We start from the raw sequence: 144,179 nt of genomic DNA, 5'->3' as shown, positions 1-144,179 counted from the left end.
TCATGAGTTTCAACAGTCTGGTTATTTCATTTCAGAAATGTGTCTTATAAATAGCCTTGATATTTAAATATATTTGAACATATATTTTTCTATCAATATAAAAAATTAACGTGTCCATGATCTTGCACATGCTCTTCACAACTCTTACCTTGAAAATGACAAGAACTTAAAGTTTAAATTTCATTATAAAGTGTTTCCATTACTTTCTATTAAATAATAAGCATTCTTTGGCAAACAGGAAGGGTATTAAGATGGCCAAGGAACGGGATGACCCTAAGCTTGCCTCCTTCCTTGAACACAGCTAGATAAATATCACATCATTCTGAACACTCAAGAAATCGATCTAAGCACTGAAAGAACAAAGGTGCATGTCTTCAAGCAGAAAAAAAACATCACTTTGTGGAAGGTAGGAATTGCAGAGAGTTGATTTGGGGAAGAAAAGTACTGCAGATATTGTAGAGGGGAGAGATCCCAGACCATGGAGAGGAGAGAGAGAAAATAGAGTGGAAACATACACAGGGGATTGCACAGGAAAAAATCTTCCCCTAAACCACTGACTATGAAAAAGGAGAGGGTTTAAATACTGCAAATATTTTTTTTTATAAACAGCAGAGCACAGAGTCTGAAGTTTAGGAGGTCAGCCTCATTGGCAGGATCATGCACCTGGCAAGCAGAGCAGTATTCCAGTGGGGAAAGAGGGCAGAGACCAGCAGGCAGTGAGGTTTGAGCATCCCCTGGGTTACACAGAGAGAAGCAGTTCCCCTACTTGGAATATACTTGGTAGAGGTGAAGCAGCCTCCCCAGGGGCAAAAGATCTGGTGGATACCAATGAGCTGCCCTGTTCACCGGCATAGAACAAAGATGCCAGCTGAGGGCAGCAAAACTTGGTGTCAGCTTTGTGTTAAGATTTAGCATAAACTCCAAACCGCTGTGTGGCTGTATGATCATTTTTTGTGACAAGCTGGCACCGGGCACAGCACAGGAAGACCCTTTCTTAGAGAATCAGCACCACCTACCCAGGGAGTCTCTGAGATTTAGAGTTTTGAAACACAGCGATCCCTAAAATAAAACACAGGAGTGCTGGGCTGCTAGGCAGGTGGACAGCTCAGACACAGTGAGTTAAATAGCACCACCAAGTGGAAACTGGAACTGCTACACCAAGCCCCACCCTCTTATGCTATCCAGGCTTATCTCCAATAGGGCAAGTCCACCTGAGAATCGGAGCAGCAGGCCCCTCCCACAGAAGACCAGCACAAACTCTTTGCATGAACCAAGTCTACTGATCATAGAGGGCTGCAAAGCTTCAGCTCTAGGGGAAACAGGATCCAGCTTCCTTTTTATTTTTATTTTTAATTAATTTAATTTATTTATATTTATATTTATAATTTATGTATTTTTTTTTACTTTTATTTTTTGTCTCTAGCTTCTTTTAACAAGCAAAACAAAACACACCTAGGATCCAGATTGGTGTGTGTGTGTGTGTGTGTGTGTGTGTGTGTGTGTTTTCTGGACAAAAATGACAAGAGAAAAGAACAGAAAATGGAAATAATCAGTACAGATATAAGTAAAATGTCTGAACTAGAATTTAAAACAATTATAAGAATATGAGATGGGCTTGAAAAAAACATATAAGACACTAGAGAATCCCTTAGGGCAGAGATAAAATAACTAAATCTAATCAGGCTAAAATTAAAAACGCTATAAGTGAGATGAAAACCCAAATAGGTGCCATAGCAATGAAGATGGATGAAACAGGGGAATGATGTAGAAGATAAAATTATGGAAAATAATGAAGCTGAAAAGAGGAGGAAAAGTAAGATATTAGATCATGAGGGTAGACTTAGGGAACTCAGTGACTTCTTAAAATGCAGTAACATTTGTATCATAGGACAGGCCCAGAAGATGAAGAAAGAGAAGAGGCAGAAAGTTTCCATGAGCAAATTATAGCTGAAAGCTTCCCTAATGGGGAATATATCCTTCCCTAATCTGGGGGAAGACACGGAGATCAAAATCCAAGAAGCACAGACAACTCCATTAAATTCAACAAAAACCATCCATCACTAAGATATATCATAGTCAAATTCACAAAATACAAGCAAGGAAAGAGTCCTAAAAGTAGCAAGAGGAAAAAAAAAGTTCTTATACTACAAGGAAAGACGGTTAGGACAGCAAATCTGTCCGCAGAAACTTGGCAGGCCAGAAGAGAATGGCAGGATACAAAATCAATGCCCAGAAGTCAGTGGCATTTCTATACACTAACAATGAGACTGAAGAAAGAGAAATTAAGGAGTCAATCCCATTTACAATTGCACCCAAAAGCATAAGATACCTAGGAATAAACCTAACCAAAGAGGTAAAGGATCTATACCCTAAAAACTACAGAACACTTCTGAAAGAAATTGAGGAAGACACAAAGAGATGGAAAAATATTCCATGCTCATGGATTGGCAGAATTAATATTGTGAAAATGTCAATGTGACCCAGGGCAATTTACACGTTTAATGCAATCCCTATCAAAATACCATGGACTTTCCTCAGAGAGTTAGAACAAATTATTTTAAGATTTGTGTGGAATCAGAAAAGACCCTGAATAGCCAGGGGAATTTTAAAAAAGAAAACCACATCTGGGGGCATCACAATGCCAGATTCCAGGTTGTACTACAAAGCTGTGGTCATCAAGACAGTGTGGTACTGGCACAGAAACAGACACATAGATCAATGGAACAGAATAGAGAACCCAGAAGTGCACCCTCAACTTTATGGTCAACTAATATTCGATAAAGGAGGAAAGACTATCCATTGGAAGAAAGACAGTCTCTTCAATAAATAGTGCTGAGAAAATTGAACATCCACATGCAGAAGAATGAAACTAGACCACTCTCTTTCACCATACACAAAGATAAACTCAAAACGGATGAAAGATCTAAATGTGAGACAAGATTCCATCAAAATCCTAGAGGAGAACACAGGCAACACCCTTTTTGAACTCGGCCACAAAAACGTCACTAAAAAGGAGAATTACAGCCAAATCCCTGATGAACATGGATACAAAAATTCTCGATAAGATACTAACAAATCAAATCCAGCAGTATATTAAAAGAATGATTCACCACAATCAAGTGGGATTTATTCCTGGGCTGCAGGGATGGTTCAATATTTCTAAATCAATCAATATGATACATCACAATAATAAAAGAAAGGACAAGAACCATATGATACTCTTGGTAGATGCAGAAAAAGCATTTGACAAGATACATCATCCATTCTTGATAAAACACCCTCAACAAAGTAGGGATAGCTGGAATATACCTCAACATCATAAAGGTCATATACAAAAGACTCACAGCTAATTTCATCCTCAATGGGGTAAAAACTGAGAGCTTTCCATCTGTGGTCAGGAACAAGACAGGGATGTTTATCTCACCATAACTAATTAACATAATATTGGAAGCCTTGGATTCAGCAATTAGATAACAAAAATAATTAAAAGGCATTCAAACTGGCAAGGAAGAAGTCAAACTTTCACTATTTGCAGACAGCATGATACTCTATGTAGAAAACCCAAATGATTCCACCCCAAAACTGCTAGAACTCATACAAGAATTCATCAAAGTCTCAGTATATAAAATCAATGTACAAAAATCTGTTCCATTTCTATACACCAATAATGAAGCAGCAGAAAAAGAAATCAAAGATTCAATTCCATTTACAATTATACCCAAAACCATAAGATACCTAGGAGTAATCCTATCCAAAGAGGTAAAAAATCTATACTCTGACAACTAGAGAACACCCATTAAAGAAATAGAAGATCACAAAAAGAAATGAAAAAACATTTCATGCTCATGAATTGGAAGAACAAATATTGTTAAAATGCATACACTACCCAAAGCAATCTATACATTTAATGCAATCCCTACCAAAACACCACCAGTATTTTTCACAGAGCTAGAACAAATAATGCTAAATCTGTATGGAAACACAGAAGACCTCAAAAGCCAAATCATCTTGGAAAAAAAAAAAAAGTAAAGCTAGAGGCATCCTGATTCTGGACTTCACAGTATATTACAAAGTTGTAATCATTAAGACAGTATGATACGAGCACAAAAACAGACACACAGGTAAATGGAAAAAATATAAAACCCGGAGATCGACCCACAACTATATGGTCAACTAATTTTTGACAAAGTAGGAAAGAATATCCAAAGGAAAAAAGACAGTCTCTTCAACAAACGATGTTGGGAAAACTGTACAGCCACATGCAGGAGAATGAAGCTACCACTTTCTTACACCATACACAAAACATAAATTCAAAATGGATGCAAGGCATAAATGTGAGACAGAAACCATCAAAATTCTAGAGGAGAAAACAGGCATCAACCTCTTTGATGTCAGCTGGAACAACTTCTTACTAGATATGTTGCCAGAGCCAAGGAAAACAAAAGCAAAAATAAAATATTGGGACTATATCAGGATAAAAAGCCTATGTGCAGCAAAGAAAACAATCAACAAAACTAAAAGGCAGCCTATGGAATGGGAGGTCATTTGCATATGATATATCTGATAAAGGGTTAGTATCTAAAAATCTATAAAGAACTTATCAAACTCAACACCCAAAAAACAAATAATCCAGAAGAAATGGAAGAAATGGGCCTAATATATAAACAGACATTTTTTCCAAAGAAGCTATCCAGATGGCTAAAAGATACATGAACAGATGCTAACATCACTCATTATCAGGAAATACAAATCAAAATCACAATGAGATACCAACTCACACCTATCAGAATGGCTAAAATTAACACAAGAAACAATAGGCATTGGTGAGGATATGGAGAAAGAGGAACCCTCTTGCACTATTGGTAGGAAAACAAACTTGTCCTGCCATTCTGGAAACAGTATGGAGGTTCCTCAAAAAGTTAAAAATAGAACTATCCTATGATCCCGTATCTACACTACTAGGTATTTACCCAAAGTATACAAAACTACAGATTTGAAGCAGTACATGAACTTTGATGTTTATAGCGGCTTTATCAACAATAGCCAAGAACCCAAATGTCCAAGACTGCTGAATGGTTAAAGATGTGGATAAATACATACAATGGAATACTACTCAGCCACCAAAAAAGAATGAAATCTTGCCATATGCAATGATGTGGATGGAGCTAGAGCAAAATAAGTCAGTCGGAAAAAGACAAATACCATACGATTTCACTCATAGGTGGAATTTAGAAAATAAAACAGGTGAACATATGAGATGGGGGAAAAGAAAGAAAAAGAGAGAGAGGGAAACAAATCATAAGAGCCTTTTGGACAACAAATTGAGGGTTGATGGGAAGAGATGTTTGGGATGGGGTAAATAGGAGGACACTTATTGTGATGAGCACTGATTGTTATATGCAACTGATGGAATACTGAATTCTACTCCAATATTGCATTGTACTTACTATTGGAATTTAAATAAAAATTTGAAAAAGAGGAAAAAATAAGCATGCTTTCAAAATTTTTTATCAGGTAAGAAAAAGATCCCATTAATATGTTAGAAAAATGATTCTGAAATTAATGAGGATACATAGTATGTTTGTCAATTGTGTTTAGAAGGTGTGACCATTCTTGTTAAGGAGCTACTATAATAGTTTAAAGGAGAGATGATAATTACTTGATTCAAGGCAGTTAGAGAAGGGAATTGAGAAATGATTAATTGAATGAGAGGCCCAAGGACATAGAAGTTGGCTGTTCAAGATGTTGGGGCTTTGCTTTGGGGCAACTGGAGGATAATAATGATATGAATTATATTGGAAGTGAAAGAGAAAGAGAACATGTGTCTACATATTGATTTGAAGGATCTCAGGAACCAGAACTCTACTGCATAGTTGCAAACTAAGACTAATAATGACTCAGTCTTAAAGTAAAATGTTCTCCTAATCCTGCCTTGCCTTGACCTAATAGTTGGATTCTATATTTAGCCTTTTACCTAACTAATCCTGTTACCAAGTACCCACTTTGTAAAACCAGTTTCTCTCAGGTTTTTCTCCATTTCTAAGGACTGAGATGCTTTCTCTAATGACCACAGTCCACTGAAAAGTGTCTGCTTTCTGTTGCTTCCCTAATCCTAACTCCTCATTTCTATGGATCTCTTATCTCAAAATTCTTGGATGCAAGCAACAGAAACCAACTGTGGCTAACTTATTCAGTAAAATAATAATAGTAGGTCCCACAATGACTGAATAGGAAAGTTAGAAAACCAGATTTAAACAAGTGTCAGACCCAAAGGAAGGATGGACTATGAGAAACACAACCTAAGGGCCAAGAAAAAAGAGTTAGTTAAGATACAGCTTCTGGTCTTGCTACCATTATACTGCAGGACTTTCAGGCCACCAAAGCAAATACTTGAAACCAGCTACTCCAGACATTAGATGCCACAACTGCTACTGTGAATAATATCTAGCATCGTTTTCTCCAGGTCCAAACTCCATGTCAGGTGTGTTCTCTGGCTGTACTTAGAGTAAGCACAAGTACCTGCTCATGTATTCGATGTCAGGCATGGAAACAGAGATTGTCACCCCTCTTTGGGTTCACTAGTGAGGGGAAAACATTGTGTCCTACAAAATTATTCAACAAATATTTATTGAATATGTACTGTGAGCCAATTCTGGGCACCGGGCTACAGTAGTATACAAAACAAACAGATATCTTTGCTCTCATAGACTTGTTAGGGTAAAGATACAAGAAAGTTTCTGGCATGCCTTTGCCTGAAGCTTTTTTCCCCAATCATTATGAACTAGTTTCACAAATATTCAAACTCTAGACAAATGATTGATTGATTTCCTGAAATTTCTGTTTCCTTAGGAATTTAGGTCAGCTGCAGGATTGGAGATACCATCTAATAATAGATATGTCCTAAAAGTTTGAAAAGGCAGCTAAAACTCCATTTCCCTTTACAGCTGTGTGCTTTCAACAAGCTTAGCCTTCTTATCTTCCTACTTCATGTCTCCCTCCAGTCTCATGCTTCTGTTTAACTTGTCTGACACAATGAAAATTTGTACATCCAGGGCTATGCTTCTTGGATCTGTGACAATTTTTTGGTTCTAAATGTACATGTATAGGCACATCCTTAAATGTTATACAAAAAACTAATCCTTATCTATGGAGGTTCAAATCTAGACCTTCCCACAGAAGAAACTCCCACCTGCAGCTATGTCTCACCCATCTCCCAACAGAGGCTGGGGGAGAGAAATGCAGTTGGTTTATTAATTAATTCAGAACACCCAGATATAAGGGATAAAGACCTAAAATGTTTTATGTAAGTATTTCTAATTCCCAGCCTCCTGAAGCCCAAATAAGGGAAGCTGAAGAGGTTAATTTTGAAGTCTGTAATTAGCAATGAATTATCCTACAGAAACAATACTACGTATAGGGTCAAGCATAAATTAAATCATAGCAATGGTATTTCAGGTATGAAGAGTTAGACAGATTCACTGGGCAGGGTACCTAACCAGCATGTATGTCTTGTCTATGTGGAGGAAAGTATTCCAACTTTGAAACAATTTAATTTACAAATGAATTTTGGAAAGGCAGTATTTTAAAATGCTATCATTTTAAGCCTCCCAGACTTCATAAAAGTTCTTACCCTTATCATAATTCCTTTTAGATTTTAAGATTCATGGGCTTTATGGAGGCAAAGATTAAAATATATATATATACATATATATATGTATATATATATAACCAAAACTGTTATATTGTTTTTATTAGTATTAGCACCCCTTAGTTCCTCACAGTGAAAAAGGACTTGACTTCTAAAACCTTCAGAAGGAGAAAACAAACATTTCCCAGGTCTAGATGTCAAAATGACAGCAGAAGCTCAAACTGTGACTCAACCGTGTTACTGAGCAAAATATCAGTCTCCTAGGAAACCTACGTAAACCAGAATTGTAGCACTCTTTAAGTGCCGGGATGTTTTTATACAACTCACAAATTATCACCTTGTGGTAAAATTTCACTTTTACCACCTACTAAAAAAGAAGGAAATGTAAACCTAATTCATTGATTTACTCAGCAGATAATCATAGAGAGGCAATTCCAGACCAGAAACTGTTCTGTTAGCAGCCTGGGTGGCTCAGTGGTTTAGCGCTGCCTTTGGCTCAGGGCCTGATCCTGAAGACCCGGATCAAGTCCCACCTCTGGCTCCCTGCATGGAGCCTGGTTCTCCCTCTGCTTGTGCCTCTCTCCCTGTCTCTCTCTGTCTCTCATGAATAAATAAATAAAATCTTTTTTTTTTTTTTAAAGAAACTGTTCTGCTAGCTGAGTGTACAGCACTAAAATAATTGACAAAGCCCTTGTTTCTCTAGAGCTGACAGTCTTACATATGAGAGAGTGTTGATTAAAGGAAAAAAATCTATAGATTATAATGTCATATATTTCAGTCTGTGGCAGGGGAGAAATAAAGCAGATTTCAAAGATAAGGAACAATGAGTTGAGGGTGCCACATTAAATAAGATGGACATAGAAGGGGACTTGAAGGAGGCAAAACTAGAGCAGAAACTCATGCAATGAAGGAGGAAGGGAGGAAGCAAACTAAGTACATATGTCAGGGAAACAAGGAATAGGACATGTGAACACTTTCATGACAGCCACATGTTTGGTGGGTGTGACACTGGGAGGTGTTGAGAGCCAGCTGATATAGCTCTAGCAGAGTGAGAGAGTGAACAGGAGGGAAGTAGAAACTTCAGCTGGAAAAGTAACAAGGCCAGACCATTCAGGGATGTGTTGGCCACAGTAAAGACTTAGGGATATATTCTAAGTGAGATGGGAAAGGAGATAGGGAAATTTTAATAGGTGAGTTAGCAGTCACGTTATTTTAAAATGGACTATTCTGATGAATCTGTGCAGGAATGTGAAAAATCTCTTAAGATATAAGAATATGATACATATTGTATGATATCATCTATAGGTGGAATCCAAAAGAGAAATTAGAGAGTGATTACCGTAAGCTGAAGTGATGAGGGAATTAGGGTAACGTGGGTCAAAGGTACAAATTTGTCATTAAAGGATGAGTAAGTTCTGCGGATCTGATGGACAGCATGGAGATTATAGTCAACAAAACTGTATTATATACTTCAGTGTTGCTAAGAGATCATCTTAAATGTTTTCACCACACACACAAAAGAAACAATTATATGACATGATGAAAGTGTTAGCTAAGGTAAAGGTGCAAATCATATTATAATATATAAATATATCAAAATCAAGAGTTGGTATACCTTAAATCTACACAACTATATAAGTCAAGTATATGTCAAGTTTTAAAAAAGATGCAAGAATATGCTCATAGAACAATATTAATATTGGCACATTAAGTTCATTATCCTTATTTCTGATTATTTAGTTAATTTTGTTGGTCCCCTTTTTTAAAAATTTTTGTCAGAAGAGATCCTATAGCTTTCATGATAGTCCTATTGATTCCAACAATATTGTTTTATTTTGTTTTTCAAATTGCCATGGATGTAATTATTTTCTACCGTTCCAAAAGTCTTACATTCAAATTCTAGTTCTCATTATATTTTAAGTAAACATAGCAGAAAAAAAATAACCAAAAAATTCTGTTGTGTGAAAGATTTATCTCTAAATATTATATATCTTATAAATCTTGATGATAGCAGGGAGCTTTTTTTGCATTCTAAAAAATGTAGGGACATCAGATGTATTCATGACTTGTGGTCTAAGACAGAAAGAAAAAAGGATCAAGAGGTAAAAGGGAGGTTTTAAAACCTTTAGCTGTCCTCTGATTAGTATACAAGGGATACCTCTATATTTTGTGTGGATTCATTCCTCAGCAATCAGTTTGTCAGGTGGTATCACTGGGACTCCTCCTAGCTCAGTAACTAGAGTGGACACTCAGACCTGACTCCTCCGCATTAATGAGCCCTTGGCATTCTGCTGCCCACAGTGGCCATGATGATTGGCAGGGGTGAGCACATGACCCCAGTTAAGTCATTTGGAGCAGATCTCAAGGTCTGTGGAACACTGAGAGAAAGAATACTCTCTCTTTCCCCTGAATGGGGAAGTGTGAGTTTATATGGCTAGACTTGTTACAATAAGTCAGAGCTTCCCTGAGAAAAGAATGAACCAGAAGAAGTGGAACTAAAAAATTCAAGGAGAGAAACTAGAACTTGGTGTTATGACTTGGACTTAAATTTTACCTGAAGCCATTCTTTCTCTTAATTTCACCCTTTATGTGATCCATAAAATTAATCTTCTTTAAATTAGATTGGGCTTAGTTTTCTATCATTTGAAGCTAAAAATGTGGTAATAGATATATACTGAGTTCAAACAATCTTGAAATGTATATGAATGCTAATTGCAATAATATATACTAGCTATTAGAATTTTATTCTCCTAAACAGTAGGCAACACATCTTCTCTCCAAGCAAATGGAGTTATACGTTAACATGTACAAAATAGAATTAGCAAGGCCTATCAAAGCCCACAGAGAGATAGACACATAAAGACCTTGACTTTGGACAAGGTGCTGGGACCTGAGTTGGACAGGGGGGATTTGGATTAATATGAACCTTAGAGTACAGAGCCAAGGGGAAACCTGAAAGTCAGAGCCCAAGTAGACAGTTCAACAGAAGCATCAAGTCACAGAGAGAGGCCAGTTAGTAAATCAGAATGCAACCAAAAGACAAAGATCACAAGGACACCAAAATATGAAGAAGGTTTGAAGTGGATATTTAAAAGGTCAGACTTGAAGGGGGAGTCTGATAATTCAAGGATTAGCTTCAGTGCTCACCTCTGGAGTCAGCATAGGTAGAGAGAGAATCATTGAAGGCCCTGAATGGACACAAAAATGCTTGACAAAATAAAATATTCAGTTATGTATCCAGGCCAAGTAAAATATTCAGAATTCAGTAGACCTTCAAATCCCCAAGGCAACATTACTTTGAAAGGAGGAATATCTTCATGTAGAAAAACACTTCTATTGATGAAATGGTAATTCTCTATGACCTGCAACTGAATCACTGAAAGCAACCAAAGTACAAGATGGAAGTTGCATTTCTCTGCTTCTCTCCTACCTACCCACTCCCTCCTAACATAAAATGTGTTTGGCATTGATTGCTTCACAATAAAAAAAATAAAGACATGAATTAAATTTATAGTGTGATTAAGGAAAGGGTGAATACTTTATAGGTATTGCTACTTAGATAGAACGTGGAGAGTACACTTGCCCCACAGCTACAGGTCAAAGTGAGATCCAGACAAAATTGTGAGATGAAAATCCTTACACAAGCGGTTCTTAGATATATCGCAGACCAGCCGCAGCAGCACCTAGGAACTTGTTAGGCAGCCCTACTGAAACAGAAACTCCAGAGAGGAGCCTCAGCACACTGTTGCTTAACAAGACCCCCAGTTGCTTCTGATTTATACTCAAGTGTTTGATCGCTGCCTTAGCCTAACCTCCTCTCAATTGGAGTGATTAAAGCCTTCCCTCTGACGACTCAACCGTAATCATTTTCTAAGCACATACTGATCACAGGAGAGAAAACCTTCTTGCTATTATAGCAAATGACCTGAGAAGCATTTGGAAATGAAGAAGGAGAAGGAGAAGGAGAAGGAGAAGGAGAAGGAGAAGGAGAAGGAGAAGGAGAAGGAGAAGGAGAAGGAGAGGGAGAAAAGGAGAAGGAGGAGAAGGAGAATTAACAAACAAAAGAAAGAAAAAGAAAAAGATGGAAGAAAAAATTAAGTGGTTTTTTTTTTCCTGGGTAATTTCTTTTCCTCCTGAAAAGCAACTGATACTGACACCCAACCACAAAAGTATTGGGCATTGTGGTTGCTACATAGATGACTATGTTATGTGAAGATTCAGATTCAGATTCAGATTGCATTTGTTAACATTTTTTATTTGTTTTTAATTCTAAGCAGAAATCCATTTGAAGTTTGTATTAGCAGTTTACACTAGAAAGTGAATAGTAACTATACTGAACCCACAATATACTAATCATAGATTCTTCATAATGGAAGGGATATATTGTTGGTTGTGGATTCTAATCTCATTGCCAAGGCAGAAACCCCTCTTCCAGTATCCAGAGGAAGTGATCCAAAGGGCCTCTTGTTGAATATTTATAGGGAAAAGAGACAGTTTGAGTAAGACTCAGTAAAACTCAATAATGATCAGAAGCTTTTCTAACTTGAACAGATAAAGCTACCTAGATATATTATTTTGTCAACAATCATCCCTATTTTTAGGTACCTCACAATGCCTGGTAGCAAGTGGAATTTCCTACAATCTGATATTAAAAGAAGGGTCCTGTTTGCATATCTCCCATTGCTTATTCAATTTACTTTCATATGATTTAGCTACAAATGATCACAACTTTTGAGTGTATATGTAGCTGCTTCAGGGTTCCTAGCATTTTGAAAGCTCTAATAAATCTCTTGACATTCTTACTTGAAGCATTATTTTAGTGCAGCAGCCAGATAGCCTCATTAAATATGGGATGTTAGTCATATATGAAATTCCCAGATAAATGCAAATTTCTCTATTATTATTTTTTTAAAATATTTTATTTATTTATTCATGAAAGACACACTCAGAGAGAGACGCAGAGACACAGGCAGAGGGAGAAGCAGGCTCCATGCAGGAAGCCTGACGTGGGACTCGATCCCCAGTATCCAGGATCACACCCTGGGCTGAAGGAAGCGCTAAACCCCTGAGCCACCCGGGCTGCCTCTCTATTATTAATAACACTAAAAAAAGGTGCAGTGCAAACTTTTATAGGTGGAAATGAGCAAACCTCTTATTTAAAAAATTTTGGTGTACAGAGCTGATCTTGGAGGAAGAGATGGACGAATTAGCTTAAGGCATTTTTGGATGAGAAAAATTCAAGACCTTGAGCCATGTTCCATAAAGATTCAATATCAGGGAGAGCTGAGTGAATTTATTCATTCATTTATTCATTCATTCATGCATACATTCATTCATTCACACATCTATTAAAAACAAAGCACAGATCTAGGTGCTAGGGAAACAGAAGTAAACAATGTTCCTGCCCTCAGTCCCTGGCCAGGTCTGCTGTCAGAGAAGATCTCCAATAATGTACTTGAATGGCAGCAAGTCTGACACTCTAAAAACCAAAGTGCACAGTAGGAGAGATTATTTTGGCACACAAGCATCCCTGGCATAGTGGCTGTGTTTTGTGGAGCAATAACTGAGCATGGAAGTATGAATAGAAAGTTTTATTTTTGGTACTCATTGTGAAACATCACTATGTTGCTAGCAGGAGCATGGACCAGCAGAAATATCCCTGCTGCTGTGGAGAAACATCATCCCACATCCTATACCATCCATCAGCTTCCACGCTGTTTGAGAGAAACTGATGGCAACAACGGATCAATTATTCTTCTGTCTGCTTAGTGTCTGAAAATAGTGCTAACTTCCTTTTGATGGAATAAGCTCCTGGATTTTTTTTAAAAAAATTTATTTATTTATGATAGTCACACACAAAGAGAGAGAGAGAGAGAGAGAGAGAGAGGCAGAGACATAGGCAGAGGGAGAAGCAGGCTCCATGCACCGGGAGCCCGACGTGGGATTCGATTCCGGGTCTCCAGGATCGCGCCCTGAGCCAAAGGCAGGCGCCAAACCGCTGCACCACCCAGGGATCCCGCTCCTGGATTTTTTTAACAATGAAAATCAATGGACAGATGTTTCAAGAGAGAGATAAAGGATTCACTGCTAATAAATAAGCAAAGTACTGAATGGCTAACTGAAAAAAATGAAGTGGTTATATTCTTGCAAAAACAGATGAATTAGTAAGGTTGATCATGGAAGTTATTACTACATCAATGCCTGCTGTGTATGTCATTTGCTATGTGCTACATATACATTATATCTAACGCTCCCAGAAATTCTGCATGATATATCATACTTCTCTTTAATTAATAACTTATACAACATCACACAGCTATCTAATAGAAAATAAATAATATTATAAACTGTTGGTATATATTAACAGCTCAGGGCTTCCTCTTATTAAGCTAAGAGGGTTGTATTACAAATAGTGCTGCCACATTAAATAGAAGCAGGCTAAAAGAAATTAAAGTCTTTTTTCAGTGACAGGTCTTCATAATGAAAGCTATTAATATTATAGCAGCATATTACTGTAGTATTCACATGCTTAAAGCAATTTGAAATTCTTTATGTTGATGGACTAAAGATATAAGGCTCTACTCCCAAAAATGTTTCTCCTACTTCTGTGTCTTAACCTGGAATCTGCAAGAAGCTGAATGGACCAAGGTAATCCACTATTTATGTAATGTCTGTCTTCAGTTCCACCACATTCTGCATTTCTTCTCATCTGTAATGTTTACTGCTCCCCGGAGAAATAATTTGATTTTTCCCTAGTATTTTTGATGAATGGCTGGTGGAGTCTGGGAGGATATACTTAAAATTAAAATATAAAGTAGGAGAAGCTTGGAATATTGGAAGATCTGTATAATCCAGAAGACTTCCTTTATATTCTGTCATCCTGAAATGTCAAAAAGAAGGGAGGGCCCAGAAATGACAAGATTAGAAGCTTCCCTTATGACTTTTTGTCTTTGGTGTGTCTACTAAAATCGACAACAACAATAAAACCACATCACCCTCCAACTTTTGTGCTAGATTATTTTTGAATACATTATAACTCTTAGTTTTTCTTTGATATCTCTTTTTGCCAATATGATCAGACATTTCTGCATCTTCTGTATTCTTATCTTGTACAAGTGCCTTCTTGTCTCAATCCATCCTTCACTCCCACCAGATAAATCAATAACTTCATAAAACATAGGATTCTAGCTCAAAACATTTTAGGCAGGATCTGCAAGTAACTTCATGTTTTATCTGAAAAATAAACATTATTGGCCATATGACAGCTATTTCATTAGTTTTTTGTTTACTTTTGAGAATACAAATGGACAGTGGTTGAGAATTTTCTAAATTTCAACCACCAGCTAGATAGTGTGGTAGTAGAGCTGTATCATTACACTTCACATCAAGAGTTATTCCAGACTGTAAATGAGGGATTACTAAACTAGAGCATTCAAAAATCAAATATAGACATCCTTATAAGTAACTTATAGTTCTATAAATGCCAAAAAGACTGAGGCTAGCTAATCTAATTGAGATATATTACTTTAGGTTTTTAGGAGGCTTTGGCTGAAACTTATAAAAATGTTCTGCAACAATTATAATTTAAAATAACATATATATGTATATACATATATGCAATAACAACTAATTCTACAGTGTACAGGTGGAACAAATATATACATATATGTAATTTATTTCCATAAATGTTGAAAACTGAGTATTATCAGGCATTGTCTGTGGTTTTGAAGGTATTGAATCAACAAGAAAGACAATTTTCTTGATCTCAAGAAACTTACATTCTTGTGGAAAAAAATTCAATAAAAATAAATTAATTTTAAAATTTGGAATATGATGAAGTCTATCAAGAAAATAAAAATGGATATCAGTATAGAAGGGGGACTGGACCTGAGACTAGGAGTCTCCTATGAAGAGAAATGTCAGAGAGGGCCTCTCTCAAGAAGTACACTTTAGCTAAGACCTGATTAAATTTTAAGCTTTAAATATTAAGCTAGCACTTAATGTAAACTAAAAACATTTTTGCATGAAGAAGCTTAGGAAGAAATGAAATACAAATGGGAGCGGTAAAATTCAAAGGAAATAAAGGTAATTTAAAGGATACACTTGTGTTATGTAATAGTGAAAGTTCAGGATTTGTTTTTTAAAGCAAACTTCGTTGTATTGATAAACATTCACTGGGTGTGATTGAAAGCTCTAGTGAGTAAGTTATTACAGGAAGATACACTCTGTGCACATTAAAATGATGGAAGGGAGATAAAAAGCAGGAGTCTTATTAAAAATCACCTATCTATATTTTTGCTCAGGATGACCCATATTTTCTTTTCAAATCACCTCCACATAGGAAAATAGGATTTGTCATGCTGGATTAGAGCATTGCCCTATTACATGTGCAATGGTGATTCCAGCAAGAGTCAAATAGCTATTACATCATATTGGAAGAAAAACTTTGAAAATAAGTTGCCATACTTGCTGTGCTTCCAACAGCAGCCAAATTCCATATGGAGCTTATTGGACTTTCATTTTGGATACAAGATATTTTATTCAAAAACTTTTACACACATTATTTTATAGGGATCTGTGTAAATATGAATATGATCACATCTTCCTGCTTCCTTTCTCCCCTTCTCAAATAATTTTTCTTTATTTAACATCTGTACTCAAGTTGAATGTAATGGAAGATGGGGGAAACATGAAGGTAAAGAGCTAGAGAGTTCTATGAAGTGTGGTCAAGGCAACAACCATGTTCATCTTTTAGACTGCCCTATAGAGATTTTCTTTCTGCTTCAGAGAAACCTCTTGATGTTTACTCTATTTTACAGCTATGTATTTTAGTACAAAGAACACATAGTGTGATATTCTATGGTCCATGAGTTCATAGAAGTGGCTTCATTATCATTCTTTAGAACCTACTCTTGCTGAAAAATGCCAAGACACATGGTGGATCCTCCTTATATAAAAAGATGTTTAGGGCAGCCCTGGTGGCTCAGCGGTTTAGTGCTGCCTTCGGCTGAGGGTGTGATCCTGGAGACCCTGGATCGAGTCCCATGTCGGGCTCCCTTCATGGAGCCCGCTTCTCGCTCGGCCTGTGTTTCTGCCTCTGTCTCTGTCTCTCTCTCTCTCTCTGTCGCTCATGAATAAATAAATACAATATTAAATAAATAAAAATAAAATATGTTTCATTATGGATCGAATTTGTGAAGCCTCATTTAGGGATTATGTCTTATATCTCTATATATGCCAGCCATGCTTGCTTTACTTCCATATTTTCTTGCACCATTACAGACATTCAGTAAACTTTCTTTATAGCAGCCTGACAAATTTGATTTTTCAATTGAAAACGTTAGGCCATTTAGTAAAAAAAACAATATATTTGATTTGGTTATCTTATACAATACTTTCTATTTTTCTGTTTTTACTATGTCCTTTTCCATTCCTATTTGCCTTTTTCTAGAATTAAGTATCTTTTTCCCAATTTTACAGGTTTGTAAGTTATAAAATATATTTCCATATGTTAATGTTAATTTAGTATTTTTAATATCTGTATTTAAGTTTACAAAAGTTAAAGTCAATCAATATGTTTACACAATCAAAACAATTCATGGGCATTAGAAAGTTTAACTCCAGTCTCTCAAGTATATTCCCCTATATTCTAGTAACTATTATTTTAGGCTTATCTTATCTAAACTTAACTTCAGAAATTAGATATAATTATTAATTTATATATAGTCATTGTTTGTTTGTATTTATTCACATAGATACCAGTTTTTTGCTCATCATCCCTTCCTGCACTATAGGCCTTCCTTCTGAAATCATTTTTATTTTCTCTGAGGTATATTTCCTTTAATAAGCATATGTGAATAACTAACTCATTTTTGATTTCTGAAAATCTTTATTTTACTCCCATTTTTAACATATGATTTCACTTGTTATAGAACTCTAGCATTTCTAAGTTATAGAGGTTTTCTGTCCGTGTTTTGAAATCATTCCATAATTTTTTGGTTTCTATTTTTTTGTTAAAAACTGTATCAGTCTAATTGCTTCTCCTTTGTAGGTAATTTGTTCTTTCTCTCTGGCAGCCTTTAAGGTCTTCTCTTCGTGCGGGGAACCTGGGTGGCTCAGTGGTCGAGAATCTGCCTTTTGCTCAGGTAGTGATCCCAGGGTCCTGGGATTGAGTTCTGCATCAGGCTCCCTGCACAGAGCCTGCTTCTCCCTCTGCCTATGTCTCTGCCTTTCTCTGTGTATCTCTCATGAATAAGTAAAATCTTTTTTTTAAAAAAAAAGGTCTTTTCTTTGTGTATGGTATTCTGTAGGATCACTCTGATGATGTACAGATGATGATGATGATGTACATTCAAATGTAGAATGTCCTTGTATGTATCTTGCTTGAATTTCTTGGACTGCCTACACCTGATTGAATCTTCAATCAGTTCTGGTATTTTCTGAGCCATTATCAGTCTGGATATTATTTTTTTCCTATATCTGCTTCTTCTGGAATTGAGATCAAATAATTATCAAAACATTTCATTTTATTATTGATTTAAGTTAACCTCTTTTTAATATCCCTTAATATCTCTCAATATCCCTTTTTCTCACTTTTCTGAGTATTTTCTTCAGATCTTTCATCCAACTTATCAAAACTTTCTTCAGTTGTGTCTAACTTGTTTTTTTTTTTTTTTAAACTTATCTAATCTTCTTCATTATATCATAATTACATATTTAATTTTTTGGTTATTTTTCAAAACTGTTCGGTCTATATTGATAATATACTTGCAGCATATATTTAGTATTTACCTTTATGTCTTTAAAATTGTAAACATACTTATTTTTTTGTGTCTGATTATTTTCTGTCTGATAATTATCTAAGTTATCTGATTATTATAAATTATTTGAACCTTTCTGCTTTAAGTTCTCTAACATACTTGGCTTTGACCTCTTCCACAGTCTTTTATAATATATTCTTAGCAGCTGCTGGCCCTACTTGTTTCATTGATCAATGCAGTCCCACTTAATCTTCTTCTAATTTTTAAAAACCTGTCATTCACTGATGATATTCATCTTATTCTCTTTGCCTTTATGAGTTTATTTCCTTTTGTACATCTATACATTGTTGATAGGGTTAGGAAGAATGAAAACGCAAATGTTTTTGCTCACACATCTGAGGTGCTCTCATTGCATACTATTTAAATGGTTTTTATAATGGACTAATCTGCCTTATTATAAGAGCTTTATATGTTTATAAATATGCTTAGCTATCAAATATTATTACGTATCTCATGAGTGTTTGTTATGAACTTATAGAGCTTCAAAGAATAAGAAAACATTTTTCCCTAGATTCTTAGAAATAAAGATTATAATTCATTTTTTCTACTGTATAACATAAGTTATTTACTCCTCTGGAATTTTTATTTTATCTGTTAAAAGAGTTAATTCATATTCTTTTAACTAAATTTTCTCTTAAAAACTTAAATTTTGTAAATATTTTAAAAGCTTGTATTATAATCTATTGCTGTAAATATATAAGGTCATCGATTATTTTTTATGGTAGTTTTCTGTTGTCTTTTCATCTTTAGCTTTTTATGCAACATGAGTTTTTTCATAATTTTTTCCTCATTCTAAGACTTATTTGCATGAGGCTGAATGTTTATCTAATGGTGAATATTTGTCAGAGTGGAAGCTAGACTGCAGTAAGTTGAAGACTAAATAGTGGAAACCATGAGAATACATAAATCTTTCATGCAATTTGTTAAGGAAAGGTGAGAAGAAAGATAAATAAGTGGAAGGGGACATAGAATCAAGCAGGGTTACATTTTTAGGATGAAACATACTTGAGCATGTTAAAAAGCATATAGTGATCACTTTTAGAAAGGGTAAGATTAGAGATGCAAAAGAAGCTGTGACAGTATCTAGAACAAGGTCCCAGACAAGGTTGAAGAAAATGAGATCTAGAACACTGAAAGAAAGATAAATTTTAGAAGAGGAAATATATTATTTTGATAAAAAATTAACAGTAATAAATGATCAAAAGGTGGGTCATTGATTGATTGATTGAGGTAGCTGGATACTGAAGGAAGCCTATACTATAACTCAGTAGCTAAAATAACTTGTATTTATTTAGTTCATAGATCTGAAAATTAGCTAAGGATTGGGTGGGATTAAGTTTAAAATCAATTACAAAAAAAAACTGGTAAGTAACAAACATTTGGAAATTGAATAACACTTCTAAGGAAACCTTTGATCAAAGACGAAAAAGAAAGTTAGAAACTATTTCAAATGAAATTAAAAAGAAAACTCTAGACAACACAAGTAATGGGATATATCTAAAACTCTTTAAAAGAAAATATATATCTCTAAATGCTTATATTAGTAAAGAACAAAGTTCTAAAATCATAGATTATGCTTACACTTTAAGAAGCTAGAAATGAAGCACAAATTAAATAAAAATATGGAGAAGGAAAGAAATAAAGATGAGGAAAAATAAACTATATAGAAAATAACAACAGAGAAAAATAAATGAAACATATATATTTTTAAAAGATTAGTAAAACTTATAAATCTCTGAATAGATTTATCATGAAAAAAGAAAGCATAATATCAAGATATAAATGATACCAATATAAAAAATGAATGAAAAAAATGAATGAATCTCCATGTCCAAAAAGGTCAAAATATTAAAAGAATAACAAGGAGATACTATACTGTAAACAACTTTATACATATAAAATTGATGACTTAAATGAAATAGACCAACTGAAAGCTTTGGACACAAATTTCCAAAATGGATACCAAAAGAAATAGAATATCCCCATGTTACTGAAGAAATTGGGCTATAATTGAAATTCCCGTCAAAAAGAAAACTGCAAGTCTGGATGGACTCACTATTCTATCACAAATCTTAGAAAACTATTACAGTTGAAAAACTCTTTCATAAAATAGAAAAGGAGGGAATGCTTTCCAATCTGTTTTATGAGACCAGCATTATGCCATACCAAAAACCAAATGAAGATATCATAAGACAAAATAATCACAAATCAATACATCTTATTAATCCCTCTTACTGTTATTGTACCATTTTACTGTGAAGTATGGCTTAGGGTAACTTGTCTACAATCATATAGCTAGTAAGTGACAGACTTGGGGCTAGAATTCAGGCTGCCCATGCTTTTAATTACTAAAAATTTTCTACCAAGAGCTATGATTTCCACTTCTTATCAGATTCCAGATCTAACACCCTGTAAAATTAGTTCCCCTACAACTATCTGGTAGCTGATATACTTTGCAAAATAATTGTTTCAATTGGGTTTAGAAGTACCTAGGGTTTTCTAAAAACCAGAAGCCTTACCATAAATGTATGTATAATTTCCACTATAAACACTAGCATTCTTTATTTTGGTTACTAGTCTTTAGGTAAGGGAAACAAAAGCAAAAATAAACTATCGTGACTTCATTAAAGTAAAAAGCTTCTGCATAGCAAAGGAAACAATCAATAAAACTAAAAGTCAATCTATAAATGGGAGAAGATATTTGCAAATGGCATATCTGATAAAGGATTAGTATTCAGAATATATAAAGAACTTTTAAAAGTCAACACCGAGGGCATCTGGGTGGCTCAGTGGATTAAGCATCTCCTTTGGCTCAGATCATGATCTCAGGATCCTGAAGTGGGGAGCCTGCTTTTCCCTCTGCCCTACCCCCATTCCTGTTCATGCTCTCGCTCTTTCATAAATATATAAAATCTTAAAAAAACCTCAGCATCCAAAAAATGAATAATTCCATTTAAAAAATGGACAGAAGGCATAAATAGTTCTCCAAAGAAGACAACCAGATGGCCAACAGACACACGAAACGATGCTCAACATCACTCATTATCAGGGAATCAGGGAAATACAACTCAAAACTACAATGATATATCACCTCACGCTTGTCAGAATGTCTAAAATCAGCAACACAAGAAACAACAGATGTTGGTGAAGATGTGGAGAAAGCAGAGCCCTCTTGCATGGTTGGTGGGAATGCAAACTGGTCATGCCACTCTGGAGCTTCCTCAAAAAGTTAAAAATAGATCCAACAATTATATTACTAGATATTTACCCAAAGAATATAAAATATACTAATTCAGAGGAATACATGCACCCTAATATTTAGAAGAGAATTACCTACAATAGTCAAATTGTGGAAACAGCCCAAGTGTCCATAGACTGATGAATGGATGAAGAAAATGTGATGTATATATATGATGGAATATTACTCAACCATATTTAATATTTCCTTAAAAAACAAAAATCTTGCCATTTGCAATGACATGAGTTGATCCAGAGAGTATGATGCTAAGTGAAATAAGTCAGTCAGAGAAAGACAAATTTGATATAATTTCACTCATATATATGGAATTTAAGAAGCAAAACAAAGGGAGAATAGAGAGATAAGGAGGCAAACCAAGAAAAACACTCTTAACCACAAAGACCAAACTGATGGTTACTACAGGGGAGGTGGGTCGGGGGGAATGGGTGAAATAGGTGATGGGGATTAAGGAGTGCACTTGTTGTGATGAGCACTGTTGTATGGAAGTGCTCAATCATTATATTGTACACCTGAAGCTAATATTACACTGTATGCTAACCAACTGGAATTTAAATAAAAACTTAAAAAAAACAAAGGATTGAAAAATCATGAAGTTTTTTTTTTTAAGATTTTATTTATTATTCATGAGAGATACACAGAGAGAGAGAGAGAGAGACAGGCAGAGGGAGAAGCAGGCTTCATACAGGAAGCCGACGTGGGACTCGATCCGAGGTCTCCAGGATCACGCCCTGGGCTGAAGACAGCGCTAAACTGCTGAGCTACCCGGGCTGCCCGATTATGAAGTTTTAAACGCAAAACCTTTGTCTATTTCTGCAAACTTTTAACAATACTTGGCAAAAAACAATAGAAATCAGAGTTGGAGAAAATTTTAAAGAGCAATTAGCTCATCTACTCCATTCAATAAACCCTTCAGGCAATTCTATAACATCATTGTGACTGATACTTCTTCAGAATCCAGGACATATTTGCAGGTATGGAAAACACCTAAATATTCAGGGAAGTAGTAAATTTTGGGTCACTACTCTTATATTTAGAAAAATTCTGATCTACATAATGCCCGCTTTCCTACTACACTTCTGATTTTTAGATCTAGGAGCCAATTTTTCAGTTTGACTTATGAGTAGTAGGTATATACTTGCTAGCTGCCATGAACACTGAAGTACAGATGTCTACTTTTGCTGTGTTTGTAAAGACATCAACAGACACCAGGAGCATACATGCTAGCAAAGAATTCTCTACAGAAGAAGGGGTATAGAATAGAAATATCCCTGTGATACATAGGTGCATACAGAATATATTATTTGTATCTTCCTGAAGTCAAGAGTTTCTGAATAGATCACAAAACATTATTTTATAACATAATTTAACAAAAGCTTGATAGCTGAACATAGTTTTGTTGATACCCAGTCCAGTGGGGTTTTCTGTTTGTTTGTTGCAGTTGTTGCTTGTTGTTGTTTTCTCCTAATATCACTGGAAGCAAACTAAGAGAACCTAGCTAATTGCAACCGAATTTGTGAACCTATTTTCTCAGAAATAATCAGCCAAGCAAATGGAGTCTGTTTTGCAAATACAACCTATTTCAGACACAAACATTGCAAATGTTGTTGCATTCATATTAGTAATTTGAAAACTATAAAGGTTTATTCAATAACTTGATTTAATGTTTTATTGTTTAACTACTAAACAAAAATGTATTCATTTATATAATAAATATTTTTGAGGACAATTATATAGAAGGCACTGTAAAAGAATCAAAGATATATTGGACATTAATCCTGACCCCAAAAGAGTGTGCAGAAGAATAAGGGAGTTGTCACTCTATGTCAATTACCATAACATAAGACAGAATATGATTAGAAGCCATTTACAGCAGGGGGTGGGGGTTGTGAACAATGGTGAGTAGGGAGGCTTTGCTGGGAGAAGTGACATTTATGCTGGGTCTTGTAGGATAAGTAGATTTAACTAGGCAACAATCAAAGAGAATCCAGCAAAACAACAACAAAAACAAACAAACAAACAAACAAAAAACAAAGAGAATCCAGCAAATGGCATAAAAAAAACAAAAGGTGGATACCTTGAAAAAGGTGGGCAGCATGAGGCATTTTGGGAGAATGGCTAGCATAATAATGCCCAGACTGTTCTTTCTGGCGTAATAAATATACTTGATAATTCATGATGTAAAATTATATAAGATTTATTAAATGTATAATTTACTTTAAAATGTAATAATATTTTGGCAGGTTTTACCAATTTAAACTAATATCCCGACCCAATGTTTTTATGAGCAGGGCAATTAAATCTGTACCTGAAAAATGTAATTATAATTTTAATTACAAAGTTTTACTAAAATATTATGTGGATCATATGTAGAGGTTATGTGTATAAGTAATTAGATACGTTAAATCACTCTTTCTACTAGTGCTGCATTCCTGACAGACCTAAAAAGTCACAGCCTATGAGAGCTTCCAATTTCTTTATAAATATGCTCAAATTAGAAGTACTCCTAAGAAAGCATCAATTTTATCAAGGATAAGTGAAAATGAATCAAGATATATTCTATTTTTAAATTCCACAAAACAAGTATTTATCTTGATTACAAAGAATCAAATGTTTACAGCCATTGTTTATGATAAAAATAAATATTCATATTACACTTTAATATTAAAGGAAAATTTTTTTTAAAGTTATGAGGAATCAACCATTTCGAGTCTTCAAAGGAACGTCAGCTAGTTTAGGTCTGAATCCTCTGTGCCATTCCTTTGGTACCCCCTGACTGTGAGGGCAGCTCTCTCTGCTCAACAGCAGCATGCAGTGTAGGATCCCATCCCTGGCTCTAGGTCCCTTTTCTTACCATCAGGTTTATGAATCTGGGCTTCCCACCTCAAGATTCAATATTTCCCCCTCTCCCCCTCCCTCCCTTTCCCTACTGGAAGAAAATAGTAACAAGGATTATTATAGGACCTTCACTCTCCTGATTTTCTCTGTCTGAAAATGCCTTAGCTCTCAAGTTCAAATCCTGGACATAGACAAGGGGTCTACCAGGATTTCATTATGTGGTCTGATGTAGACCACAATAGCTTTCAGAACTATGCTGGCTACAGTCTAAGGAACATTACTTTCCTTTATGCTTCCTTAAAATATAGAACCTCATTTATCTCTCTCCTTTGGCAGGAGAGAAATATGACTTATGTATCTATTAAGAGGTCACCTTACCTTTTAAAATATAAAGCTGCTGTGTTTCTCCTTCCTCATTCATTGCGTAGTCTAATAACGCCACTGTGAAAATTTGCATGTGTTTACCCAGGGGAAGATTCTCTCCTGGGTACCCTGGCCCAGTCTCTGGTTTGGTGAACTTTTAATGCCATGTGTGCATTTTATCCTCTTTCTCTCTTTTCAAATGCTCATCCAAATGGACAATCATTTGGATGATTAAATGATTTGATCATTTGATCATTTTTCCATGATCCCTCATTTTGCTTACCCTCCCCCAAAAAGAGTATCAACAATGTAGACATTGAGTGGGCAGACTTGACTGTTGTAGCTTTAGAGAAATGGAAGTCTCCAGATCTGCATGTTGCTTAGTCCCTTCCCCACAGACCTCTCCTTGCAGCCCGGTTTTGCCAGATACCTCTGCTAAGAAACCCATTCACTTTTCTGTTATTGGGCTCAATAATTTAGCCTTCATTGCCTCATGTGGGCAGAGTTTACTTTTGTAGATCCAAAGACTCATTCATGTCTCCTTTAAAAGCAAATGAGAACTATCAGGGGCATTGCTGATCCCCTTCCTCCACCAGTCTCTGCACAGGAAAGAGCAACAGGAAGATTTATTTTCTCACAGATGCAAATTTTCCCCCACCCCACCCTGTTCTTAAAAGGTAGTAAGAGGTAGGGTAAGGTTTGGTTTTGTTGTTGGTTCTTTTTTCTTTTTTTTAATTTTTTTTTATTTTTATGATAGTCACAGAGAGAGAGAGAGGCGCAGAGACACAGGCAGAGGGAGAAGCAGGCTCCATGCACCGGGAGCCCGACGTGGGATTCGATCCCAGGTCTCCAGGATCGCGCCCTGGGCCAAAGGCAGGCGCTAAACCACTGTGCCACCCAGGGATCTCAGGTTTGGTTTTAAATAGCATTCCTCCCTTGCACTTGTATGCCAGTTACTTGGTGGATTGTCCCTTTTTCTCAGGAAAGTCCTAGCTCCTTAAAAACAGGGTGAGGGACTTTGCAACATGCAAGCACCTCATTATGCAGTGAGGCATTATAATATTTCTTGAGAAAAAAATGGGTGAATGGGTAAATGTATGAGTAAGAACAGAGGATTTTGTAATACTGCATATACTCTGCACATACTTTGATTAGTTTGATTAGTGGTCTGTGTGAACAGTAGTTTGTGGAGTGAATAATGTCAAAGTATGCCAGTAATATGGTCTGCATGAGCTACTCAGTGAGGTCACCCCTTAAATTAACATATTTAAATGCTAAATATTCATAGAGAGCCATTAGGAGAAATAACGAAGAGTAAGATTATACTGAACCCTTGTAATATAAAGGATCTAAATAGAGTTCCCTATTTTCTGAGGTAGTATAGCAAAGTGATTAAATATATGTAAATATATGAGATTGAGAATAAAGCAAGCCTAGGTGCGAATCCTCACCCATCACATGCAATCCATATAATTCTGACAAGTTACATGGCCACATTTTTCTTACCAGTAAAATAGTTATGATTAAAGAAGAGGTGCTGAGAGAATTAAAAGAGAAATAATATGTATAAAGCCCTAGCTCACTTACTATAATGTTACCTACATGGTCAGCAAATATACTAAGTCACTTATAATTGTTATGACTATCATTATTTAAAAAGACCAACAATAACTGAACCAATTGATGATAAGGAATGTGCTATACACCATCTCAGATTTTTTTCAGCTTCAACTTGCAGAATTTTATTACTTCCTCTGGTAATCTGTGAAGGCAAATGAAGTTTCATAATTGTCTGTCATGGCAATTATTTTCAGCTGTGTTCAAGAGGTACAAACTAGCCTATATGAGATGTGTAGCTCAATGAGATCAAAAGAAATATCAAATTATTTCATTATGGGGATCCCTGGGTGGCACAGCGGTTTGGCGCCAGCCTTTGGCCCAGGGCGTGATCCTGGAGACTCGGGATCGAATCCCACATCGAGCTCCAGGTGCTTGGAGCCTGCTTCTCCCTCTGCCTGTGTCTCTGCCTCTCTCTCTCTCTCCGTGTGACTATCATGAATAAATAAATTTAAAAAGAAAAAATTTCAAAATATTTCATTATGTTATAAGCAAAAAATAAAGTTGACAGATCAGTCCAAGTGTAATCTAGTCCATGGCAGAGTTATACATATTACTCTAAATTGTGAAGAGGAGCTGGTTGTACAGTTCAATGTAGCTATTATTGCCTACCATTGGGAAAATGGATAGACAAATTATTTCAATGATTCATTTAACTATCTTAAAATTATATCAGAAAAATGTGGGGACTTTGTTAAGACTATTATATGAAAAAAAATAATTCAGTGTGTGGGTCATAGTTGGATAATATGCTATCCAAAAACTATCACTGGTTTTCAACATTGCTTCATGAATTTTAACAGACTCAGCCATCTTTTCCCTTTCCATGCTTATGGTTGCCAAAGCCATGGTGATTAGTATTTGTGGGCCTGATTGAGGTTTCTCTGGTCTGCAGGGTGCTAACTGCCTCCACTTTGTCCCTTTGTATTGAAGTCTTTATCAACAACTGTGTGGACCTTTTAGCTCCATATAAATCCTAAGTCTTGTGAGAAATACAACTTCATCAAAGGGCAAACAGGATCCCATGCTGTTCTCTCTCTTCACATTTATGGGTAATCAATGTCCATTTAGTTGTGTTCTCTAATGCATGGTGTCTGCCCCATTACATAAAATGAAGACTGCTTTGTATGAACACTAATAGTATTTATTAAACCGTTTCTGGTATCATAATGCTAGAAAGGCAATTTTTAAACACAGAAAGAGAAGAAATTGGTAATTGCCAATACATACAGCTCCTTTCATATTACAAATATACAAAAAGTCTATATTCCTAAATAAATACAGTTTTTGAGTTTGTCAGATCCCTAGGAAATCTCCATCAGAGTTGAACTGCAGAGATGAAAGATAGGAAAAAAGCCATATTTGGAAAACAGATGAAAACCTCTGTAAGCAGCCAGCTGCTTCCTATTAACAGCGTATCTGCAGAAAGACTTCTGTTTCTCTTTTCCTTGTAGAAACAACATTGAATTTGATTCTTTTCTAGCCTAATCTATGTCCCTTTATCCCACAAGCACTTGGTGAAAGAGGAAAAAATTTAATAGATCCAGAAAAGGATATGAGGAAGGGACTGACTATAAAGAATGCAGAAAGAAGTCCTCCTAACAACTATAAGTAGAAGAAACTGATCTTCCATCATGGCACATGGACAGATGAGGAAGAAGAGAGTGAGAAGTAATGTGAGTTCACACATCCCTTTACATGCTTTTCCATTAAGTATTCATGTTTCATGCGAACAAACAAGAGATGACAAGTGGGAATAGGTGAAACTCTATAGCCTATACATTAACATAGGTTATCTCAGTAGCCAATAGATTTATATTTGATCATATATAATGTATTCATATACACCACAGTGCCATAGTTTGTCCATAGGTATAACTTTTTTTTTTTTTTTGAGAAAGAGAGAGAGAGACAGAGAGAAAAAAGACTGAGCACAAGTGCGGAGAGGGGCAGAGGGAGAGGGAGAATCTGCTTTGTAAGTTGGGGACTGGACTGATGTGGGGCTCAGTCACATGACCCTGAGATCATGACGTGAGTTGAAATCAAGAGTCAGACACTTTAACCAAATGAGCCACCCTATCCCCATTCTGCCTGTCTAAAAAATAGTGTATTTAAAGATTCAAACGAAGTCCTTAGGGGCTAGGGAGTGACCAGAATTAATGCATTGTAGCGAATAGACTCAAATTTGTTTGAAACAGGCTTGATTTCAAATGTTTAATCCTGGAGTTGCCCCATGAATTTCAGTTATATTTGGCAAAATATACACAGTCCCCACCTTACAAAGTTGTATTGACTTTACAATGGTGCTAAAGCAATACCATTTAGTAGAAATGGCACTTCAAATTTTTATTTTTTTCCCTGGCTAAAAATAAAAAGTATAATATTCTCATGATGCTGGGCAATGGCAGCTCCCAATCAGCCACGCAATCATGAAGGTGAACAAAAGACATGCTTATAACCATTCTTTTGTCAAACAACCATTTTGTTTTTCACATTCAGTAATGTATTGGATAAATCTCATGAGATATTTAACACTTTATTATAAAATAGTCTTTGTGTTAGACAATTTCGCTCAACTATAAGTTAATGTAAGTGTTCTGAGAACATTTAAGGTATGTTCTGTAAGTTAGGTGCATTAAATGCATTTTTGACTGATGATATTTTCAACTTACAATGGGTACATTGGGACATAACTTTATCATAAGTTGCGGAAAACCTGTAGTATGAATCAAAATGAATCAAAGACAGAAACGAGCGGAGGTGGGAGTGGATAGAGGCAAGAATAGTTAATCACTCTTTTTTTCTCTTTACCACATTCCTCATTTGCTACTCTTCCTTCATGCACTTCTCAATCTGAGAAACTTCTATTATCAGTGCTTCAGGTACATGTTTCTTCCATAGTGAGTCTGACTTGAAAAAACCTACTGCAAAGGGTAATCTTTTTTTTTTTTCCTTTGTGGATACAGATAATTTTGTTTCTATACCATGAACATTTACTTTACTGGATCTTGCATATCCAGTACTTAGTATTGAGTAGTCACTCAATAAACATTTGTTAAATAAAATGAAGAAAATTCAGTGTAAGGATTTGCAGCTGAGAGCAGAAAATCTAAAACATTCCCCATTTTTTTTTCCTCCACTTACTATATTTCTTTCCCACTCCATCTTCCCTTGTCTCCTTTTTCTATACTTTTCTTCCTTTCTTCTGGTATCTTTTATCTTTTTTATCTCCTATCATTTTCTTCTTTTGTCTTTTTATCCTGTTGTTATTATTAGAGTTTTTCATTTTTATGAGACCTAAGAAACCTGAGTTTTAAATTTATTATTAATAAAATTTTACTGGGGCACCTTGGTGGTATAGAAAGTGTCCGGCTCTTGGTTTTGGCTAATGCTGTGATCTTGGAGTCATGAGAATAAGCCCCATATCACCTCGGCATTCAGAGTCGAGTCAGTTTAAGATTTTCTCTCCCTTTCCCTCTACCCCTCCCTCTGCACTCTCTCTCTTTAAAATAAATAAATCTTTAAAAAAATTACTTTCAATTTTTATTAGTTTTTAAAGATTTTATTTATTCATGAGAGACACAGAAAAAGAGGCAGAGACACAGGCAGAAGGAGAAGCAGGCTTCCTGCAGGTTTGCCTGATCCCTGGACTCCGAGATCATGCCCTGGGCCAAAGGCAGACACTCAACTACTGAGCCGCCCAGGTGTCCCTATGTTCAATTTTTAATTTATATAGTAGAATTTCTCCTTGACATTAAACTTTTAAGAAATATAGATAAATTAATGCTTTTATCTTTTTTCTCTTTTTATTTACTTCCACTTTCTCTGATCTACCCATATTCCCAAGATTTACTCACAATAAAGTCTAACTAAAGCTATTTCTATTTGCTTTAAAACATAACCAACTTTTTTGATTCATGGAAGAGGAAGTACCTGTTAAAAGAAAACAGATTTCTTCTGCTTGATGTTCAAGATTGCTTATTGTTGAAATCTGTATATGCTCTGAATTAATCTGGGGAATTTTCATTCTTTGTAGATTCATGGTATTCCTAAGCAGAAGTTACCTTGAGCCAAATATAATCCTGATTTTTTTTCTTTATGGCAGAAGAATAAATAAACACATGAAAGATTATTGATAGGAAGTTTCGATATTTTAGTTCCAGACCTCAAAGCTGAAATCAAATAGGATTATTTAAAGAAGTCCCCAGTTTTTTTTTTTTTAACATAGTCTAATTAATTTTGCTCTAATCAGTTCTCACATTCAAGCACATTTCAAAATAATTTCTTTTTTTTCTATTTGAAATAGATCATGTTCTTTGCCTTCAGCTAAATTATTTAATTTCAAAATACAATATAGAATATCTGCCTGCAGTTTTCTTTGTTAACAACCCCTTTTCCTGTTTATTTTTTCCTTGAGAAATAGACTTTTGTTTTAAGGAGGATGTATTACTCGAACAAAAGGTAATTTCCATTACTTTTTGACACCATGTATTCTGAAACCCACCTGTCACCGCAATGTCCCAATATAATAGGGAAAATATGTTATTTTCCTTATTTTTTTAAATTTTTTTTTAATTTATTTATGATAGTCACAGAGAGAGAGAGCGAGAGAGGCAGAGACTCAGGCAGAGGGAGAAGCAGGCTCCATGCACCGGGAGCCCGATGTGGGATTTGATCCCGGGTCTCCAGGATCGCGCCCTGGGCCAAAGGCAGGCGCCAAACCGCTGCGCCACCCAGGGATCCCTATTTTCCTTATTTTTAGAAGAACACAGTAACTCTCAGTGAGGTTAAGTAATTTGTCTAACGGCATGTAGCAGAGAGGAGAACATAGAAATTTATCATTCCTTTATGAGATCTCATTTCCTCTTAACTCTTAAAGGCAATATTAAACTTATAGCACTATCATTCTGGGTGTTTTGGTTCTTTTTGGCGTGACTCTTTTTGATCCATACCTATGATAAACGTTAAAGAATATCATACTACACCACTTCAGTAGAAGAGGCAACATTAATATATAATATATGTCCTTGGTAGAGAAGAAGGGAATTCTTCGTAGTAGGATACACTGGAAGACATATAAATCCCCTTGGTATCCCTGTTAACATCAAGCTTGTAAAGCCAATATAATTAATGAAACATATGCATTTACAGAGTATTGGAAGAAGTAAAAATAAATGATCATATTACAATACGGTTAAACATGTAACCATCTTTAAAAATGCCTTATGTCTTTGCATTGCTCAGTGTTCTTCATTTCTGGCAATGGAATCCACTGTAACTAGTTTAAGCAGTAAGGTATTAATAGAGCTATATTGTAAGCTCAAAGAATCATTAGGAACATCATCATCTATTACAGAACTAGCCTGAGCAGATCGTTTCAGACCCTAATGACACCACAACTTTGACTCTGATACCATTGAAAATTTTAATTTGAGATGATTGTCACATTACCCATTTCCAGCCTCAAAAACACTATGCTGAACTGGCTCTTTTACTAATTTGTCACCACTGTCAACCCCAGAAACAATCTGATTCTACTACACAAGCCAGTAAAGTGCATTTTCCATGTTGAGCCTATTTGTTCACCCCACTCAATTACAAGACAAAGTTCAGGGAGATTTTGTCTCACTGGAGGAAACCCCATCATATGTCTCACCCTAGTGGGAAGGGGAGCTGACAAATTCAAGTTTCTACATTCTATTCTCGGAAGGTGGCATTCAATAAGACTATCAAAATATGAAGAGAATGTTTAAAAGATTTAAAAGAAAAGGACAAATGGTGCTTTACAACTGTACTAAAATATTGCTCTCATTTGTAGACATATATATAACAGGAAGAAAAAATTAAATGCTAACCATCTACTAAGTTTTTTTTCATGTACATTACCCATAGCTCATTGGCTCTCAGTATCTCCTTTGCAAGATGTTCTGAAGCAAGCACTATTTTAAACTTGTAAAAAGTGTTCACGTATTTTAGTTGTAGTTATTTCAAAGGCTAATCAAAGGAGACTTCTAAAATTATGTTCTTCCAAGTGTCAAAGTATCTCTGGAATTAGTTGAAACAAAACTGTTTGACAGGGATGTGGTTAATGAGGCATATTGCTTTCAATGCTTTTAGAGTTGCACTTTTGTTAGACTCAAGGTACAGTGCTGAACTTGTTTGCTTCCCTTTAATATAGACTTCCAAGCTTGTACATTTTTTTTTTTTGGTAAAACTTCAACAAACACTGTTATTTCCTGGTAGTTTTAGAAGATACTCTTTATCAATGAAGAGATGCTATTTTGCCTTGCTAATCAATCTAATCTGTGATCTATTCTCTTTTCTCTCTCCTACATATTGGTTTGAGCACATAAAGTTAAATAATCAGGTGAAGGGGAGAAGATCATCATCCAGATATTGTCAACCATGAGATAGATCATACCAGCAAAATCTTGCTTTGCTAGGAGGTCTGCCATATATAACTAGCAGAATATGTTTCCTGGCTTGCTCATCTGTAGATTTGGAGTCTCATTTAATTGCATTTTTATTTGAATAACCTTGAACAACTCATTTAAATTTTATGTTACATTTTTCCAGGGCAGTAAAAGCTAAAGCTGATATGTATGATATTTGCTTCCCAAGAATGTTGGTAGGAAAGAATTGATAGCATCTGTACATGTTCTGTGTTTCTTACAAGGAATATATGAGATAAATCGTGACCTGTGGTCACCTTTGAGTTGGAGAAATTCCATTCTTCTGTGTTTCTGTCAACCCTGCATCCTCTCTCCTTCCCTGGTTAACAGCATTCTTCTTATATTTGAGGATATCATCTTTCACTGCTTCACATTATTTCTGAAGGAGCTACCAAATACAGAATCTCATTACCCTGGCCAGGAGTAGGAATGTATACCTCAGACCAAATTTATTACAGTTTTCTATTTCCATGCCTCTAGTCCTTGGCATCCAAAGGTTTGAGACATAAATGAAGCCAAGTCAGCATGAGCCTCCTCCCGAGATTCATGTATACTACAAGAGACAGTCTTTCTTCCAGGTCAATGGTTCACTCTCAGTTTTCGATACTTCAGGATCACCTGGAAGGTATATTAAGATACAGATTAAGTGTAAGGAACCCAGGTCCCAAGTTTCTGAGTCAGTAGGTCTGGGATGTGACCCTAACATTTACATTTCTAACAAGTTTCTAGGTGTTGTTGATGCCACTGGTCCAGGGGAAACACTTTTGAGAACCACTTCCCGGGATGACTAAGATGATACAAGCCTAAAATCACTAGTGACCAATTCCCTTGCTATGTGAATAAAATCTGTTCATTTTTTAAGTAGCATATGATGAGGTCAAAGCTCATAGAAGTGGAAAAAAGAGCAAGGAAGTCATGAGGTACAAAGAGAATGGTGAGGTACCACTCAGGCTCTGGATCCAGTTGGCCCTATGCCTGGCTCTATTTTTATTTTTCCCAGTTATGTGAATAAATAAATGTCCTGTCTAGCTTATTCTAATTTGAGTTGGCTAATTCTTTAATTTTTTAAAAAGATTTTATTTATTTATTCATGAGAGACACACACAGAGAGGCAGAGACAAAGGGAGAGGGAGAAGCAGGCTCCTTGAGACTCAATCCTAGGATTCCAGGAATCATGACCTGAGTTGAAGGCAGATCCTCAACCACTGAGCCAACCAGGGATCCCTCTAATTTTTTTTTTAAATAAACAACACTTCATGTTCACTCAGTTTTCCCCCCACCTAAAAAATGGAATTTTATTTTGATAGTATCATTTAATGGGCAAAGTTTTATTTAAGAAAGGCTCCAGAAAAATGTGTGATACTGTGGCCATGTTTCAGTATGTAGGAGAAAATGCTCAAGCATCTTTATATATATAGCAACATTTGTACCAAATTTTTTCAAATAGATTTACCATTTTAATGTGTCACACACTGGAATATTTTAGATAGTACAGAGGATCAGTGCATCCCTGATTGGTTTCTTAAGAAACAGGTACACATAATTATTTTGAATTACCATTAAAGATTATATTTAATTTCAGCACAGCTTTTTTTTCTGCTCATCATTCTCAGTTGGATTTTGAAATAGTTCATCAACAGAGTTCAAATTATAATAATATAGGGGCAACATAATATTTCACTTCCTTACAAACATACTTCTAGTGCTCTAGCTTGGAAAATACCCAAAAAGGAGGGGAGACTGTCATTTTTCACATATTTGTCCTATCTGTTTTACTAATTCTTAAGTGACTCCAATCACAAAATCTATTCAGAAGTTTAAATTCCTTTCCAAAAATAAAAGTAGAAGGGCATAAGAAAGTGGTGCAGGGAAGGTGCAGGAGAAGAATTTTGATGATCCAGCTAGGTAATTAACACAATAAGTAATGCCTTCTTTGCATGAGCTCTAAATCCCCCCACAGAGTCAAAATCAAAGTCTTTTCATCTTTTATTTCACCCTCCTTTCTAAGGATCTTTTCTTTACACTTCACTGAAAAGTCCTCCATTTCTCATTAATGCTTTAAGTACAAAGCCAGCTCTGGTGATGATATAATTTTTCCCAAGTCTAAATTAGGTTTCATACAGAGCATTACAAAGTCAAAAGGCAGAACTCATGCTGTTCTGCTATTTTACTTAGTGTTTATATGAACCAACAAGCATGGAGTTTCAGAAGTTTGCTTTTTATTTTCTTTTCCTTTTTAAAATCAAATTTTTGTAGTTGACTTAGCATTTATTAGAGAACAAATAGTACAAGTGGTCAGTTTTGACTATTTCTATCATTAGGCTTGTTTTTCCTGCCCAGATTACAGAGAATACAGAGTTTCATTCAACAGAGAACGCGTATGTAGTCAAGGAAAACCATCTAAATTTTAAGAAGAACCTTCTGTGCTTTTGCATTATATGAGACGCTATTAAATTCAACTTCCTGCTGCTATTAAAATCCAATTTTTATTGGTTTCTTGTTCTAGGATTTTGATTAATCAGAACTATCTCATTCTACAGACATTGCTGATGCTAAACTTAGTCATACACTGGAATGCTCACTAAAATTTTGCATCAGTGTTTTATATTGTGCAGTAAAACACTGGCCATTCATTAGCGAATATGTATTAAATACCTTCCTAGAACAAATATTATATTAAAAACAATTGAGGGGCACCTGGGTGGCTCTGGCAGTTGAGTGACTGACTCTTAGTTTCAGCTCAGGTCATGAGCTCAGGGTCAGGGGATACATCCCTGAATCTGGCCCCATGCTCAGTGGGGAGTCTGCTTGAGATTCCTGCCTTCTACCCCTCCCTTCACTCACTCTCTCTCAAATAAGTAAATAAAATCTTTTTTAAAAAAATAAAGGAATAAAATGAAGGAATAAAAACAGTCAAGGATATAAGTTTTCTTCAAGAACACTCCATTCAACTATGAAACAATATACATTACACATACAAACCCACACAGACACAACACATTACACACATACACATATATACATGAAGCATATTTTTAATACTTTTATAATACTGTTTAACTTCTATTTAATTGCCTATCCAATATTATGACCAAATAATGTAATATTAATCAATTCTTTGTACACAGTCATTTCTATTCAAAATTACTTAACTAAGGATTTTTTTCTTTCTTGACTATTTCTGTCAAGTAACTAATTCCTAGGACTTATTTGACCTTTATTAGAGCATTGTGTGGGAAGGGAATGGGAAGAGAGGTATTTGGTCTGTCCATACTGGCATACGCTGACATATGCTTATGCTCTCATCTGATCTTGGGCAGGATCATCTCTTAATCTACTGATATGTCCATCTCATTGTCTCCAGTCTATTCTCATTTTGTCCAATTCATCCAAACTTGCGGGCTTCTCTTGCAATTTCTCTCTCCCTGTAAATCAGACAGAGATTATTTCAGTCTCTCCTATGTCACTCCAAGACAGTGGAAGACTTGTGGTAATATCAAGTTAACAAAACCAAATATGAATTCTTGGCTTTATGTCATTACCTGCTTTTCTTAATTCTTCCACATCTCTGTGAATGACAACACTATCAATCCAATTGGTTAAGGAAAAGATCTAGAAATCTTTCTTAATTTTATACCTAAGTCCTCTTTCTTTCAACTACTCTTTATTTCCTCCTTATTACTTAGTCTTTAGTTACTGTGCTGATCTGAGCCTCTATTACCTCTCACTTGGTCTACTGCTAGTAGTATAGCAGGTATATACTAGCAAAATAGCTTACTTGCTGGTTTTCTTTCCTTTCTTTTCTCTCCAACCCATTTTTCACAGAGCAGTTAAAGTAAAGTGATGATAGTTGCTCAGGTGCTTCCCAGTGCACTGAGAATAATATCCAACTGCCTTACCTTGGCCTTCACAGTCCATCTGAATCTGTCCTGTGTTGCTTTTTCAAACTTATGTTTATCCATCCTTCATCACATCCCACTCCACTCCACTCCACACTCCACTCCCCCTCTAAAAAAGTTTTCCATGCATAGTTTTCCACTCACACTGTCTGGGTGGATCCTCCTTCCTCCACCTCCATACTGTTCCTTACAGAAGCCTATTTTCTTTATGGCCCTTAAATGCTAAGTATATTTGTTTTTGTTGTTGTTGTTGTTGTTGTTGTTGCTATTTTATCTGTTTTCTCACTAGATGTCAATTTTTAGACCTCTGTGTGACTAGGACTGTTCTCAATAATCTGCAACAAAGTAGGTACTCAAAAGTATCTGAAGTAGGTACCAGATGGGCTCATGCAGAAGAATCACACTCAGTAAGTTAACATTCTTCCATCAAAGTGGTATTTCAAGGACAAACTCAAGAAATCCTGAAGATTCACTCTGAAAATTCCTGAGGTTTAATTATGTTTAGGAACTCAAAACCCTGGAGTCATTCTAGAATCTCCTCTCTCCCTCCCTCACCAACTTGGTCCTAAATCAAGATCCTTAAACATCTTGTAGGTCTGGTCATTTCTCTTCTCCATCTCCCTAGTCTAAACCATTGTCAACTCAGGCCCCAACCTTCACAATGGACTGCTGACCAGTAACCTTGTCTCTAGTCTTTTCCTCCTCAAATCTGCCCTCCAAATAGCAGTCATAGTGACTTTTCTAATCCTTCAACATCCCCTACCACACATTGCTTTGGGAGTAAAGACAAAACTCTGTAACAATTTCTACAGCCCTTTACAATATGCTTGTTGTCTACATTTCTGGCATCCTCTCTGCCAATCTCTCTCATTCGCTTATAAAGAAGCAAAGAAACATTAGTTGCCTTCTTTGAGATGACTCTTTCCTTCAGACCTCCTTACAAAACATGATTATTTGCCGTCTAGGCCTACTTACTCTGGCCTACTCCTACTTTTCCTTCAGGTATCAACCTGAACATTTCTCTTGAAGGCAGCCTCACCAGCACTCTTAACTATACCAATTTCCCCTGCTATAGTTTGTTGTCATGTGGAATTCTCCATCAAAACATCTGTCAGAATTTATCATAATTATTTATTTGATGTCCATTTTTTTCAGCCCAGACTGAAATCTACATGAAACTATGGCCTATGTCTGACTTTTTCCCCCCAAATATCTCCAGTGTCTGGCGGAGAGTCTAACACAGAGCAGGCCCTTGGTAAATTTCTATATAAATAATAAGCTTCCAAACTTGAACATGAAAGAGACTCTTACCTCTAAAATTCCAAAAAAGACTGTGTATATATGTGTATATATGTGTGGAAATGTGTGTATACTCTCACCAAAGAATACAGCACAATATTAAAACCACTGGCAACAAACAAATGCTGAGGCCATCCTCCCGACAGCAACAAGACCTGAGAATTCTGGAAAATGAATACTTCCATTTCTATATCCTCAAATAAGATTATATGTATTTACTTCCAGACTCTGTCTGGCAATTGGAAAGCTTCCTCCCCTCACCACACACACATATACACCTCCCTCCCCTCAACCCTACCACTGTCCCTAGTAGCCCTTGGAGGATAACTTTATTAGCAGAGATTTGATTCTGTCTTTTTGGAGGCCTACAGACACACAGTATCCATGGGTCCTAGATTTTCTGGAGCAGTCATCATGTCTATTAGACTATTTCATTACCTCCCTACATGCACTTGTAGATATCTGATTGGGCATTCTGATGGTTGGTTCAGAAAATACGGACACTTGACTCATGAAGAACTACTCTGAGGGCAAGCTGTCTCCTCTTAGCCAGGATTTGATCTTCAGGAGTAAGAAAATAGTATCAAAGATCCAAGAATATCTGCATTCTTTTCCCGCTGCCTTCCCTGCACCAGGCAACATGTTACAATAGAAAGAGGGGCACTCTTCATTATAGGAGCTGTAGCCTATGCCCCCTTTAAATTACGTCTTATTGAGCTACATGGACCACCTACTCAATTAAATGAGACTGTATGAACAACACTTATATCACTCAGTCCATAGCAAAATTTCAAACGAATGTTAGTAGGATTCATATGTTAACTTGGTTGAACATGGATAAATAAAACAATAGAAGTTTATAACTTCCCAAAGGTCTTAAAGCCACTTTACCTGATAATATTGAAAAAGAGGACTGAAGCCTAGTTTTCCTGTATTTCACAGGTGCCTTTCAACACTATATTAAAACAGGAAAAATGCTATTCTTATTATTTCAATTATGACATCATCTTAACCATTCAATAACCCTTTTAAGTACTGCATGTCATGCATGTCAATGCATGTCAATATGGAAAATACTCTGACAAATAATAAAAATAATAAAAATGGATTTCTTTTTGACTGTGGAGTTTTTATCAATGTTAAATTAATATTTATTTCCAAGGAAAGCTATCTCATGCCATATTAATTCATGAATCAAAAGCGTAATTTAGATAGAGTTGGTTAAATGCTAGAGACTATAAATGGCAATTATCTCTCATAATTTCAGTGATAAGAATAAAGTTTACTGCTTTTGAGCAAATGCTTCTTTCCTTTACTAAGAACTTACCTGGTAATTCAACATACTAAATAAAAAAAAAATAACTTAGAGAGATAACACACTACAAAATCTGACACTGATTTTTTAAAAGATTTTATTTATTTATTTGAGAGAAAGAGAGAGAGAACACAAGCTACGGGGGGAGAGACAGAGAGAAAAGACAAGGAGACTCTGTGCTGAGTGGTGAGCCTGATGAGGGGGTTGATCCCAGGGCCCTGTGATCATGACCTGAGACAAAGGCAGACAAATACTTAACTGACTGAGCCACCCAGGTGCCCTGAAGCTGATTTTTAAATGCCAACATCATTTACATCTTGACTGGCTTTCTTGCTACTTTATTTTATTTGTTACTGTATGAAAATAGTGGGCTAAGGAAGGAATGATCTATAACTTGTACTTGGAAAAGAAAAAGTTATATAAAAAAAGAAAAAGTTATCACCTGAAATTAGATCAGTAAGACATAACAGCCTGACCACAGAGAGTGGTTCTCCCTTGGAGCATACCTTTCATGGGTAAATGCATCTGTGAACTAGCTTATTGTGAATTTTCTAGTTTCAAATACATATTAGAATCCAAATGACTAAAACGTGTTTCTTGAAACACAAAGTACAGTACAGCTAGTTATCAAATCACAGTGTTCGTATTATGCTAATCAGTTGTTTCTGTATTGTATTTGTAAACTCACTGAATAGAGATGATCTAAGATAGTATATCAGAAACAAAATATTAATGGGATTGATGCAATTTTTCTCCAGGTTTGACTATTTATAAAATGTGTTTTATTTTAAAACAGGTAATTATAAAGAGCTAAAGAAAGCAGTGATTAAAAAAAAAAAAGAAAGCAGTGATTATACTGAGAAGCATCATTTAGAAAGCATCATTTAGAAATTAGAACACAAGAAAGGCTAAAATTAACGAACTAAGAGTCCAATTTAAGTAAGAAAAAAGTTATAAATTTTATGAAAAATTCATAAATTTAAATAAATTAGGAAGAAGATAATAAAGATAAGAGTAGTCATTAAACAGAAAACAAAGATACAGAAGAGATACAATTAAACCACAATTTTTCCTTTGAAAAAGAAAATGAAATAGACAAGTCTCATAAACTTGTTTTAAAAAGTAAGAAAAAGAGAGAATGCATAAATTAAAGAATGAATAATATTAGGAAGGAAAAGTAAGAAATAAATGCAGGTCCAGAAAGATATTAATGATATTGATATTAATAATATAAGCTAATACATTCCAATAATATCAAAATATGTAAAATGGATATATACATATACAATAAATATGTATATTAAATACACATATATTCAAATCTGTATATACATATGCACATACACATTTATTATAAATATACACATACACATTTATTGCTTATATTTTCTATGAATATTTTGTGTATATATATATATTTATTTTTTATATTTTCAACAAATATTTTTTCCTCATTTGTCTTGTCTGTTCATTTTCCTTATCTTGACTTTTAATGAGCAATGTTCTAAATTTCACTTAGCAAAATGTAACAAACTGGTTCATTTCATGGTTAAGGCTTTGTGTGTCTTACTATCTATTTCTTTTTGAGTCACTTTGCTCTCTATATTATACATGTTTATATATAGCCATAATATTTATATTCATATAGTTATAATATATAACATAATATATATTATTTATAAAAATATATAATAATTATATAAATTACATGATATATAAAATATATAATACATAAATAAGCAGTGACTCAAGAAGAAATAGATAGTAAGACATACAAAGCCTTAACCATGAAATGAACAATCTTACTACATGAAATTTAGAACATTTTTCACCAAAAGGCAGGATAAGGAAAGAGACCAGACAAGGCAAGTAGTAATTCAATAAACTGAGTACATAAGGAACTAAATTTCACTGAATTAAAAATTTTTTCTATGTTTAAGAAGTTTAGCAAATGATTTGTGGTTCACCAAAATAAAGCTATATATACTTTCTAATGAGAAAAATTTTAATAATTTTTCAAAATATTTTTCATAAAAATAAAACTTCCACTCATTTTGTGAGGCTAGCATTATCTTGATCCCAAAACCAAACAAAGAGCTCATCAGAAAGGAGAATTACAGACCAATATCCCTGATGAACATGGAGGTCAAAATTTTCACCAAGATCCTAGCAATAGTATCCAACAGTACCTTAAAAGGATTATTCACCATGACTAAGTGGGATTTATTCTTGAGCTGCAAAGGTGGTTCAACATTCGCAAATCAATCAATATGATAGATCACGTTAATAAGAGAAAAGACAGGAACCGTATGATCTTCTCAATTGTTGCAGAAAAAGCATTTGACAAAATACAGCATTCTTTCTTGATTAAAACTCTTCAAAGTGTAGGGATAGAGAGAACATACCTCAATTTCATAAAGGCCATCTAAAAAAGCCCACAATGAATAGCATTCAGGGAATGACACTTTTTTAAAAATTTGTGAAAAAAAGTTTAGTAAAAATATATTGAGAATAAAAGTCAGAAACTGGTAAAGAAAAGCCAAATGAAAAAAATATACAAATTCTTCGAAGCTCCAAATGTTGGTAAGAATCTAGTGCATTCAGAAGTGCATTCATTGCCAGAGCCTGCCTGGTCAAGAGAGACTGTGCGTCATGACCTCACACTTAGGAGGCCAACGTGGTGCCACTCAGTCCAGATCCATGACAGAACAAACCATTGGGGCATCTTACAACAACACTACCATTATCACCACTCCTGAGGCTGGCTTCTCACTAGAATGGAAAAGAAATATTTTGAAGAAAACTTTCACAGTAATACAGAAAAATATCATACAGCTATTTCATAAGCACAAAATAAAGATCAAAATCATGGTTTCCATGGAATCCAGGGAAAAACTGAGAGCTTTTCTCCTAAAGTCAGGAACATGACAGGAATGTCCACTCTCATCACTTGTTCAACATACTACTAGACATCCTAGCCTCAACAATCAGACAACAAAAAAGAAATAAAGGCATTCAAAATAGCAAAGAAGTCAAACTCTCACTCTTTGCAGATGACATGACTGTATGTGGAAAACCCAAAACACTCTACCCCAAAATTGCTAGAACTCATACAGCAATTCAGCAATGTGGCAGGATATAAAATCAATGCACAGAAATCAGTTGCATTTCTATACACTAACAATGAGACAGAAGAAAGAGAAACTAAGGAGTTGATCCCATTTACAATTGCACCAAAAACCATAACACACCTAAGAATAAACTTAACCAAAGAGGTAAAGGATCTGTACTCTGAAAACTATAGAACACTTACAAAAGAAATTATTAAAAACACAAATACATGGAAAAAACATTCCATGCTCATGGATTGGAAGAATAAATATTGTTGAAATGTCTGTGCTACCCAGAACAATCTACACATTCAATGCAATCCTTATAAAAATATCATCATTTTTTTTTACAGAGATGAAACAAATAATCCTAAGATCTGTATGGAACCAAAAAAGACCCCAAATAGCTAGAGAATGTTGAGAAAGAAAACCAAAGCTGGGGACATCACAATGACTTCAAGCTAGCTGTGATCGTCAAAATGGCATGGTACTGGCACAAAAACACACATATTGATCAACAGAACAGAATAGAGAACCCAGATATGGATCCTCAACTCTATAGCTACATACTCTTTGACAAAGCTGGAAAGAATATCCAATGGAAAAAAGACAGTCTTTTCAATAAATGGTGCTGGGAAAATTGAACCGCCACATGCAGAAAAATTAAACTAGACCATTCTCTTACACTGTACACAAAGATAAACTCAAAATGGAAGAAAACCTAAATATGAGACAGGAATCCATCAAAATCCTGGAGAACACAGGCAGCAACCTCTTCAACCTTGGCCACAGTAACTTCTTGCAAGACACATCTCTAAAAACAAGGGAAACAAAAGAAAAAATGAACTATTGAACTAGTCTCAATAGTTTCTTTCTTTCATCAAGATAGAAGGTTCTGCACAGGAAAAGAAATAGTTAACAAAACTAAAAGTCAACCTATAGAATGGGAGAAGATATTTGCAAATCATATATCAGATAAAGGGCTAGCAGCCATGATCTATAAAGAACTTATACTCAACACCCAAAAAACAAATAGCCCGGTCAAGAAATGGGCAGAAGACATGAACAGACATTTCTCCAAAGAAGACATACAAATGGCCACCAGACATATTACAAAATGCTCAACACCACTTGTCATCAGGGAAATACAAATCAAAAAAAAAAACAAAAAAAAAAAACAAATCAAAACCACAATGAGATACCACTTTACATTATTTAGAATGGCTAAAATTGGGGCACCAAATTGGGGCATCTCATTGGCTCACGTCATGATCCTGGAGTCCTGGGATTAAGCCTTGCATGGGCTCCCAGCTCAGCAGGGAGGCTGCTTCTCCTTCTGCCCCTCACCTCACGTGTGCTCTCCCTCCCTCTTGTTCTCTCTCAAATACATAAATAAAACCTTTTTAAAAATGGCTAAAAGTAACAAGACATTTAACAACAAATGTTGGTGTGGATGTGGAGAAAGGGGAGCACTCTTACACTGTTAGTGGGAATTCAAACTGGTGCAGCCACTTTGGAAAACAGCACGGAGCATTCTCAAGAAATTAAAAATAGATCTACCCTATGACCCAGCAATTGCATTGCTGGTTATTTACCCCAAAGACACAAATGTAGTGAAATGAAGGGGTACCTGCACCCCAATGTTTATCAACATCAACATGGATGGAACTGGAGGGTATATGGGTATAAGTAAAATAAGTCAGTTGGAGAAAGACAATTCTCATATGGTTTCACTCATATGTGAAATATAAGAAATAGTGCAGAGGACCATAAGGGAAGGCAGGGAAAAATGAATGAGAAAAAAAAGAGAGAGAGACAAATCATGAGAGGCTCTTAACTCTGAGAAACAAACTAAAGGTTGCTGAAGAGGAGGTCAGTGGGGGTTGGGGTAACTGGGTGATGAGCATTAGGAGGGGAACATGATATGATGAGCACTGAGTGTTATATTAAACTGATGAATTATTGAAAATTACATCTAAAACTAATGATGTACTATATGTTGGCTAATTGAATTTAAATTAAAAAATAAAATTTAAATAACTTGTATGCAAAACAAAAAATTATTTTTGTGATTAAAAACAAAGCTTCCTCAAAATTTCTCCCTAGAAATTATTTATGCCAGATGCCATGCTAGGACTACTAATTACATGAGCATGTTCCATGCCCTCTATGAAATGATATTTTAGTGGGAGATACAAGGAAGTAAAGTAGTAATGATGCAGTACTATGATAAGTCAAAAGCAGATTTGTTCTGAAATGATGTTCTCAATATTCATTCACTTTATAATTCATTTAGTAAATATTTGTTGTATATAAACTGAGTTTGCTACTGCTCATGAGAATATTGAAAAATAAGAAATAGTTTTTACCCTAGAGCAACTTACAGTTTACTGAATATAATCTTACAAAGTCCTTATGATTATCAACTTAGAGTATAGGAAATATGATCTAGAAACTGGAAGATTTAAAATTTATGGTTTTGTTATTCAAAAGAAAGTTGTAGATCAATGGCATGCACAGATTTAATATCCTTGATGTAAGGATTTAAACACTGTAAACTATGGCCCAGTTGTGAGGGTAACTGTAACCTACATATTGAAAGAAAGCAACTCACTAATGCTGACCTATAAAACGGGGGTGGTCAAGAGGAGGGATCTAGCTTTGTAAGATTTGACTGACCTGAAGAAAAAGTGAGCAGTCTAGAAAGATGATGGTTCTTGTTCATTAATCAGAAGTCATATATAACTTACACAGTAGAGTGTTGGAATTATAGGTAGCTTTGATCCAAGATAAGATTTCTTCCACCAAAATGATCATAAAGGTAATGATGAGATTGGTGATGATAGTAGCTGATATCTATTTACAACTTACTCCATGTCAAGAATCATGCAAAATATATTGCATATACTCTAAATTATCTTTCATCATAGCAAAGGTTATAACTATTTATGACTCCACTTTACAGATTCAGAAACTGTAAAGTGACTATAATTTGTTGACATGGGCTTGCAGTATCTAGCTTGCTGTCTGGCAGAGAAAATATACATAGAGAGAAGCCATATGGAGTCTAACAAAGCTGAGACCTTAAGAGAAAGGCAGAGTGTGTATGGAATAATATAAGCACCTGGAATCAACTGTGTGTAAAGCTAGATCCCCCTCTTAATCACCTCTTTTTGAGGTCACTGTCATTCCTTTCTGGTTTAAGCAAGTTTAACTCAGTGTTATGCACCATGCTATCAAATGAAGTCTAGTACAAATAGTTGGATATTCACAATCTTCTTGAGATGTAGCCCTCACTGATGTTATTTTTTTTCCTTGACTGGTTAAATTTAGGAAATCTTTGATACAAGGATCACTGGAATCTCGGGCTGCCCTTGAAACACTCTTCAATGAAACACAGTTCTCTCACATACTTTAATGGTACTAATATACCACAGTCTTTGATTTTGCACAGTAGTGCACTGTTATAAGACATTTCAGACTGTCTCAGAGCTAAGGTACATGCGGCCTAAGGCTGCATTCTGAGAGTGGCACCAAAGCTAATTTGTAGGCAAAGGTAAATGCTCCAAATATTAATAACTCAGAGGTAAAGATATACCAACTTCTCAGTAAAATCGGATTATGAAACTTATTATTCAAAACCGTATCTAGGCCAATGTCTGCCAAAGTTCATTTTACAAAATAGTTTGTGAGATAAGACAGGGAAGGGACTGTCTGACCTTATGAGTCCTGCTCTACCTACCTAGTACCTAGCATAGTAACTAACACCTTGCAGCATATAATAAATACTGAATGGATAATGTGTGATTTCACAGGGATTTTTAGGAGAAAAGAGTCTGGGTCAGATATGGAACCACTATAAATAATTGTACTTGTAGGTCATCCCAGAAGAATGCCTGGCCAAGGTGAGTGAGAACTAAATCACGTAGTGCTTTGTCAGTGGCCTATGAACTGTGAATCTTTAAAATGATGGATATAATACAAGATAGATCTTAAATTCTATGCAACTAGACACTTGCTCCCCTTAAACCTCAGAAGAAACATGGAATTAAACAGCTTGTTTTCAGAGAGGTCATGGTTACAGAGAGGGGACAGATGGTAGAAGAAAGAGTATTGCCAGCCACTCTTTTTTCTAAATAATGAGACTTTTACTGGTATTGTCTCAGGAGAAATTCTTTTCTATTAGATTTATCTGTCAATGACTTTTTAATTATTTTTATCAGATATGGTAGCAAAATGACATACAATAGTGTTCATGACTGAAGATGGGAGAATTTTTTCCCCATTCATTCAATTACCCATTCTTGACAGTGTTAGACTGATTTTTTTTTCTTGTCTGCCTTCATTAACTTTTCTGGGGCAGTGATGACTATGTGTTTTGTAGGAGTCCCTTTTTTCAGACAGTGGCACCTGACAGATTGATGCCTTTCTTCTTGAAACATTTCATAAAACAGCAGTTTGGGAGATAATACTTTTTCCTCCGTCTTCTTTTCCTTTGAAAATGGAATCAACTTCCACCCCCCCAAAAATATGTCTTGAGATCATATTATCATAATATTTTTGATAGACAATGATGTTAAAACAACATAAAACATCCTCCAGAAACTACTGTGAAGAAAATAGGAAAGAATTTTTCCCTACATAGAATATATTCCCTAGAGGTCGAGTTCAAAAACAAGAACAACACAAGACATACAATAGCAAGCATTGTAGTACTTAAGACCCATGCATTAACCAGGTATATGAGTTCATGAGCTAATCAAACACTGAAAAGTTGTTCCTTTACGTAATCTTAATTCTCAGTATCTATATGGGATGAACCCAAAATATATTTTCCATGTTTATCTTCCTATTTATCCCTGGCCCTTACTCTGTTCTCCTCTGCATCTGGTAAAGGGTGAGAACTCAACCTGACAGCTTAATGTCAGAACCTCCCATGTCAATCATCTTTCATCAGGGTCCATCAGTGAGAGGCCCTGATAACAGTTCAGAAGGCATGAAGGAAGGATACACCTCAGTGTTCATGTCTCTTTCTTTCTGCTTCATGAAGCAAAAGAGCAACACCATATCTTTTCATTACTCTTCCTTCCATCACACAGGCCAGTCATGTTTCCAGCGACCACCAGGAAAACACCAGCCCCTAGATTCTAGTAGTGTACCTCTTCATTTTGTTCCTTGAGAGAATGATGGCCACTTCCCACTGTTGCTCATCCTGGACTGCTTCACCATCCTCTGTTGCCTTCTGTGCTCCACCACCACCTATGTAACCAATTCCTTTCACTATATTCCTTCTGTTGGAGACTCTTAAGAGCAGTTTACTTTCTTTTCAGTTGAATAGCAACTAACAAATTTAATTCCATTGTATGCATTTTTTAGATAATTTGTGAACATGCATTTTAGAAACCTAGGGAAGACTTTTTCTTGTTTATAATAGAATAAAACAAGACTCAAACATCATAAAGCAGGAAAAGGCATGAGCTCTATCTTCAGAGTCTTTCCCACTTCTTTCTGAAGTACATTTCCTAATGACACATGAAGAAAGAAGCATTATCCAACTGAGTAGAGTGGATAAGCTTTAATTCAATGTGCTACATTGGGGGTATCTCCTCTTTTCCAAGGAAAACTATACATAGTAACCAGTTTAAACTGGAACCCATGAAAAGTATGTAAATGGCACAAACTTCTGATTGGACAGAAAGAAAACCAAGTCTTGTTGCTCACAGTATTATCCAATCCAAGATACATTGTCCTGGATGATTTTTGGACAATGTTTCCATCATATCTTTGGCATACTCTTTTTTTTTAAGATTTATTTATTTAGTTTTGAGAGGAAGGGTAGGGGCAAAGAGAAGGAGACAGAGAATCTCAAGCAAACTCCACCTGAGCATAGAAACTGACATCTCATGACCCTGAGATTGTGACCTGAGCTGAAACCATGAGTCAGATGCTTAACTGACTGTGCCACCCAGCTGCCTCTTCCCGTGAATACTCTTAAGACAAAGACAAAATAATAAGCCCCCATATATGCAAATAGAGACTGGAACTCTAAAGACATATGCACCAAACATGTGGTTGTTCTCATTGCTCAGTCCAAACTAAGGTTAGTAGGGCATACCTGCAGGCCAAGATAGCCACAATACAGGAGAAACTACCAAGTCCTCAATCAAATCAGTTCTACAAATAGCCTCTAGAGATGGTGAAAGATTATATCAACCACTACTTTCTAAAGGTTGATTCAGGACCTTTGGCTAATAAAGAAAGCCAAATATGTTCTTTAACATTGTAAAAATGAGAAGCAACATCATTCAAATAAATACAACGACTTTTGTATTTCTTAGGAATAGTATTTTTCTTGCCTCGTGGATATATTTCTGTTCCAACTAGCTTTGGTCTCTTCTTTAGGTCTTAGTGTTACTGCTGGATAAACATATCTTGTGTCTTCCTATGGAGTTTACTCTTGTGATATTTTCCTTCAAATATCTGAGGTTAGTTTCCTTACCAGTTAGGATCCTTAGAAAAGTAAGTGAATTTTAAAACAACAAAATCTAGGCCTATAATCTAGACTCACAAACCACAATGTTAAAATCAATTCCAACAAGCTTTAACCATTTACATAATAAGGACAAAATTGTATCAACTCAATCCCGTAAGTGTTTTTCTTTCTTCTTTTTTTAATTTAAATTCAATTTAGTAAACATATATTGTATTATTAGTTTCAGGTGTAGAATTTAGTGATTCACAAGTTGCATATACAACCAGTGCACATTACATCAAGCGCCCTCCTTAATACCCATCACCCATTTATCCTGTCCCCCACCAGTCATCTGTCATTTTAGAGCATTACCACTTATTATTTCCTCAATCCTTAGCATCTAAGGAATGTCTTAAAAATGTTTTAATACCTGTGACAGAGACACATCACCTACCTGTGTCATTTCAGTGGACATCAGCCTGATATGCAACTCCCAGACCTGCTTTTCTTTGCCTGTGTTTTTTAAAAATATTTTATTTATTTATTCATGAGAGACACAGAAAGAGGCAGAGACATAGGCAGAGGGAGAAGCAGACTCCCTGCAGGGAGTCTGATGCAGGACTTGATCCCAGGACCTCAGGATCATGACCTGAGCCAAAGGCAGATGCTCAACTACTGAGCCACACAGGTGCCCTTTGCCTGTGTTTTTTTCTTGACACTACAACTTTCCAGACCAGACCAAACAGGTAATTCATGCCCCTCTGGAGCAGTCTTGAACCGACACACATCCTTCATGGGTGACATTAATCTGAGGAATATATGAACCATCCCTAGTGAGATAAGAGCACATTGCCTATGGTACCACTTTGCTTGGCAACACAGCCTTTGTTGTCTGCCTTCAATGACCCTACATCACTACTCACTTTCTTCAGTGTTCCCTTCACTGTTCAGACTATGTGCACTCAAACCTTTGTCTCAGGGACTGCTTCTAGAGGAATCCAAATTGGAACAAAACCAGATTATTTCTCAGCCCACTGGGGGAACTTTAGCCAAGGTGAATCAGACTTGTGGGTATAATGTAGGGCAGAACCAAGTGAGTAGATGCTGCTTCTGATGAAACTGCAGTGATTAATGGGGAAAGGAACTGCAGCTACACTCACCTTTCTGTGCTTGGCTTGCTTACATTTTCAACTTGTCTGCTTATCTAATCAGGGCACCTTTAGGCACAAAAGCATAGAAAAGTTCCACAATGAAAATTCAGATGACAGAGTGCACAGAAATTGGAGGCCACGGATATCCTAACATTGTAATTATAATCGGCCATGCTCACTTACTGATCAGCTTTGCTTTTTCATTTGTTAGTTTGCCATTTAAGGCGCCAGTGAATTATTAAAAGATTATATCCTTTTTCAACCATTATGATGATGCTATTTTGTTTCTCTGACTATAGAGAACTAAAATAAAAATTAGATGCAAATCAGTGCAAATTTAGCTTACTTTTTGGAATCTCAAGTACTGAACTGTGAAATGGTTGTGATAAAAGTCTATTTATTCTTTCTGACTCATGGCATCAGGTTGCTGTTTTCAGGAGTAAATATGTTATCTTTCCAAATACAGCTTTGTAACTGGTTTTATTAGACTTTACATAAAGTGTACTGGCTTCCAAAAATAGGTGTGTGTATGTGTGTGTATGTGTGTGTATGTGTGTGTGTGTGTGTGTGTGTGTGTGTGTGAAGACTATACTTCCATTGTTGGCCTCTAAATTTTTCCATTACTTACCAGTGATGGGGTTCGGGTCAAGCTGCCCCAGATTATGCCACTTTGACATATTGACTACTTTGAATTAAAGTTATTTGAGAATAACCAGTACAATGATATTCTGACACTCCTCTCCATCCCCCTGAAAAAAGGAAATAATTCTCCTGTTTGAAAAGTACCTTCCCAGAACCAGAAGATAGAGAGACATTCTTATTACCAGAGAAAGGATAATCAAGGCTGAGAAAGCTATGTAAACAAACTATGCTTAATTTATTCACTAATTAATACCCAAACCTAGGTTTCTTTGTCTGGTCAGTTCTTCACAAACTTATTATTTCTTTGTCAAGGAGGTATTAAAGATGACTACTTCAGTCCCTTGTTTGAGTCTCATATTTTTATGGGGCACTTGTGCATACATAATTAAATATTTGCTTTTCTCCTCTAAATCTGTTAATTTAATTATTAGAAAAGAACCAAAGGAGGTGGTGCAAAATTTTCCCTCCAGACACCATCTTCTTTATAGCACAGGCCAATACACAGTTTAAAGATTAAATTACCATAAAGAATAGTTATTTCCTGTGGAGAGTTACTTCCCTTTTGAATTCAGATTGCAAGTGAGGTTAAGACAAATAAAAAGAAACAAATGTTAGCATATTGAGAGAAACAGTAATCTATTTTCTTGTTTTGGCAAATCATAAGCAAGATACTAATTCAGAAAACATTATTTGCTTGAAAAAGTCATAAAGATGGTAAATTGGTATTTCCATTGTTTTGTTTTGTTTTGTTGCCTGAAATCCTCATTGGTTAAGGATAGAACCTACTTCATTTCTACAAAGGAATGCCATGTACTTTTAAGACAAGTGCTGTCACACTTCTGTGAACTATCAAAGTCAAAAATGGAATTATCATGAGAGAAAAAGAAAAACAACCAGATAACTTTAAAGACATTTAGCTACTCTGCTATCCTCTATTAGTGTTTTTATATGCTCAGTGATATAAAGGAAGCGGAAGCATGGAGTCTGGGGTGAAACAAGAAAACAGGCACATTATAATAACAAGGTGAAGAAACAAAGATTCCACTGTCACAGAGAACCTCACATTGCTTAATTTCAATTTAAGGGGTTACTTAAATGCATGGCCTTATGGAAATTTAATGATATGTTATGGTTCATCTGAACTTGTCAGATGGCCCCAAGCTGCGATAATCAACTTTTCAATGTCAGATTCATTTACTCCTCGAAGAATCCTGAAATAGCCATTCTCTCCCCATGAAATTCCCCAGGAATTGGCAGCAATCTGTAGAAAAAAAAAAAAAAAGAGAGAAAAGCTGAGTAACATAGTTGGATATTTAATCCTGACTGTAAAAACACAAAGGACTTATATGTAGCTTATTATAGACCATAATTAAGAGACTAAATATTTTCTAAATAATAAAACAGTTATGCTATTTATACATTACATTAATGTGTATGTTTATTCAAGTTCACAGTAACCAGAATTGGTTCAAAACCTCTCAGTTCCCAAGCATATAATGATAACATATAAGAGAGTTTGTGATACCAAATCAAAAGATGACACACAACCTGCAATTATAGTGTCTCCTATGTGACTTGGCTCTGTGTTAGGAACCAGAGGAACAAAGATAAATAATATATTATCCTCTGTTCAGGGAGCTTATGGTCTAATGAAGGACAACAACCGTAAGCCACAGACTAAGGTAGAACAGGGAGCTATTGAAGATAGCTGATGGGCATCTCATTATTTGGGTGGTTCAGGAAAAGTTGTCATGGAAGAAGTGCCACATGAAATGCATATTAAAGTCTGGGAATAAATCAACCAGATTAAAAGAGGAGAAAAGGAGACTCAGGTGAAGAAAAACAGTAAAAGCATACATAGCAAACCATGGAGCAGCATGAAACACTGAAAGGAAGCAATGAAATTAGTATAATTAGATCATAAAACAGAAGCCGGTTGGTAGGTTATGAGGCTGAAAGGGAGTTAAGGAAATACATACTGAGAAAATAATGGTGAAAATGATGAAAAGTTCTTGTTTTGCTTCCAGCAGGAGAGCAGTGTGGACAAATTTAGATTTTGATTACATTACTCCATGTGGAACAAGAAGGATGGATTTAAGAGAGTAAACACAAGAGGCAGGGAGACTAGCTGGTAAACTTGAAATAAGTCAGATGTCTTAACAGGGCAGGGAAACTAAGAAGAGAAATAGGGGAAGTATCTGAGGAATATTCAGAAAGTCAAGTCAATAAGAATAAAATATTGTTTCTACTTTTATTTTTAATTTTAAAATATGAGGATGATTAGAAAGTTAGACTAGGTCCAGAATGTCCACTGAGGTTTAGAGCTTAAGTGAATAAGTCTTTGGAGGGAAGGGTGGCAGAAACATTAATAGAGTATATAAGAATATTATAAAGGCCAGAAGGGAGCTAGTTGGCCACAACTAAATGTAACAGAAACAGCCCTGAAGGATATTATACCCAGACATGAAATTGCTGGATCGCTATAGTTCTATTTTTAATTTTCTGAGGAACCACCATACTATTTTCCACAGTGGCTGTACCAGTTTGTATCCCCATCAGCAGTGCACTAGGGTTCCCTTTTCTCTATATCTTTGTCAACACTTTTTTTTCTCCTGTCTTTTTGATACTAGCTATTCTAACAGGTGTGAAGTAATATTTCATTGCAGTTTTGATATGCATTTCCTTGATGGTTAATGATACTGAGTACATTTTCAAGTAATTATTAGCCATTTGTATAATTTTTTTGGGGGGGTAATGTCTATTCACATCGTTTGGCCATTTTTTAAATTGGATTATGTGTGGTTTTTGCTACTGAGTTGCATGAGTTCCAGTTTGCAAATATCCCCCCCTTCAGCCCCCACCCCCGTGGTTGCCTTTTTATTTTGCTGATTGTTCTGGTAGGCAGAAGTCTTTTAGTGTGGTGCAGTTCCATTTATTGATTTTTGCTTTTGTCTTTGCAACTTTGCTGTCATAGTCAAACAATATCTGCAAAGATCAATGTCAAGGAGATTTTTGTCCTGTTTTCTTCCTCTATCTTTGCAATTTCTGGTCTTACATTTAAGTCTTTAATCTATTTTAAGTTAATTTTTTTGAATGGTGTAGATAGAAATCCAATTCCATTCTCTTGCATGTGGTTAAATAGTTTTCTCAACACCAGTTATTGAAGACTGTCCTTTCTCCATTGCCTCTTCTTGGCTCCTTTGTCAAGTATTAGTTGATTATATATAAGTGGGTTTATTTCTAGGCACTGGATCCTGTTCCATTGGTCTATGTGTCTATTTTTATGTCAGTAACATACTGTTTTGATTATTATAACTTCATAATAAAATTTGAAATCAGGAATTGTAATGCTTCCAGCTTTGTTCTTTTTCAGGATTACTTTAGCTCCTCAGGATATCTTGTGTTTCCATACAAATCTTAGGATATTTTTCATTTTTGTGAAAATTGTCATTGGAATTTTGATAAGGAAGGCATTGAATTTATAGATGGTTTGGGGTAGTATGGACATTTTAACAATATTATTTTTTCTGATCCATGAACATGGGATATCACTTCATTTATGTGTGTCTTCTTCAATTTCTTTTATCAATTTATTATAATTTTTGTTATACAGATCTTTCACATCCTTAGTTAAATTTATGGTAAATATACATATTTTTATTGTATCATAAATGAAATATTTTTTTAAATAGTACACTGTTTGTGTATAGAAATGCAGCTGATTAGGGTGCCTGGGTGGTTCAGTCAGTTAAGTGTTTGACTTTTTTTTTTTTAAGATTTTATTTATTCATGAGAGACACACAGATTGAGGCAGAAACACAGGCAGAGGGAGAAGCAGGCTCCCTCTGGGGAGCCTGAGGTGGTGCTCCATCCCAGGACCCCAGGATCATGCCCTGAGCTAAAGGTAGACACTCCACCACTGAGCCACCCAGGGGTCCCAGTGTCTGACTCTTGATTTTGGCTCAGGTCATGATCCCAGAATCATGAGATTGAACCCCATGTGTGGAGCCTGCTTGGGATACCCCCAGTACTCCCCCACCCCCACTCATACAGGCTCACTCTCTCTCAAAAAAGAATGAACGAAAAGAAAGAAAGAAAAAAAAAGAGAAAGAAAGAAAGAAGAAAGAAAGAAAGAAAGAAAGAAAGAAAGAAAGAAAGAAAGAAAGAAAGAAAGAAAGAAAGAAGAAAGAAAGGCAATTAATTTGTGTATGTTGATTTTGTACCCTGCTGCTTTGTTATTAGGTCTAATGGATTTTTGGTGCAGTCTAGGTTTATATATATATAAGATTGTATCATGTACAAACAGAGACAGTTTACTTCTTCCATTCTGATTTGGATTCCTTTTGTTTCTTTCTCTCATCTAAGTACTCTGTCTAGAACATCCAGTACTATGATGAATGGCAGAGCTAAGAGGGGACACCCTTATTTTATTCCTGATTTTAGAGAAAAACTTTTTAATCTTTCACTATTGAATATGATGTCGTATATGTCCATTATTATGCTGAGGTATACTTCTTCTAAGTTTAGTTTTTTAGAGTTTTTAACCACTAAAAGATGTTGAATTTTGTCAAATGCTTTGTCTATATTTATTGAGATGATCTTATAATTTTTTATCTTTCATTTTATTAATAAGGGTATCATATTTACTGGTTTGCCTATGTTGCCAGGCATAAATCCCTATGATCATGATTATGATCATGTTAATGTACTGCTGGATTCAGTTTGCTGGTATTTTTTTTTTAATTTTTGAATCTTTATTAATTAGGGATATTTTCTTTCCTTCTAGCTTCCTTTTCTGGCTTTGGTATCAGGGTAATCCTGGCCTTGTGAAATGAGTTTGGGAGTGTTCCTTCCTCTTCAAATTTTTAAAAAATTTGAGAAGGATTTGGTGTTAATATTTAAATTACAGTTAGTTAACATACAGTATAATATTAGTTTCACTTGTACAATACAGTAATTCAACAATTCCATTGAGCACTTGGTGCTTATCACAGCAAGTATACTCTTTCATATCCATCACCTATTTCATCCATCCACCCACCCACATTCCTTCTGGTAATCATCAGTTTGTCCTGTATAGCTAAGACTCTATAGCTAAGAATCTATTTCTTGGTTAGCTTCCTTCCCTCCTTTTTCCCCCCTTTGCTCGTTTGTTTTGTTTCTTAAATTCCACACATGAATTAAATGATATTTGTTTTTCTCTGACTTCTTTCACTTCACAAAATACTCTCTACCTCTATCCATACCATTGCAAATGGCAAGATTTTTCTTTTTTATAGCTGGGTAATATTCCGTTGCATACACCACACCTTCTTTATCCATTCATCAGTCTAAGGATGCTTGGGTTCTTTATTTGGCAATTGTAGGTAATGCTGCTATAGACATCTGGCTGTAGATATCTCTCTGAATTAGTTTTTTTGTTTTGTTTTGTTTTCTTTGGGTAAATACCTAGTAGTGCAATTGCTAGATCATAGGGTTGTTCTAGTTTTGGCTTTTTGAGGAATCTCCATACTGTTTCAAGAGTGGCAGGATAAGTTTGTATTCCAAACAAGACTGCAAGAGTGTTCCCATTTCTCCACAACCTCGCCAACACCTGTTGTTTCTTGTGTTGCTGATTTTAACCATTCTGATGAGTGTAAGGTGATATCTCATTGTAGTTTTGATTCGTATTTCCCTGATGCAGAGTGTGATGTTGAGCATCTTTTCATGTGTCTGTTGGCCATCTGGATGTCTTCTTTGGAAGAATATCTATTCATGTTTTCTGCCCATTTTCAATGGTATTATTCATTTTTTGAGTGTTGCATTTTAAAATTCTTTATATATTTTGGACACTAACCCTTTATCAGATATATCATTTGCAAATATTTTCTCCCAAACCATAGGTTGCCTTTTAGTTTTGTTGACTGTTTCCTTTGCTGCACAGAAGCTTTTTATTTTGATGAAGACCCAATAGCTTATTTTTAGTTTTGTTTCTCTTGCTTCAGGAGACATATCTAGAAAGAAATTGCTATAACTCACGCAAAGAGGTTATTGCCTGTGTTCTCCTCTAGTAGCTTTATGGTTTCAAGTCTCACATTTAGGTCTTTCATATATATTTTATTTGTTTTGTGTATGGTGTAAAAAACTTGTCCAATTTCATTGTTCTGCATGTGCCTGTCCAGTTTTCCCAATACCATTCATTGAAGAGACTGTCTTTTTCCCACTGGATATTCTTTTCAGCTTGTTTAAGGTTAGTTTATCACATAGTTATGGATTCATTCCTGGGTTTTCTATTTTGTTCCATTGATCTATGTGTCTGTTTTTGTGCCAGATATTTTGTGCCAAATCTATTTTGTTTTGATCACTACCACTTAGTAGTATAACTTGAAGTCCAGAATTGTCATGCCTCTAGCTTTGCTTTTCTTTTTTGAGGTTGCTTTGGCTATTTGTGGTCTTTTGTTATTCCATACAAATTTAGGATTGTTTGTTCTAGCTCTGTGAAAAATACTGGTGGTGTTTTGATAGGAATTACATTAAATGTGTTGACTGTTCTGGGTAGTATAGGAATTTTAATGATATTTATTCCTCCAACCCATGAACATGGAATGTCTTTCCATTTCTTTTTGTGATCTTCAATTTCTTTCATCAATGTTTTAGAGTTTTCAGAATATAGGTCTTTCACCTCTTTGGATAGGTTTCTTCCTAGGTATCTTATTGTTTTTTAGTGCAATTATAAATGGTATTGATTCCTTAATTTCTCTTTCTGCTGCTTTATTATTGGTGTATAAAAATGCAACACATTTAATTTTGTGTCCTGAAACTTACTCAATTTGTTTATTAGTTCTAGAAGTTTTTTGGTGGAATCTTTCATAGAAACCACCAAAACTGAAACCAGAAGAAATAGAAAATTTGAACAGACCAATAATCAGGAAAGAAATTGAATCAGTAATCAAAAACTCCCAACAAACAAAAGTCTAGGGCCAGATAGCCTCACAGAAAAACTCTGCCAAACCTTTTTTAAAGATGTTATTTATTTATTCATGAGAGACACAGAGAGAGGCAAAGACTCAGGCAGAGGGAGAAGCAGGCTCCCTGTGAGGAGCCCAAAGCACCACTCGATCCCAGGATCATGCCCGGAGCCAAAGGCAGATTCTCAACCACTGAGCCACCCAGGTGTCCCTCTGCCAAACATTTAAAGAAGATTTAGTACCTATATTCTCAAAACTATTTTAAAAACATAAAAAAGAGGGCAGCCCAGGTGGCTCAGTGGTTTAGCGCCGCCTTCAGCCAGGGCAATCCTAGAGAACCGGGATCGAGTCCCATGTCAGGCTCCCTGCATGAAGCCTGCTTCTCCCTCTGCCTGTTCTCTGCCTCTCTCTCTCTCTCTGTCTTTCTCTCTCTCTCTCTCTCCTTCTCTCTCTCTCTCCCTCTCTCTCTTTCTCATGAATAAATAACATCTTTAAAAAAAAACCATAAAAAAGAAATGAAAACTTCCAAATTCATTCTATGAAGCCAACATTACCCTGATACCAAAAATAAAGACTCTACTAAAAAAGAACTATAGGCCAACATCCCTTATGAACATGGATGCAAAAATTCTCAATAAAATAGTCCAAAACAAACCCAACAATACATTTAAAAAATCATTCACCATGATCACATAGGATTTACTCCTAGGTCACAAGGGTGGTTCAATATTTACAAATCAATGTGATATACTACATTAATAAAGGATAAGAACCATATGATCCTCTCAATAGAGGCAGAAAAAAGCCTTTGACAAGTATTTCCATCCATTCTTGATAACAATCCTCAACAAAGTAGGGAGAGAGAGAACATACCTCAACATCACAAAGGCCATATATGAAAAACTTACAACTAATATCTTCAATGAGGAAAACAAGAGCTTTTCCTCTATAATCAGGAACACAACAGAGATGTCCACTCTGACCACTGTCACTTAGTATAGAACTGGAAGTCCTACTTTTAGTAATAAGACAACAAAAAGAAATAAATGACATCCAATCAGCAAGGAAGAAGTCAAACTTTCACTACTTGCAGATGACATGAATACCCAAAAGACTGCACCAAAAAATTGCTAGCATTGATGTTAATTTTTATTTAAATATTAGGTAGAATTTATCAGTAAAACCATCTGGTCCTATGCTTTTCTTTGTCGAGATATTTTTAATTATTGATACAACATTTTCACTCCTTATATATCTATTCAGATTTCCTATTTCTTTTTTTTAAAGATTTTGTTTACTTATTCATGAACAGAAAGAAAGGCAGAGACACAGGCAGAGAGAGAAGCAGGCTCTCTGTGGAGAGTCCAATGCAGGACTTGATCCCTGGCCTCTGGGATCATGCCCTGAGCTGAAGGCAGTAAGCCACTGATGTGTCCCAGATTTCCTATTTCTTAATAATTCAGTTTTGTTAGGTTGTATTCTTCCAAGAATTTATCCATTTTTTTCTAGGCTATCCAGTTTGTTGGGATATAGTTTTTCATAGAAGTCTATTATAATCCTTTGTATTCATTGTAATATCTCCTCTTACATTTCTGATTTTTACTTATTTCAGTCTTCTCTCCTTTTTCTTAGCCTAGGTAAGGGTTTGTCAATTCTGTCTGTCTTCAAACAAACAGTTATTAGTTTTGTTGATATTTCATATTGATTTTCTGGCCTTTTTTTTTTCATTTATTACTACTCTGATATATAGTTATAGTTATTTTCTTCCCTATACTAACTTCATGTTTAGTCTGTACTCCTTTTGCTAGTTGTTGAAGAATGTATAATTATTTGTGATCTCTCTTCTTTATTAATGTAGGCATTTAATCCTATAAAGATTCTTACAATTTCTTCTGCTGAATTCCATAGATTTTAATAGGTTGTTTTTTTCATTTTTATTTATTTCAAGATATTAGTTTCTTTTTTGAGTTCTTCTTTAATCCACTCTTTTTTCGGAAATGTGTTATATAATTTCCATACATCTGTGAATTTTCCAATTTTTTTCTTGTTATTGAATAGTAGTTCCATATAATTTGGTCAGAAATGATACTTGGCATGATTTCAATCTTAGATTTGCTAAAGCTTGTTTTGTTACTTAACATATGATCCACCCTAGAGAATGTTCTGTGGGGGCTTGAGAAGAATATGCTTAATGCTGTTCTTGGGTGGAATGTAAAGTATATGTCTGTTAGGTCTATTTGGTGTAATGTATAGTTAAAATCCAGGGTTTCCTTATTGAGTATCTTTCTGAGTAATCTGTCCATTGCTCATAGTGGAGTATTGAAATCTTCTACTGTTATTGGATTGTCTATTTCTCTTCAGATCTGTCAATATTTGCTTAATTGATTTGGGTCCTCCAATGTTGGGTGCACAGGTTATATCCTCGTGATTAATTGATCCCCTTTTCAGTATAAAGAACTTCTTTTCTCTTGTTACAATTTTTTACTTAAAGTCTGCTTCATCTGATAATGACTATAGATACCCCTGGTCTCTTTTGTTTTCCATTTGTATGGGATATCTTTCTCTATCCCTTCAGCCTATGTGTGCCCTTAAAACTGAAAAGAGTCTCATAGGCAGCTATAATTGGGTCCTGTTTTTTAATCCATTCAGTCACTCTACACCTTTCGATTAGAGAATTTAGTCATTTACATTTAAATTATTGATAAATAAAAACTTACTAATGCTATCTTATTATTTTCTGGTTGTTTTGTAGTTCCCTGTTTCTTTTTTATCTTTTGCTTTTTTTTATGGGTGATGATTGTCCAGAGTGGTATGTTTTAATTCCTTTCTCTTTAACTTTTGTGAATCTACTGTAGGTTTTTGCTTTGTGGTTACCATGACACCAACACAAAACATCTTATATGTATAACAGTCTATTTTATATTGATAACAACTTAACTTTGAGCACATACAAAACTCTATGTTTTTACTCCATACATTATTTATGTATTTGATGTCATAATTTGCTTCTTTTTATATTGACCCTTTGCCTTATTAATCAGTCCTGACATCATAAAGGAGCACTTTCAAAACTGTGTCTAAAATTATGACTTCAATTTACGACTTCAAAGATGGAATGTCCTCAATTTAGCTGGAAGTAAGACAGTAACAAAGTGTGTGAGAGTTTTAGCAACAATGAGCTGTACTGAATTCCCATTTCTAAACTTTGTATTCAGTTCTGATATGTGTATATTCAAAGATGAGAGTCAAAAAAATAGTCACAACCTAAGATAACTGTCAAAAATAATAATATGATTTAAATTCTTATAACTATGATATGTAGCACTGTACCTATTCTTATATTCTTATAACTATGATATGTAGCACTGTACCTATTCTCATTTGGATGTCTTAAAATTATTACTACCCACATTTCATCATTAGATATTTGGTAAAATCAGAAGACTATGTGATGTTTTTATAAACAAATGCAAATTTATGTACTAATGAGATCTAGCCTTTCCATAAAAGGATCTAGGTTTCCATAAAAGGCAAGATTATAAATTATGAAGAATAGTACTTTGTAAATCAGCACTAATAAAAGGCACCTCAGAATATATATTTTGTTTATTAATCTTATTCTTCCTACTGTTATTTCTTCTATTCCCTCACCAATTGTTAGTTTTTCCTTCCAAATGCCTGAATTTAAAAATGTAATTTTAAAGGAATGGGTGAAAATGTAGGAAAGAAATTTTCCAAAGATTTAAATTTCTTTTTTTTTTAAGATTTTTTTTTATTATTTATTTATTCATAGAGACAGAGAGAGAGAGAGACAGAGACACAGGCAGAGGGAGAAGCAGGCATCATACAGAGAGCCTGACGTGGGACTTGATCCAGGGTCTCCAGGATCACACCCTGGGCTTCAGGCAGCGCTAAACCGCTGCGCCACCGGGGCTGCCCAAGATTTAAATTTCTAAAGATTTTTAAATCTTTTCTTTTGAGATATATAGTACAATCACATGTATAAAGTGTATTCATAAGAAGTGCAAAGTTTAGTGAGTTTATACACATGTTTATGAGGTTTATGCCTACCGAAACCTCCAAGAAGATCAAGATAAAAACTATTTTTAGAATGCCAGAAGGTCTACCATTTTCTCTCCCTGTCAATATCTACCTTCCTATCTACCATCAGTTCTTCCTGGAATTAATGTTTTTAATAACGCAATAATCCATCCTTTTATCCTATATATATATATATATATATATATAACTTGTTTTAAATTGCTGAGTATTTTTATTATATAACTATTCCACAATTTGTTTATCCATTCTCTTGTTGATAAACACAATGAACCTAAGTAATTGTACCATTTACACATTTAACAGAAGAAAGTTCCAGTTATTCCATATCCTTGCCCACACTTGGTAATTCCAATTCTTTTAATTTAAGACAATCTAGTAAATGTTGGATACCTTTTCATATGTTGGCTTGCCATTTGGATTTCCTCATTTGTGAACTAGGTGTACAAATTTGTTGTCCAGTATTGTTATTGAGCTATTGTTATTTATTTTTCTTTCTTCCTGTATATTTCTAAGAATTTTATATATTCTGCATGTGAGTCCTTGCCATATAGATAGATAGATAGATAGATAGATAGATAGATAGATAGATAGATGATAGATAGATGATAGATAGATGATAGATAGATGACCGTAGATAATCTCTCAGTTTATGTTTTACCTTTTCTATCTCATAATGCTGTCTTCTGATAGTTTTTATTTTAATGTAGTCTGGTAATTTTTCCATATAAAGTTTATTCATTTTGTATGCAGTTTAAGAAAGCTTTGCCTAATTGATATTACTAACATATTTATCCAAGTTTTTTTCTAGAGGTTTTATTATTTTGCAATCACACCTAAGTCTATGTTCCACTTCAAATTAGTTTTTCACATAGTTTTTGAGTTAGGGGGCCAAGGTTCAGTGTTTTTCCACATGAATATAAAGTTGCTTTAGCTAAGGCATTGACAAACTATGGCTCATGGACAAATCTGGCCAGTAACGTTTTGGTACAGATCATGAGCTGAGTATTTAGTTTTATTTTGATTTTTTTCCTTAAAGAGTTGTGAAACAACTAAAATGGAATATGTGACAGAGACTTCTGTGATCCCCTCACCCCCCATATTTAAACCATTTACTACCTGGCCATTTACAGAAAAGACAAACCAACAAACTGCTAACTCCTGCTCTAGAATTGCTTATTGTAAAGATTCTCCCTTCTTACTTGAAATTCAGAGGTTTCTTTATGGTAAAACAAGTGACTACATCCTGTGCTTTAAATCCAGGTTATTTATTTTGTGATATCAACCTATTCCTCTAGCCTCTTGACTTACATATATTGTAAAATGATTACCACAATAATTTCAGTTAGCGTCCATCACCTGATACAGATGCAAGAAAGAGAAAAAAAAAGAAAAATTTTCCTAACAAGAATGCTCAGGATTTACTGTCTTAACAACTGTCATACATAACATACATCATTATTCACTATAGTTATCAGACTGTTTATTACATCCTTAGAACTTATTTATCTTGTAACTGGAACTTTGTACCTTTGACCCCCTTTCTCCTATTCTTATTGCCCTCAACCCCTGCCTCTATTAATCACAAATCTTACCTCTTTTTCTATGAATTTGAGGTTTTACTGGTTTGCTTTAGTTACTACATATAGTGAGATTATGTAGTATTTGTCTTTCTTTGTCTGACTTTATTTCCCAATGCCCTTGAGGTTCATCCATGTTGTGCAAATGGCAGGATTTCTTCCTTCTTTCTGGCTGAATAATATCCTATATCCTTTTAAATACAGTGGCTATTTTTAAATTTTTCACTTTATCTTTTATTTTTTTAACTTTTTTTAAGATTTATTTATTTATTCATTTAGAGAGAGGAGAGAGAGAGAGAGAGAGGCAGAGACACAGGCAGAGGGAGAAGCAGGCTCCATGCAGGGAGCCCACGCGGGACTCGATCTGGGGTCTCCAGGATCACGCCCTGGGCTGCAGGTGGCGCTAAACGGCTGCGCCACAGGAGCTGCCCTCACTTTATCTTTTATTTTCAACTATTTGATTATGAAATGCTTGGATGTGGTTTTCTTGACTTCTCCTTCATGAAGTTTATTGAGCTTTCTAAATCTTTGGGTTGATGTCCTTCAGTTTTGGAAAACTATTGGCCATCATGTTTTTAAAAATTGATTCTGGCTCAGTCTCTCTCTTAATCCTACTGAGAATACAATTAAATATATGTTAAACCATTTGATTTAGAACAATGTAAAAACAATCAATGGTGGTACTACCATTTGATTAGGTACTATCATTGATTGTATTTACATTTTTCTGAATTTGCTTTTGTTTTTTCATTATGTTTTTCTCTGTATACAAGTTGGATATATTTTATTGAATTTTATTTGAGACCACTAACTCTGTCTTCCAGTGGGACTCCTCCTGCAGATTCTTCAAGACTGCAGATTTCACTCTGCCTTTTCATCCCCCTCCTCAGCTACTCACACTATTCATACTCAATAAATATTCCATAAGAAGAGATAGCTGTGTGTTTCTGGTTCCTCTAAATCCAAATCCAGCTGGATTCTCTTTCTCCTAGAGGTCTCCCTCTCTCTCTGCATATTTCAAATGTAATCTTCAGCTTGTGCCCACACCTACCAAATGCTCACAGGACCAAAAAATCTTCTCCAGATTCAGCTTTCCCATTTCTTTAAAAATATGAGTTTGGGATCCCTGGGTGGCGCAGCGGTTTGGCGCCTGCCTTTGGCCCAGGGCGCGATCCTGGAGACCCGGGATCGAATCCCACATCGCGCTCCCGGTGCATGGAGCCTGCTTCTCCCTCTGCCTGTGTCTCTGCCTCTCTCTCTCTCTCTCTCTCTCTCTCTCTCTCTGTGTGACTATCATAAATAAATAAAAATTTTAAAAAAATATGAGTTTGGAGGGGTACCTGGGTGGCTCAGTGGTTGAGTGTCTGCCTTTGGCTCAGGTCATGATCCTGGAGTCCTGGGATTGAGTCTCATATCAGGCTCCCTGCTGAGAGAGTGCTTCTCTCTCTCTGCCTCTCTCTGCCTGTCTCTGCCTCTCTCTCTGTGTCTCTCATGAATAAATAAATAAAATCTTAAAAAATATATATGAGTTTTGAAAATTAATTCTGGTATTTTCAATTTATTTAGTGGAATATATGGCTTTTGTTATGTATTACATTTTATTTAGTAATGGAAGTTATTCTTTTTTATTACAATTTACAATATTGTAGGCCTACTTGTAAATATTTTAAAACATTCATATATAATTGTGGGGAAATAAAACTTCTCTGAACTTCTCAGTGCTCTTGCAAAAAACTAATCTCCTGACACACAAAAAGTGTATATGATAATAGAGATAGAGCATATTTGTTTTCCTTTCTGACAGAAATATTTTATCTTCACATTCAATAAGAATTAGATCTGTAGCCATTTGTCTAGTTAATTGATCGGATCCAAAAGGATAATAAAACTTCTCTTATCTCCCCAAGAGGGTCAAAGAGTCAGGGCCAGACAAGGTCCTAAATTAAGCCCATGGTGCCAGGAGTATTGGAACATTATCTCCTTTGGTATTTATATGTTAGAAAGGACGAAGTTCAGCGTTTGAAGACATTATCTGTGTCATTATCTGAAGGCATTATCTGGCCCTTGGAAAGACATATTTATATTACTAAGCATAAGGATAAGAACACAAGATCCTTTCCACCCCATCTTAATGGAATATTTGTTTTTCTCCTTGAAGGAGGTTTTTTGTCATATACATATATGACATAGATAAATACACACACATATATACATATACATAAAACAATGGAGAAAGTTGGTTGTTCTCTGTGCCTAATTTATGAGGTATCATAAGGTGCTACCTGTATGGAAAAAGATTGTTGCCTCTTATCACTGCAAGACTAAAGTGTGAGGACCCATGCGGTGACATCTGGCTCTTGATCTGGATGTGACCAACAGTTAAGTACTCTTCTTCTGACCCACGTCCTTAATTCAAGTGGGATAACATCAGACCCTCCATAATTCTTGGCAGTACAGTAGTATATATATAAGGACTTCATATTTTAATTAAACCAAATATTAATTTTATGTAAAATGAAAACTATTTTAATGACTTGACTAATTTTTTCCTGAATGCACAGATTAATGTTATTCATTCACTCATTCGAAAGTATTGTGCATATTCCCAATATATGGCAGTCCTTCTGCTTTGTCCTTTGAATACTGTGACAATTAATGTAGATATGATACTGGCCCAAGATGAAGATACAGTTAACTAGAGAAAAAAAAAAACAAAAACGGCCAAAATGTGCAACTTAATAAAATATGATAATTTTTCATCTAATTCTTATTCTTACCGCTGACATTAAACAATTTATCTAAAAGAGTCATAGCAGAAATAAATCCTACCTGTATGCCCATGACATACAGTTTTCTCTGATATTTTTGACAAGTAGTAAGTTCAAAATTGATAGTAATTGCAACAAAATAATTTAAAAGGATAGTATGCATATATATGTTGAATATATGAGAGTGAGTCAGTATATGTGTGGGTGTACATGTGTGTATAACATCCATGAGGCTTTAGGGTGGAAATAATGAAGTCAAAAGTGAGAGGGTCACAGAAAGTTTTCTTGTGCACTTTCATTCATATTCACTCCACAAATAGCTATGAGGCACTACATGTCAAAAACAGTTTAAGTTCAATACATTAATCAAAGACTTTGTTTTAAATAAAACTTTGTTTTGCCTCTAAATATTATATTATTATGATATTGAATAACTGTTTAAACTCATCTAGTAGAAATTCCATACAGAAACTTAACTGTAGGTACTCAAGCAACATATCCTCTTCCACAAATTATGAATTTTAACTATTGAGCATTAATGTTAAATTATTGGCTACTGCAAGGTTCATTCTAATGAAGATAATGATTTTAAGAGAGCTCAGTCTAAATACAAAGAAGCATCATTCTACTTAAAAGCAAAATATTTCCGTGTATCAACAAGATAGATACAAGGGGTGACCACGTACTTGGCTGATTGATTTTTGTGAGTGCCTCGTGAAGAAATCTAATTAACAAGAGTCACCCTTTTGAGTATCACTCCTAATATTTAATGTTTTATAAGTTTTAATATGCCTTCTACTACATATATTCAAATTCAGATTTCATAATGAATACATTACTTATTCATTTATTTCTGTGTTTTTGCAGAAATTAAAATTAAAATATACATAATATAAGGACCTGGAACAATTAGCCAAAGTTCATTGTAATTAACAATATTTGAAGTGCTATGTTCCAATCTTCTATAAATTGTTCTTTAACTTTCTCTAATTTTTTAGACTAGACATTGTTTCTTTCTCAGTGGAGAAACATATATATGCCATAATTAGCAAAATCAAAAATAAAACACTTTACCATGAGGAAATACATTCATATATTTACATATATGTTTATTATATATGATATCAATATGTGTAATTGATTATAACATTATAAAGTCATCATCCATAGTAAAAAAAAAATGTAAAAACACAAAATTGACATATGAGAGAAGTCTAACCATTAATATAGCTGATAACAAATGTTTTCCTATTGATTTTCACTTAAAAAAAAATACCAATTCTGGGGGACCTGGGTGGATTAGTGGCTGAGCATCTGCCTTTGGCTCCGGTCGTGATCCCAGGGTCCTGAGATCGAGTCCCGCATCTGGTTCCCCACAGGAAGCCTGTTTTCCCTCTGCCTGTGTCTCTGCCTCTCTCTCTGTGTTCTCATGAATAAATAAATAAAATATTTTTAAAAAATACCAGTTCTTTATTTATAATTTGAAATAAGAGGAAAGAGAAAAACTATTACTATAATATAAATGATCATAAAATTTTTCTGCTGAAGAAAATACTATTATTACAAACAATATTACAGTGACTTAGGATAGGACTAAATAACACAAACCAGTAAGTAGAGACCCAGATGATTCTAAAATACTCATTTCACGGTAGAAAGTCAATTGGAAAGACTTACATACCCAGAATTTTTCTTTCTGTCCTTGTGCTCCTTTCAGTGTACCCCATCTACAAATAATAATAAAAAATACTGGCATGATTAAAAATGTTTGATTTGCCTCTTGATAAAATATAAATTACTGTCAGATTTTGATCTTTTTTATTTTCCTTATGGCTTCAACCTGGTTTACTATGGAATTGTCATCAAGGCCTTACAAAAATGTGCTTGTGCAGTTTTCTTTTTGACCATAACATTATTTACTTGCTCAGAATATACTTATTTATGCCCAAATGGCTTAAAACAAAATTCATTTATTGAAGAAAATAAATTCTAGGACAACTAGGGTATGGAGGTTTTGAAGTATTTAAAGATGCCTCCCTTCTTTATATGTATCCCTCTGAAACTCTACCCTAAGTGGCATAAACTAAAAGTCTCAGTATAAGACTATACTGATAACCATAGTATAAATATAGATAACTATTGTAGATAAAAGAATTTATGTGAAAATATGTATATGTGTATATTATTTCATAAAATGGCTATGTGCCTAATGTGGGATTTCAATTTACACATGTATATATGGAAATCAAATCTTTTACTCCTAGAACTGGTCCACTTTCAATGTAGCATGTAACAATCCATAAAGTATCCAAACTTGTAATAGCTCACATTTACTCTTGACTAAATCTAATAAGGGAGATGTTAGTAAACATGTTCTACTTATTAATAGAATAACAGGACTTGTCTAAGAACATAGAATGGGAGATGTTGAATCTGGACTCCAAATCCTATGTTTTTCTTCATCTTATATTTCTCTCTTATAAATATCCAGTCCTCAACTGCAGTGTGTTCTGAACAGCAACAGTTTTATGTGGAGAAAGCCTATGATGTACTACCACTTTTGTGTGATGTGATGGACTATGAGAATACAATACTGCCCACATAGTGCCCCACAAATCCATCCCAACAATCTCAAATCTCAACATCAGAACTTCGTAGAGCAAATCCCCATATCCCTTTGTATAATAAACATTCCTGGGGGGAAAAAACATTCCTGGAAGAAATACAAATTTATTAAAATATTTTAAATATGTCCATTTGCTAGAAAGTTGTTCTTAGTAGGGGACAGAATAAAATGATGGTACCATAGCACAGAAGTATTGTCTAAAGAAGGCAGGTTTACAGTAAAGATCTTGGGGGGCATTCAAGAAAATACATTAATGCATATAGATCTTTGAGCACAAAAGAGAGGGAAGAAAAAATGATGTGGAAGATGGGATAACACTGATAAAACTTTCTCTTTTTCCCAGAATTGACTAAGGAGTCATGGTTCCCATCTGTCTCAGTTTTCTGCTACACATAGGAATAGTAGACTGGAATACTTTAAGGTTTCAGATATGCTGGACAGTTTAATCTGTAAGTTCAAGATGGTGTGATTTTGAAAACCACTATGCAGTTTTATAATTATATTTACATCCTTGTAACTTTTCTACCAAAAGCTATTATCACCGTGGGAAAAAAATTACCACTCACAATAAGTGCCCCCAAATCTCCAAAGGTTATTATGCGCTTCAAGCAGTAGGTCATATCTGAAACTGCATTGCTCATTTTCTACTCATTTATCATAACTATCATAACAATTTCAAACAGTCTTTACCTCAATCAAACTCCATTCAGGTGGTCTGGCTACTAGTTACTTTAGCTATTTACATAAAATACAAGAGTAAATCAGAAATATCTAAGGAACCGTTCAACTCCAAAATAAAACAGGCAGGAGAGGAATCCCGTATCTGAGATTTCACCAAATACATGAGAAGTTCAGGGCAGTTTTGCTTGATGCACTAATGAGCCTCCTAAGAAAGAAAGCCTAATCAAAAAAGAGGTATCCAGACAGGATAAGCTTGATCTAGTAACTAAGTTGCAATCAAAAGGGAGGAGGAGTAACTGAGACAATAATTCTCTGTTGCTCACATCTATCCACACTGGACTCAGCTAAGTTTCAAGCTGGGGAAAGGGTCAGACTTGTCATAAAAACTGACTATTTCACTAAAAACTATATAGTATATAAAACCCCACGAATGACACCCAAATAGAAGATGATACCAAAAATAGATAAAAGTTCCTTTCCCCTTTGTAAGATCTAACTTCTTGGGTTCCAATGCATCAAAGATGCTGCATGGGAAGAAAAAGGAGTATTCAACAGAGAGAACAGAAAATACATGCAAGAAAAATATACCAGGATCTGAATATTGCATTTAGTATTAAGTCCTTTTCAGATAACCCTAGGCATTCTCAGAAATACTAAGACACCGTTTGAAGATACACAATTGCATATGGGGTTCAGATTTAGCAAAATAAAAACTACACGTAATTCCATTACCAACAGATAAGAAACTAAATTTAAGGAAGCAGAATATTTTTTTCACAAAGGTGAAGAGACTTCAGAATGTAGTCATTTGTCTTATTCCACTATTACCAGTTAAATTAAAAGTGAAATAAACTAATTTGGAGACATATAAGAAATACAAACTATTATTTTTACCACTGTTCAATCGCCTATTTTTTCATATGTCCTATACATTTTGTTAAGATTATCTAAATAATATTTTCAATATAATATATAATAGATATATTAGACATATATATAATAACAATAATTCTTATTTTGTAAGTCTATTAACTTTTTGGAGTTGCTATAAGTTCCAGGAAACACGACTGTTCATTATAACTTAAAGTTGCCTTCATTAAAAGACATTTCTAACCCAGAGAAAATGCCAGTATTCAGATTATTACAGATATTCTCAAAATAGACAGAAAAACAAATCAAGTTTTCAAAATAGAGGTGAGAGTAGAAGAAGAAAGGAAGGCCACTGAGGTTGATAGTCTTAGAGACTAGGATGCTTGTGAAAGAAAATTATAAACAAAGGATACTAACTTTGCTTAAAAAAATTCAGATAAAAAGAATATTACACCTCACCATGGAAGCTATTGTGCAGTTCCCTATGTTACAGCCTCTATGTCAGATGACAGCTAAGGTCCATCTATCACAGGATCTAACATTTATACAGCAAATTTCAGTTATCTTTTCTCACCTGTATCATTTTTAGACAGTTTCTAAGAGGGTAATCAGCACATAGAGTCATGATGGAGTATTGAAAAGAAATATAACTGTGGGTTGTTTTTTAAATATCCAATGCTTTCTGAAATACTGGGAAAAATCACTTTGCCCTAAGTGATTTCCCACTGGTATCATGGCAAATTCACATAACTAAAACCTTTATCCAAACAAAAACAAAGGTTAACTGGTACAAAACAAGAAGGCTATTTATATTGCTCATTTATAGGCAAGAGTTCCTCTTTTCTTGAACTATGAAGGGCATTTTCATATATATATGAATACAAGAAAGATGAATAATATATATTCAGGAATATATATAGATACCTGAATCGTGGTACTGGACTTTGACTTGTCCTTATACCAATAGGCTGAATATTCTAGAAACAGGTATATATTTTTACAAATGTCCTCTTGTAAGTCAATGGCTGTCTTTGGGGACATAAGGATCTTTATTACATTCATATATACTCTAAACACAACTATCTACATTCCTCTTTCCCTCATTTATACATCTTAATTTTAAGGACTAGTCATAAACATTTTTTCGATAGACCAGGACCATAACCATACTCTGTTGAGATTGTTTCCTTAACTCTGCTAATTTGAAATAAGTTATACAATCGGGTCACAAGTTTGAAAAATCTTGATAGTGGCTTTTCTCACTTCAAGAAATTCTACATGTGAACTATACTGTTCTTTTGAGTTTTTTGTACTTACTTCATTAAGTTAAATTGTTTCAATTATTTAAGACCCAGTAATACTTCTTTTCTCTCAAAATTCAGTGACACGCAGGAAAATGCTTGTATTGAAAAAATCTGGGAGGGTAGCCCGGGTGGCTCAGCGGTTTAGCGCTGCCTTTGGCCCAGGGCATGATCCTGGAGACCCAGGATCCAGTCCCATGTCGGGCTCCCTGCATGAAGCCTGCTTCTCCCTCTGCCTGTGTCTCTGCCTCCCACCCCCCTCTCTCTCTCTGTCTCTCATGAATAAATAAATAAAATCTTAAAAAAGAGAAAGAAAAAGAAAAAATCTGGGCAGCTATCATATCACATTCCCTGGGGATGCCTGAGAGCTGACAGTTCCATAGTCTGAGTCTAGGGAATCTCCCATTTCAAGCTTGTGATCCTTTAAGCTCTTCCTTCTGTATTGGTTTTATTTGCCCACTTTTAGGTAGTTCTGGAAAAACTATTCTTCTGCATAATATCAAGAGTATTTCTGGAGAGACTATAAATTCTGAAGAATAAAGCATTAAAACCCATTAAAGGATGATGTAAGATTTTATATTAAGATTTTGTATTGCTAAGGTTACAAATATCTTTATGCATGTTCTCTTTAAAAAGGATACTGTTTTCAGATAACTGTTCTAATCAATACTAGAATTCTGAAAAGCATAGTTTAAGCTATGTCTAGATATCAAGATTATTGGAAATGAGTAATTACTTTGCATAGGATTTTTTTTTAATTTTATTTATTTATTCCTGAGACACAGAGAGAGGCAGAAACATAAGCAAAGGGAGAAGCAAGATCCATGCAGAGAGCCCAATGCGGGACTCCATCCCCAGACTCCAGGATCACGCCCTGGGCCAAACGCAGGCGCCAAACCGCTGAGCCACCCAGGTGCCCCATACATAGGATTTTAAATCATAGTGTCACTCTTGTTGTTTCTCCTTGGTTTCAGTTTATTTTGTCCTTGAGGAGCATATATTCAGTGGTGGTCACATTAAATATGGCAAATAAGAGAGAACTGGAGATATGACTTTCTTAAGGTAATATTTATATTCCCATAAATATCTCCTTCAAAAAAAAAAAAGCAGAGAATCTCTGTGTACTTCATCAACTTATTTCTGCCTTTATTCAGAAAACTGTTGTTTAGTATAAAGAAGATATATTTTTTGCCCTCAAGAAGCTGACAGTCTAATGAGTTATTAAATTGTTTTTTAATTATTTAAGATCCATTAATACTTGTTTTCTCTCAAAATTTAGTGTTACCTGGGAAAATGCTGGTATTGAAAAATCTGGACAGCCATTGTACCACATTCCCTGAGGCTGCCTGAGAACTGACAGTTCCCTATAGTGAGTGAGAAATATAACTAATGGGAGTGAAATGAAAAATGAACAAGTATAAAAATAATTTGAATCCCCCAAAATAATTTGAATCCCTAATTGCTACCTTCGTAAAAGCATGTTTTAAAATTTTCTATGGCTCAGAGACAAAGAAATTACTGTCTACTGAGGGCAAAGATGACTTCCTTCACAGAACTGAGTAGAAATTCTTCAGGTACAAATGAAGTGTAAGTACAATAACTAAGCACAAATTCGTAAGAGAGCCAATAAAACTTTATCTTAGCCTAGTCAAAGAGGAGCTCTTGGTCCTCTGAGGCTGGAGAACAGTGAAAAAAACAGCAGGAAATCAAGTTTGAAAAGCATATTTGGCTCAAGCCAAAAAGAGCATCCATAGCCACTAGCCTTGGCACTTACAAAGTTGATGGTAAAGAGTCATTCAAATATGGCAATGATGTGATCTAGATAGCCTTTCAGAGAGATAACTCTGATGCTGGGGTGGGGGAGAGATTCCAGGGGAAGGAAATTGAAAGCATAAGGTGAATGTTGGTCCTTAAAGCAAGAAATAATGAAATTCTGAAAAATAATCTAAGATCCATAAATGAAATCTTGTTTATTCTTTTAACACTTTTATTCCAGTACCTAGAATAGTCACTAAGACATTCATAGTCAACCCTAAATATATATTTGTTGAGAAGTGAATTGAAATACACTGGCAGTAAGTGAATTGAATAAACAGGAGGACACAGATTTGAGAGCTATTTTGGAGGTAAACTTAATGGAGAGTATTATGTTAAGCAAAGTCAGTCAGTCAGAGAAAGACAAATACCATATGATTTTACTCATGTGTAGAATTTAAGAAACAAAACAAATGATCAAAGGGGGAAAAAGAGAGGGAAACCAAAAAACACTCTTAACTATGAAGAACAAACTAATGGTCACCAGAGGGGAGGAGGGTGAGGGAATGGGTGAAACAGGGGGATGAAGGACTGTACTTGTTGCTGATGAGCACCAGATGATCTATGGAAGTGCTGAATCATTAAATTGTACACCTGAAACTAATATTACACTGTATGTTAACTAACTGGAATTTAAATAAAAACTTTTTAACAAGTGATGGAATTTGTTGGCCAAATGGAAAGGGAGAAGAAAGAGTGAAGGTTAACCCTAGGATTTTAAGGATGAACGAATAGGAGCCCCCAAAGTGGTGTTACTTAGAGTGCACTTAATATTACACAGAGATATGCTCCCCAAAATCAGGTTGATGTGTCATTGCCTGAGACTGTAATTACAGAGTGGCTTCATCTGCTTTTGAGTTCTCCCTACTGATAATGGTTCTGCATATTAGCCTTTAAATTCAATACTTTTTAGGGTTTTTGACAGGTAAAATACTGTAAGAACCAAAGAAAACTGATTATTAAGAGAAATTGTAAAAGAGTTTTTCTGTAGATTGAGGGATTCCTCTGTGATGAGAATAATTATTTCCTAACTCAGATGTCAAGATCACATTTGCTTAAGAATCAAGTTCTTTAAAACAGATTCATCTAAGAACCTGGAGTTACAAGGAGAAAAAAAAAAGTTTTATATTATATTGATGGTAGGTGTAATATACTGTAGCAGAATCATCTAGACCACAACGATTCAATGTATCTGACAATTTACTACTTCTGGGATCCCAGTGTGTGCCCAATAGACTAACAATAGGAATTCAAACACATGTTTTCTGAGCAGACAGATTTGGTATTAGTGAATATAGATCCACACAGATAAAAAATAAAGTTTCTCAACAGTGGGCATGTAAAGAAATCTTATGCAGTACAGCTACTAGAACAGGAAATTTAGGAGGAAAGGAGAGAACAAATATATAAGAGAGCCTGATATGGAACTCCAACCCTTCTTATTAAGGAAATTAAAGTCAGATAGGATACAAGTATAAAGGAACCACCAGATGAGCCTCAAGCCAATAACAATGATATGACTACTCTGGATATAGGATTTTGCTTTTAAAAGTGAGATTACAGATAGAGAGGCTCTCAGCTCCCTTCACACAAAGATTTGAAAGATTAGTGCAGCAAGAATGAGGCAAAGATAAGCAGGCTTTTGTTGCCTTATGAATGTTCTCTCAGAGACACTCAGAAACTTCATTGAAAAAATGCTCAGCCCAGGCCTAGTGAGTATGGCAGGGCTGAATAGGATAGAGAGCTGTAGAAGGTGCTAATTAATGCTAGACCAAAGATGAAAGAAAATAGACTGCAGGGGAAAGCAAAATAAAATGAGGGCATTCCCCATCTTCCTTCATTTCCTACTGAAGCAAAATGTAAATCAAGCCAGGGTTTATCCAATCTAAGATCAGGCACTTTGATTGCTACGTTCTGTCTTGGGGCTATCAATTTTGTCATACTTTGGAGAAGTAATGGAGATCTGTGAAAGATCAATTTTTAGTATGAAAATATCAGAGACAACTGTATGCTCCTAATATTAATTAATCATCCAATCAACACTACTTACTGAGTTGCTTATATATTGCTTATCCTATACTATCCTACTATTTCAGGAAGCAAAAATATTGTAAGCATAATGCCACAAGTAATTTGACCTATAAAAATGAGTAGGGAAGAAAATGATAACAAAGTTGTGCACAAGTACATTCTGGTCAGAATGTTTCTGCTGTAGAACAGAGAAGGAACCTTCTGCATTTGTTGTATTAATGGAATATATGTTGAGATGTTCACAATCATGTGACATGTACTTGGGAGAAGGAGTACAGGATCAAAAGTTTCCATCATCACCAATGACAAGTAACTAGGGTGGTATCTTACGAAGACATACTGTGAGGAAAGACTGTAGTCCTTTGACATTAGGAGTAGAAATTACTTATCTTCTCATAAAATCTCAGCACTCGAAGGAGCCTCAGAAATTACAGTATACTCCAGGTTATGGCTTACAGGCTAAATCTGGCCCACTGTCAGTTTTCACAAATCAAGTTTTATGGAAAAAATAAAACTTATTTATTTAAATATTATCTCAGTCAGCTAATGGCAGAGCTGACTTGTCAAGACCATGTGGCACAAAGACTTAATCTGACTCCATTCCAATTCCTGTGCTTCATAGATAAAGCAACTAAGGCCCAAAGAGGTTAAGTAACGCTTCAAAATTACATGGTAAGTGGCTAAACTGGTATTCACATCTAAGGCACAATTAATAGCACAAGAAATGAAAAGTAGGACTACCAGAAAACAGAACTGTGTGGAATCATTTATGGTTGAGATAATGGAAGGCATTACAGGCCTTGAGTAATTTGTAGAAGCTGTCTAGAAGAAATGAGGGCATACCTGAAGGAAGGATATTCAATGCCAAGAATTACTCTGTGTGCAGTCATAGGGAAACCAAGAAAGTTTTAGGAGGAGGATTGTAGACAGCCATAAAAAGATAGAGCTGGTGATGGTGAGCAAAGACTGAAATGAAAAAGAAGGGGGGTGGAGGCAGGAAGAACAGTTTGGTCATTAATTCCAACCAAGGGTACATTAATCACACCCAACCATCTCACTTATATCCAGAAATTTAATGAATACAATCATTACAATGATGGGGATGTAAAAGAATATTTAATGTATTTATTTATCAAAATAAATCAAAGTTATCACTTAATATCACAAGTAGTACTCATTCATCACCTGCAAACTTTATATTTCTGCAACCTTTTTCCTTTTTATTGTAATATAGACTTGGCCTGACTTTCTCTTTAGTCTTAATAAAGTAGTTAGTAATGTCCTCCAAGTTTCTGCTCAGAGAAGACATCGTAAATTGCCATAGCAGCACATGCCTTTTAACAAAATCTCCCACTTCATTCATTCATCAGAATATCGTATTCTTGGAGCACGGGATAGAATTCTGATTCTAGATTCTGGAAAGGTAAGCTTATAACATATGCCTTCTAAAAATGTACAGTGAGAACCGTGAAAGCACTCTCTTTAAAAAACAAAACAAAGCAAAACAAAACAAAACAAAAAAACAGCCAATTCATACTCCAGCTGAAAGAAAGAAGTCAGAAGCTGCTATACTTTCTACTCCTGACGTCCCCTCCCCCCACCACAGCTTTGGAAATTCACAAACATTTACTTTACCTCCATGTAAATTCTATCATATTTGGAATTTTGAAGGCAACACCTATCACAGAAGGCATTAGTTAATAGAAAAAGATCACAAAAAAATAATTTAAGCTAAATTTAGATCGCACTCTACCAGGATCTAATGAAATCCCATCATCACACGGGCCTCCCAAATCTGAACAATCTGCAGACATTAACACTCATTCAACAAGAAGGTAAAGTGTACTTTCCCAATTGCTTAAAGCCTTTCTCAGCCTTGGCATAACCCATTGCTCCTGTTCTTTATGAATTTCAGAAATCGTCTATAATCATCTTTCTCAACTGAAACATTTGTTCATGTACCACATCTTTCCCTGATGTTTACCAACTAGGAAATTGTTATTTCCAACCATGCTGATTTTACACAATCCAGTACAGCTTCCTTGGTACCAGTAGAATCATAGTATTCAAGGCTATGAAACTTTTAGCACATTTACCGAAGAAATTATTCATTTTCTCTTACAGTCACATTTCTCTTTCCTGTCACATTGTTATTCATCTACTTGTGTTTCCAGAGTAAGTGGGATCAAAAAAAATTTTTAATAATAATAAATTGCAATAATACATATAAAGTTGTATATCATAGGTAAGTACTCATTGATGCCATCAGTTCCAAATTATAGTTTCTACAAATAATTCTGAAAATAGGTTCAGAGGAATGAAGAAAAGTTAAGGGAAGTATGAACTTTTAAAAATCAAATGAAGTGCAAAGGGAATAGCCTACTAGGTGGAAGGCACACTGTCTCATTTAATCCTCACAATGAGACCGTGAGCATTAAATTATTATCCAATATAGTAGATGAGAGAAATGGAGATAGATTAAATAACTTGCCTAAGATCACCCAAGGAAAGGGGTCAAACTAGCATTTGAACCTAAACTTGACTCGAAAACCCAGTTCTTTATACCCTACAGCATTGCCTCCATAACCTATTCTGAGGCAATAAAGACCTTAGAGACCTTTATGAGTGTGTGTGTTGGCTGTGTATGTGCGTGTATGTATGTACACCTATACATTGTTTTATAAGTCACATTCTTATGAATGTCAAGAGAGCTTTCTAAGAAGTCTTTTTAAAACGATGCTTCTACAATGCCTGCTTCTAAATAAAAATGAAGCTTTTGGGGGGCTATTGTTTTGTTTTGTAAAAGGTCAGTGTGTAGTAACAGCCGTTATAGAGTAGAATGGACCTAGTCAGTGTTTGAGATGATGAATCAATGAGACACCAATGTCAAACAGGAGAAAACAAATGGAGCACGAACTGTTCTGTCAATTTGATTCAGTGCTGACAGACAAAGGCAACATGATTCAATCAACTCTGAAAATAGAAGAAAAATAAGACTCATTTATCAGTTGTACTGTCACCAGGTCCCTCTCCACTGCCACTCTTCTGTTACTGAGTTCAACTCAAAGAATCTCAAGAATCTGCAGAATTTCCCAGTGGCTTTCTTGAATGATTGATTGATAGCTTTCTATGCCTGCATCAAATTAGTAGGTCTGATTTTATTTTACTTATTTAAGATCTTCACATTATTAATCTCATCATCCTCAGCATCTAGCCAGGTGTTTAGTAAATAATCATTGCACAATAAAATTTCTTTAAATTTTCAGTTGAGAATCAATGTGGGGAGGGATCTACCTGAACTAAATAATAGCACTGTTTTACAAAGAAGTTAAAATATTTTGGGAAGTCATTCAATTTTAACAGCCAAAGGACTCTTTTAGCCTTTATATAGTCTTAATTAATTAGGTTCGCTTTCATCAAGTTTAATACACACACAATAGAAAAAATATGTGAATGCTGAGTAAACTCACATAGGAGAAGTCAAATCTGGCAGGACTTAAGATGGATATAAAAATATTGTGGTGTAATTTGCACCTACAATTATAACCACAGATACATATGCAAAGCTTTAGCAAGAAAAACCAACTGCTATTTATGCTTTCTTTTTCTGAAGACTTTGATGGCACCAAGGCCAAAGAGCATTTTTCAGTAACTGTTTTCTGAGACCTCTCAGCAACATTTCACACTACTAACTGTTCTTGCCTCCTTGGCACACATTCTCCTCCAGGTCTGTGTGATACCTACCCTGGTTCTCCCTCTTTGATCTTAGTCTTCTTTACTAGCCTCTTCTTCTCCATTTGACGTTTAAATATTGGGGTTCTTCAGGTTTGAGTCTGGAACTTTCCTTTCCATTCTGATGGCTTCAGCTGTCATCTAAATGTTGATCATTTTCAATAGTTTCTCTTTGGGCTTATAAAAGCTTATAGTGCATTCATGATACCTACCCCTCCAATCACACCTTCCAACAAATTACCGAGTCTTGTCAATTGTACCAAAAAGATAGACCTCACACTCATTTACTCATATTTAGAACTAGCAACCTAGTCAAAGCTACCATCAGTTTCCTGATCAGAGCTTTTGACATTAATTTCCTAAATGTTCTTTCTGTGCCACCTTCAACCCCATAATTTCATTATCTGACATCACATAGAGGGACCTTTTTAAAAAATGCAAATTATGTAATTTTTTCTGTTGAAAACCCTTGGAAATAACTTCCCTAAGCTTGGGACGAGATTCAAAACTCTAATCATAAATAACAAGGCACTACAAGCTTTGTCTTATATCTACTTTATCTCTTGTCTTTTGACCACATTGTCTATGAAATTAATTTGCATTCTCAGGGTAACAAGATAAATAAAATACAAGCATCATAAACAAATTGAAAGGAAAGCAGGTAAGGCAAGGAAACTACAGTTTCAATAGTAGATTTAACACATGAGTCTAAGGTTATTGTGAATCAGAATTAATTCTTTGGGAAACTAAAAGAAAGATATAAAGGGCTCATTTGATAAAACTGCACACAATACTCCATGGAATTCTGAAATGAGGCAACAGAAGTTCAGCGAATTATGTTGTCTTCCTCAGAAGTATTTTATGATAGCTTTTCTGGTATTTATTATGCTCTTTACTTCATATAAATTTGATAGTGGAGGATTGTATTTTTATAAATTAATATCTTGTTCTGTTAATTAAAAATGTTGTTGACTTTGATTTCATGCTTTCTGAAATTGGGTAACTTTTACTTTATTGTCTTTTTCTTCACACTTGGACAATTCAACATTGTGCATAATTTTAATATTTCCACATAATAACTTTTTAAAAAATAGCACAGACATACTTATGTATAGTATTATACAAGGAGCTATAAACATTAATATAATCCAGTATTTTTGAGCCAAAATATCAGAATCTTATTAAAATGCTTTTTTAGTTATGCACCTTTTGAGAATATTTTTAAGTGCATCATGAGCAGGATTATGGCATCGAGTTCATGTATGTGAAGCATTTAGAACAGTGCCAACAATTTAAACACTACACAAAGGAGTTAGCAGTAACTGTTACTACTTTGTCAGCACATTGTTATTATAACCAACTCACCAAATTTGATGAGTTAATTTTCTGGAAAAATATCTATTCAATCAAAGAGTTGAAAGCCAAATAAATAAATGAAAATAAGTTATGCTAGTAAAGATATAAAATAATTATTACCCCAAAAATAGCTTTAGAGTCAGATAGTTTAATGTAAGTTTAAGGAAAAGTTACATTATATATACCTCCAGAAATTTGAAAATTACCCATTTTATGAGACTATCATATTGTTACCAAAATCTGAAAAGGCAAAACATAAAACAAACTATATTCTAGTTTTCTTGATAAGTTAAATCATAAAGCTTGAAATAAATTGCTAACAAATTACACACATTGGTGTGTATATAGCCTATGAGCCTTCAAAACATACTAAATTCTAGAAGTATAACTATTAAGTATAGAAATTCACTGATAGAATATAACACTAGATCTATTGAAAAACATTCACTCATCTTAACATATATTAAAAATTTCTATTACATTTTTAAAACTCACTATGATCAAAACTCTTTATTTTTTTAAGTAATCTCTTCACCCAACATGGGGCTTAAACTCAAGATCCTGAGATCAAGAGTTACCTCCTCTACCAGCCAAGCCAGCCAGGCCTCCCTGACTAATACTTTTTAAAAACAGATAGAAAGATACTTCCTTTTATTTTTTTAAATTTTCTTGTAATGATTTTATTTATTTATTCATGAGAGACACAGAAAGAGAGGCAGAGACACAGGCAGAGGGAGAAGCAAGCTCCATGCAGGGAGCCCGACGTGGGGACTCGATCCTGGGTCCCCAGGATCACTCCCTGACTTTTAAAAAAGACAATTGATATTCAGTCAAGAACCAGCACATAGTTAAAGATTAAACCTCAGAGGAATTAAGTTTAAAGGAAGAAAATTATGGTGAGGCATCTTTCCAAGCTAGAGAGTTCTTGAAGCCCTAGACAATTTAACATACATAAAATAAGTTTTGTTTTTCTCTGGAGTTATTTTGATGTGTACAATAGAATATTTTCTGTACCTATCAATGCACCACAGCTAATTTCCTTTTCAAAATTCACCAATTTCCTCTATTACCTAATGTCATCTTTTTCACACAAAAATTAAGGTTTTTTAAAAAACTTTGTTCAAAATATTTATTTTTTTTATTTTTATTTATTTATGATAGTCACAGAGAGAGAGAGAGAGAGAGAGAGAGAGAGGCAGAGACACAGGCAGAGGGAGAAGCAGGCTCCATGCACCGGGAGCCCGATGTGGGACTCGATCCCGGGTCTCCAGGATCGCGCTCTGGGCCAAAGGCAGGCGCCAAACCGCTGCGCCACCCAGGGATCCCCTGTTCAAAATATTTAAATCCATATTCTGTCCAGGTTTCCTCCAAGAAAATCAAGGAACAGTATTTAATTAGATATCTTTGCTAGCAACCCAAGAAACTTCCAATTATACTTTGAACACATAAAAGATATTTTATTTTGCCTAACTTTCCCTAAACTCTGTACTAAATAGGGTTTTGTTCCACTTTTATATGTCTTCGGAAGTGTCAGCAAAGAACCCAAATGGTGCCACTGAGCTAATATTTTCATCTAAATTCATCTAAATTTTGGAAAATATCAAATTACAGAATGTAATTCTGCATTCCATTCCCCAGCAAAATTCATTCTGAAATCAATTACCAAATAACAATTGTGGCTTTGCTTGAGAAATCTTGAAATAAAATTGCACAATGTTGTAACTATCTAATAATGCATACATTTAAAATTTTTGAAAAGTATTAGAAAAGAAATATTGAGTCAGTTTTTAAGAATTTTTAAATGATACCACTTGTTTATTATATACATGATGGTTTCATTTTCCACATAATCAGTTCAAATTTCTCAAATCAGAAGTTCAGCTTTCATTCACAAGGAAGAAATCTTAATAAAATAATTTGAGAATGTCACTTAAAAAGTTTAACCTATTTGAAAATGTTATAGATACAAAGTTTAGCATATTTTAAAAAGTCATTACTATGTATCTAATTACAAATATAGCCCCATTGATTCCCACTTTTAATATATTAACTAACCGTAGTCAATAGCAAGAACATTTATTAAATGCTTTCATATGTCAAGCATACAAACCGTGTCTACATCTCATTTATCCCTCACAAACACCCGTTTATCCTCAGCTTACAAAAGGCTAAATATAGCTAAACAAATGGCAGCCATATGATTTAGATGTGCCAGACTTCAACACACATACCTTTTACGTTGGGTTGTGTCCCAGTGGTTTATCAAACAAGATTAGTATTGAAGTGGCTTGAACTGAGCATTTGTTCTGAAGCTAACCAGCATGTTATCTCTGGAAAATCTATATCACGATGTCTTCTTTTACATTAGGTTATTTGGTATATAAAATCCATGGTCTTTTACAGATCTTAGATGGATAAAATATTTTAAGTTTAAAAATTAGTAAACTCTTTAGTTTAAGCAAATTGCCAGTTTAATATTTCTTTTGTTTTTAATCTTATTTACCATTGAAATATTTGAACTTGGTAACACAAGTGAAATAAAATAACAGCTTAGCAGCTAGTTAGTTTCATTTTTTGGAAGTTACATTTAAGAAAGATATAAAGATCTCAGAGGGCAGAGGGAAAAAAGTATTACAAAAACAAAATTCTTGAAGAATAGCATTTCTCAAAGAAAACTAAATGCAGCGTTCTTAATAATAGTCTTTAAAACGTAAAATATATATACAAGCTATTTTCTTTATAAATAAAACAAGTTCTAATTTAAGTTGCTCTGACTTTTTTTAAAATCTGATTGGGAAAGATAAACAGGAAAAATAACTGGATAAATATTGAAAAAATGAGAGCAATGAACAATGCAAATACCATCTGGCATTAAAATAAAGTGGGAGAAGTTGAATAATAGTATTTTGAACAGGACAATCCAGAATCAAACCTTATTAAATTTATGTAAGAATTTAATAAGCAATAAAATTACATTATAAAGAGTAAGGAAGAAGTAGGTTATTCACTTTATGGCCTTGATGCTTTTAGCTCAGAGCTTGGAGAAAAAATTCTATCATCACCACACATTATTTACCCAAATATCTTCCAGGTACATTTTTACTTAATTAATTTAAAAATAAAACTTTAAAAAGGTAGAATAAAAGTTCAAGTATTGTCCAGGTCAAAACCATTAAAAATAAATTTCTAAAAGCCAACAATAAACCAGAGTTTAGTCAATAATATAAAAAGATTAATGTTTTCAATGCATCATGAGCTCATACACATCTAGATTTTAAAAATTAAGACTCTTAGAAAAATGAGTAAAGGGCAAGGATAAAGAGTTCAGAGTAGAGGAAATGCAAAGGAATATTAATATATTTACCTTTATTCTAGGATCATTTCCTACTTTACTCCTCACTTGTGCTATCTCCAATGCACCTGCAAACTCTTGGGTAAGGTCCCCTCCTGTGTTTCCATTCATTTCAGAACCAAGGCACTTACATTATCTGGTTCCGGGGCTGTCTCCACTGCTTGACTGTAAACATTTGAAGACCAGCCAATTATATGTATGTATGTATTTCCTAGAGCACAGTTCTGCCACAAAACATCAGGAAAAGAAAGCTTCCTTTTGTTTTTCAAACTCTGAAATCCCATTTCTTTTCTTTGGTGATAGTTGCTGCTCTCAGATATATCTCATCTCAAGTAGAATGACTCAGCACTAGGATGCTGAACTGAACTGCTCCTAAATGTGAAAGACTTATCTTGGTTTCTTTATTGGGAACATCACTTTACAGGATATGGGGAGAGATATCACCATGTCCAGTGATATGGACACTTTTTGGAACTTTTACCTTAAACCAAACAATGTTGCTGAAAAGACAGGTAAATTAATATAGAGATAACGGAGGAATGTGAGAGCAAACTCAAAGTGAAGCTGCCAGAGCCAGGCTAGGCTTTGCAGGATAAGTAAGAAAATAATGATTAAATAGAATAGACCCCTCTGTCTTGGTTACCTCTTAGTCTCATTTTTTACTAGATTCCTTCTCACTCCACACTTAACACATATTAAATTCCTTCCAGTCCTTAAATACGTCATATTCTTTCTCACTGTGAGTATGCATTTACTGCTCAATTTTACTGAAACGTGTTCTTCTCTTCCCATATACATTTAGTAACTCCCATTTGTCCTACAGCAGGAGCCACCTCTTCCTGGGAGTCTTCTCAGGCCCCTGAAATGGGAGTTATGAGCCTTCTTAAATGATGCATGTCCTCATTACTCAGTATAAATCCCTATCGTATTTCCATCTCCACACTTAAGACTTGGTGTGTTAGCACCTGCTTCCTCCTTTCCCTCTTCCACTTCTCTCCCTCTCCACTCCCACCTCCTTTTTCTCTCTCATGTCACTTGAGGACAGGGACCATATAATTATTGGTATTTGTATTCCTAATACCTAGTGCAGTACTTGATACATAATACAGACTTTAAAAAAGCTTCCTGTTGAAAAATCAAGCAAAAGTCTTTATGTACAGATTAAAGGTGTATGGTCAAAGTAAGTGAGATTGGAATTGTAGATAGAAAAAAGTATACATCTATTTTTACCCTAAGATAATTTTTAGTAAAAGAGAAAATATAGTGATTGCTTCAGAAAACCTAGGTAGTAAGCAGACATTGACTGAATCTTGCCACTGGACTTTCCTTATAGTAATGGAAGGATATTCTTATTGAAGCCAGAGGGATCCAGTTTTTGGCTTTTGTTGTTGTTGTTGTTGTTGTTGTTAAACATTCTCAGGTCTACGGCCATACCACCCTGAACGCGCCCAATCTCGTCTAAACATTCTCAGTCTCTGATTTCTGGTAAAAGGTAGTAATAATTCTTATCTGATAAATATTTGTAAGTATGAGGATTGTACACTATCACATCAGTGAATGTGGATAAAGTTCGTATCAAATACTTTTAATAATTTATTAAATCTTGTGAAATAGTGATTCTTAAAAATTTTTCAATAAACAGAACATATAATCATAGAGGTCCTGGGAGATATAGACCAAGTACTCCACAAACTTAAAATTTACATTTTTTTTCTTTAGGATTTATGAAAATTTGGAATTCTACCCCAAAATGTAATTCTTTTTTTTTTTCTGACATTAAAAAGTTCTTGTTGAATCTTTTACATTTTTCAGCCACCTTTGCAGTTGGATGGAGTAGTCATGTGAATGAATTCTAGCCAAAGGAATGTGGCTGGCTGATAAAGGTCATTACTGAGTCAAGGCTTTGAATAAGTGAATTTAAGAAGCCCTTCCTCATGCTCTTCTTCATTTTCCATGAGCTGAATGAGATCATATGTGGCCCAAAAAGATGGCAGAGAGACAGTGTGTAAAGAACATGGGCCCTGAAACCATATGTTTTCAGGTTATGGTTCATGGTTATGGAGGAGAGCCACCCAAAAACTAGGCCCACCCCTCTTGAACTATTATGTGAACAAGAAATAAAATTCTATTAATATATTTGAACTATTAAATATTTTTAGTCTATTTGTTGCAGCCACTACTGTTATTCAAACCAGTACACCCCCCCGCCAAAAAACAAAAAGAACATTTTGCAGTTCAAAGATATCCTAACACTGAAATTAAATGTTTTTGTATTGTCTATACCAATTATCACATATTTATTTGCATTTTTGAAATTAGTGTAGTTGAAATGTTCATTCAACTGTCTTTGACTTTACCATGCATTAAAAACCTCTAATTAAAACATCTGCTCAGAATTTGTCAATTTGCCATGGGTTAAACATAACCTAGCATGAAAATTCAGGCTTCATATTCAGTTGTTATTCAGAAAGTAGGAAGAAAAAAGAAAAAAAAAAAAGATGAATGGCAACAAACTAGCGGTGCCCCCACTAAAGCTATTGCAAATAATTTATAATGGCACTAAATAATAACAATTGTCCCAGGAATCCTTGTTATTTGTGATATGTATAGAAAATGGAAAAATATGTTAGAAACTTAACTCTGAAACATACCTATACCTTTTTAGACGACAAGTACCTTTGATTGGATGGATGGATAAATATATAGATGGATATCAAAGGTTTATGACTACAAAGTAGACAATCAGTTTTACAACCTAATTTGGCACTAACATAAAAAAATGGCTTTTAGTCACCCTTTAATACTATTCATAATTTGTAAATATTCCAACTCTTCATTGTACCCATCTGGAAAAGAATGAATTCAATGAATTCAACTGCAATCAAACACCTAAGTAGCTGACTACAGCCGCAGAAAGCACACACAAGAGGGCTCAATGATACCATCAGCAATGTGTAGCAATCCCTTCAGGTTCCTCCAGGCAACTCCTTCTCCTAACCATCCTAGATGACCATTGACAAGTATCACTGTTGTACACTTCAAATTTCTGATAATGCATTCCTCCTGTCACCCCTTTCCTCTACAGATAACCTTATCTTCTATATCCAGGAGAGTGAGAAAAAAAAAAAAAAAAAAGGGACAAAGAGTGCCTGGGTGGCTCAGTTAAATCTGCCTTCAGCTCAGGTCATGATCCCAGCATCCTGGGATCCATCCCTGTGTTAAGCTCCCTGTTCAGTGGGAAGCCTGCTACTCCCTTAGCCTCTCCCCATGCTTATGCTTTCTCTCTCTTTCTCTCAAATAAATAAAATCCTTGAAAAAGGACAATTTGCTCTGAATTTTCCTCAATTTACCCCTACTTCAATGCTAAAAAAAAGTTTTATCTAACCCCATCCTCTTTGCCTTCTCTCCTGATTCAAGAAAGTTGCCGCTCAGTCTCCTTCTAAGACCAATCTCTTCATTTACTCTGGATCTGCATTCTTACAGCTTTACAGCTTTCTCAGAAATCTTTAAAAAACAAACAAAAAACGCAGAAAACAACTTGCTGGCCTCCTTTCTTTCTTTGTACACTCAACATTTTCTAACCAGTCATTAAATATTGAATTTTCCCATAGTGTAACCTCAATCAATCTTTCTTTTTTTCTTATTCTGTTTAGTCCCATCCATCTTCAAACCTTATCTCTCCTTTGACCTTGAGATCCATATATCTGTCTTCTCTGATGCATATCTGCATATTTATGTCTTAAAGTCATTTCAAAATCATCAGGCCCAATAGTGAACTCCTTCCCCATCTCATTGTCCATGTTCTATTACAAAACCACATAGCATCTACCAGCTTTTCTTCTTAAATATTGATCTATTCCTGTCTCTCCAACTTCTCCACCATCTTATCAAGTCCAGACTGCTATCTTTTATTTGGTTTACTATAATTTCCTTTTTGTATGACATTTTATTTATAGGCAAAACAATCTTTAAAAAAAATACAAAGAACATGCCACTTTCCTATTGAAAACACTTTAGTTGATCTCTCATTGCTCAAGATCCTTGAAATCAAATACTTAATATATTTAACTGCATTTTGTAAAATGGGCTATAAGCCCCTGCCCTCTAAGAGTCAGTAGACACGCACTTCTTTGTGTGTATGTAATGTTTTGTATCCTTCTGACCATAAGGCCTTTATGCAAGTTGCACTTTTGCCTGTGCTTATACAATGTAAAAATCTTAGCTTACACATTTCTGCCTTGGGACATTTTTCAGATCTTTAAGCCTATATCAAGTACTGTAAATTTATTTACCACTTCCTACCCTGTCTTTGTAAAATCTATCATAACTTTACATTTTTATAGATTTTTGTTTAATATCTGATTGTAGTGTGAAGACAAGGAGTGTTTTTATCTTTCTCTACATGCCTACTACTCAGCACAGTATCAGGAACAGCATGGGTTCTCTTTTTAACAATTGTTGAATATATATAAAAGAGAAATCTAGAAACCATTCTATTTGTACCCAATTTAAGTCATATAATGGATTTGCAACAAAGTTTACAGAAATCTTGGACTTGATTCTTTGGTGATTCACTCAGACCAGATGTGTTTACAGTCATATATGGGAAACATGCCCAATATTTATAACTTTACATCATTTTTAAATGTATTTTGGGTGTTCAATTTAATTTTAAAAAACTGGAAATTATCATCGGTAATCTTGCAAAACATCTTTGTTATTCTTCAATCTATTCTTCTTGAACTATTTTAATGTTGCTTTTCTTCCAGCTTCCATCTTATGGTAGTTTATCTCCTTTCTCTCTGGATCATTATCCGATATTTACATGTAAAAAGTTGATACGGATTTTTTTAATTGAAGCATAATTAACAGTGTTATGTTAGTTTCATGTGTACAATATAATGATTCAACAATTCTATACATTATTCAGTATTCATCACCATAAGTGTATTCTTAATCCATTTTATCTATTTCACCTCTCCTACCACCAACCTTCCCCTCTGATAATCACTAGTTCTCTGTATTTCAGAGTTTGCTTTTTGTCTCTTTTTTCTTTATTTGTTTTATTTCTCATGTGAATAAAATCATATGTCATTTCTCTTTCTCTGCCTGCCTGACTTATTTCACTTAGAGTTCTACCTTCTAGGTTCATCCAAGTTGTTGCAAATGAAAAGATCTCAAAAGAAAAAAAAAAAAAAGTTGATATTGTTGACCCCAGACACACACACAATATGTTTAGCATCAAAACACAATTTTACTTGCCTAAAAGCTATGTCAATTAGTAGACTATAAGTTTAACAAGGATCAGGATCTGTGTCTACTGAAATATCCCTAGCACCCAAACCAACTGCTAACACATTTAGGTACTCAATAAATATTTGTTGAATAAATGAACTTTCACATAAAACATTGAATAATGGCAAAAAATATGTCCTAAAATTATGTTATCAATCTTTCTTGGTGGCATACAGATTATATCTTCATAAAATTCTGTCTCACAAGCAGAATAACAATACAAGGAAAAGTCAATATTTATCCCAATTATTGCCTTTAATTTTCTAAAATTTTTAACTACTAGATATCTTTAAAATTTGAGTTCTAGTGATGATTTCTGAGATCATACATAAAGTAAGTGTATTTATTACATTCCTGATATGTATACATGGAATAATAGGACCATCATACAGAGAACATTAGCCAGAATAATAATAAAAAACCCTCAAATATCATGTGTGTGTACGTGTATACATTTTGCAAGACACACTTTTGCCCCTACATTTTAAGATCTCTAAAATTGAAATACATCTATCCATCAATAGAGTTTCTTAGTTCAAATGGTAATATTTTCTTCTTTTTATTGGTGTATAAAAAATGTAGTATCTTAAAATAAACAGCATTTTTTATTCAACTAAATCCTTTTGTAACATATTATCCATAATGGGATGGACAGAGGTCTAGGAAAGAGAAGAGAGAGGAGGAGTAAAATAAGATTATTAGGAGCAAAAAAAAAAAAAAAAAAAAAGACATTACAAGTGTTTCTCTACCTACTGCAATTCTGTGTTTATATGTATGGAAATACATAACTATTACTACCTTATGATAGAGTCAATTGTGATTATGTCTGCCTTGATCCCTAAACTCCTTAAGAGCAGGACTATGTGTTAATTCTCCTTATCCACAGTGCTGGGCACTTGATAGAAGTTTACATTCATTTGTTCAAGTAAGTTAAGTCTGATAGCTTCGTCTTCTACAGAAAGGCCAGAAAATAGAATTTGTTGTGATAAATTTGTAAGGTACTTCATAGGAGAATATTAAACTCTCTGATAAGGAACATTAACTTACTTGGGCTATTTGAGTACCCTCTAATTCACTGATGCATTAATTTTCTGAATGCAGTAATTACCATCAGGAATTACTAATGGAGAAATGAATTAAAATCTACTGCTTCAGGGCACCTAACAATGCCCAGATGACCTAAAATATTTCTGAAAAATAAACATATTCTCCAAAAGTAATTTGCCTACTAGCAGAATGAGACTTGCTAATTGCCACACATGTAAAGTAAATTTATAAAGGTCTCTATTTTCTAGGAGTTTATAAAAGTCAACACATTACTGCACCTGAGACACTGAACATGGAAGATATACAAACAGTATCTATGTAATTAAATATAAACACATTTATATCTTGTTCAATCCCAGCATGAACAAGTTTAGGAGTAAAGAAAATATGACCAGCATGGCTAAATAGATGGGAAAGATGATAAATGATAAGTTTTAATAAATCAAGAAAGACTCCACATGAATGTTGGCATTTTCATAGTTCTCTAAATGAGAAGAAACATCATTTCAATCATCAAGGATGTGGTAAGAAAATGTTTCCAAATCAAGAACATCGCTAGAAAAGACAAAAATGAATAATGAAACATACATAGGAAGAAGAGGTTTAGAAGGAGTATGACTTTCAAAGTGAAGGAAAATGGGACTAAAGCAGAGCTGAATTTCTAGTTTTAGTGGAGGTGAAAAAGTATTTTTATCCTATTTGTCTTTATGAAAAGTCACTCAACAATTAAGAATGGAAAAGCAAAATAAACAAAACAGATTTTAAAATCTCAGTACTTTTATCTTAGTGAACCAAGCAAACAGCTGTAATCTGAAATAACAACTTTGAGTAATAATGAAAAAACACATTTCGTTCTTCACTAAAACAAGAATAAAGGCTGAGTAACAACAATGACCACAAACCTCCTCCTTCCTCTCCAGACCTTAACAGATACATCTTCCCCTTAAAAGTATGCAGAACAGTCCAGAAATACCTCTCAAGATCTTTATAACAAGGGCATAAGCAGGCCATGGCAATCAGATTATGTCAGTCCCTTCCCACTACACCCAAGGGAGCTCAGCTGAAGAAAATATTATACTAGAATCCCACTGGGCTACTGAAGTCCTGGCCGAAGCACCAGAAATAATGGATGAAAGGTGAAGTGAGGGAAAGCAAAAATAAAGGCAAAGAGTAGCATATGACAGCAAAGATACTTGCAAGATATTCTGAGTCCCACCAAATTCTCTAGGCTGTGAACTAAGGGGGCAGAGTTGTTTGATGAGCATGGGCCCAAGAATTACAAATTTCAGTTAAAGCTGAGGGTCTCAGCTCTCCTGCAACTGCCCCTCCTCTATTTCTCAACAAAAAGCAGATCCATTTAGAGAAGAGGACTAAACGAGAACTAGCATTGAGCATAAGGCTAAAAAACATTGTTTGAATAACAAAAGTATTAAAGGTATTATGGGTCAGCACTGTATTAAGTGGTTTGGCAAAATTAATGAATATAGAGACCTGCTCTCACAGAGCTTCATTCTACCAGGGAGACAGAAATCATAATCAACAGAAAAAGCTAATTAAATTAAGTTGTATGTTAGAAAGTCATTATTGCTATGAAAATTTTTTTAAAATAAATTAGGTGAGGGGGCTCAAATGCTAGAGCAAAGAGCAGGTAGGAGCACTAAATAGGACAGTCAGGAAGTCACACTGAAAAGATGAGATCCAAGCAGAGTAGACGGGGACACAAAAACTAAGGATTTGAATGTCTGGGGCAGCCCCGATGGCCCAGCGGTATAGTGCTGCCTTCGGCCCAGGGTGTGATCCTGGAGACCCAGGATCGAGTCCCACATCGGGCTCCTTGCATGGAGCCTGCTTCTCCCTCTACCTGTGTCTCTGCCTCTCTGTGTGTGTGTGTGTGTGTGTCTCTCATGAATAAATAAATAAAAATAAAATCTTAAAAAAAAAGAATTTGAATGTCTGATAAAAAGCATTTTAGGCAGAGGGAGAGATGTAGGGTGAAGATTCCTCAAACATTAAAGGATATCAGAGCAGGAAGAACAAGATATAGATTAACAAAAATTGAAATCAGAAGGCTGAAGGGGGTTGGCAGGCAGATGGGGGAGTCCTCAGATCATGTAGGCCTTTGTAAAGACCTTGGCTTTTACTCTGTGGGAGATGGGAAAATATTGTAGAGTTCTGAGCAAAGGAGTGACAAGATCTGACTAACGTTCTAAAAGGAACATTTCTCTGTTGAGAATATACTGTTGAGGACAAAGATGGGTTCAGGAAGATCCATGTACAAAATAATAAGTAATAGTGGTTTAAGCTGGGATGGTGGTGGTTCATACAAGAAAAGTGGCTGGATTCTACATATAACTTGAAAGAGCCAACAGAGTTTCTGACATTGGAAGTGAGTTCCAAGGAAAGGACTAAAAGATAATTCTAAGGACTCTAATGTTTCCAGTTAGAATGTATGGAAAGATGTCATCATCATCAACTAACGTAGAAAAGGTAGTTGCTGTTCAGCAAGCAGAAAGGGGAAAATCAGGGGGTCAATTCTGGAAATGCTGAATTTGAGTCATCTCTTAGGTACCCAGGTAGGGATGTAAAATAGTCTATGGAATATATGATTCTGGAGTTCAGGAGAGAAATATGTGCTGGAGATATCAATTCACCTGGTGATGTGTTTAGATGGTACTCAAAGCCAGGATAAGGTCAGAGACTGTTAAGAAAATGACAGAATAGATGGGAGAAAAGGACCAACAACTGAGTCTGGGGCACTCCAGCAGTAAGAAGTGTAGAAGTACGGGGGAAAAACTAGCTGAAACTGACTGAAAAGTCTTGGTCAGTGAAGAAAAAAGCAGAAGGAAGGGATTGGTGAGTCTGGATTCTGACTGACAGACATAGCAATGAGAAAGCCGTTGATAAACTTAAAATCGGTATTTTTGTGAAAAGGAGAGGAGAAATGAAAAAATGATGGAGAGCTTTAAGAAAACATGGGCAGAGAAGAATTGAAGAAAATGAGTCCAGATAATCTCAAAAGTAATTTTTTCATAACATCTGAGAAATAATGGCATGCTGGTATGGTGGCAGAAATAAATTTTTTGATTACAGAGAAGAAAAGGAAAATTGCTTCTGCATATTCTTGAATAGTGGAGAGGGCCTGGCATTACACTGTAGCAATAGGGATTTAGATAGGAGCATGGATGCTTTATCTATGTCAGAAGTGGGAAGAAAGAGTATGAGGGGAGCGGTGTGTAGGTAGGTCGTTCTCAGACTGCTTTAATCTTGCTGGCTTAATAGAATTCAGGGTTAGGAGCTAAGAACACAAGGGTGTAGATATTGGGAATTCAAGGAAAAAGAAAAAGTTTCGAAATAATCAGCTGAAGGGAGGGGAAATAAGCAGAATATGAGTCCAGAATATGATTGCCTGGTAGTATTAAATAACGACTTGAAATTCATGTTATAAATTAAAGTGAAATCTTTTGAAAAAGACTTACCAATGGTCAACAGACACATGAAAAGATGCTCAACATCACTCATCACCAGGCGAATACAAATCAAAATCACAAAGAGATATTACCTCATACCTGTCAGAATGGCTAAACTCAACAACACAAGGAACAAGTGTTGGTGAGGATGTGGAGAAATGAGAATCCTCATACACTGTTGGTAGGAATGTAAATCAGTGCAGCCACTGTGGAATACAGCATGGAGATTCCTCAAAAAGTTAAAAATAGAATTATCATACGATACAGTAATTCCACTACTGGGTATATACCCAAAACATACTGAAACATTAATTTGAAAAGATACATGCTCCCCGATGTTTATTGTAGCATTATTTGCAATAGCCAAGATATGGAAACAGTCCAGGTGTTCACTGATAGATGAATAGATAAAGAAGATGTGGTGTGTGTGTGTGTGTGTGTGTGTGTATACATACATGTCTATGCCTACATACACATGCACAATGGAATATTTCTCAGCTATAAAAAAATTGAAATCTTGCCATTTGTAATGATATGGATGGACTAGATCATATAATGCTAAGTGAATAAGTCAGAGGAAGACAAAGTATGATTTCATTCATATGTGGAATTTAAAAAGACAACAAATAAAGAAAAAAAAGAGACCAACAAAAAAGCAGATTCTTAAATATAGAGAACTACTGTTGTGAGAGGGAGGTGGGTGAGGGAGTGGGTGAAATAGGTAAAGGGGATTAAGCATACATTTATCTTGATGAACACTGACTAATGTATAGAATTATCAAATCACTGTCATTGTACACCTGAAACTAATATAACACTGTATGTTAACTATGCTGGAATTAAGATAAATAAATAAACACAATTTTAAAAAATAAGCCAATTAGAATTTAACCAAAGTTGAGATTTTGCTAAGCTAGTATGATGAATGAAACAGAGCAGAGGAGTCCAGGGTGTGTGATTGAGTATAATGAATGGCCATGGCATTTTAACTAAATAAGAAAGGAAGTATAGCATCAAGAAGAGGGACAGTTAAATAGTGGCCAGACGGAATGCCATTATTCACTGATAGTGTGTACAAGGCTGAAGAATTATGGAGGTCAGAGTAGAGAGACTGGTCTAGAAAGAGAGGAAGTGATTGAGATTGAAATGCATGGATCAAGATTAAACTTTTAAAAAGAAAGCAGGGAAATACCATGAAGAATATACAGCTCAAAAGGAATTACTCAAAAAACACTAGAGAAGTCAGATATAGACTCAAAGAAATTACAGACATGAAATCTCTAACCCATGGCTTAAAGACCTTGAAGGACAATCAAAAGAAAAAGAAAAGAAAAAATTTTAAAAAACATTTCAGAGGCAAGAGCCTTTTGGAGAATGAGCACCAAATATAACACATGTTCAAGGATGGGTGAGACAACATAGAAAGAAATCATACACAACAAAATACCAAAAAAAAAATTACAATATAAATGTTATTAAAAAGATAATAGGAGATAGAGGGCAAGCTGGCAGAGGAGCAGGGGCCTCCCCTCACCCGGCCGCACCACCTCGCTAGGTAACTTCCAAACCGTCCTGCACACCTACGGTTCGACCTGAGATTTAAAGAGAGAAACTGGAACGCTACAGAGAGAAGGGTTTGCGCTTCTAACAAGGTAGGAAAGAGGAAAAATAAAATAAAAAAAAATCCAGTGGGTATTCTTTTAAGAAGAATCTTAAGGAAGGCGGAAGCCCCCGGGACAGGAGAGCTCAGCCCCTGAGAAGTGGGATCTTTAAAAATCCACGGATTTCTCCCGGAGGGAAAGGCGCTCAATGGGGAACCCGGGCAGGACTGCAGGAGGGCGGTGGGGCCCCCAGCCTCCCGGGGTCACTAACAGAGGAGATGCTCCAGGGGGAGCGCCCCACACCCCGGGGCCCAGCGCGGTAAAGGGCTGGAGTGCCCGGGGGGCCTCGGGGAGAAGCCGGGGGTCGGGGGGGGGGCTCCGGGTGGAGGGGGCTGCGCCCTGCTGCCTTCGGGAGCCGCGGCCTCAGGTGCGATGTCAGTGGCGCAGGCCCCGAGCCCAGGGCGCCAGGGGACACAACGGAGAACCTGCGCTCCCCCACCCCCTGGGACGGGAGGAGGCAGGGAGGGCCCAGGACAGCGGGGAGGCTCCCGCCGCCCTACGCTTCGGAGCTGTGCAGGTCAGCGCCCCCCCGCCCCGCCCTGGGGCGTCCAGGCCCCTGCGGACTGGGTGGGAGCTGCGGTGGATACTGCAGGAGCTGACTCCAGGGCTGGAGGGCTGGCCGCCGCCAGTGGGGTTGTTCCTCCTGGTGTCACCCTGTGCCTGGGAGGGGCGGGGCGCCAGAGGACAGGGTCCTCAGGGGGTAAACAGCTCCCACTGAGCCCGGCACCTGGCAGAGGGCAGGGCAGCTCCCCCAGGTTCACACACCTGAGAGTCAGCACAGCAGCTCCTCCCCCAGAAGACCAGCTGGAAGGACAGGGGAAGAGCAGGTTCTGGACCCAGCTTCACTGGAAAGCTCCAGGGGAAGTGGAGGGATTTACAGTATATACAACTAGAGGGTACCCCTCTTTTTTCCCCTTTTTTCCAGTACTCATTTTTATATCAGACTAAAAACTTCCAATATTTTTTCTCTTTTCCCACCTTAACTACAATATTTTACCACCTCTTCATTTTGAAGTTTCTTCCTTTTTGACTTTCGTATTTCTAGAATTACATGTCTTAGATATATTTTCCACTTCTAGATTCCCTTCAACATACTCAACTTAATTTTGGCAGATATACGAGATATGGTTTTTGTTTTGTTTTGTTTTGTGTTTTGTGTTTTCTCTGCCTCATTTTGTTCTACACTGGTGGAAGTTGATCCCTTCTAAAACATGACCAGCATGCACCCAGAACCAAGTGGTATATCATACTGGTTCATTCTGTGAGATTACTCATTCCCATTCTGCCCCACTCTTTTATGGCATTTATGTTTTGGTGGTCAATGTTGGAGTTTTCTACAAGTATTTCTGGTTTATATAAATTTGGGAGTGAGCATCTTCTAACATACAGAACTTAATACACTCAGAACCAATAGGATCACCCTCTAGGACCCCTCAGGTAGAGGACATTCTCCTTCCACTACAACTTCATCACCACCACCAATTCCCAGCCCCCCCCCCCGCTTTTTACTTCACCTTTTTTTTTTCTCTTTTTCCTCTTTACTTTTGCTTTTTTCTTTTCTTTTTTTCTTTTTTTCTTCTTCTTTGGGATTCTTGGCCTTTTATTTTTTACTACTTTGCTTTAAAATTTTGTTTTTTGCTTTAGCAGTCCTTTTGTTTTATTTCATTCTGATCTTTGTTTTCATTTTTGGGTCTCTGATCTTGTCAGAATCACCTAGGGTAAAATTTACTTAGGTCATGGTTGATATTCTTGACACGGCCCACTCATACAGCCACTCTGCTCTGAGCAAAATGACTAGAAGGAAGAACTCACCACAAAATAAGGAATCAGAAACAGTACTCTCTGCCACAGAGTTACAGAATATGGATTACAATTCAACATCAGAAAGCCAATTCAGAAGCACTATTATAAAGCTACTGGTGGCTCTAGAAAAAAAAGGCATAAAGGATTCAAGAGACTTCATGACTTCAGAATTTAGATCTAATCAGGCCAAAATTAAAAATCAATTAAATGAGATGGAATCCAAACTGGAGGTCCTAACTACGAGGGTTAATGAGATGGAAGAAAGAGTGATTGACAAAGAAGACAAGTTTATGGAAGGAAGGAAGCTAAGGCAAAACGAGAAAAACAATGAAAAGACCAAGAGGAAAGGTTAAGGGAAATAAATGATAGCCTCAGAAGGAAGAATTTACATATAATTGGGGTTCCAGAAAACGCTGAGAGGGCCAGAGGGCCAGAAAGCACATTTGAACAAATCATAGCTGAGAACTTCCCTAATTTGGGGAGGGAAACAGGCATTCAGATCCAGGAGATAGAGAGGTCCCCCCAACCAAAAATCAATAAAAACATTCCACACCTTGATATTTAATAGTGAATCTCGCAAATTCCAAGGAAAAAGAGAAAATCCTTAAAGCAGAAAGAGAAAAGAGATCCCTAACTTATCTGGGGAGAAATATTAGATTAATAGCAGACCTCTCCACAGAGACCTGGCAGGCCAGAAAGGGCTGGCAGGATATATTCAGGGTCCTAAATGAGAAGAACATGCAGCCAAGAAAACTATATCCAGAAAGGCTCTCATTCAGAAGAGAAGGATAAATAAAGAGCTTCCAAGATAGGTAGAAACTGAAAAAATATGTGACCACCAAACCAGCTCTGCAAGAAATATTAAGGGGGACTCTGTAAAAAAAAAGGAAGCCCAAAGAAATAATCGACAAAACAGGGACTGAATAGGTATTACAATGACACTAAATTCATATCTTTCAATAATTACTCTAAACATGAGTGGGCTGGGATCCCTGGGTGGCGCAGCGGTTTGGCGCCTGCCTTTGGCCCAGGGCACGATCCTGGAGACCCCGGATCGAATCCCACATCAGGCTCCCGGTGCATGGAGCCTGCTTCTCCCTCTGCCTGTGTCTCTGCCTCATTCTCTCTCTCTCTCTCTGTGTGACTATCACAAATAAATAAAAATTTAAAAAAATCAATTAAACATGAGTGGGCTAAATGATCCCATCAAAAGATGCAGGGTTTCAGACTGGATAAGAAAGCAAAACCCATCTATTTGCTGTCTACAAAAGACTCATTTTAGACCTAAAGACACCTACAGCCTGAAAATGAAAGGTTGGAGAACCATTTACCTTTCAAATGGTCCTCAAAAGAAAGCTGGGGTAGCAAGCCTTAGATAAATTAAAGTTTATCCCAAAGACTGTAATAAGAAATGAAGAGGGACATTATATAATACTTAAAGGGTCTATCCAACAAGAAGACTTAACAATCATGAATATTTATGCCCCTAATGTGGAAGCTTCCAAGTATATCAATTAATTAATAACCAAAGTAAAGACATACTTAGATAATAATACACTTATACTGGGAGACTTCAACATGGTGCTTTCTGCAAATGACATATCTTATAAGCACAGCAGCACCAAAGAAACAAGGACTTTAAATTATACACTGGACCAGATGGATTTCACAGATATATACAGAACTTTCCATCCAAACACAACTGAATGCACATTCTTCTCAAGTGCACATGGAACTTTCTCCAGAATAGACCACACATACTGGGTCACAAATCAGGTCTCAGCTGATACCAAAAGATTGGGATTGTCCCCTGCATATTCTCAGACCACAATGCTTTGAAACTAAAATTCAATCACAAGAAGAAATTTGGAAGAAACCCAAACACGTGGAAGTTGAAGAGCATCTTACTAAAGGATGGCTGTATTAACCAGGATATTAGAGAAGAATTAAAAAGATTCATGGAAACTAATGAAAATGAAGATACAACCATTCAGAATCTTGGGGATATAGCAAAAGCAGCCCTGAAAGGGAAATACATCGCAATACAAGCATCCCTCAAAAAATTGGAAGAAACTCAAATACACTAACTTTGCACCTAAAGGAACTGGAGAAAGAACAGCAATTAAAACCTACACCAAGCAAAAGAAGAGAGACAATAAAGATTCGAGCAGAACTCAATGAAATAGAGACCCAAAGAACTGTAGAACAAATCAACAAAACCAGGAGTTGGTTCTTTGAAAGAATTAATAAGATAGATAAACTATTAGCCAGCCTTATTAAAAACAAGAGAGAAAGGATTCAAATTAATAAAGTCATGAATGAAAGAGGATATATCACAAACAATACCATGGAATTACAAACGATTTTTAAAATGTATTATGAGCAGCTATACGCAAATAAATTAGGCAATCTAGAAGAAATGGATGCATTAATGGAAAACCATAAATTACCAAAACTGGAACAGGAAGAAATAGAAAACCTGAACAGGCCAATAACCAGGGAGGAAATTGAAGCAGTCATCAAAAACCTCCCACCAAGACATAAAAGTCCAGGGCCAGATGGCTTCCCAGAGGAATTCTATCAAGCATTTAAAGAAGAAATAATACCTATTCTACTAATGCTGTTCCAAAAGATACAAAGGGATGGAATACTTCCAAACTCATTTTATGAGGCCAGCATCACCTTAATTCTAAAACCAAAGATCCCATCAAAAAGGAGAATTATAGACCAATATCCCTGATGAACACAGATGCAAAAATTCTAAAACAAGATACTAGCCAATAGGATCCAACAGTACATTAAAAAAAATTATTCACCATGAACAAGTGGGATTTATCCCCAGAATGCAAGGGTGGTTCAACGCTCATAAAATAATCAATGTGATAGATCACATCAACAAGAGAAAAAATAAGAACCATATGATCCTCTCAATAGATGCAGAGAAAGCATTTGACAAAATACAGCATCCATTCCTGATCAAAGCTCTTCAGAGTGTAGGGATAGAAGGAACATTCCTCAATATCTTAAAAGTCATCTATGAAAAGCCCACAGCAAATATCATTCTCAATGGGGAAAAACTGAGAGCCTTTCCCCTAAGATCAGGAACACGACAGGGATGTCCACTCTCACCACTGCTATTCACCATAGTAGAAGTCCTAGCCTCAGCAATCAGACAACAAAAAGACATTAAAGGCATTCAAATTGGCAAAGAAGAAGTCAAACTCTCCCTCTTCGCAGATGACATGATACTAATATATCGAAAACTCAAAAGACTCCACCCGAAGATTGCTAGAACTCATACAGCAATTTGGCAATGTGGCAGGATACAAAATCAATGCCCAGAAATCAGTGGCATTACTATGCACTAACAATGAGACTGAAGAAAGAGAAATTAAGGAATCAATTCAATTTACAATTGCACCCAAAAGCATAAAATACCTAGGAATAAACCTAACCAAAGAGGTAAAGGATCTATACCCTAAAATCTACAGAACACTTCTGAAAGAAATTGAGGAAGACACAAAGAGATGGAAAAATATTCCATGCTCAGGGATTGGAACAATTAATATTGTGAAAATGTCAATGCTACCCAGGGCAATTTACACATTTAATGCAATCCCTATCAAAATACCATGCACTTTCTTCAGAGAATTGGAACAAATAATCTTAAAATTTGTGTGGAATCAGAAAAGATCCTAAATAGCTAGGGGAATATTGAAGAAAAAAAAAAAAAAAAAAACAGAGCAGGGCCATCACAATGCTGGATTTCAAGTTGTACTACAAAGCTGTGATCATCAAGACAGTGTGGTACTGGCACAAAAAGAGACACATAGATCAATGAACCCAGAAATGGTCCCTCAACTCTATGGTCAACTAATATGTGACAAAGCAGGAAAGACAATCCACCGGAAAAAGGAGAGTCTCTTCAATAAATGGTGCTGGGAAAATTGGACAGCCATGTGCAGAAGAATGAAACTCGACCATTCTCTTACACCAGACACAAAGATAAACTCAAAGTGTATGAAAGATCTAAGTGTGAGACAAGAATCCATCAAAATCCTAGAGGAGAACACAGGCAACACCCTTTTTGAACTTGACCACAGCAACTTCTTGCAAGATACATCTATGAAGGCAAGGGAAGCAAAAGCAAAAATGAACTATTGGGACTTAATCAAGATAAAGAGCTTCTGCACAGCAAAAGAAACAGTCTACAAAACTAAAAGACAACCTACAGAATGGGAGAAGATATTTGCAAATGACCTATCAGATAAAGGGCTTGTATCCAAGATCTATAAAGAACTTATTAAACTCAACAGCAAAGAAACAAACAATCCAATCATGAAATGAGCAAAAGACATGAACAGAAATTCCACCAAAGACCCACACATGGCCAACATGCATATGAGAAAATGCTCTGCATCACTTGCCATCAGGGAGATACAAATCAAAACCACAATGAGATACCACCTCACACCAGTGAGAATGGTGAAAATTAACAAGACAGGAAACAACAAATGTCAGAGAGGATGTGGAGAAAAGGGAACCCTCTTACACTGTTGGTGGGAATGTGAACTGGTGTAGCCACTCTGGAAAACTGTGTGGAGTTTCCTCGAAGGGTTAAAAATAGATCTGCCCTACCACCCAGCAATTGCACTGCTGGGGATTTACCCCAAAGATACAGATGCAGTGAAAAACTGAGACACCTGCACCCTAATGTTTATAGCAGTGATGTCCACAATAGCCACACTATGGAAGGAGCCTAGGTGTCCATCAAAAGATGAATAGAGGGCAGCCCAGGTGGCTCAGTGGTTTCACACCTTCAGGACAGGGTGTGATCCTGGAGACCTGGGATCGAGTCCCGCGTCGGGCTCCCTGCATGGATCCTGCTTCTCCCTCTGCCTGTGTCTCTGCCTCTCTCTCTCTCTGTGTCTCTCATGAATAAATAAATAAAATCTTTAAAAAGAAAAAAGATGAATGGATAAAGAAGCTGTGGTCTATGTATACAATAGAATATTAGTCATTAGAAATGATGAATACCCACCATTTGCTCCAATGTGGATAGAACTGGAGGGTATTATGCTGAGTGAAGTAAGTCAATCAGAGAAGGACAAACATTATATGGTTTCATTCATCCAGGGAATATAAAAAATAGTGAAAGGGATTAAAGGGGAAAGGAGAGAAAATGAGTGGGAAATATCAGAGACAGAGAATATAAGAGACTCATTATTCTGGGAAACTAACAAGGGGTAGTGGAAGGGGAGGTGGGTGGAGGGATGGGGTAACTCGGGTGATGGGCACTGTGGGGAGCACTTGATGGGATAAGCACTGTGTGTTATATGTTGGCAAATCAAACTTCAATAACAAAAATATACAAAAATAAGCTAACCTAAAAAAAAGATAATAGGAGATATAGAAGATACAATATGTAATAGTATGTTCTTTAAAAAGTGAATATATTTAATTCAAGGATGGAAGAAACAAGATTAGTATGAGTATATCAATTGAAAAAGTTATATCATGTCTAAGGAAATAAAAACATTTGCTTAGCTAGAGATTTTTCTGCAGGAAAACTCAATGCCAGAAACACTAGAGCAACATCCTCAAAGTTCTGAAGTTTCTGTAGTACCAGAATTTTATAGCTAATGTTATTCTTGAATTAAAGGAAAACAGACACTTTCTCAAACATGTAAGAAATTAAGGACCACAGGCATTAAGAGTCCTTTTTGATTAAAAAAAAAAAAAAAAGAGTTGCTGGAAAACAATTCAACAAAATAAGTGTTAAAAATTAAACTCAAGGACAGAAAAGCCATCACAAAAATATTTGCTTATCATTGACTCTACAATAAACAACTATTAATATTATGGCTTCAGAGCAGAATGCAAATTCTATAATCCTATAATATATAAAAATCATAATATTCTAATAAATATAAGGTATGAAAGGAGGAGATGTGAGGAGAAGTATAAAAATGATAAATTTCTTCAGTTTGTTAAGAAATCAATAGATATAGGAGCTCCAGGGTGGCTCAGTCTATTGGGTGTCTGCCTTTAGCTCAGATCATGATTTCAGGGTCCTGAGATTAAACCCCCTCCCTGCTCAGGCTTCCTGCCCAGTGGGGAGTCTGGATCTCCCTTTGCACTTCCCACACACATACTTGTGCTCTCCCTCTCTGTCTCAAATAAATAAATAAAATCTTTTTTAAAATGAGTCAATAGATATAATCTTAAATGGAAATACACAGTTAAAAATGATTTATTGCTCCCACCTATAGTTCTCTTAAAGTATTTTTTTTTTTTCTGAAGTGTGGAGGGTTCTTTCAGGAACTAGCATTCCTTTTGTTAAAGAACCAAATATATCTCATTTCATTAAATTCAACTAAAAATAACCTGAACATTAGCATTTTAAAATATCATTATCTATTGTCTTTCTATTTTCATTTGTCTCTCTTTTCATCAACAGAGAAACAGACTTACTTGCTTTCACATGCTTTTCACTAAATATTAATAATGATTGTGTGAGCTTAATATAATTTGGGATGATTTTTTTAACTATCTTCTTTCTAGGTAATATATTCTTATGAGCATATATGGACTGTATATGAATTTAGTGAGTATATATAGATTTTTATTTTTTAAGTGATACTTTTTAAAAATTTAAGGCAAACATATTGTTCCATATAACCTAAAATGTAGGGTAATGGGAAACTATCTTAGGCCCCAGAAGAGTGATACTGAGTGACCAAAGCAGTACAGAATTAACCATTAAAATGGAAAAACAAACAGCCAGTGTTTAGAGGAATATTGAGAACTGTCATTCTTATATACTGCTAATGAATACTTTAGCAAAATTTTCTTTGTTATAAAATTGTAGGTACTTCCATATCTCGTTTTTTTGAAATATATTTAATTATCTAGCCATCTCTCTCTCTCTCTCTCTCTCTCTCTCTCTCTCTCTCTCTCCAGCTATACACCTAGGAGAAATGAAAAATACTTCAAACTCTCAAGAAAGGTTCTTTCTGGATAGTGAAATTGTCTTTACACTTTTTCCTCATCTGTAGTTTCTCAGTATCCTACATTAACTTGAAATGCCATGTATTTCCATTCTAAGATACACATATTTTCACATGCCTAAAATCAAGACAAGTCATAAAATGAGTATCTTAGATTCAATGAAATATGGTAATTTTGTAATTGAAATATAAGAGTAATGGGATGTCTGGGTGGCTCAGCGGTTGAGCGTCTGCCTTTGGCCCAGGGCATGACTCCAGGATCCGGGATCGAGTCCCACATGGGACTCCTTGCAGGGAGCCTGCTTCTCCCTCTGCCTGTGTCTCTGCCTCTTTCTTTCTCTGTGTGTGTCTCTCATGAATAATAAATATAATACTTTTTAAAAAAAAAGAAATATAAGATTATTTAAAATAAAGGTGGGATGACTACTGAAGAGATATCACAGAAGATAACTATCTACATACCCTAGAACTGACTCAGAACGTCTCAAAGATCAATAAGAAGAAAGCAGAGATTTGGTTGGAGTTGAGATTACTTTTGTACAAGCTCAACCAAATTTAAACAGGAAAGACTTGTTCAATGAGACAAAGTCATTTACCATGATGGCAAAGTGAGAAAAGTGAGGGTTTAAAACGATGGAAATTTAAGAAAAAGACCCAGAAAACTTTCCTGTAGCATTTCATTTGAATTGGACTGAGACATTAGGAGAAAGAGCCTAAAGGTGGAGCAGAGTTAGAATGAGTTGGAGAAGACACTAGGGAAAGTAGTTTCAGGTGACCACACTCTTCTTGTGAGCATGGTCTTATTTGTGAAACTACTTATTTACTTTTGAAATGCAACCCAATTTTGAACTATTTCCTGCCCTGGTAGAGATGAATGTATTTTACTCACAATTTGAAAAGTGTAATTTCTATAAGACGTGCAGAAATAAAAAAAAATTCTTGTGCTGAAATAAAGGTGACCCTATTCCTTTTTCCTGATTAATCACTACCAGTCATAATTCCATCTAAAATCTTCTTCCCAAATCCTTATATACTTGAATTTGTACCCTTCCCCTGCTTATGCCACATACAGAACTTATTCCAATAATATATTTCCCTTACCCTTAAAATAGATTTCTAGGACACACTCAAGTGAGAGATAGGAAATGGTCATCTTTTCCAGAATACTGAGTTACCCTTTAACCAGACTTTAAAATAATGACTATATAGTGCCAAAGTTTGGATAATCTTTAATTTGTATGGAATTCTCTCCTACCAAGGAGAATTCTGGCACTTGCATGCACTCTATACATGTATGTTCAGTTTCATTTTCCAAAAGCATTAAATGAAGATTTTAAAGAAATTGCCTTACCCAGTGAGTTTGACAGCATGTGTCTGAAGCTTTTGATATTTTCTTGATTCTTCATTTGTTCTGGTAATGTGTCTATATATCCCTGTCTTATAATGGAAGAAATCTTCATGGACTTGCATTATGGCTAAAATAAAACCCAACATAATAAAACAGTTTTAAACAAATCTCTTTAAAAATCTTTATTTAAAAAAATCTCTATAAATTCTCACAGAACAATCAGTGGTTAAATTGCCAGGAGGAGAATCTAAGAAGGGACTTTGCAATTCAACTTAATTTTCTTTCCTACTTGATTTAATTGCTGCAATACTTGTTTGTTGTTTTTCTCTTATAAAAACAGCTTTTAGCCACTTAGAATATTACTTAAGTATACATTATATCTTTAAAACACCATCTATTCTTAATTGACAGAAGCACTATTACCAGAAATTGAGACCCTTGCAGAGAAGCCCCACTGCACTTGGCTACTGATTGCTGTTTATCTATTAACCTTGGACTTCACCATGAGCCTCTTAAAACTACAATTAAGCTAACAGTGAAGGGTGAACCTGGCAAACAGGGCTTAATGCAATTGTCCTTAATCCTTGGAAGTAAATACAAACCTTTCCTTGGTGAGTTTGAATAAAAAGCAAACCTTTGGCAAAAGAATACTCTGACAAAATTCCATTCTCCTGGCTCTCAAGAGGTAAGCCACTGTTGCATTCTTTTTTTTTTTTTTTTTTTTTGAATATTTTTTGTTGGAGTTCGATTTGACAACATATAGTATAACACCCATTGCTCATTCTGTCAAGTGCCCCCCTCAGTGCCTGTCACCCAGTCACTCCAACCCCCCCACCCACCTCCCCTTCCACTACCCCTTGTTCCTTTCCGAGAGTTAGGAGTCTCTCATGTTCTGTCACCTGCTCTGATTTTTCCCACTCATTTTCTCTCCTTTCCCCTATAATCTCTTTCACTATTTTTTATATTCCCCGTATGAGTGAAACCAAGAGCTTATACATCATAAAGCTCTCCTTCATTCCCTTATCTTGATTACTTCTTTTCTGTATCATGTGCTGCTCTATGGAAGGGCTTAGACAATTCAGGGTGAAGACTTTAAACTTGTAGAAGACATAAATTTAAAATATTTCTAGGTGGGACTAGATAAGTATACCTTGATAGGTACACATGCTTGTCTGTATTAGTTTGACATGCTTTTTAAATAAAATAAAAACTAAGGTCATAAGCATTTGATAGATCCTAAAATTAAGCTTCTATTCCCAAGTCAAATACAACTTTTTCATGTCCCACCTTTTATTTTCTTTTTTAATGTTTCATGCTTTTTCTGATGCCATTTAAATATTCTCGAAAGAGGTCAAATCTTCTTTATCTACTTCAAAATATATTCCTTCCAAAATAAATAAATAAAATGAAGTAAAATAAAATACATTCCCATAGGATTTTAAGAATTTATGTAACTGTAATTTATGCAGATCTTACTTTGCTCTCATTTCAGCACCTAAACTTATTTTTAATTCTACAGATTTTAGAAGAATGCACACAGTGCTATTTATCCAGCATTCTATAGCCTTTTACACTCTTTTGTACTGAAAGAGGAGAAAATGCTCTATGTTTGCCCAGGCAATGCTGTGCAGACAAACACATTGCATCTACAGCAGGATGAGTCAACCAGCTCTTACATAAGTGTGAAGATACTGCTAGTGGTTTTTCTCCTCTATAGAACCATTGACCCCTTCAGCTCTTCTCAACTCTCCCTAAGAACCATGAATGCGTCATTGCTGAGAAACACTGACAACTGAAGAAGTGTGGGACAGAGACCATAATAATTAACTTGAAGGGGGCTCCTTCCTTCAGTTTCTGACACCAAAACAGACTTGATGAGTTTATAAAGCTATAACTACATAAGTAACTGTAGCGCAACTTTACTTTTGGAAAACTGCAGCAAACTTACTAAACAGAATGTAACAAGGCTGAGGGCAGAATGGAGCCCATCTTGATTACAGCTCTATCTCCTGCTCCTGGTTCAGGCTGGCAGGGGGTATATTCTTGACACCCATGTTGAATAATTTGAATTTCAACTTTCCTATTTTAAAATGTTTATTTTTGATTCTTACCATGATTTCCCATTTTGATTATTTTTTATTCATTATGTGAAATTCATAAGCATTTAAGTACTTGACCATAAAATAAACCTAAGGAGCTCTCAATTTAAAGAATTATGATCCAAATTTCTTCTGAGTGATTAAGAGAGAAAGACATTTCAAACAGTACCACAATGACTTGAAGATTCAGAGAGCTTAAGTAATTCACTCAGTCATTTAAGTAGCAAATGTCAAAGATGGAATTTTAAATTCAGCCTTGACTTCCAATGCCTGTGTTCCTTTAAATTTGTCGCACGAACTTAACTTACTGAAGCATGCATGTAAATTACACATGAATCCCTCAGTCTTATAAGAGCCAATTAAAATTACATAATTATAAGGGGAAAAGATTCTCATTTGTTCATTTTTTTTAAGATTCCAGGATTTCTAGAATTAAATTCAGAACATGTTTAGTGTAAGCTTTGGTTTCTCAATAAATGTTAAGTGGTGATAATGATCAATAAAAATTCTCCCAATACAACTTTACAATCCATGGTTCCTGCTAGATGTTGAACCAATACTAATTAGGACAGCATTCAGAAAAGCAAAAGTAGATGTTGACTAATAATTCCTTAGGTATATATCAAATGTTTTAAATTTAATTTTGGTTAATTTAAATTTATTTGGTTCATCTCACTGCACAGATTTTGGATCTTTCAAGTGTTTGTACCCTGAATTTCCATTTTAGACCTTGCTGAGCTTGTTTTTCCATGTTCTTCAAGGCAGTGTTTAGTACAGGGAATACACTCTGTGAATTTTTCTCCATCCATTGCAGTGGTGAAAAATGAAATATTCAATAGATAAACAGAGGACCTATATATCATAGCTGATATCTTAAAAATCAAAGTCAATGTCAAGTTGGTATATTATTTTCTTATTTACTGTTAATTTACTATCCACAACACATTTACAAAGTTGATCAAAATAGAAGGCATTTTATAAAACACAAGGATTACCCTGGCTTACTTACTTATTTTGAGTTTATGGAAAAAGGAAAATATTTAGATTTTTTCTTTCTTTTTTTTTTTTTTTTTAGATTTTTTTCTATAGCTAAAGTTTGATTTTTTTTGATCCATTACCTATTCTCTTTAAAATGAAAGTGAGAAAACTTCTAATACTATGCATGATTCTTAAATACAACTGAAAAAATAAATGAGCTTCACCACTTACCATGTCATATTTGACTGTCTGTTTGGTCCATGATCACTTTCAGAAGGACTTAGCAGACTTCATCAAATGTGCCATTAATATTTAGGAATTCAATTTATGAATGTGTCTATCTACTTAAAATGGCAGATAATGAAGTTACTAGGTAAGCACATATCCTATAATTACACTGATCTTAGAACTGTTGAAACTTTATGAACACTTAAAGTTTTTCTTAAGCTCCTCTTGCATGAATTAAAATGTAATGTTGTTTATTAATGAAATAAAACACAACTATATTTCACCCAAGCTTACCTTGAACTGGTCCGTTTTGCATGATTTCTTTCATTATCTCAGTTTCCTTGAAGGGAAAATATCAATGAACATCATTATTGTTATCAGAACATACTAAAAATATTGTGTGGTGTATAATGTTAGGTGCTATATAATCTATTTAAGAATTATACAATCCAATGTGCCTTGAATGACCATTTATAATTTACTTTTAATCATGCCTTGAAATACTCACATGTGAAATACCACATTGATCAAGTTACTAGAGACAGGATGCACCCGTTTGTTTTATTGACTTCTACCACTGCTGGTAATTTTGGAATAAAGAGGAAATAAAGTAATAACTTTTTATGGTCACAAAGAAAAAATAATTAATTAAAACCATGTTTTAACAGTGGAGATTTGTGTCGTTTCCATTCTTTTGATCCCAAGAACAACCCCAGATGATGGTTTAGTGAGCTTCCTCAGTGTAGCTATACTATATAAGGATTTCTATGTTGTCGCCCACTGTGTGACACAACCCTCAGCAAAAAGGCAGATCATTCCCTTATTCATTCATTCATATATATGCATTGATCACAGAGTATATACGAAAAACTAGGACAGAAACAAATATTAACCCTGTAACTGTCCTCAAAGGATTTACATTTTGGTGGAGTAGATAGCACAACTAATTGCATTATGATATAATAAGTTCTACTATAGAGACAAGCACAAAGTTCCTAGGGATGGAACAAAAAAGGAAAATTAATACTATGTAGGAGTCAAGAAAAGTTCACAGACAAGATAAAGTTTTTATTGGGGCCGTGACCCATGTATGGGATTTTGCCAGATGGAAATAGGTGGGATAAGCACTTGGGTCAGAGGAATCATCACCTGGCTAAGTAGAGAAGCATTGAGAGCATGATGTATCTAGGGAGCAGACAGTAGTCCTATTTATCAAGTGCATTAGGAGCAGGTGGAGGGGTAGATGCAGGCAGGACAAGAGTCTGTAGAGGTAGTAGGTCAGAACCAAATCAAGCAAGACCTATATGCCATGGTAAGAATATTAAACCATAATATAAACCGTATAAGTAACTAGAAGTCACTGAAGGTTCAGATATTCTGAAAGTGAGGTCTGGGTAACACTGATATGATGCAGTAAAATTTGCCCAGGCTTTCAAAATGAAAAACTAGAATCTAAGAAGTCATTTTCCCATTAGGACTATATTTACTTCAATTATTTTGTGGAGTAAGACAAAGGATTGACACAATGAGCTACTACCACCAAAAAGTCAGGGAAAAAAGGTTTGATTTAGCTTTTATCTGTCAAGTATGTAAATATGTACCATAAAATCATTCATTCTGCTAATATTACAAAGATCAGAAATTGAGAGTCTTTAATGGACACTTTAAGATTATGAAAAAAATATATCTGAAACTAGAATTATTTTAGGATATAATAGTTTTTGAATAGTTTTAAGAACAGTAGAGCTATATCTTTTTGAGAAAGTTAACCATTGTTAATACTTGCCATTTAGACTTACATTGGACGAGACTCTGTATGGAGGAGAACATTGGTAGATCCTGTTCGATTTCTCAATGTTGTTGGGACATGGCTTTGTGGCATGCCGTTTTCCCCTCCCATCAGACCTACTTGCCATAGCACAGCCATAATTGGTAGCATTTTGGTCCTTGAAAAGTGGATAGCATGCATGGGATACCAGTCTATGAGGAATAAGCAAAGAAGGTAATACTTAGGAAGATGCCATAATATATCCTATGTGCCATTTTACTGAATTAAACATTTATAAATTTTCTCAACTCTTTACATGTGTACCTTTCAAAATGCAGATTAATTCCAACACACCAGTTCAATATATTATACTCTACTCTGACCCCTCATTTATATTATCATTTTAAAAAATCTTGTTTCAATCCATTTTAATAAATAATTTATCTACAGTATAGAATTTCCTAAAGATTAATTTTCTACAGTGACTGTCAATAAAATCTGTAGTAATATTAATAGGGGAAGGACTTCATTCTGCATTTATAACTATAATATAGAAAAGCTACATTTAATGTGAAAGAGAGGATTTTATTATTAGATGTGGTATTTTGCATAATTCTGTAAGTTTTATAATTAAAGCTGTTTTGTTTTGCCTTTATATTTTTATTGAGTTATAAGTACCTTCTCATAAGATTTCACTTATTATGTTTCTGTAGTTCATGATATTTCAGGAGAGATACTATACACTAATATAATATTAAAAGTTAATAGAGTAGAAAGATATGAGACACATATATTGCACAAAACAAACAGAATCATTTTCAGTTTCTGATTTTGAAACTGAACATAGACAAGTACAAATTATTTGGTACCAAAATTAACATCATTTATTTAATATAGAAGATCATAAGGAAAATAAACAATAAAAATTGATTTTATATATATTCAATTTGAATTAGCCATAGAAGTATCCAATAGGCTTGCTTCAGAAAAATTCAAGTGTTCAACCAAGTAAGAGAATCTGAGCAAGAAACATGATGAAAGCAAAGCCATTAAAGATTATACACACTTCAAAAAATTCTTGCATTAAACGTATTACTTTGGGATAATGAGTGCTATATATTGAATTGTGCCACCCCAAATTCATATGTTGAAGCCCTACCCCTTAACATGATGGTATTAGAAGGGGGCGTTTGAGAGATAATTAGCTTTAAATGAGGTGATGCAGGTGACATCCCACCTGGAATTAGTGCCTTTATAAGAAGGGGAAGAGATACTAGTACTCTCTGCCATGTAAGGACACAAGAAGAAGACAAGTGAGAAAAGGGCTTTCACCAGAACTAAATCAGCTACTATCTTGATCTTTGATTTCTCAGCCTCCAGAACTGTGAAATAAAGGCCTGGTGTTTAAGCTTTCCATCTATGGTATTTTGTTATGGTTACCTAAGCAAACCAATAAGATTTAGTTGAGTCTCAGTGTTAATTTATACTTCTAAGCCTTTAAAGAGTATTAATTTTTGTCATAGTACAAAACAGAAGCCAACCAAGCACTACTATACCAGAGAGGTATCAGCCTGAGTTGTTCATTCTAAGCACCATATTATTAAGCAAAATGTATGAACATTTATTTAAATAAATTTATTGCCACCCATCAATATCTAACATCCATGCTCTCATAGCACCTGACTGTTCTCTAGCAAACCTAGAGTACTCAGTGGATGATAAATGGATAGGTGAGCAGTATATATGTATATTACTGGTAATCAGCTGCAACTTCCTTACCCAAATAACCTAGCTTTTAAGTAGATTAGCTCTTATAGTAGATATGAGAATGCAGTAGGTATCAGACTACATGAGAGTATGAAAATATAGCCTGCCTTTTCCCATCAAATGGGTTGGTGACACTTAATGATGTTGATAAGCTGAGGCAAGTATAAATTATTTATTCATCTCAGTCTTTTTTTTTTTTTAGATTCTATTTATTCATTCATGAGAGACACAGAAAGAGAGACAGAGACACAGGCAGAGGGAGGAGAAGCAGGCTCCATGCAAGGAGCCTCATGTGGGACTTGATCCCAGGACTCCGGGATCACGCCCTGAGCCAAAGGCAAGTGCTCAAATGCTGAGCCACCCAGGCATCCCTATTCATCTCAGTCTTAATCTAATTTTTACCTGGAATTATCCATCTACCTGAGTAACTGAAAGGCTCAGCAGAGATATCAGCCTATCTATTCCCATTGGGACTCAGTAGAGTCGTTTGACTCAGAGCAACAAGACAATGCTTACTTAAGCCTTTCTATTAATTTAGTGAGGAATGTATACATGTTTCAAATAATTGCTTCCAATAGTTTATAATCTTAGTAGATAACAAGTATAGTGTATATTTAAATGTAATATACACATTTATCTAGGTGTAGCTTGTACATTTTTTAGTAAAAATCTTGCAATTTATTTTTTCTTTATTCTAACCCCGAACAGAACTCAAGAATCCTAGAAACGTATGTTGGGCAGCTATTTACCCACGTTTTCTCAGGAACCACCAAGCCCTATCAATGCTTCCACTATTGCATCCATGTCGGTTCTTGGCACAGCAAGAGATCAAATTCTGAGGGGACAGATTGGCTGTGTATCGACCATTGGACTGAATTGCTATTCGGTCAGCTGCCACACCTGTTTCAAATAGAATATTGATTAATATTCAAATGGTACATGTCATTTTTAATAATTTACATAGCTCTTTTTTGAATCCTAGTCTTTAGAACTTTATGTAATTTAAAATTAAAACCAATGTCATTAATGTATCTATATATTCCAGCAAAGTCAACTGGGTCATAATTTCATTCATAATTTTTATCCAATTTTGGTATTGCTCAATTGTCTTATCAACTTCAAAGACTTTTCTAGTCCATAGTTCCTTTCATGTTCTATACAATTATGAATTTTTCATTAAGAAGTCTGTCAAATGAAATTCTTTGAGGGCAAAAATCATATCTCATTTACATTTGTAACTCCTGTACCTCATGAAGTCACAGATAAATATATAACTTTTGAAATGAATGCAACTAAATGGAGGAAATTAGAAAAACTTATCATAGAAATACTAACTGGAAATTCATCATGTTAATCTGATATATTAGAATAAATTGAATCTTAGGTTTTTAAACTGGTATTTAGGTTGACCACTCAGAAAACCATTCAAAAGCTAATCTATTCTAATATGAATCTTATATCTAAAAACTACACAGCACACTTTTATCCTTACAATACTTTCGAAAATCATGATCCTAATCTTACTACATAGACATGGAATTCACCTTGTTTAGACTTGATATAAATTTATAACAATATACAATTTCCATGGTTGTTGGGATGCCTGAGTGGCTCGGCAGTTGAGCATCTGCCTTTGGCTCCAGGCATGATCCCAGAGCCCCGGGATCGCGTCCCACATCGGGCTTCCTGCTTGGAACCTGCTTCTCCCTCTGCCTGGATCTCTGCCTCTCTGTGTGTGTGTGTGTCTCTCATGATTAAATAAATAAAATCTTTTAAAAAAGTTCCATGGTTTATCAGTTCATTCCTTTTCCTAACACATATTATTGACTGCCTACTAAGTGACAGGCACTGTACTAAGCACTAGAAATTACAATGATGAACAAGAATCACAATGCTATCCTCACAGAATAATAAAAAAGGGAAATCAATCTATCAGTAGCAGAAAACTATTTATCTTTTTGATTATGCTACCATCATAAACATAAATGATAATATCATGAGAAAATTTTGGTACAAATATTGTTTTGTGTTGTTCAATGGCTGGTATAGTTTGTTCTTGATATTTAAACATAGTTACTTTTACAAGATTTTTTAAAAGATTTTATTTATTTATTTATTTATTTATTTATTTATTTATTTATTTATTTATGAGAGAGAGAGCATTAGCAGGAGAAAGGACAGAGGGAGAGGAGAAGCAAACTCCCCACTGAGCAGGGAGCCCAATGAGGGGCTCCATCCCAGGACCCTGGGATCATGACCTGAGCTGAAGGTAGATGCTTAACCGACTGAGTCATCTGGATGCCTCTAAAGGTAACAAAGTCATACACTTTCTTTTATCCATCCAATTTTCTCGAAAGAAGTTGTAGTTTTTGCTCATTAAAATTGTCTATATACTAGAACTTATCAAGGTGTTAATTTAGAATTATTCTAAAATAATTCATTTTTAAATAATTCATTTACATATGTATTTCTGTATGTACAGAGTTTTTTGTAACTACAGGATATGTACAATTCTACAGTGCAATTTTGGCACATTTTAAATGCTCAATATCTGTTCAATCTATAACCTCCTACTTCCCTGTTTCCCATCTCTTACTGTGCTGGGATATATTTCATAAGAGCAAATGACATTCTCCTATCACCTCCGCTATTCTCAAGAAAATAATTCCCTATTTCATAAAATACAAAATTTTTGATGCTTTGACTTCTAGTACAAGGGTTCAGAACCAAATGTAAATTTGAAAATGTGAGTGTAACTATTCTCCTGTTCAAAAAAATACTTTGACAACAGTAGTCAAGGAATCAGTAACCTGGCTTCCGGGACCATTTCTTTTTTCTTTTTTTCTTTTTTTTTTTCCCAGGGACCATTTCTGAGTTAGGGTCAGTCAGTTCATCGATCTGTGACTCTTTTATAAAACCAAAGGCTTGAAAAATGTGACTTCCCTCCCAGCCCCATGAATCTGTAGATTCCAACTCAAGGGTAAATATTTTAAATTCCAACAGGACACAATATGTTGCTCTTCTACAGACATTTCTGAATCTCAGTGAATGCTTAACCCAAATTGACTTGAAATACTTAAGAATGACGCAGTTTAGCAGATTGTTTTCCACCCTTCTTTTGAAAACTTTTATTGGCCTTTACCTCTGAGACACACTCTATCATTTTCCTTGCTTATTTACTCTATTTATACATTTACTCTGTGACGTGCATCACTCCTGACATTTCAAACTCTTTTACCTATTCAGCTTCTGACATCTTGCTTGAATTTTATTTGGCCACATAACTATTGTTTTATATATGTATATTTTTAAATGTCCTATTTATTTAATAGCTTTCGACTTCTTTGAAAAACATTTTTTCTTATTTTAACTATTACTTTCTAACACAATTTTCTAGATCCTTAAAAGAACCTAGTTTATTCTTTTGTTTAAACACACTCAGAAAAAAATAGCATGAGCCTAATTTGTCATACTGAATACACACAATATAAAACCATCTCATCTGAAACCACAAAAGTGTTGAAAACCCTCTTTCTGATGTTTTGGTGAATTAGGTAGGGGGACAAATCCAGAGGCCATCTGTGGGACTGGGTCCTGAGGACACCAAAACATGCCATCTAAACCAGGCTAACAAGTTAATCTTCAGTATTTAACCAGCAACATCTTTCCTAAAACATGTTCAGAAATACTAGCTTTAACTGAAAGCAAAATTCTTATGATACCATCTAAAAGGTGTAACACATTAACTACATGAACATAAAATGACAAATGATTTATCTGATTAAATATCTTTCCATCAATATGAAACAAGGCTCAAACAGGTTCCCCATTTGGATCCCTAATATGTGAGGACAAATACCAGATATCCAGAGAACATTTATTTCAGAGGGATAGGAAGTAGCATAAACTTAACAGATGAAGCTACTCCAGTGGCAAAATTGGCCAAAGGCATCATTTCTAGAACTAGCTGATACTACGAGCAATGATATTTGGAAAATATATCAGTACTTTTCTGTCCAAAATAATATCACCCTTCAGAGCTGGTTTCTCTAAGAACCAAAGTCCCTATTTTATTATGCTTTCTGTGCTAAGACTATTTCTGAGCACTCATGGAATTACCTTCAAAGCCTAGAACATAGTTTTATGAAGGCCTTTGATTGTAGCCAATCAACATCATGTTAGGGTTATTTGCTGGAGTATGGTTAATACTCCTTTGAGGATAACATAGAGACCAAATCTTAAGATTAACCTGAGTATTGATTTATTGGACTTGTGAACTTATATGAAAGTAACTATAAACGTAGTATTCCTTACACTTTTGAAGTAACAGCAGTACTAATTTGGAAGCTACTCATCACTTTAGAGTCAAGGCTATAAATTTGTTTTTAACTGAAATGATAAAACCCATTGAATTCCATTATTATCTTGTTCTGAAGTGTTTCTTTACATCAGAGTAGTTTAATAATGAGGCATATTTTTGCAAATTTATAGAGAAAAGAATATAAGAATTATATAGTTATGTGTAAGTTCATATTAATATTACTGATAATATTATGATTAAAAGGTATCTTATATTCTTCTTATCATCTGACCTTAACTCTCAAAGGACAAACAAATTTTGGGAAATTTGTTGCTCTTTTGATTTATTCTCCATTTAAAATTACACCCTAGAAATCAAAACCAATTTTCAGAGTAAAAATGGTTTTTTATATAATGGTCAGGCTGCTTTCTCTGGTCTGAATATGATTTTATTTTAATTGATTAAACATTAACATTTAAATATTCTAAACTTTAAAACCTTTTAATTACTGTACAAAAATCTTGAGTTAAAAGGAGAATTATAAGGAAGTAATTAAAATGACTTTTATTACTTGCAGTAGAAAATGCCCATGATGCAGCACAATTTTTTTGATCCAATGGGCCATGAGTCCATCCAGGCCATTTATAAGAAGCAATAAAAAACTCTGGAAGATCAGTTGTTGCAGGTAAAGAAGCCTATAGAAGAGAGGCAGACATGTCAGATTTCTTCAAATGTATTCCAATAACCATTATAAGAAAATGCCGTGACCTTTTATAACACTTATCATTATTTTTTTTATTTTGTACACTCATGTTTTCTGAATGACATCCCTGGAAGTATTAGTAGTGTAGAATTTCAATTTCATATATATTTAAAAATAATTTAATGCAGGGAATCTTAACATACAGCAAAATCAGAAGAACAAGATGCAGAATTTTTTCTGGGTTACCATATAGTGCAATAGTTTCTATCACCTTGAATCAGAGTTTGGGTCACCCATATGAAAGACTACATGGTGTTATTTAAACTTGACCTCATAAATAACATTTATGTTTATGTCCCTTCTTATATTAGAGAGTGTGATTCTGTCTGAAATTAATTTTGAAATAATGCATCTGTGGCAACTATGCATTACTACACTAGAAGGTCCAAGGAGCACCAATTTTACACCAGCCATTGGGAAACCAAACTGGGATGAATTGGTTGATATTCAGAAAATCCTTGAAGATTAAAAAGGGCTTCAGAAAATGTGGAAGTCCTAATATACAATACCATTATATCTTCAGAGCCCCCATCCAGGTTCTGACACAGTTTCAGCTGTTGTCTTTCCAAGAATGTAAATTAAAAGTTATGCTCCATTCAAGTCACTCAAAGAAAATCTCAAACAAATACCCTGGTTTTGTCCCCAAACTTTTCTAAAAAGTGACAATTTTTACTTCCATAAATAATAAGGACTCGAACTAAATAAGAATTTGTTTATATTTTTATTACTTAAGCATACACACACATTCACACACATCATTTCTAAGAGTGCTTTAGAATTTTCAAAGGGTTCTAATACTCAATATTTTATTTTAACTTCTCAATAGTTCTATGTTTTATAATCATGGCAAAAAATTATTCACTGTATTTTATGAATGAGGCTACAAACTTCTAAAAGTTAAATGACAAGCTAAGGTTAAATAAGAAATACCTCTGAAATCAGATCCAGGTTTTAGAACTTTTAACACTAAGTTCCATTTATCATTTACTTACTTTATCAGAAATATGTTAATATTTTGCAACAGAAGCAAAATGTCTATAAAAGCTAAAATTTTACCTACTTAAAAGTTTTATGATTGTGCACTGCATTAAACAAGTCAGGCTACTGATCTGATAATGTCTTGCAAGCAAAATTACTTCTGACAAGTATACAATTGCTTCAAAGACTAAAGGAAGATTCGGAATTTACATGTCAGCTTGAAAAGGTATCCATCGAAAATATCTATAAATTTGAATTTTAATGAGAGTTCAGTTTTGATTTAAAGAAACTATTACCATCTGATAAGAAAGTTATTAAATCCTGAGTTCCATTACTAAAAACACTCCTATTCAGATGATGGAAGAAAAGAATAGAAAAATGTCAAGCGGATCACAGTAGAGGGCCTACATTATATCTTTAAGAGCAGTATCATGGGGCAGCCTGGGTAGCTCAGCGGTTTAGCGCTGCCTTCAGCCCAGGGTGTGATCCTGGAGATCTGAGATCGAGTCCCACGTTGGCTCCCTGCATGGAGCCTGCTTCTCCCTCTACCTGTGTCTGTGCCTCTCTCTCCTCTGTGTCTCTCATGAATAAATAAATAAAGTCTTTTGTTTTTTTTTTTTTTTTAAAGAGCAGTATCATGGAAATCCAAGTTAGATCCTTATGCCATTAGACTGAGCAGACTGCAGAAACCTAGAGTTTGAGCAGGATAAATTTACTGCTCTGAATAGATAGTTCCAGAGAGATAGATTCACTCTCCAAGGGAGTCTTTCTAAATTTGATAGGTATATACCCATCTTATTAGTAACTTTTTTTATAAATTTTTATTTATTTATGATAGTCTCACAGAAAGAGAGAGAGAGAGGCAGAGACACAGGCAGAGGGAGAAGCAGGCTCCATGCACCGGGAGCCCGACCTGGGATTCGATCCCAGGTCTCCAGGATCGCGCCCTGGGCCAAAGGCAGGCGCCAAACCGCTGCGCCACCCAGGGATCCCCATCTTATTAGTTATTAATATCTTCAATTTTATTATTATTGGCATATCAGTATGCTTTTAAAAATTGATAGTACTAAGTTGTCTCAAGTTTCCAGAAAAACAGGTACAGTGTAGGTTGTTATTTAATACTTTATAATTTAATAAAATAGCTAGGGTATTTTCCTTCTGCTCTGTTGAGGTAATAAAAATACAACTATTACTTCACACACATTTCAGCCTGGTTGAGTTATTTAGAATTTGACTTCCATATGCCAAAGCCAATCAGAATGGTTTGCACATAGGAAGTATGCAATAAATGTCTCATGATAATGAGGAAATATAGATCAAACTGGTAGATTTAAATTCTTAAAAAAAAAGTTTCTTCCCCCTAAACACATTGAGTTGGATTATAAATACCAGTCTGCTTTTGTTGCTTTTCTGATTTATTGCTTAAAAAAATACAAATGGTTAATCTTTCTCAATAAGATAAGGCAATATAGAAATAACAAGCAAAATGACATTTTTATTGAAAACATATTTACCAACCCACTAAGCCAGATCCAATTCATAAAGCTCACCTATTGGATCTTTCAGAATTTTTATCACTTATTTAATATTGCTTTTCCTAAAAATAAGCTCATAGGATTTGAAGATCAACAGGCACACACTATCTTGCAATTTTATTTGCCTTATGATATCAGATAATCTGATGTAATAAGCAAAGAGAAAATTTTATATCCCATTATTCCTTAATTATTGCATGCCTCTCTAAAGTAAGAGTGTTTTATGGGGTTACAAATAAAGGTAAATATCACAGAATAATAGCTTTTAGGAATAGGTAACAGACGTCTGGCTTCAACAAACACTGTGTGTGTGTGTGTGTGTGTGTGTGTCAAAAGATAGCTTAATAAAGCAAAAGTATATGAGAGTGACAGAAATTTCAAAGTGACAGTGACTTAAATAAAATAGAAATTTATTTTTAAAAAGATTTACACTGTGGCATATGGGCATTTTTAATTCTTTTAATTCTAATGTTTAGAATGTTTATGACGGAAAAAGTTTCCGTCATAATCTAGCATTCCCAAATTAACATTAGTCAAATTTGAGATTAAATTTTAACAGTCTCCTCTATTTTATATTTCTATTTAAAATTAGAGATTAAAAATATTGCGAACAAATATAAAAATTAAAGGCAACAGTGAATACTGGAGAATTTTTTACAGTACTTCCTACATTTAATCGAATCAAAATCTCTGAAGGAGTAATGCAAACATAATCACAGAGCAGCTTGAGAACACTCCAGTCGAATTCTGGACATTCTGAACATTCTTACTATGAGCCCATATCTCCACAATATCTACTATGTGAGTGACCACTTCTATCTCTGATTGCACTTGCCTCCAACTTAAATTTGGATAATCAGAGTGACCTGAGAATCAAAAGAAGGCAACAGAGAATATCATTCTGTTCTGCCCTTTACAATTCCCAGGCATGAATACCAAACAATGTCTTCTAAACTATTTGATATTAGAGAGGATAGGGCTAATTTTCTAGATGCTAATGGCAAAATGAATTTTTCATCTTCAACAATATTTGTCTTCATGCTTCCACCTCTGGAAGGGTTAGCTTCCAGGATATTTCTCTAGTTTCTACTTCTAGGGTAATTTTTTTAATGATCCACTTCTATAAATATCAATATTTCATGATCACACTATGGCAGGTAGTACTAATTCTTCTCCAATCCTTCCCTTTTTCATAGAATTTCCCTTTATTCACATAAGTAGCAATTTTAGCTCGTCATTTATAACTCAGAAAAGTGACTGCATTCCATACTCCCCCTTGGGTACTATGTGTGACCACCTTACTAAGCACTGGTCTATGAGATACAAGCAAAAGTACCATTGGCAGTTTCTGAGACTTTTTTTTTAAAGAGACGAATAGTACTTTACTTTTATTCTTTTTTATTGATTTTTAAATTTTTTTTCCTGCTACCAGAAATTAGGGTATAGACAGACATGGAATAGCTCTCTTGAATCACTTTATGACCTTGGATAGAAAGACTCTAGAAAACAGAACAAGGAAGAAAGAGCCTGAGTATCCAATTCCATGGAGTTGGATACTTCTAATGGAAGACAACCCATCTCCAGATTTGTTGGTGGTAGATCAATTCCTATGTTATTGAAGCCACTCATTTTGAATGTTTAGCTCTCTCAGATGAGCCCAATCATAACTAAAAGAGTACATATAACTGCATGAAAGTTGCTATGACGGTGCCATATTTCACTGAACCAGGACATAATCAAATATAAGAAGCACCCCAATTTTAGAGGTATAAAAAAAGTGAATAAAATAAGCATCTAGAAATTGATGAGCTATGATATTTCCTCAAATGAGTTTCTTAGAATACTAGTTCTGAGGAATTATAATAGATAATTACAAAACAAGGAATTGATTAGTCTAACAGTTCTGAGAAACACTGGTTTTGAAAATCTATTCATCCTCACTGCAGTATTTTTTACAAGCTACTTAAGTGTTCTAAGACTCTAGGAAGTGGGAATAATATTCATGGTTTTATATGTTCATGACCCAATGAAAAGTATCTTATTTTAGCTTATTTCATTTCATTTCACATCATTTTGGTTGTGAAGCAGATCAAAGGACTAGTGTTTAGTAGAACAGCCTCTGGGAAGAACCATAGTATGGATTAGAAAACCCAGGTTTGAGAATAATCCAGAGAACAGGTGCTTGTTCCATCAACACACCAAATCACCTCAGGAATCTACTTTTTAACAGGCCCAAGAATTTATTCATAGAAAGGGAAAAAATAAAATTTTACATTTCTTTTTGGAGATTTGCCTTGCAGTGATTAATTCAGCCCCATGGTGTTGTTCAAGTCATGTTCAATTATATCACAGTGTTATGCACTAGATTGCAACTAGTACAGAAAAATAAAACTGAGAACTAAACACTCAAGAACTGACTTGAGATAAGACACCGCCATGAGCTCATTCTGCCACAAGTTCAGCTGAATAAGGAGTAAGGCCGGGTGTATATTTTCTAAAGTTTCTTGAAGGATGTGAAGTTCCATCCTGGGAAGAAGGGAAAGGAGGCATAAGCACATGCTTTAATGCTCTATGAATTTAAAGCTCTTAATTTAGAGATGGCAAAAACTGGCATCTTAATCTGTCCCTAGCTCTTTACCTACATAGATGAGAAGATTCTGAGATGAACTGAGGAAAATATATGCTTAAACAGTCTCCACCATGAACATCTGGCTGTACCCCTCTTCTGCAGCATCACAGGCACCTGCATTTTATAAAGTTGTTTTTTTTTAAGATTTTATTTATTTATTCATGAGAGACACAGAGAGAGAGAGAGAGAGAGAGAGAGGCAGAGACACAGGCAGAGGGAGAAGCAGGCCCCATTCACGGAGCCCGATGTGGGACTCGATCCCAGGACTCCAGGATCACGCCCTGGGCAGAAAGCAGGCGCTAAACCACTGAGCCACGCAGGGATCACCTAAAGTTATTATTCAAGCTTGATACCATTGCCTATATTCATGTATGTGGGGAGCTAAACATCATTTTTATGGGGAAAATGGTCATTTTTCTTTCACTTTATATAAGGAACCAAACCATATAACTGTTATTCACTTTTCTAGTTAGTGTTTCATTTTCTACATAGGCTTCTGTTTATACAGATGAGAAACATATTTGGAATCAAGTAGATTATTTTTAATCAAATAAAAAATTTCTTCTTTTTTAAGATTTTATTTATTTATTTATTTATTTATTTATTTATTTATTTATTTATTGAAAGAGAGAACAAGCAGCGAGGAGGGGCAGGGGAAAGAGAAAGAAAGAGAAACAGACTCCCCGCTAAGCAGGGAGCCTGATGCAGTGCTACATCCCAGGACCCTGGGATCATGACCTGAGCTGGAAGCAGATGCTTAACCCATTGAGCTAGCCAGGTGCCCCTCAAATAAAAAATGTCAATAGCCTATGGTAGGTTACAAAGTATATTGGTAAGATTCCCTTTGATTTTTTTCCAAAGATATGTCTTATCCTTCAGTATTTGCTATCACTGAAATATACCTCAAAAAGGAAAACACAAATTCCTCCTGTTATAACTGATGACAATAAAAATAAATCCAGGGATGTGTGGGTGGCTCAATCCATTAAGTGTTCACCTTCAGCACAGGTCATGATCCCAGGGTCTTGGAATGGAGTCCTTCATGGGGTTCCCTTCTCAGCAGGGAGCCTGCTTCTCCCTCTCTCTCTGCTCCTTCTCTTCTACTTGTGTGCATTCTCTCTCTCTCTCTCTCAAATAAATAAATAAATAAATAAATAAATAAATATTTTTAAAAGAAAATTCCAGTCAGTCGATACTGAGTATTATCTAGCCAATGATCAAGTATCTAGACAATTAAATAAATTTTTATTTCTCATCTCAATGATTGGTGGATTTAAAAGTTATCATATAGGACCATTTAGAACAGAACTGTCCAATCAAGACATTGCTTTGAATAATCTCAGACTAAGAACACCTTCAAATGGGGAAGGCGACAGGGAACAAGGAGGCAAAACATAAGAGACTCTTATAGAGAACAAACTGCAGGTTGATGGAGGGGAGATGGGCAGGGGATGGGCTAAATGGGTGATAGGCATTAAGGAGGGCACTTGTTCTGATGAGCACTGAGTGTTATATGTAAGTGCTGAATCACTAAACTTTACCCTTGAAACCACTATTACACTATATGTTAACTAACTGGAATTTAAACAAAAATGTGAAACAAACGAAAACTTTCAAGAAAAAAAAATAGGCATGCATCTACCAGCCAGCTTTTATTGCCCTGGCACCAGATATAATTAATTTTTAAAAGTTATCATATAGGGGATCATAACGTTGAGCTCAGTGGTTTAGCGCCTGCTTTCAGCCCAGGGCGTGATCCTGGAGTCCCAGAATCGAGTCCCACATCAGGCTCCCTGCACGGAGGCTGCTTCTCCCTCTGCCTGTGTCTCTGCCTCTCTCTCTTTCTCTCTCTCTCTCTCTCTGTGTGTCTCTCATGAATAAATAAATAAAATCTTTTTTAAAAAGTTATTATATAATACACAAATATTTTACTTCAACTTCCAGCAAACCATAAAAACATTTTTTTTCCTGTGTTAGTAATACCAACTAAAACACAACAAAATCATTTATACTGGGTGACTGAGAAAAGATGTTACACTAGTAAGCTATAAGGTGGACAGAAAAATTTTAAAACATCTGTAACAACTTTGTTCACATCTTTGTTCTCCCTGGGGAATCAACAACAACACAGCTATTTAATTTTTTTAACTGAGTCAAGTATAGAAGCAAACTCTTAATTTCCCCATTTATGTTTGAAAATAGCATTTTTCATTCAAAATATCTGCAATATTTATAATAGGATATAATATAGTGAATCTTTTTAAAGTTATTTCCCAAATTCAAAAGCACTTGAATATTATGTCTGAAAAAAAAATCAGGTACAAAGATGCTGATTTGATTAGATTTTATTTGATATGATTTAATTTGATTTAGAAGCATAGTAGAACTTTCAGGTTCACCAGAAATATGTAAATACCATCAGGGCCAATATATCCAGAGCTATACCTTTCTTTAGGAGATAAAAATCTCCAAGTATTGAAGCTTTTGATAATCTAAATTAGTAGTAAGAAATAGCAGGGAACTGACCCTACTATTCTCCCAAAGTTAATCCAAGAGAGAAAAAACAGTTTTATATGGTATATAACAGCATTTCTGTTTTGGATATATTTAATTTTTTAAAAATTTTTTTATTTATTTATGATAGTCACACAGAGAGAGAGAGGCAGAGACATAGGCAGAGGGAGAAGCAGGCTCCATGCACCAGGAGCCCGTCATGGGATTCGATCCCGGGTCTCCAGGATCGCGCCCTGGGCGAAAGCAGGAGCCAAACCACTGCGCCACCCAGGGATCCTGGATATGTTTAATTTAGTATATAATAAGCACTTCTCTTTTAGCATTTCATGGACTTCTTACAACCCTACACCATTTCACAGAGGAGGAAATGAAGGCAATAAGTGAAAGAGCCAGACTGAGTCCAGAGCACTGGGTCCAGAGCTCATGTTCATTATGGTGTATGGAATGGTGCCCTCATGAATAAACACAGTGGCTGACACATGCCTATTAACAGACGTCAACTGTGATGTTTCTGCTGGCTCAATAGGACCTCAGTCAATGCTAGTTTTGCATACTGTCACAATAATTGGTTGTCTCCCTTGTTTTCTTTCTGAGACACTGAGAAAGTTCTTGATTTGTCCCTAAATACACTTCTACTCTAGTGTGAATTTTCAGTAGGAAGATAAAAAGCACCATTTCACAAATTTATTTGACCACAGATGGGACACCTTCATTCCTAATCTTGAAAGATTGGTGGTCCATGGGACGAACGTTGAGAAATATTGAAATAATGGTCAAAGCATGGCATAACCTACTTTGCACTTTAAGGTGACAAAAAGTTCAATGGCAGAGTTTGAATTTCTTGTGGGGAGCTGCAGTTCTTCTGATGGCCAGCTCCTAATCAGTCTCATTGTAAATCTATCCATACAACATACAAAGTTTCAATGGAGTGCCAGAGAATGGTTAATTCATTCAATAGTTCCTAACACTTTTAGTGTAGAACCATTTAGAACAGAACTGTCCAATCAAGACATTGCTTTGAATAATCTCAAACTAAGAACACCTTCAAATGGGGGAAGGGGACAGAGAACAAGAAGGAGGCAAACCATAAGAGACTCTTACTTATAGAGAACAAACTGCAGGTTGATGGAGGGGAGATGGGCAGGGGATGGGCTAAATGGGTGATAGGCATTAAGGAGAGCACTTGTTCTGATGAGCACTGAGCGTTATATGTAAGTGTTGAATCACTAAATTTTACCCTTGAAACCACTATTACACTATATGTTAACTAACTAGAATTTAAACAAAAATGTGAAACAAACAAGAAAACTTTCAAGAAAAAAAAAATAGGCATACATTTACCAGCCAGCTTGTATTTCCCTGACACCAGATACAATTAATTCCAATGTGGGTGAAGTGAGTCTTCATATACAGCAAAGAGTTACCTGGTCTCAGCCTTCTCTCTTTTTTCACTTCCTCTCAAGCACTCTGCTTGGACCCAGAGAAAATAGTAAGTTTATATTTCTCTTTTGTCTGTCCTCACTCAGGATTATCATCCAGGAAGGGGTCCCCAACACCCTAAAGATAAATTTTTTCCATCCTCTGCTATCAGCATCTTTCTATTCATCAGTGTTACTAACCACACTCTACACATATTCATTTGAACTGAATGAATTCATATAGATTAAACAAATCTTTCATATCTATATGATCATCCAACTCTTTGCACAATGCCTACTGGTATTTCTCTAACTCATGTCCAGCAGATACATCATGAAAATAGTGACTTAAACCAAGGAATGAAACTAAGAAAACAAGCCAGGGACGTGAAAAGCTTTCCCAGAAACAAGAAATGGCTCATGGCTCATCCTCCTCTGGATAAAGAATTATATGAACCCCAGTTCTCATCCAGTTAATATGGTCAAGGATAGGAAGACGTTTTGGGTGTGAGGATGCAGTGGAGTTCCTCAGCAAAATCATCACCACTGTTGGCAGCTGCCTACCCTTGCTCTTACACATAGACCATCTTATGTTGAAAATGGTATTAAAAAAAAAAAAAAAAGATCGTTGGGAAAAAGCAGGCAGAAAAGAGTTATCCAGAAGCATATCTACAAAGAAAATAACTCATTTTCACTGTACTCTGAGGCAAGTTAGTATACTGAGGTAGTTTCCACATAGTCACCAGGCTAAGAATTAACATATTTTTTTACCTCTTTCTGTAGAAACCAGTTCAACTTGGTTCATTTCCTGGAAGTGAACTTGTTATATTTCTGATTTTCTCATATCTCCAGATATTAGGACAACTCTAACACTTAAAAACTTTTTGAAAGGTCCTCAGTCCTCAAGCTACTATGCCCTACAAATAAGTAGCTATTTCCTTGCCTTAGATTATAAGTGGGTAATGGAACTCTTACAGACGAGCCAAATTTTCCTTATTGCTTTCTGGGAATAAGCTGGCAACTATATTACACTAATTCATAGCACTCATCAATTTTAATTCTCCCAAAGTATTAATCATTAGTATTTTTCATTTGAATATCACCACAACAACTTTTCATGCAGACAAATCCCTAGCAGCCAATCAATGATGAATTAAGATTCGACTTCCTTTTCTATACTATGGTAAGTGACAACTTGAAAAAGAAATGCACCTCGTATTCTCCAGAATATAAAATATCCCAAGCTGCAAAAAAAATAAAGCTTAAAAAGGAAGGTTAGAAATAATCCACAGAAAATGTATGTAGACACCCAAATGAGCATTTGACTGACTGGGCCCCTTAATAAAAGCAAGGGAAAGAGCAATCCTTATAAAAGGAGTGGATTTATTCTTTTCTTAAATAATTCTGCCTCTTTTTTTTCCCCTAGATGGAAATAAAAATGAAAAAGAAAGCAGCCAGAAAAAAAATAACTCTTCCAATTGATCACATAATTAGGTCACTAAAAACCATGAATCTGAGCCACATCTATAAAGATTTTATATCTTACTGGTTCTAGGAAAGATCCAAAAGTATATCTAAGCTGATCATTTCATTAAGTTAGCTCTACTTTTTGCTATTTTGAACCTGCATTGGCCAAAGCTAACTGATTTTACTGGAATTCTAGGGACTATTTTGGGGGTCAGATGTTTTAAGATGTCCTAGCTCTGCAATTTAAGTAATTCTACAGTGGCTTTTCACTTTTCCCAATCTCAGTGTGACTTAGCCTCTCTCAATCTCAATTTTCTTGTCTTTAAAATGTGGATAATTATAGTACCCACTACATCAAGCTGCTGTGAGAATTAGATGAGATAATGTATGAAAGTGCTTATAAGAGTGCTTAACACACAGCTCCTCAATATGTGGCAGCTATTATGATCTTTTCTGATACTGGTTATAATTTAGCAGGCCCTGCTACTGCAATTTGAATTGATATAATAACTCGGGGGATTACATCTCTTGAGAGCAAAGTACAGTAAATGCTTCATGGAAAACCTGTGGATTCACAACTCATCCAAAGGCAAACAACAACCCTGCTTGCTCCTGAGACACTGGGAGCTTCCAAGGCAGCCAGGACCCAAAGCCTTCATTACAGAGAGAAGTGGCTGCACTCCCGACACCCAGGAGCAGTGCTCAGCCTTGAGCATTTGTACGAGGACTTGAATACAGTTAACATTTTTCCTGGGAAGTATGTGTGCCTAAGACGCCACACATTTGGTGGTCAAACTGCAGCTCTATGAGTTAGAGGTCTGTGATACTGGAGAGATAGAAGACTCTTTATACAAGATATCTATTATGGGATGATAACGTCTCTTAAAAATGAAAGGGAAAGCCAATACAATAGTACAAAGCATGAGTGTAGGAAATGCAGCAATTTCATGAAGGGGTTTGGGAGGTCACCTGACAAAATTTGAAGGTGTTCTTGTAATAGAAATTTTGAGAATAAACCTTTATGAATCATCATGGCATAGTGTCTGTAGTTACTAGCATTTCTCTTAGCCTTATGTGATAATGGATAGCCAAATGACAGTACAACTCTATTTGGATGAATACAAAAATTGACTGTGTTTAGTTGAAAAAGAAAAATGAGGACAACTGTGACTTGCTTGAGCATCAGGTCACTGAACAACCAATAATCAGAAATATGAATTTTTATGAAATCATGAGCAATGTAAATGAACACACAGTCATTCTTTATCTAATTGACATTGGTGAACTTCCAAAGTTCATGTGAAATTTCTAAGGAAGGTAACAACCATTTTAGTAAAGATTTTTTATTTATATGACATAATTATAACTTTGAAAGCTCAAAACTCACTATTTTAGTTACTGAAAATTTCTTTAAATGCACATACAAACATATCTATACAAATATACATGTATTTGAGTCAGAGAGGACACTTACTGTCATCTCATTCATACTCAGAAGCATGGGGCTAGGTGGCAGGGTACCAAGACGGTACTTGAAACCTTCTTCTAGAGTCATTCCCCAGAATTGGCTGTAGTTCTGGGCTGTCCATCTGCCTTGCAAATGAAACAGAAAAATTGGTATAGGTCATATAATATCACTTTTATAAATAATGTTTATTTATATTTCTGAAATTATACACAATTAGAACTATTACTGCAAGCTAGATATTCTTTATATAAAGAATGCATGCTTGCTTACCATAACAGGAGAGCCTATGAGACACTCTTCCTAAATTAGATCTATTTCAATTATTTTAATGATTTATATGAGAAATCTAAGGCTACATCATTTTATACTAAATTTAAGAATATGGAATCTTTACATACTATAAGGGATTAAGTGGCAAAAGGCCAATATACACAGTTTCTTTTGAATGTCATTAAATGCATTTTAGAAAGAAGCTTGAATGTACAGAAATGTGCTTATGGATTAAATAGAGTAATTGTTTTATATATAATGTCGATTTGAAAAGAATTTGACCATGTCAAAGGAAGTATCCATGAAAAACTGAGGATAAAATAGTTATACCTAAAAAGATTACATCAGTGCTCTTAATTATATTGAAATATTTTATATAAATACTGAAATATTCTATCATGTATTAAAAGGGTTAATTTGTGTTAAGTGCCCAGTAATCTTTGTTATTATTGGTTATAATACAAATTCAATTATGTGAGATTAGATAGTAAAAAGTATATACTTTTTTAGACAGGGTTTTTGCCCTTATATAGGAAAAGAAGCTTTGTTTTCAAAATCTGACATTGACATTTAAATCCAATGAAAATTTTCTGAAGAGATGAGAGGAGATGAGAAACAAAAGTAATTTAATCATTGCTTGAAATTGAATTATTTACAACTTGAGGACATTTCAGTACTCAAGTCAAATCTAAACTTAATCCTGTTGTGTTAATTACCTCAATTGCTTATAATGTGATAGATTCTCACAAATGAGTGAAGATACAACTCGATTTTCAATAATATGCCTAGAAAGTTAATGTCTTTCTTTTTTTAAAAATCTGTTAGTTTGTAAAACCTTAAGCAATTTGAATCCACAATTTTGGAGTGCAATCTCCATCAACCAAGGGAAACTCTGACTACACTAGATATTGCAGCATACAGAAGAGACCATTAGGGCCAGCCTTAGGCAAAACTATGACTTCAGTAAAGTATGTTTTTGGTGCTCTACACTAGTAGTTTTCAAATTTTCAGATACATTTTTGGTCATTTAATTAATCACTCCACTTAGTCATCAGGGATTGGTATTTCAAAAAATAGAATATAGGATAAATGATAATAGGAAATATTAGAACTTATTGCACATAGTGAGGATAAGTCCTGGTTTTATATATGTAATTATGTGTGTGTGTGCAGCATGTATTTGTATGGGTATAGATGTGCATGTGTGTGTATATACTAAGTCACAAATCTGTGTTTTACTGTGACTTATGTTCAAAAATGTGTGAAAGGACTAAACCCTATACCATCCTCTTTTATCTAGACTCATAACTTTCCCTTTAACTCAATGTAGCATTTACTGAACATTCTTAATTTGTCATATTCTCTCTTAAAACATTATAATAAGTAAATTTCTCTACCCTCAAGGAGCTCATACCCTAAAAAGACTGCAAAGATAGAAATGCCATCAGTGTGCGTAATTTATTAGCAGTAGGTCAGGGTACGATCAGAGTAAAGGATTCAAATATAACTCTGCCCGAAGAAGTTGGCATAATATTTTTTATAGAAAGTGACTTTAGTGTTCAGTCTGGAAGGATGAGAATGAGTTTGGTTGGCAGATGTGAAAAAAGAGAACATTTATTCTTTAAGAAAATTGGTAATTCAACGCTGCCCATGTGGCTCAGTCAGTTAAGCATCTGACTCTTGGATTCCACTCAGATCCTGATCTCATGGCTTGTGAGATCAAACCTTGCCTTGGGCTCCACACTCAGTGGGAGTCTGCTTAGATACTCTCTCCTCTGCCCCTTCCCCTGCTTGCAGTCTCTCTCTCTCTCTCTCTCTCTCTCTCACACACACACACACACACACACTCTCTCTCTCTCTCTCAAATAAAGAAATCGATCTTAAAAAAAAAAAAAAAGATGGCAATTCAGGAGCAAAGCATACAGGTTTGAAACTGGGTAGCACATTGAAGGAAGAACAGGTAAGTTCAATGCTGAACCATGAGAGGGCCTAGGGAGACAGAAGCTGAACAAAGCATAAAAAATGAAGTAGCAAAGAAGCATTTGGGCCAGATTGTTACTTATGCTAAGGAGTATAATGATATTCTACAAGCAATGGAGTATCACTGAGGATTTTTAAGAGTATGAACAGCAGAATCAAAGCTTTGATTTAGAGGGATCACCATGAAAGTAGAAGGGATTAGTTGCCAGACTGGAAACGGAAAAATCAGGCCATCTCAAATGAGGCTTGGTAAAGAAATGCACTAGAATATACAGAGAGGTAGAAAAAATAATATCTGGAAGAAACTGTGACTATGGTGGTGCCTGGGTGGCTCAGTTGGTTAAACATCTGCCTTTGGCTCAGGTCATGATCCCAGAATACTGAGATTGAGCCCTTCATTGGGCTCCATGCTCAGCTCGGAGCCTGCTTCTCCCTCTCCCTCTGCTTGCTGCTCTCTCTGCCATGTGCTCGCTCTCTCTCTCTCTTTCTCTCTGTCAAATAAATAAATAAAATAAAAAAAAAACTGTGACTGTAGGAATTATAAGAGACTAGTGACTGAGAGTGAAGAAAAGAATCAAACTAATTTCCAATTTTCTGGCTTGGCTGACAAGGCAGAGGGGGAAAGCCAGTCACCAAGGGCAGGTCAAAGAGGTCAACCCTTTTGATTTAGGATATATTGATTTGAGAAACTGGTGAAAAAAAAATCAAGTCTAACTTATCCAATTGACTAGGTTTTGAATTCATTTAAAAAAATAATAAAGTTTAGAGATGTGACAGATTAAAAATGGTCACAAATTATTCATGGCTTTTGGCACCAAGAAGTGGAATCTATTCCCCCAACCTTTGAAGGTGGGCAGGGCTAGTGTCTTGCTTCACCCAAGCAAAGGCAGGAGAATTGATGCTGTCCAACTTTTAAGCTAAGCCCTACAGGGAGGCCCTTTGAAGCTTTCTCTCATGCCCTCTTAGAACACTGGCACCATCTGAAGATGCTAGGTTAGCTGGCTGGAGACAGATGGGCCCACCAACAACCAGCACCAACCAGTCACCCCAAAGAGAGATTAAGAAAAGAACGTCAGGTAAGCCCATCCCAAGTTACTGAGTGAACCAATGAAACACTTCTGTTTCAAGCTGTGAAATTCTGGAGTCGTTTGCTGCACCACAGCAGATAACTGAAACCGTTATCTATCTCTCTTTGTTCCACTAACTTGCTGATTATTACTTGTGCTACTAATTTGGCACTTCCATACTGCTCTATCATCAGAAATGCTTTCACAGAGCGAAGACATGTTGACTCCTCAGCTAGACCGTAAATTCGGGCAAGACAGAAATTATTTATTTCTACCCTCAGCAGTGCCACAAGAGAAGCACATGTTTTGTTAATATTAATTGCTAACCGCTGAGCCACCGGGGCTACCCGAAAATAAATATTTTAAAGCAAAGATTGTGTATATTTAGCTGATAAGGCCAGGAGGAAGCTGGAGACCAGGCAGAGGCTACTGCACCAGTCCAGGCAAAGGAGGCCACCGTTTTGGGCCTGAGTAGCGGTGGGGAATCCAAGGCAAATGGAAAAAAACTTGCTGATACAAACAGATCCCTGTAACTCATCAGACTAGGGTTACCTTAAAAAGCACTTCATAAGTATTGAAGGATATGCTTCTATTATCTATGAAAATAATTTGAACATCAGGACCAGAATGTATCTGAGAGAACTTTCTCCTAAATCCAAGGACTCCCTCTGCCTTTTTGTCCTCTGGTAAATAATTTTAGTTTTACTCCACTTCTTTATAGCTTCTCTCTTTTACTTAACTTTTTTTTTCCCTTTGGGCAATGGATATTTTCTTTCGCTCCAATTATACCTTTTTGTCCTTTTAAGGTCATCAATGTTTGCTACAAAAGGCAAAGCCCATGTCTAACTTGTCCCAGAGTTATCTCATAGTGAACAAATAATGGCAAGAATTTTTTTCCTTCCAAGAAAGACGGCATTCCTACCAGCTTCTGTATTCTTATGTGTACTTTCCATGTCACCTTCAACTATGGTTTCCCATGGGTTCTGTGACAATGGAAACACAAGCTGCTCAGGGTTTCTTGGAAGTATGTGTTCGGTAGGTCAAGCATTTGAATTGTTTTAGGCACTTCATTCAGATAATTTCTTATGATGACACATACTCTTATGTTCTTTTAATGATTTAAGTATCACTTAGCCACTGAATACTATAATGTATTTTCCCTAGAAATACTTACAATATCATTTTATCACCTAAAATATTGGTTAAACATGTATACACACGCAGGAATTCAACATGGTTTAAGAATATTAATGTTAAAAAATGTAACTTTCTAAATTTCATGTCTTCCAAGAAAATACTTTGGATACACTGAAATTCAGTGTCCCCACTGTGATGGGAAACACCTGTCTTATGGTCTTATATGTGGAAGCAAGTGATACTTTTAACTTTTAAAAATACATTTCATGATTACATCACTTTTATAGCTACTTGATAATAGTTCTTCTTACATGAAATCTCTTCCCAAACATGGAAAATGTTACCAAGAGTATATAGAGATTTGATCAGTAACAACAGAGAGGCAGATAACCAGGCAGGCTATTCCTCTTCCTTTTAGTTCAGTGAAGAAAACCGTTTTAACACTGACATCATAATTCCCTCTATGCAAATGAAGAAGCCACCTAATTTGTTAACCTGTCAGAAAGCATCAAACCATTATTTCCTATGTTTAAGTGTCAATCAGCCCTATATTTAGTTTATTAGCAAAGTAAAATGGCTCAGCCTGTCTTTTGATTCAACTGTAAGTGAAATTGGCTACATAGGTCATGTCAGTGAAATTGGCTAGATGAACTGGTTGTTTGGGGAATCATCAAGATTAAATACTGACCTCTAAGGGTCTGGTTCTCCCAGGATAGCTGATTGGCTGGGTCAGGGCAGCAGCAGAGGTGGAAAGATGGTTTATATGAAAAAATAAATTTTGCCTATTTATCCAAACTAAACCTCCCTTTACTCCCCTCACTTACACCATGACAGTGCTCCTTCCTAGACAATTTAAGACTCTGTCGATATTTCTTTGTGCAATATTTAATTATTTATCTTTGCACATTCCTATTTTAGCTGTCTTCCTACTTCTCTTCCCATTTCTCTCCCACTCTTTCTTTTGAAATAATGACCATTTTTAGAAATAAATAATAGGAAATACATTGTCTGAAACCTGAAAAGTAACTGGGACTGCCAAAAAAAAAAAATGCAAGATTTTTTCTCACCCATAGTCTCCTTTATTGACATGTTCAATTAGTTCTGGTTGAACAAGGCAGACAAGCTGGGAGCATTTCCATTGCTGTCCTGAGCATGTGCTGCAAAGACATAAAAATTACAAAAGTGGCCTAGCCTTTATGAAGTACATTTATAAAATTAGTAATCAGAATTGCACACTCTTAAGGCATAAAACATAGTTTTGATTAATGATAGCCATGTGTCTACTTGATTCTCAGCAAAAATAAAATAATATATGCATTAGCTACCCCTCAATAAGCTCTTAACTCTACTCTAGGCAATTCATAAATGAAATGACCATACAATCCCCCAAGTTTGAAACCATAAGAAAATTTAGACAGTAGATTCAGTCTATTTGCACTTGGAAACTTCCTGCAGGATAATCATTTGAAGGCAGCCTATTCTTATATATAGCTACTGTGATCAAAGAAACATAATATGCCTATAGTATATCTTGCCTATAGAATGATTATAATTAAGAGGTATATTTAATGCAGGCCTGCTGTATGATGAAGGTCACAATCATGAACAACTAGCTATAGCATTAAAAGATATATCCAGGATTAGATTTGTCAACATTCATTAAATATACTTATATAAAACTACAGATATGTGATATCCTATAACTTATTATTCTATCTGCATTTATTTTTTAAAGATTCTATTTTTATTTGAGAAAGAGCAAGAGAGGGAGAGAGAGCATAGAGGGAGAGAAAAGCACATTCCTCGCTGAGCAGGGAGCCCAACGCGGGGCTCCATCCCAGGACCACAGGATCATGACCTTAGCAGAAGGCAGACACTTAACTGAGCCACCCAGGCACCCCTTTATCTGTATTTAAATATGTTTTATTTCACAATACTACTTTTATTTGAAGAAAACATACACGCACAATAGAATTCAGTTCTGTGTCACTTAAATTCATTACCAGGAGTTGCAGTTTTCTTTAATTACTGATCCTTCTTCATAAAGTTGACCATCTCTGAAGCAACCTACCAACATAACATATGAACAAATTAAAATTCTAAATCGAAAACTAAAGTGCATTAACATCACAAGTAACTTAAAATTCTGTTTTCAGAATTTCTCAAATATGCAAAAATATTTGGTGCCAATTGATGAAAATCCACATCTGGTTTGGGTCAAGGTTTATGTATGGATTTTTCTAAGCTCATTCCAACAGCTTTTATCTTTAAAACTGTGTATTATGTTCCAAGAAAGGATATGTGAAGCATGAAAACTTGATTACCACAGCATTAATCACTAATAACACTGAAAAAATAATTTATATGTTTAAATAGGTGAGCAATAAGACAGTGTTTGAATAAATTTATGGCTTTTCTCATTTAAAAAAATCAAGTCAAAGCTCATAAAAGAATATGACTAATTATATCTCAAAGTTTTGTACCAAAATGTGATGCTATTTCATTGAATTCACCTTTTAAAGACAAATTCTATTTTTTCTTCAGAATTTGGATCAAGAGAAAAATTCATGAAACCAATAAGATTGTAGCCATTTGTGCTCCAAATCTAAATGTTTCTCAATTAACTGAAACTAGCTGTTAACTACTTTACCAGATTATATGAACTACTCAAAAGAGATCAATGGTATAGTATCATTATTGAAAACAATCGATAAGATATGGTGAAAATAGTACCCTGGTTACAAAGCAAATCCTTTTCAAAAATATAATTCACACAAACTTAAAAATTCACTCTGACTTAGCAAAGGAAATTTACTATTTTGTCATGTGAAAACTTCTTTGACAGAAACATGTAATTGATAGATCACATTAATGATCTATAATTAAACAAAATGAATCCTCACTTTTTATTCATTCAATTATAGGGGCAAATCTGCATGTTTAGAAATCAATCCAAGGGACTTGGTTTAACTCCTAGCCCCAATGTCACAAAAGCTACTTAAGGAATTCACTCTCCTCTGATTTTTCAAATGACAGTTTCATAGAAAAAACTTCACGACTACCACTTTTCTGCATGTATTGTTTTTACAGTTAAATATTCTGCTTGAAGAATCTAAAATCTCAACATATTTACATCTATTTACCTCTTTCCCATGGATTTTTAACATTCCACAAGCACAGGAAGAGAAACAAAAACTTCCTCTCTCTTGGACCACAGGCTTCTAGATTGTAGCAAACTAAGATTTAACTTTAAATCAAGTCCAGGTTTTTAATTACTGCTCAGTACTAGAGACTTAAAATAAATGAACTTACACTGTATAATTTAAAGAGACCCTCAAATTTTTTATTACACAGGGGCAATAGAAAATTCATACAACAATTTAAGTTCAAAGTCAAGGAAAGTACTTTTCTGACTAGTTTTAAAGGGCAAGGGAGAGGCCAAAACAGAAGCTGATTTTTTTTAAAGACTTTATTTATTTATTCATGAGAGACACAGAAAGAAAGAGAGGCAGAGACACAGGCAGAGGGAGAAGCAGGCTCTAAGCAGGGAGCCCGACTTGGGACTCTATCCCAGGTCTCCAGGATTATGCCCTGGGCTGAAGACAGCGCTAAACCATTGAGTCACCTGGGCTGCCCCCGAAGCTGATTTTTAATCAAACCTCATAAAAACTCCTTGTCCAACATATCAGTTACATAGATAAAAGGAAACAGAAATCACAAGTCTTTAGGGGAAAAAAAAGCCCCTTCTCTGACCTGTACTCTAATAATTTTGAAGTCAAGAGAATGTTATCACCAGGCCTACCTCAATTAACCAGTACTAAATCTAGTGTTAGTTAAATTCCCTTTCTGGTCATCCTTCCTTAATATCAAGTCAGAGTTTATTCTATAAGAAACTACATTTATTATAATCTCAGTTGAGAGTTGCCCTCTTAAATGAAAATCATAATCCATTTATCTGAGCCTGCTCAAAGGGCTGACAAAGTGGAGCATCAGCTTCTACATTATACGGATAGTCCAATCCTTTCTATACTCCTCCCTGGTTCCAATGTATCCCTCATTTCTCTACCCAGCATTTAAAGGGGACTTTATTATTATTATTATTATTATTTTATTTATGATAGTCACACAGAGAGAGAGAGAGAGGCAGAGACACAGGCAGAGGGAGGAGCAGGCTCCATGCACCGGGAGCCCGACATGGGATTCGATCCCAGGTCTCCAGGATCGCGCCCTGGGCCAAAGACAGGCGCCAAACCGCTGCGCCACCCAGGGATCCCTAAAGGGGACTTTAAAATCTCTGTTGTGTCACTTCCTGTTCAAAATCCTCAAGTTATTTCCCATCAAATTTAGAATAAAACCTAATTTCATAGGATAACCTACAAGACCTTACCAAAAATGTCTCTGCCCTCATCACTTTCATAGCGCTGGATGAGGTGGGGCTTCCAGTGGAGTGAAGATTTGCATAATAGTAGTAAGGAGGGAGGGCAGCCCCCGTGGCGCAGCGGTTTAGCGCCGCCTGCAGCCCAGGGCGTGATCCTGGAGACCCTGGATCGAGTCCCACGTCAGGCAGAAGATGCCTGCTTCTCCCTCTGCCTGTGTCTCTGCCTCTCTCTCTCTCTCTCTCTCTCTGTCTCTATGAATAAATAAATAAAATCTTTAAAAAAAAAAGTAAGGAGGGAGAGCAGTGGATGGCTGTAACTTGGTGGTAAAGCAGCGGAACTTGCTCATGGTCTGAGTTTGGAGAATGAGAAAAAAGAAGAATTAAGCATGTCTCACTAGGATTTGGGCTTAAGTCATAGAAGGGCAGCAAAGCTATCACTGAAATATGGAATAGGCTTGTGGCAAGAAATTAAGAAGTCAGCTCTGGATATTTTAGATATCGATTAAATCTGGGTGAGACATCCTAATGAAGAATGTCAAGCAGAGTAGTTTATGGAAGTCTGGAGTTAACTCAAGGCTGGAACACAAATTTGAAAGAAAAAAATATACATTTTTTTTAAAAAGCCTTGAGACTAAATGAAAATCTATTTGAAAGAGTGTATAGAGGTGAGAGAAAGAGGGGCAAGACTGAGCTTAAAACATTCCAGCCAGTAGACATTCAGAAGAAGAAAGGGAAAGAGTGGACTGTGAGGAAGTAGGGAATTCAGGAGAGAGTAGAGTCTTGGAAGCAAGAAAACAAAGTATTTAATAAGCAGAGGTGGTCAACTATGTAGAGTGCCATTGAGAACAGACATCTCAATGTTGCATATAGTGATAGCATAGTCACTGACCCTGCTAAGAATGATTTTGGTGATGTAGCAAGGAATGACATCCTGTAGGAATAGGTTGATGAGATACTTGGAAGTCAAGAAGCAAATGTTTCTGTCAAGAAGCTATATGGGTAACCAATTTGGTTAATTCACTCTGAGGTGCTTCATACACATTTCATTGAGAAAATAAAGCCACTAGGAATTCTCTCATCTCCATCATCATAATTTTCAACCTCCTTCCCTTTGGGTTACTGCATGCCCTGTTGAGCTCTGAATCTAGTCCCTTCTTGTCTTTTTAAGATCTTCACCATTACAGCTGTCTCTCTCTTTTTTATCTCCCTTCCTTTCTTTCCCTCTCTTTCTCTCCTAAAGCATTATCACCCCCCCCCCCTCTTTTCTGGATTAATGCTCAATTTATAAAATGTGTTTTTCTAGCTCCCAAGTTTGAAAAAGCCCTCTCTTGGCTTCAAGTCCTTAACCAGCATCTGTCTCATTTCCTTTTTTTTCTTTGGTAGTAAAATAGCTAAAAGAGACAAAAGAACAAAAAGATAATGACTGTTGAAATTAATAGAGTTTTACAACTTAACAGACATTAACACAAGATAAGGCAAATCAGGTATTTGGAGAGTCAAACAGTTGGCCCATTGATTTTTTTTTTGTAAAGATGATAATATGTTATATGTAATTTATTTTAATATTTCATCATAATACATTATAATATCTGTGCTGGTCTAAACTTCATTTTAGGGGAGACAGTTACTTTCTCTGATCAGGAATCCATATCCCAGGGGTGGTCAGTAGCATTCATTCTGAAAGGCCAGACTCCAGGGCAGCTGCGATAAATGCTTCCATTATCCATCTTTGGATGAACACCAAGAGTACCACTATAATAGACATAAGAAGTGGGCTTTCATTGGTGAAGTTAGTGGCTTGTTAATCAACATAATGGATATAAGTAATCAGCTCTTACTGGTTCAATTAATAGTATCCAGTTTATATATATTAGCTAAAATATTTAAAAAGTCATGCCCCATTATCCCACTCTTATAGCCAACAGGTTATATGTTTCTCTTAAGGTCAAAAGACTTTACTCATAGACCTGGTACCCTAGGATTGATCTCTAAAATGTTCTGTGTCCGGCCACTGAATAGGAAGCATTCTCATTCCCTGAGGCCCACTACAAGGATGACAGAATCCTACCCCTTTGTTATGTTGCATGTTACACATGCCTCCAATAAATTACTCAAGCAAGGTAGATGTGGGAACCTCTAAAGGACAGAGACTTGAGACTTCATGAAGTTTATCCAGGTTGTATGAGTTGGTCTATGACTCCTTACCAATATATATATTTGTAACTATCAATGTATATGAAGAATTTGGACTATGACTTATCTTCATTATAATGTGGTAAGGAGGTTATGAAGGAGTAAATAATCTTTATCCAATTCAAATGTGTCAGTAACTTACACACATTTTTTTTACCAATGTGAACATAAAAGTTCTGCATAATCAAGTTAACTTAGGTCTGTTCACAACAGATGCTAAACTAGACTCTGCCCTTAAAATCTGCTACACCAAAAGATTTGTCAGGAAAATCCATTCTGGTTCTCTTTCAAACTCTATCACTTACTTAGGGTATCTGACATTGAAATCCTTCAATTGCTAGAAGTTATCATCAGAGATGGTGGAAAACACACACACACACACACACACACACACACACACACACAAGGAAGATATGTCCTACTTCCAGTTTATACAAAAGGGACATAATTACTTTTATAACACTTAAGATGGTGTACATAGTTTTAAGTCACTGGTTTAAAAAGAGCTCTTGACACAGTTGCAGGATAAAGAACCAGAGAATACTATGTAATTAGATAACGGAAAAATAATATTTAGTAGATCAGTGAATGAACAACTTAGCATCTCAAAGGGAAGTCAGATTCTACATACAAAAATTGGTTTAAATAATATTCCATTGTGTTTTTACTTTAATTTTGCACAATTTTTAATGTTGTGTGGTGCTATTTTCTTTTGACTAGCTACTTTCACAAGATAAAACAAAAGAAAACAAATTACCTTCATAAGAGCAATTATAGTCTAATGTGAACTTTTTGCTACTAAGTAAAATGATTAATTGCTTCCCTTCATAATGAATGAAATAAAAACTATACCTGGAACATAAGTTCTACCTAAATCATTACCCTAAATTAAAGTCATAGCAAAATTCTAGCTCTCAAACAAAAATAGGACATTGAAGAAGTAGCAATTACTTTTCTAAATGAGCTGTATGTCTCAAATAAGAAAAACTTAAATACATTGTAGCAAATCAAAAGCACTACAGCTTCCATGTGATACTGAGACTCAACAGCCTTGAAGCCAACACTATTCCTACTTGACATCTTTCAATGAGTCCTCATTACAGACTAAAATCTCAAATCTTAAGCACAGCCTGTACATCCTGGCATAATCCGATCTCTACTGACCTCTCAAATCTCATCTCAAGTCACCCTCCGACCCTCTGTTAAACATTACTCTCCTGAAATGTTGACCACATTCCAACCCCTGGATCAAGCTAAGCTCCTCGCCCCCAGATCTACAACACCTTTCTGCCAATTCTCCTTCAAATTAGCTCACTTCTCTGCACTCCTGGAGTACTCTGTGAAATATCTTCCCTCACTGACACTCCCCTCAGGCTGATGTTATATTTTATATGTTAATGTTACATTCTGATATACTCTCACAGCATCCCTAAATATTTCCTTCAGAGAATTTATCATGATTTGCAACTGCACGATGAATTTGTTAATATCTTACCCTCACCCTGGCAACTTTACCATCCCTTCAAAGAGAATAAGATCTTCTCTTTTTCTTCCCCATTGGTGTCCCAGCACTAAGTACAATGCCTGGCATAGTGAAGATATTCAATGAATAATTTTTGATGTATGACTAGATTCCCCATTCTTAGTAAAGGATCTGCCACTTTTCAGGAGAAAATAGATGTTTAATGTGTTCTGGGCTATATATTGGTAGAGGCAAAGGTCTGGGATAAATGACAGTTCTGTGGAAATTTTAACATAATACATACACGTTTTAGGAAGCATTTCCTCAGTTTTACAAGCAAGATGACATTATTGTGAATGAAGGTGGTGGATCTGGATTTTGAAGATGCCAAATCCTAGCTAATCCTAAATTGTCTTCAACTGAAATTTCTGGTCACCATCACTCATTTACATTAGTGTGACAGAGCTCTGATTATACCTACATTTCTGCTGAAGAAATTTGATGTGATGGGCAATAAAAAAAAAATAGTGCTTTAGTTAAGTATAGCAAAAGAGTGTTGCTTTGTGTTTTGTTGTGAATCTTGGATGCATTGATTGCTCAGAATCCAGAACCATTCTCCTATAATTAGACCAATATAGTAAATACCAACATTCTCCCTATGAATTATTTGTACTTATCCACTCAGTCTTTGACTTTTACAATTACTCTTTAGGAGGCTTTCCTTTGTTTCAATCGTTTAAAAAATCCCAGATTAGCAAAATGAAATGAAACAAAAATATACATGAAAAATCTATTGGTATTTCTTAGGCAGGTTGCTAGCTGACTTTGTTTTGCTTTTGCACTGGCATTAATGGCATTGATATACCACAGGTTCTAATGCCAGGAGGTCCACTAGTCATAAGACGTAATAAGCAAAATGTTAGACTAATCTGCAGATGATCAGGCCTGTGACTGATGAGATTCCCTAAAAGGTTACACTCAAAAGAGCTTAAGAGTCCTGTTGTCAAAACATTTTACAAAGGAAGGAAGGAAGGAAAGAAGGAAGGAAGGAAAGAGGGAAGGAAGGAAGGAAGGAAGGAAGGAAGGAAGGAAGGAAGGAAGGAAGGAAGGAAGGAAGGAAGGAAGGGTTTTAAGTAACCCTATATACATTAAGACAGTATTCACAACAGGATCCAGACCAGCATCCACAGCCATCACATTGGAACTTTGTTAAAGGTACTAGTGGGATGCAGATATGTTGCATCCAAAGCAAAGCACGTTAACAGTCCAAGAAAATTTACTTAATCATAATATTCATTTTTCACCTCCTCTTAAGATAGAAAAGAAAGTATGAAGGAAGGAGAGGGAAAGACAGTTTGACAGATCTTGTAATGAACCAGGAAATCATTTAAGCACATTCCCAAAGCCTACCTTCTGGATCCCAAGGCTTTATGTGAGGAGGCCATTCTTTCTCTTCATGGCAAAATGACTTGTAATCAGGACAGCAATCGGAATTTTCCCTTTCACAGAAGTTATCACAGTAACATAGTGCATTTGCCTCATAGAAATGAGTGACACAGTCATCATCTCTGTCTTCACAACAACCAAAACTTCTGCAGTATTGCCCTTTGAAAATGGCTCTCTTGAATCGAGTACCTTCCAAAATCGTATGATTCCTAGTGAAAGCAGTTCCTGGGTTCACTTCTCTTTGAGATACATACCGTTTCTCCATCCAAATTTCTGTGGTAAGATAGGAAAAGATTAAGATCTTATATCCAGTCCACATTCTCTAGATGCCAGGTAAGGCTCCACTTTCTGTTATAGAACCCTTGGTTTTGGGGCTTCTCCTTGGAGTCTGAATTCAAATTTTCAAGACAACTCAGCCTGAATCCTGAAATGGATTCTTGAGTATACTTCTTATAGTTAAACATTAATCAAGAATTTTAATGTTTGCCCAAGATAATGTAAGTGTTAAAAATAGACCCTTGTCATTCCTTCAAAGTTAAAAATGTCTAACGTTTTATATCATGCCAAAAATATCGATCACCATAAAAATAAATACATAAAATCTTATGCATAGATGAAATACATTGAATATTGCTTGCCTCCCAAAAAAAAAAAAAAACACTCTAGATTCTTAAATCAGAAACCTCTGTGGAATACACATGGC

The 144,179-nt window shown here is 35.3% G+C and overlaps 1 protein-coding gene across 2 annotated transcripts; it reads right to left on the bottom strand.

Annotated features, from left to right (window-relative positions):
• Positions 1–51,501: 51,501 nt before the first annotated feature.
• On the bottom strand, positions 51,502–143,912 carry TINAG (tubulointerstitial nephritis antigen). 2 transcript variants are annotated; one of them, XM_038554350.1, is made up of 11 exons: positions 143,441–143,912; positions 136,001–136,064; positions 135,065–135,154; positions 129,550–129,664; positions 117,343–117,466; positions 113,221–113,371; positions 110,736–110,916; positions 109,231–109,276; positions 105,635–105,758; positions 67,918–67,963; positions 51,502–52,143 (listed from the first exon to the last, which is right to left on the bottom strand). In XM_038554350.1, the coding sequence occupies exons 1-11, from the start codon at positions 143,793–143,795 to the stop codon at positions 52,009–52,011; spliced, it is 1,431 nt and encodes a 476-aa protein (XP_038410278.1). In that variant the 5' UTR covers positions 143,796–143,912; the 3' UTR covers positions 51,502–52,008. The 2 variants fall into 2 exon arrangements, with proteins under 2 accessions (XP_038410278.1, XP_038410279.1); XM_038554351.1 differs by lacking the exons at positions 51,502–52,143; positions 67,918–67,963 and adding an exon at positions 97,063–97,183.
• Positions 143,913–144,179: the final 267 nt, after the last annotated feature.

The sequence above is a fragment of the Canis lupus genome, chromosome 12 (assembly GCF_011100685.1).
Source record: "Canis lupus familiaris isolate Mischka breed German Shepherd chromosome 12, alternate assembly UU_Cfam_GSD_1.0, whole genome shotgun sequence".
In the NCBI taxonomy this organism is placed as follows: Eukaryota; Metazoa; Chordata; class Mammalia; order Carnivora; family Canidae; genus Canis; species Canis lupus.
The sequence above is the reverse complement of the archived record's forward strand: the minus strand, read 5'-3'. Positions and strand labels throughout refer to the sequence as shown.

Excerpts from the sequence above, each read along its gene's own strand:
- TINAG (XM_038554350.1), bottom strand. The coding sequence starts at position 143,795 with ATGTGGACTGGATATAAGATCTTAATCTTTTCCTATCTTACCACAGAA. Across the intron at positions 110,917-113,220 it reads TGGTTCCTGAGAAAACGTGG|ACTGGTATCCCATGCATGCT; the intron begins GTAAATAGCTGC and ends TATTCCTCATAG. Across the intron at positions 109,277-110,735 it reads CATACAGAGTCTCGTCCAAT|GAAACTGAGATAATGAAAGA; the intron begins GTAAGTCTAAAT and ends TTTCCCTTCAAG.